The 137,269-nt window shown below is 39.6% G+C and overlaps 1 protein-coding gene and 1 long non-coding RNA gene across 10 annotated transcripts; one reads left to right on the top strand and one right to left on the bottom strand.

Annotated features, from left to right (window-relative positions):
- Positions 1-18,657: 18,657 nt before the first annotated feature.
- On the bottom strand, positions 18,658-132,585 carry tox2 (TOX high mobility group box family member 2). Of its 7 annotated transcripts, none has more exons than XM_078248963.1 (10): positions 132,511-132,585; positions 84,225-84,317; positions 67,269-67,328; positions 50,200-50,487; positions 33,978-34,255; positions 31,810-32,053; positions 24,785-24,865; positions 21,692-22,102; positions 21,458-21,606; positions 18,658-20,675 (listed from the first exon to the last, which is right to left on the bottom strand). In XM_078248963.1, exons 1-10 carry the CDS (start codon positions 132,568-132,570, stop codon positions 20,651-20,653), a joined length of 1,689 nt encoding a protein of 562 aa, XP_078105089.1. In that variant the 5' UTR covers positions 132,571-132,585; the 3' UTR covers positions 18,658-20,650. The 7 variants fall into 7 exon arrangements, with proteins under 7 accessions (XP_078105089.1, XP_078105091.1, XP_078105093.1 ...); XM_078248965.1 differs by lacking the exon at positions 132,511-132,585 and adding an exon at positions 132,102-132,221; XM_078248967.1 differs by lacking the exon at positions 132,511-132,585 and adding an exon at positions 115,258-115,498.
- On the top strand, positions 132,582-136,764 carry LOC144517105 (uncharacterized). Of its 3 annotated transcripts, none has more exons than XR_013501896.1 (3): positions 132,582-132,649; positions 133,082-133,182; positions 135,590-136,764. It is a non-coding gene; the product is annotated as an uncharacterized LOC144517105 (long non-coding RNA). The 3 variants fall into 3 exon arrangements; XR_013501895.1 differs by lacking the exon at positions 132,582-132,649 and adding an exon at positions 132,695-132,818; XR_013501894.1 differs by lacking the exon at positions 132,582-132,649 and having other exon boundaries at positions 132,867-133,182.
- The last annotated feature ends 505 nt before the right edge of the window (positions 136,765-137,269 follow it).

Here is a 137,269-nt window from a genome sequence, read left to right as displayed (position 1 = left end):
GGAGGAGGAGATTGTGTGAATATATTTTGATTAACAAAAATGGAAGGGCACTTAGGAGGGAGAGGAAGGGGGAGAAAATTGTCAGAAAATATGATGTCAGTAAAGGAAGGGGGCTAAGAGAAAATGATGCACTGGATAGAATACAATTTGCAATTACTTCTTTTGTGTTGATGCTTGGAGAGCAAACACTATTATACACAAAGAGAAGGAATATTGACTCTAATAAGATTGAATAGGCACTGTTACACTTTTGCCAATTGGGCATTATGGTCTTTGTTTGAATTTCCACAATAACCAGGAATATTGTGTTTCAAAAGGAATATAAGACTGGAGATGATCAAGGTATGCACACTTATGAAAAATGGGCCTTGCAGCCCACGTCCACACAGGATGGTGGCGACAAGGACACACTGAGGTTGGGTGGTGATGAGGTGAAGACACAGCAAACATCAAACGTGGATTGTGGTGAAAAGTGCAGATTTATTTACAGTGCTATAAAATACATGATCCGACACACTGCCAACAAAAAAAAAGACCTCCGATAAAACAAAAATGAACCCACAGGTTTTTTAATTTAAATAGCACAAGCACAAATTCTCTAGCTCAATAATTCTCCGTATACAACCTCTCAGCAAGTTGACACTCTCCAGACTCCCACCTGAGGACAGAAAAACCCTCGCTTTAAATAAAGCCCTTTAATTAAGCTAATTGGTAGAAACCAACGTGACAGGGTGTTTTGTTATGTATAGTGATTCAGCAGATATTCTATCCATCACACACATACATTGAAATATAGTTCATCATACAGTTCAGTACTAATAATACTAATAACATTATTATTTGCCTATAATTAAATAACAATTACATTGCAATACAGCCAATCATTTTGTATTGCGACAATATCTTCCCCTGCTCAAATAAACACTTTCCCCTGTCCCAAACAGGGAATAAACTAGCCATTGTCATGGGGCTCGTGTTCCTTGGGGAAACAAAGTGATGCGGGACCAGGAAGTGAAAGTCAGCGCTATCAGTAGCATAGACTGTATATAGAATGGACCAACAGATCCCGTTGCTCTGGACGGAGACCAGTGAAGGATATTAGAAGCACTTTTCCGGTGAGCGCTGAGCGTTACTGTGCAGCCTCCAACTGAGAGAGACGACGTAAATGTGACGTGACCAACGTGTCTGAAAGTTGTAAGTCTTCTGGTAGCTGTGCCAAGAGAAATCTCAATCATTCCGAATATTGCAGAGACGGAGAGCGTAGGTATATGTAAGGAGATAACATGGACATAGGCCAATTATTGCTAACTAAAATGCTAGTTAACATTAGTAATTAAACTTAAACAGCTAATGTAAGTCGAAACTGCCTGCAAGCTTCTCCTGTACTATACGGTAATTCCTCTACTATGCGACAGTAAGTTGCGTGGTTATGACACAATTGTTAGCCTATTTTTACAAAAACGTCTACTACGGAGCCGTAACGTGAGATACAAGGTAATGGAGCCTGTTTTTCATTGTCGTGTTGCTTTAGAAATAAACAATGGACAAATAAAGTCTTTAAACGCTTCAGATGTAAAGTTATTCGCTGTCAAAGTGACGTCAAAATGAATGGCAGTCAATGGGATGCTAACGGGGGGGTGAGTGCTTGTTAGCATCAAAATGGCGCCATAGGATCTATGCGTTGTGAGGAGAAGCTTACCCCCTTGATCAGTAGGCTCGTTCAAGATGAGCCAGATCTGCGCAGAATCGATCACCGGCGATCGCCGCCCAATGCATGCCGGTTAGATTTGTGTCCGACTTGTGCTGCGTTCATAGACATCGGAAAAACATTTTTCCGAGTGAAAACGTCATCATTCACGTCACTTCCTGTGGGAATCAGAGGTGAGAAACTGGGGCTAGATTTTCCTAACTGAGTTTCCCAGTTGGTGACGCGTTGTTGACAACTGATGTTTGATGTAGGCGACTTTGGTTCACTGAACATATTTCAATGAGAATAAACTGTTTATTGTGGACAAATGCCTCTGCCAAGAAACATAACATGTTTCAAATTATTCATAAATAGGCCCATGTATAAAAAACCAACACCTTATCCGTGTCCTTTCCCGTTCGTTGTCCTGCAGATAACACAAACACCTGTTCATGTGCTGTTTCTATGCTCGTATAAGAAAACAGCAGTGTTTTCACACACCTGATGCTCTAGGCTATGGCCAACAGTTGGTGGCAGTCATGCAACAACTTGTTATGCTAAACGCCAATATAACAGAAGAAGAAGAACACGCATCCCGACCGATCCCGACCATGTGAACACTGGCAGTCAGAAACACAACATAATCACGGGGGCAGTCCCTGTTATTCCCAGGTGGCATGAACGCAGCATTAATCCCGACTTGCTCTGACGTCATGCACACGTGGGCAACGATAACCTCACAAGATCAAGGCGGCCGCAGTTTTTAGAGCCAGGTGCCGCAGTTGCTCTCAAGGGGGTAAGCTTCTCCTCGGACCACGAACCTCCTTTGGCGCCATTTTGATGCTAATAAGCCATCACCTCCCGTTAGCATTCCATTGACTGCCATTCATTTTGGCACCACTTTGACAGCAAATAACTTTACATCTGAAGCGTTTAAAGACTCTATTTGTCCATTGTTTATTTCTAAAGAAACACGACAATGTATAAAATGCTCCATTACCTTGTTCCTCACGTAATGGCTCCGTAGCAGACGTTTTTGTAAAAATAGGCTAACGATTGTGTCATAACCACGCGACTTACTGTCGCATAGTAGAGGAATTACCGTATAGTACAGGAGAAGCGTGCAGGCAGTTTCGTCTCACATTAGCTGTTTAAGTTTAATTACTAATGTTAACTAGCATTTTAGTTAGCAATAATTTGACTGTGTCGATGTTATCTCCTTACATATACCTACGCTCTCCGTCTCTGCAAGATTGGGAATGATTGAGATTTCTCTTGGCACAGCTACCAGAAGACGTACAACTTTCAGACAGGTTGCTCACGTCACATCTACGTCGTCTCTCTCAGTTGGAGGCTGCGCAGTAACGCTCAGCCATCACCGGAAAAGTGCTTCTAATATCCTTCACTGGTCTCCGTCCAGAGCAACGGGATCTGTTGGTCCATTCTTATATACTGTCTATGGTTGCTCTCCACCGACTGTAAGACCCAGGCGGACTCAGAGCATGCTGGGAAACGCCGGCCTCTCAGCTGATCTAACAGCTGATTGGTTCACAATCAACTCAACATGATAACGTTTTATGTAAACATTTTATTGCTTTTGATTTGGAGGGATTTTAAATGCTATTTGTTTGATTTAAAGGCTTATTCTGTACAGAACACATGTTGTTTTAGAAGTCAGAGAAACTCAATCTGTTAAGATTACGGTTCATCTACAGTGTGTTGTTAATTAAAATCAGCAACAGATCGCATGTAGAGCATTTTAACAGCTACTCTGTCATAATTAAAACAACTGGAGACTGTGTAGGAGCTGATATATGGGTCTGATAACATTTTATTAAATTGGAATCGGACCATAGTGTTTCTGTCACTTCCTGTTCAGCCTGAAGGCTGCTGGTATCGGCTGGAAACTGTCCGACTTGAGAGCGGATTTTTGTCACCGCCCCCGCTGCTCCCGCCTGCTCTCGTCCACTTTACAGGCAAGGTGCAGTTCATCTCGAACGAGCCTAACGTATCGTTGGTGTTTGCGTTAAACCTGTTCGAGTCGTGATTCACTCGGATCTTTAACCCGAGTCTTTAAATTGACTCATGAATCGCGAGTCTCTAGTATCATTAACCCGGTTCAGTTGAGTCCTACTACAATTCAATCTAAAATGATAACAGCGCCACACACAAACCTCTTGCAACATTAGCTTCTACTATGCTAGCCATCTTAGCTGCAAAAAGCTTTATAACTTACAATTTCGTAGGCAACAGCCTTTTTTTGTGGTCCAAGTCCTTCCCTATATGCCTTGGCATCTTGGACGCGTTTTGATGAGCTTTTCTGTTGTTTAGACATAAAGTATTAAAGTATCCAAAGTGCACAATACTCCATTACTCCATTCAGTTGTTTACACCGAGTGCCTCCAATATGGCCGCGCATCTAGGTTACCGCCCAGAACGTGACGTCGGTGAAAACCCTCTATTGAATGGGGAAAAACACTTCCGGAGACAGAGCAAAACAAAAGTGGGCGGTCACTGTTGAGCTCTATGTCAGGCGAGTTGGGGAAAATGAGGGGCTACCTTTTTCACAACACTCCCCCTGTTTGAATGACCCTGCTGCCCATTTTGTGATGTTGTAGCCCAGATTTTATTTATACTATTTTGTCAAAATGTTGTAGCATTATAATGCAGAGCAGATAATTAACATTAACCTTTCAGCTGCATTGATAGCCAACAGTAAGACATCTTTGACAACTATGATTAAAGTCTCCCCTATATATTTTTCCTTGGTATACGTGCAGTTTAGTGTCCCAAATTCCCCATACAATGTCCTTAATTATGAACCTGCTAAACCACCTGTTTAACAGGTGTTTGGGTTATGGTTATGGTTAGGGTTAGGGCAACCTGTCTCAAATAAGACCCTCATCATTTGGGACACTCAGTTTTTGGAAAATAATTTGGGACACTAAACTGCACGTATACCTGTTTCTTTACCACTGTGATGGTATTGGAAACCTATTGTTCTTTGTAAGACAGAGCAAAGCATTCATAAATGTAGAAAACACATACTTTGGCAAGTAATTGGCATACAAGGGCTGTAAATATAAATAAGCTAAAGAATACGCCTAAACACAATATGATCCAACTGCAGTAAACTAATGTCAGGAGTAAATAAACAAAACATAATTGAATCCTACGAGAAGTAAATTCATCATGTTGTGCATTTTAGCACAATCAAATGAACCTGATTGTTATTGCACTCCAGCTCCTGCATGTAGTCAGGACAATGTTTCTCTCTCGCTCTCGCTCTCGCGCTCTCTCTCAATTTCAGTTAAATTTGCTTTATTGGCATGAACAACAAACATATTGCCAAAGCAGTGTACAGAAGGTTCATATACATATCACATGTTAGATATGTATACTACTGTGATGATGATTGCTATATAATGAAATACACTATAAAACATTTACATTACCCAATACAATAAAATACACTACAATGTTGTTCAATTAAATACAATTACTTTACAATACTATACATAACCCTAATTTGGGGGATCCTATAGTGGTTCTCTCTCTCTTGCTCTCTCTCTCTCTCTCTCTCTCTCTCTCTCTCTCTCTGACAGGTTTTATGTCCTAAATACTTTATGACTTCAGTAGTCCTATGTGAGATTCTCAGTACTTTTAAAAGTTTAACTAATTAGAATCTGACATTTTTACAAGTTCTCTTTTCATGTTCAATCATTTGTACTGTGTCATATTCTTTGTTAATCTAATAAATTAGACAACAATGAACCGTTGTTATTAAAATGGAAAGCAATTAAAGTGGATATGTCATTTTTAAATGACAAAATTAAAATGTCAGCTTAAATAACTGCCCAGGAAGCATTCTGAGATGGCACAGGCCCAGCGTGTCCATTTGGCATCATATTAACACTTTATCACTCCATTAGAGCTTCATCAAGTGAAGCATCACTTTCGTAAAATGAACACCTAGGCTACTTGTAAAGGTAGTGTGTACTTGCTTATTGTGTTTACTGTCTTCATCACTTCCTTAGTGAAGCCTTCAACACAATGGTCAGGATAATTACCATTACTGTCAGTGCTGTCATCATCGTCATTATGAAAGCTGTGCATCTTGGTCTGACTGAATCATCACACTGTATACAGATCAGATGAGCAGGCTTCCTTTACAATGCTGTGCATAATCAAAAGATTACAAGTTGTTGTGAATGCAAATCTCATACAGCTTGAATGGCTACAATAGCTTTTTGCCCAACTCCTGGGTCTGTCCTGGAACGTAATGTACATTTACAAGTACAAATTTGGGGTACTTTAATTGAGTATCACCATTTGATGCTAGACTTCGACAACACAAATATTGTACTTTTTACTCCACTACATTAATTTGGCATCTAGTTCTTTTTAGATTTTACAACATTTAATGACCTTATAAAATATGGTTGTTTTTTTTATTGATTAAACCAGCCAACTGTAGTTCAAATTAGCTCCACATTGACCAACTACAATGTAAAATACTGCTTCCATGTTAATAACAGTCAAAAGAATATAATATTTGACAGGGGACATTATGTATAGTGCATTTTTCTGATAATACTTTTTTTTAGGTTACTACTTTTACTCAAGTAACCAACTGTTTTATAATTTTTTTTATTCAGAATGGCACAAGCATGTATTAATACAACTGCCAAACAGATAATTGCAGCTGAAAATAGTAACTTGACAGTTACCTGTACATAAGCAGTCACAGTCTTTCAGATACATTTTCCATAGGGTTTAGCAGCTCTTGCCTCCTTCTGTAAGAGCGTTTATAAAAGCAATTGACATTTGTAAAACTAAAAGATTGTAAAAGGAGGATGATGTTTAATATATACACTATGCACAAGTTTCTATATAACAATAAAGATTGTCTCAGCTGCTGTCTTGGCAGATTACCTAAAAGCTAAGGATCTAAACACTTTTTCCACTACTGCCCAAGAGTAAGAGTATGTGCAATTGGGTCATTTTCACACACAGGGCATATTGCTGTATATGTACATGCAGCAGCAGGCTATAGCGGACCCTGGTTATATCATCTTCTGCAGTGTGTATCATAACAGACAGATGGCAGTAGAGTATTGAGGGAGGAGAGGTCTGACTGGTTTTAATGTATGTCAGAAACAGTAGGGGTCTCTGTCTCTCCATGCAGAGGAATCACAAAGACAGCATTGGTGTTCAGTGGCTTTTTATTTAAGCTTTGATTGGTCCTGACCTAATTTGTAACAGGACATCCCACAATATTCAATACTCTATTTCTTTCTCTCTCTCTCTCTCTCTCTCTCTCTCTCTCTCTCTCTCTCTCTCTCTCTCTCTCTCCCCTATCTTTTTTTTTCTCCATCTTAACACAAAAGGACTAGAGAGAGGAAAGAGGGCAAGAGATTAATACTAAGGCTCGAGCTGAGCAATTCATATTCCAATAAGAGGAGCATGTTATCTATTTTCTCACACTCACTCATTGTGCTTCTCTTCCTGAGAGGCGTTCGAATCAAAGCAGGATTCAAACAAGACTTTCAAAGAACCAAACAACGGAGACAACATTTAGTCCAGGTAGAACGTTTCAACCTTGCAAAGGAAACAACTGTGCAATCACTTTCACATCAACTCCTCAATAACCATGTCAAATATGTACAGAGGGATGGGGTGAGGCTAAAGCTGAGTCCTGTGTCATTGGAAAGTCATTCATCCGAGCTTAATCAATCTAGGCTGTTTGACTCAATTCAAATTGCCTCCCAGGCAGAAGAAGAGAGGAAGAGAAAAGCAGAAAATGAGAGTTGAGCTGAGCGGACTCTTTCTAACTTTGCGAGGCTTCTCTCCATCTCTTGTCTTCTTCATTTCCCCCCTTTTTCTTTCATTCTCTCTATCATTCTCTCATCCTCCTCCTGGAGGCAGGAATTATAGGTACTTGTTTCATGCTAAGGCATAGCTTGGATTTCTTTCTCTTTTCAGTCGCCAGTATTTTTTTAATATTGTTATTACTACTGTATGTCTTAAAGACCAGGTTAGGGTTATTAAATATGCCGAAGCGAATTGTATTTTCGCTCAAGTAAGCTCCTTGGAAATATTCCATCAGGGCACCCTTTTATTCTTTCCAAATGTAGTTATGAATTTTAAAGTAGACTTGTATTACTGTAGGGGAGAGGTGTGTGATCAGAATACTGAGCAAAGCCCAGATTGGAATTCCTTGTTCTTGGAGCACTGAAAGGGAGACGGTCAACGGGAGGGCTAAAAAGGAAAGAAAATGGGGGTTAATATTGGCAGCTGGAGATGATGCAGATTTAAGCACACACTTTTTTTTTTGAGGCTATGGAAATTGGCCAGATTGCTTTCAAAAAATGACATCAAAACATTGCACAGAATGAGTGCATAATAGTTATAGTTGATAAGGAAATTACAATGAAAGTGCATATTTTCATTCCTTCCCATGCTTTCTAGGGTAAAAATTAGTTGTTGTTCATAGCAACACCATCATATAGACATTCAGCTCCAACACCAACACCACCCCAGCCTGCCTTCATTTTTTCGTATTCATGAGCATATGCTTCCGTGTGAAGTCCCCTGTCAATAAATATGCACAGTCTTAATTGTTCCCATCATAATTAGCCTACAGTTCTGTTCTTTTTGGCTCAGGTGTATGTTAAAGCTCTTTCTTTTGTTTGTGGTTTGGCACCTCTGATGATTTCCATGACAATAATTTGAGTGAGCGAGGAAGCGAGAAAAGGGGAGAGAGAGAGGGAGAGAGAGAGAGAGAGAGAGAGAGAGAGAGAGAGAGAGAGAGAGAGAGAGAGAGAGAGGAGGTGAGAAACAGTTGCGGGAATAAAGCCCATCTAAATCTGAATAGCTTATTAATAGAGCTGGTCCCAGGCAAACAGATGGCAGCTGCCAGAAACAAACAGAAATCACAGAAATGAAATCTAATTCAATTAGGTGGGAAGCATTCCTAACTGCAGCAGTTATTGAGCAGTTCCCATTAATTGGATAATACATTTTTTTAAAGAAACATATTAAAAAATTTCTTTTCCAGAATGTCCTCCTGTGTTTATTATCTGAGGCTGACAAGCAGAGAAAGAAGAGGCTGCATGTATGTGGGTGTGATAAGAAAACAGGATTTAAGTCATAACTGGCTCATGCCATTTAAGTTGCAAATGAATGATACAATTGCAGTGCTTAACATATGAATTTATGGTTAAGATTAAATGAGTCCACTAGATCAGTGTGTAAGGTTCTCAGCTGTTCACATATTAGCATTTTACAATTTAGTGGAATTTCCGTCTGCAACGGTGCAATCCCGGAAGTGCAATGTTGAGGATATGGACTAAACCCCATGGTAAAATACCCAACTTTACCGCTTGGTAAAATAATCTGGTTTGGTTTTAATAGCTAATTTCCCAGATCATGACACTTGTGCGGGGGTTGAAGTTTTATATGTATATAACTCACCCGTTTAATTTTAATCGTTTGATCTGTTCTGAGCTAAAAGCGTTGGAAAAAATATATATGTTCTGAACAGTTTCTGTTCTAGTTACAGTAGTGTGTTTTGATAATGTTCTGTTACTATTTTGGGTGTGCATTTATGTTTGCTGGGTTTTAGTTTTGTATGGTTGATTTAGTGTTCATGTTTACATTTATTGTTGCACCATTACCGAGAACCGGGTGAGGACCGATGGGCTCTGGGCATCGGGAAAGGGATATACACAGAGTGGAAGCACTAACTCTGTCCCCTGAGTGAAACGTTCCTTGCAGTACAACAAAATGGATAACTCTATTGTTTTGTTTAGATTTGATCGTTTTGTTTTAATTTTGAACTAATGTAAAGTATACTGTTCTTAAAATCATGCTGTCTTAAGAAAAAAAACAATAGCTATATTAATGAATTATTCCTTTAGTAGTGGTGAGTATATGTTTTAAATTTGTAATATTTCCTTACATGTTTAACTCAAAATGCCTATTTTAGACAACATGACTCCAGAAAATAATAATAGTAATTTTACCCATGATTTTTAATAATGACTACTAACTAAACTTGATTTGTCGCCTGCATCAACTTAGCGCTCTGTGTTAATACAACTTGATCTGTTAAGTTTCACCTTGTGTAAAAACTTAAAGCTATAGTGTGTAGTTTCTATCTCTTCCATTAGGAATTCTAAGTAATGACAACTAAACTGTTGGCGCGTCCACATGATACAAGCCTTCCGTGATCGCGCATAGCCCCCTGCCCTCCCCACGCAGTTGCTAGTAGCCAAGGAGGACATTCACTCTTTTCACTCGAGTTTCTGCACATGAAAGTGGCCGGACGACATAATCTTCTGAACATAGCCATACTGAGAAATACAGAGAGAGTTGTGTGGAGCTGATAGTCTTAGTTAGCTTTGTAGCAACTCATTTGGCAATGGCTTGAATGTAACAGACGTTCATTAATATCAAAAAGATACGCACTAAAGCTTTAAACGGTTTAAGGCAATGGGTTTCCATGCAAATTTCTAGTAAAATCAACTAATTTGGGATAACAGTGTATACAGTTTATCTTTTGGGAGTCATTTGCAATCAACCTCTTCTGTTGTTTGGGTTTGTTTTTCATTTGGCCTGCCTCAGCTCCACCCACGCTCCACCTCTTTGCCCATTTTTGGATTAGCTGCAAATTTTCAAGTGCTGTTTCCAAGTTCAAGAATAACATTTTGAAAACATGTTCTTATTATGTTGATAAAGAAAAACACACATTCAGGTGGTATTACATTTAGCTCAAAATGTATTTGCCGTTGTAAGTTAGTAGTATATAAAAGTAGCAGGGTTGCATCTCCAGTAGCATTCAAAATCCTCACACATAAGGTTAAATTTGTGACTTCTGAGCCCAAACATTCACTAGAATTACAGGCTCTGAATTCTATGAAAACTTCCCCGATCTGAGCCACACTGCACATGACCTCCTGACCTGTCTCACGCAGTTGCTGCCTTTCTCCTTGGCAAGGCAGCACATCATTGAAAGTTATTCTGGTGCAATTTCACCTACTGACATGATTCAAAGAATGTATGGGTAACATTAAGAAAAGAGTTAAATGCTTTTAACTGAGAACTAATATTTATTTGTAAAATCCACACATTGTCACCATTTGGCCTTCATCAGGGTTCAATGTGGCAGTACCTGAACTCTCTGCGAATGATTTAGCACAGGATGATCCTTTGAATTGAATCCAGAGTTAGAATTCAATCCACATTATTTTCACCTCCTCCAAACCTTTTAAGTCATTTCTTTTAAACCAGGGAGACTGATTGAAAACACTTTGGAGTGACAGAAAGTATCATTACTTGGAAGAGAGACAGAAAGGGAGAAACCCCAAGAAATAGACGAAAAAGATTCTGGTGTATTTGATTCTAATGAATGCAGATGCACCTGACAAAAATAAATGTCCCCTTGGAAAGAAAGGAAAGGTTTGTCTCCCAGACATACATTAAGAGTGATAGGGCTTAAAGATGGAGTGATATGATGGATTTGAAAAATAAAAATTACAAAGCACAAAGCGTTCTGGATTCTGCAGGTAAATAAACACTGCAATTGGTAAAAGAGAAAAAAATACTTGACATATATGTCAGACACAGTGGAGCTCACAATGGAGCTCACAGTAACTAAATATGACAAGCTAGTCCTCTCTATCATCCTTTGAGCTAACACTCAAAGGTTTACACAATTTCATAGAGGTTTGCACTGACCCCATAAGCACATAACAATACAGTTTCCACCAAAATGTAACAATTTATTTGGTTTAAAGAATGTTTATTGCAAATCGCATCAAATCAATTTGAAATTCAGCATAGGCTCTTGGATAAAGTGTTCATTTATAGTCAAAGAAGAAGACGCAAGTGCTAACTCATGTGGTCAGGCGTTTATAGCTACCAGCTACAGCTAGCATTCTCATTTCCCTGTTATTTAAACTTCAGGCCTGTATCTAAAAATGGCAAAACCGTGCTGCGTGGTTCCTTTGTTTATACTTCTTGAGAGAGCAGGAGTTTCTACTCTATTGCAGAAAACTAGAGATTCTGGGAGATATAAAGCATTGTGAGCATTAAAGTTAGCTTGCTAGCAGCCTGTACGCAGCCGTCATGTCTTCCTACTTGGCAAAATGGTGTTTTTGCTGTTGGCATGTCTGAACCATGTTTGATTGGTTTTTTTTAGGTATGGTGTCGAAAGAAGTATGTGCTCTACCAAAGTATCAATATGGATATATTTATGTATTTCTTTTAACCATATGACTCACTGCATTGGATAAATTGTTTTCTCTGCACAAAGAAGATAGCTGTAACAGCCATCTGCGCTAGAAGTCATTAGTTGTAGTTTGTTTCAATGAGTCAAAGAGGAACATTTCATAATTCAATCATTGGGTAAACAGGCAACAACATTTTCAAAATAACCATTTAATGCTTTCATTTTCATAAATGATTCCTAAGTATTTTGTGTTTGATAATTAAATGAGTAAATTCAGCCACACTGTTTCAAAGGGTATCATAGCAATGATAAATTGAGGAATAAGTCAGGAAAAATACATTGTGAAGTTACATTTACTGTATATTGGCAAAGCATATTCCACAGCTTGGTTTCTATGGAGCCAATTTTAAGAACACAGACCTTTTTCACCAACCAAATGCTAGGACTATCTTTTATACAACGTGCCAACATGTTGCACTATATTCAATTGAATCCTTTCCCAGTCTCATCTACAAGCCTTTTAAATAGTGTTACATGCCATGTGCATGACAGAGCTGAATACCTTACTTCCTGAGTAATTTCTTTTGTATTTTCATAACAGGCCTTTAATTCAAAACATCTGGACCAGGACCTTGTTACACTAACACAAACATTTCTGTCTAACTGTCTCTAACTCTCTCCAACATGCAATTATTGGAGGATCTAAGGTGCAGCATGTGTGGGCGATATTGCACAAATAGAGCAGCTGCGGTGTTTTACAAAAATCTGAAATGACTGCATATGGCTGGTCCCGTTTTTGTGGCTCAAGTGTGAGGTGATCCAGGGCACAGAGAGACCTGACTTTCACAGACAACTGCAGGGTTGATGAGAAAATAGTTATGTGTGTGGTTCTTAATCTGACTCATCTCCACTTCAAGTCAAGACTTAAGAACTGCTGTGATGGCAAAATGCGAGGCACTATTATTTCACCTCTTAGTCAGTGAGCACAGTGGTTTCTCTTCAGGGATGTGGGCTCCTGGACCATACAACCCATAGCCAAATGAGGGAGAGAGAGACTTTACTTCTTATCAAATAAGTCTCTCTTCCGGCCACTATTTGCTTAAAGTAGCTATTTGTAACTTTTAGTTTGTGTTGATTCTAGCAGCCGGTTTGGACAAAAGCGGTAGTGTTTTTACCACACCTGCTGTCATAAAGATCTTTTCTTTACGGTGCTGTATTACCCACTGTAGATTACTGAGTTAGCGTTACTGGGAGGTCACATAGTTGCGATTAATGTTTTGCTCAGACAGAAAATCATTCATTTACACTAAGAGAATAAGTTACAGATGCATCGTTGTATTTCAAGTGTTGCATACGCTAACTTAGCCTACTTTGGATGTCTCGTGAGTCTCTGTGTCACGAGCCAAAGCATTAAGAGTTTGTTGTAGCAATCAAATGTAATAACATAATTTCATGAAACCAAGGACGCTTTACACAAGTACAGGGGGACAAGAGAAAAGAAAATAGTAAGGCTGGTTACACACTGGATGCGTCGCACGAGCGTGTCAGCTGTGTGGCGTGTCCGTTTATATTTCGGCTCCCATGTTAACAGGTTAGAGTTTACACACTGACACGAGGTTCTCAGGTGTGGCTCGAGCCGCGCCAAAAACTCGTGCCTGCTAGAAATAGAACCGACGCCTATTTTTCACGCGACACGCAAGCGTGTTTCCAGGCAAAATAGAATAGGAAAAGATGTTTATATGTCATTTAGACACAAATACATATTAATAAATGACATGTTGATGTTTTAAAGTCTCTAGGTTTTGATATAAATGCACATATAAATGTAATAAAAAAAAAAAATCGATTTTCTAATATTGTACCTGTCAATACAGAGCGAAATATTCTGTAGCCTATTTTGCCGTCAATACTGCCGATGTTGTCTTTGCTGTAAAAAAAATCTGTATATATTTATGTTTAACATGGTATTTCATTTTATCAATGGGAAAGCAGCAGCATAAAGACATAGAAAAATCAACGGCGCCGCCACGCAGCTGACCTGCAACAGAAACGCCACGCTGACGCCACGCAGGCAGTGTGTAACCGGCCTAAGCCAACACAAACACGGACTGAAAATAAATAAAAACTGGACGCTAAATGGAAAGGGGACGTAATTTAATGTTGACTACTGACGTACAAACACATCGCGCATTGTAAAGTTATTTTATGAATGAAATAGACCTACTTGATAATAAAAATAGACATGGAAATATTACTTAATTAATATTATAATAATAATATTAATAATATAAAATTATATTACTTAAAAATCTGACCTTTAATGCTCACACTCAACCTTGATTTCCACGTGTCCATAAATACTAAAAGTGCAATATCAGCCTCTTCACAGCCTGAACCTGGATACTGGCTGCATTGGCTTTGTGCAGACGTATAAAACAGAGGAAAAATCCAGTGGAAAGCACAAACATTCAAAAAATAATTGCTGGCGAAGAAGATTCACAAGACCACTCCACCAAAACTAAAACCAAGAGAGCTGTATTTGCACCACTTACCAGCTTGTTAAATTGTGATTTTGTGTCAGTCACTCTTATAAAAGTTATAAAAACATTTTTTTGGACGTGTTGTCATGGATATATTTCTATTTTCTTATGATCATGTGTTTGAGGAAGAAAGTAGCCAAATTGAAATTGAGAGATTCACATTTGGTTTAATCCAATCACACAGCGACATTCTTCATCACCTGCAATCACTTTTTAGCATTTTGATTATTTGTAATATTAGAAAAACAGGAAATAGTCTAAATTTGGCCACCACAGGCAGCACCTGATGGTTTTTAAAGCTGAAATAGCATGCGCTGGATTACGTAAACATCTACAGGTGTGAAACCACAAGTATACTTTGTGCATCACTTGTTCTGACTTATGTGTTATATTTTGTCACCCTGTGTTTGTTTCAGTGTGCATAGCTATGAGTGTGTAAGCTGCAACTGTCATGTCAAATAATGATAACCCAGTTTGTTCCAAAAACAAAAGGTCTTTGGTAAAAAAAAACATTACTGTGATGAAATTATTATTAACTAACAACTTTTTGCTGAGTTGCTAAATATGCTACATCAAAAGTATTGCACAATGAATTAAGCACAATTAAAATATTTAGTGTAAAACTCTGCCGGCAATATTGTGTTTTGTTGGTACCAATTCATTTTGTGCGGTACAGTCAGCATAAAAAAGAAACCTTAACTGATTCTGAAGACAAAACGAAACCCGTTTCTTGTTAAAACCACCCACATTTCCTGCTGTTTGTTGCTCCACCGCAGCACCAAAGTTGCAACTGAAACGTTTTGCCTGTATGCTACAGTATCTGGTCTGTGAAAGGCTCAGTGTGTTTAATGCTCTCTGCATGTTCGAGCCTTTAGTTTACCCATAGCACTGACCTTCTGCCCCGCATCACTTTAAACTCAAAGGCCAGATAAGCTCCAGCTAGCTTGTTGTCTCATGTGGTCAGATTTACCTTATTTATATTCACGCTCGCATGAAATGTGATGGTGCGTTGCTCCACCACCACAACAACTACAACAACAACAAGAAAATGAAGTACATGTTTTAAGGAAATAAAAGGCTTTTGACTGGGTGGATCTTACATGCCTGTTCCTGATGGAACATTTTCAGCGTTGGCTGAGTGACTCCACAGACTCACACTCACACACGCTGAGCATAGTCTCAGATTTAATGTCTACAAACATGCTCAAACTGTTGTACGTGCAAGGTTGTATTTTTAGTAATCAGTTGCATACATACATAAATAAATAACTTTAAAAAAAATGATCTGGCAGTCATGCACACAGTTTGCACCACTGAAAAACATTTAGCAGAACTTGCTTTGTTTTACTGGGTTGTTGGGTCATTTTTAGGATACTGGACACTTGTTCATCATTAATTAAACCTCGATAAAATAAGACCATATCAAACACATGGATCCGACAGGAGACACAAAATAGGGCTGAGATGAATCATTTAAAGGGATACTTCACCGATTTAGCATTAAGCTTTGTATCAGTAGAAACACGGTAGTATTTTCAAATGACCGTGCTTCCCTCCCTCATGTCCCCTGAGACGAGAGATCTCTGTATTGTAGGTCTGGAAAGAAATCTTCCGATGACGTAAAACGATGATTTTTGCGTCATCGGAAGATTTTTTGCCCAGAGGCAATGGACTACAGCCAGTAGTAGGAGCTACTTTCGCATGTTTTCAACCCGCCCATAGGAGGTTGGACTGTCGACTGCAAAACGAGCGTCAGCCATCTTGAATCTTCGCTAAACTGGCTTTTATGTGCAATTCAAACTACCGCACATGTGTACCACCGGGATACATTGGTACAGATCGGAGAATATGCAGGAAACTTTAATACAGACGGAATCTACAGGGAAATTTCATAGACCACAGGCCCTCAGGGGCCGGGGGAGAGATGAATGTTCAGAAATAAGAGGTTGCTGCGGCCCACCGTACAGGTTAGCGGGCAGCGGTGGCCGGAGCGGGCAACAGCGGCAGCCGGAGCGGGCAGCGGCCAGAGCGGGCGATCATGGGGGGACATCCTCAGCGGTGAAATGTGAACGGGGGCTGGAGTATAACCTAGCTAGGTGGAAAGCTAACGCTAGCCGGCCACCCGTTCCATCAATCCTACTTGCAAGTGTCCGCTCATTAGACAACAAACTGGACTACATCCAACTTCAACGAAACTCCCAACAGGAGTTCAGAGACTGCTGTGTTTTTTGTTGTTGTGGAAACATGGCTGAACAACAGTGTACCGGACTATCCAGCCTGCTGCTCTGTCACCAGGTAAGACCAGTGGAGGTGGGCTGTGTTAACACTTGTATCCAACTAACTGCTAACTGCTGGTGGAGTTATTGACTGTTAAATGCCGACCATTCTACATTCCACGCAAATTTACGGCTGTGTTTATACTCTGTGTTTACAGCCCACCAAGCGCTAATGCTAGTATGCGTTAGCTGAACTTTACGGAGCATATAATGTGTGTGCACTAAATGTAGCAATGTTTCGTATGTTGTTTTTTATATAATGTCGTTTTTATATATTTTAAATGTGTAACACCACTTGTTGTTTCGTGTAAATGGTTGAAATGACAATAAAACACACTTGAGTTGAGTTGAATGCTGCCTCACTGTCTGTCTGTCTGTAAATGGTAGGCGTGGCTTGGGAGTGGAGTCTAGTCTGGGATTTGGTGTATTTCATCCATATGAGCCAAAAACACATTTTCTGGCTTATCTCCGCCTAGAAAGCACCAATTTCTATAATTTCTTTCACATTTCTACTACACAAGTGACCCAATTTAAAGATATATTCGTCTTTCCAATGGTGAAATATCCCTTTAAAGTCCATTTTGATTTGAAATAAATGAAAATACATGATTTGAAAATAAATGAACCTGCATCAAAGTCAAAAACATGAAACATATCAGAATCAATTCCAACTAAACTTTCATTCAAATGACAGTATTTTACTTATGATTCAGTATTAAACAGTGCGTTTATAGTGGTTTTGCATCACTTTAATGTTGCACTTTTATAAATGGATACCACACCAACCTCGTCTTTGTCAACCAGCCTGCTATTACTGATGTCATTTATTTTATCGCTGCACTGGTCTTTAGGATTCTATGGAAACCAACAAGGCCACTGTATTCACCTCTTCTCAATGGCATCCTCCGCCATAAATTGCAGCTTTTGATTCTCTGTCGGCCTCATGACTTTGACTCTGAGACGAGTGATGGGATTAAGGGCACTGACGGAACTGTCATAGTGATACTGTCTCCTCGCAGTATTTACTACAGTAATACAATGACTGCCAGTACATCTGTGTATGGCAGAGAGAATGTGTAGTAAAGAAAATAAGATATTGTCACCATGCATGTGCACAAATATAACTACAGTTAGAGAGGAGGAAAGGCAACACCCCAACACAGAAAAGACTAGAAAATAATACACACATCATACAAACACAAAAGGCAGACAGGGCTGTGTGGCTGCACCCAAAACCTCTTTTATCTTGCATTGTATTAAGAATGTAAGAGTGTGATTTTCATATAATGTGTGTCATATCACAAAGTGGCAGGTTCTCCAATTGGCCAATAATGATCTATTTGCCAATTCAATCCTGTTGAGAAAGAGACGGCAGGCAGTCGTAAAATGAATAAAACATTGAATGGAGGGATCGAGACAGTTCCATTTCAATCTCTCATTCTCTCTCTTTCTCTTTTTCTCTCTCTCTCTATCTCTCAGAAAGTCTCTAAGAAGACTTGTGTGCAATTGGGGTAAAATCAGTACTTGGATGATTGCCTGAGTTTGTGTGCACATTGCATTTCTGTTCTCTTTATCTCACACTAGACGCCTACGATGCACCACTTTCAAAAACAAACGTCTTGTCGCATCTGCTCTCTTGTTTGTTAAGATAGTTTACTGGCAATATCCACGCTGGCCGGTTTACTCTGTATCCATGGCCAATTAGCTAATGCCATTGGAGCCCTCAGCTAAATATAAATATAGGATACAAATGTGACCCTCTTAAGTGCAAATGCACTGTAAGGTTCAGTAAGTTGTGGGTGTTGGTGGATCTTTAAAACATTGATTATCATTTCTTTAAAACAAAAAAAGAAGGTGTGATCATCTCATTAGAGAAGGGGACAAAATGTCTGCAGGGAAATTAAAAGGCATCAGGCGTGATCACTTTTAAACTTTTTTTTATTATGCAGGTTTGAAATAAAAGAAGCATTGTGACACAAACAGATGCTGCTGGCAAAGAAAAAAAAGGAGCAGCACCCAAAATGTAAAAAATAAAGAAAGAATTGTTGTGGTCATCATTATTTCTATCAAACCAAAGGAAATGAAACAATAAAATAAGAATAAAAATACACCTCCATTGTAAGAAGCAAAAGTGATCTAATTTCTTTCATAAATAAGAAAACCTGTCAAACGGCTGATGGGCAACTAGCGAAAACAATATTTTGATAACCATTTAAAATATTTATCATTACTGGCTTTACAAATAAAATAACTACAATTGGCATGTTGTTTTTTTTTACACAACTTAAAATGTTATAGATCTGTAACAACTATGCTACAGTAAAGAGATAAATACAGATGTCTTTGTCAGCAAAATGCATTTCTGTTAATCACACAAAAAGTTAAAAAGATGAGATCAACACAACCAAACATCAAGTAGAAACTTATAAAAAATCACTGTAATGTGGATGTGATGGCTCCATTCACATATTTCATTACTTCACGTCTGCATGTCAAGGAGACAAAATTGACATTATGGTCAGACAAAATAAGAAAAGGGAGGTGGGGGGCATTTTGAGGCAATATATTTTTTTTTTTTACCTGCAACATTATATCTCATTTTATCTCACAGCATTTCTTTCTCTTTCAAATCTTTTTCCTCTCTATCTCTCACCTGGCTCTTTCCATTTAATGATCTGCAGGACACATATTGTGTATTCAGTTTTAGATTGAACTTTATTGGAAAAAAACACACCAGTGAGCACAGATTTAATGCAAGAACGAGAGTGTGAAATACTCCTCTGAAATCCAGCTGCACAAGGCTGTTAAAATTCACGAGAAAGACTCAACACTCGAACACTGCAACACAATGCAAGTGTGTGTCCGTGCACATACACACTCGACTTCACACGTCATGAATGGGGTACATTCTCACGTCCAGACACACACGCACGCACACACACACACACACACACACACACACACACACACACACACACACACACACACACACACACACACACACACACGATGACTTACATGTAATATTAAAGAAGAAACAAATCTATCCAGACTTCCAATTCCCAATTTGATCCCATAAAAGTGATATTTACAATCACACTGTGACAGCTCAGTAGACCTTAACAGGTCTTACATATTAAAAAAAGATTATTTTTGTTTTGTTTCTTTTCCCCACCCAAGCTTTTTGTATCAATTTGCAGGCCCTTAAGCAAAGCTACCATAACATCAAAGCCTGAACCTACTAGAAGTTAATATTTTTTCTACAGTACAGGGCCCAACGCTTATTGGCAAAAAAAGAGGAACAATTTTGCAAGCCAGAAATAAATAAAACAGCAACGACAACAACAACAACAAAAAGAAAAGAAGAAAAAAACACAAAAGGGAAATTAAAATGATTAAAGAAGAGGAAGAGCATTTTTTTTCTTTCTCATTCTAATTAAAGCTGGATGGGGTCCCTGAGGGGACTTTAATGGTGACACAGAAGAGGAGTGCTCTAACAGCCCGGCCTGTATATCGTGGAGGGCATAGACACACAGCTCAGAGAGGATGGTGGGAGCAGGAGGGAGGGGAAGGGGGGCCTTATAAGTGCTTGGCAAATGTTAAACAGCAAGAGGACTGCTAATACATTAAGTGGTACAGACAGCAGTCATCTAGTCAAAAAACTCACAAATTCTTCTAGAAACTGAGAGAAATAATAATTACACTGACAAAAAGAAAGTGGTGGTGATTTGGGAGGTGGAACGTGTGTTTGTGAATGTTTGCATGTGTATGTATGTTATTGTATGTTAGGTGTGAACTGTGTGTAAGTGTGTGCAGATCAGAAGAGGGTTGAGGGGATAGGGGTGAGGGGGGAATGAGGGGGTGAGAGTAGACTCCTCGTGTCATATTTGTCGACAGACCATGATCTTCAGTTTCAGGTGAGGTAGAGTGGCTTGTCCCTGCCAATCAAAACACAAAAGCACAGGTTAGATTATGAACAAAGACAAAATGGCAAAGAAAAGAAGGATTCAAACACAAAAGAACAGAACAATAAGAAGTATATTTTCTTTTGATTGCAAGCACTTCTCATTCCCTGATGTCCCCAATTTAAGACGAGACACCCATTCTCTTAGCTTCTACCTTGCCCTAACCAAAACCTGTAAATTAAACGAAACATCCCATAGTACTCTAGCAAACACTGTACACTTAGAATATCTTCCAGTGCTGCAGGACTGCATACCCTGCCAAACCGTTTAGTACAATAACAGTGAAAACTTGTGTTAGGAACATCTGTTTTTTTTACTGCTGTCTGACAAACACATGACAAGCTCTATTATCTCACTATTACCTCTCCAGCTGTCTCCCCTGTCTCACTGGAACGGAGCTGACAATTTTCAACACTTATATTGTGAAAGCAGTGGGAAAGACGTCTGACAAGACTATATATACTTATTTCTAAGGGAGCTCTGGTCTAAGACTTAGATTGGTCTGTATCTATCTGACAAATTCAACCGGGAAAACCTGAATTAAAAAAAGATTGACATTTACTTTTTAACAATAAAATATGTAGTTTAAGTAAATACATCAAACATCAGAAGCAAATGTCCATATGCTTGATTAATTTGTCTCCATTCAAAATGTCCTTCAAGACCATATGATTTGATAAGTTGCAGTAACAAAGGTTGTTGTGGAGAACCGACTGCGGGAAGCAAATAAAACTGTCTCCTCTGTCTTCACTGACCTGCAGTGGTTGCCACACTCCCGATTGCAGTATTCACTGTCCCAGTCATGGCTCTGAGCCACTCCAGGACCTGGACCAGGTCCAGGGGCTCCTGGAGACTGGGAGCCACCAATGCTCTTCTGATACTCTGACTGGAGGTGGGAAAATCCCTGGAGAAAGAAGGAAAATGAAGCTCAACATCTTAAAGTAGAAAGTATTCCACAGCAGCAAGTGTGCCTTAGTTTGTTGCTCTACCTGCTGTCCAGGAGGTGGGGAGTGAAGAGAGGCCTGCAGCCCCATCTGGTGAGAGATGATTGGCTGGGACTGGACCTGCTGCATGCGGATAGGCTGGTTGAGGAGCGAGCTCTGGTGCAGGGAGAGCTGCTGGTGGGGATGAAGGGGTGGGCTGATCTGGAAGGAGGAAGGGGGAGAGGCACTAATGCTGGGCAGCATCTGCGATTGGCTGAGCGTCTGCGACAGGGTGTGGCGAGGGGCGTGTCCTGCGTAGCTCTGCAGGTCGGTGAGAGGGAAGGCCCCGGGCCCCAGGTAGGGCGACGACGGCTGTGGGGGATGTGGCACACTGTACAGGGGTGGGTTGGCTGGCATCATATGTGGAGAAGCCTGGCTTGTTTGGGCACTTTTTGTCTCCACAGGATCATTATATGTCTAGAGGGGGGACGGCGGAGAAGAAAAAATGTTTACACTCATTGTTACACTACCTTCAGCCTTAAAGAGCCATTCCAGTTTTTTACAATGTGGATCTGATTTTTATCGTTTTAGCATAGTTTTTATTATGAAATGAGGTTTATTTTGTGTGCTTTCCTCCAAATAAAGTGGTTTAGATAATCTGGCTAAAATGATATCTTAACCACTAGAACTACTGCATGACCCAGGTTGTAATAAACTGGAATTATCTTTTGTGGATACATCAAGTATTCAATGAAATATTAACAGTGTGCACCTTGCTGAAGAGTTCATGTAATGGTTAGGACTTGAATATTTAACATATTCAAAATTTGACAGAGTTCTTATTAAAATGCAGATCTGTAAGATTTGTGTTATTTCGTTTTGGTGTAAATTAGCTGTAGTAATTTTGCACTGCTCTTCCAAGAAGCAAGCAGTACTGTGACCCTGTGTCCATATTGCTTATAATACGAATAGTATGGACATTATAGGGCAATTTTAGTCTGCAAATAGAGTTTGAGACAGATATGAGCATGCATCCAAAAGCTGATGGAGCTGATAGTCACTAAATGATAAAGCTGTCCCATAATTCTTTGTGCCTCCTCAATTCCACAGAGACAACTCTCTCAGGGGAAGTTTTCAAAACAATATGTCAATGAAGCAAAAGAAAAGGAGCAGATGGCATTGGCAAATTCTGAGACAATTATTTAAATAACTTCATGAAATAAATACAAAAGTGGCATGGCTTCTCTTCCAAGAAATGTTAATTTGATGTGAAAATGCCATTGAGCTGTAAATGGTAGTATTGTAACAATGTGCACTAATTCTGTATTATTCATTGCCTAAAGTGTTTATAAGATGTTTAGCCATTGCGGGTAATGCTAGACCCGGTCTGTTCCTCCTCTCTTTATTTATCTGACACAAACCACTGTTGATGACACACACATTTATTCTGCAGGTCTTTCTGTCTCCCTTTCCTTTATGAGGTGGTGTATGTATGAAATACATCCAGTGTTTCTCATTAACTGTCAGACGGGCTGGAGTGATTTGTGGTGGTCTGCTATTTAGTAATGGCTCACATCCATCCCTCTGAACCCGTGAAATAATCAATGGGATGGGATGGAGGGATGGATAAAAGAGAGGGTCACATACATTTGCAGGGTCAAGTGGAAAATGAAATACTGAAGAAATGATGTGAAGGGAGAAGGAAAGAGGTGAGAGGATGGGTGTGATCTGTTTTACCTTGTGATGTATTGCAGTACAATTATTTCAAATTCATCGGAGGAAATATATGAACAGTATATGTGTCAAATGAGAGTTTATGAGGATTGAAACGTTTATGAAATCTGTGAAATCTACTTCATAGTGTGACTTTTTTAATTTAGACTTTTTTTTAAATCACTCTCTGTGCTTGGAAGCTTTTGGATTCAAATGAACACAAGAGAAGTGCCATGACATACTGTGGGAAGCAATCAAACTTTTGTTTTTTCTTCTTCTCCCAAACAAACCGACATGCGTCACCAAACAAAAAGGCAACAGGTGCACGCTGAAGATGTGAATCCTTCAAATGATACTCCAATTACCTCCAATTCCACCCGCCCCAATTCACTTTGAAAAGACTCCTTCATTGGTAATTAAAAAAGAGTTGCGTTGAATCATGAGATCCAGCCCTGGATTCAGATTGGCTGGTCCTGAATGAGTGAGGAGGGGAGGGGGATTGCAGGTTTATTTTTGTTAGTCAGTTTTTTGACTGGCAATCTACCAACATATAGTATCAATCAAGCCTCTGTATAGGAGCTCTGACATGAATGTCTAATTGCCCCAAAGACAAGAGATGAGAATAGTCTTTTTAGTTGAAAGTATGCCACAGTGAAGAGGCTGATGAATTAACTATTCATGCCTTAATCAAGGTGCTTGTTTTCGGTCCATGAGCATGAGAGGAAGTGTGGCGCTGTGCGGAGGAGAGGAAGGAGGACCGGGGGAAGAGGGAGGGGGAAGAGGAGGAGCTTTGGTATATGCTAAGGCAATTTAGAGTTGTGTTTCGAAAACAATGCAGAAACGCTGAAATGAAATGCAGAGCACCAACAGATTAAATAGACTGAAACAGTCCTGCACTGTGAAAACTATTGCACGTCTTGCAGATGTACAGAGAGTTTAGGGAACATATTATATCAGCTTTTAAAAAACAAACGCGGGTAGAAAGGTGTTAATGTTCTGGGCTAAACTGGAGTAACCTACAGCAAAGAGAGAGCAGTAGGTGTGAGCAAACCTCAGCCAACACATTAGTTTCCCATCAGGGAGGACAGAAACACCAGGAGGACAGCAAATGATAGGTAATGCCCACTTCTACTCTTACATGTGCACACTGATGAGCGTGCACGCACAGACGTATACCGTTACTTTTCATTTGTCCCCAGGTTGCAAATTGGTTGTGTGTTTAAGGCCTAATTTTCACAGTTCTCCTCTGAGCACACACACACACACACACACACACACACACACACACACACACACACACACACACACACACACAAATACTAACCCCCCTGTGCTGAAAGTGGACCCTTTCCTTGGAATAAGAGTGAAAGGAATTCTCTGTCTAATTTGTCATCCCTTATATCGCCACTGACCCATGTATATCAAAGATGTGACCCACGTAGTTACCTTGGAAACCAGACTGGCTCTGTAGGCGGCCAGGGCTTTCAGGTACTCTTTCTTAGCAGCCTCTGTTTTCCTCTTGTAGTTCTGCAGGAGCAAACACAACAACAACAACAACGATTGATTACAAAGTGATGCCAAAAGCTAAAATGACCCTGTGGTCCACACTGACTGATGTGGATGAGATTTTGGGAGTCATGGAAAGATTGTGTGACCAGGCAGTGTGCTCTGCGATGAAAAACATATCAAATACATTCATTGCACAAGTCATTGCACAGTTATCAAGTCAAGGACTTTTGACCGGCTGCATGATCTTGCTGCATTTGAATCGTTTATGGCTTCAAAAATGTCCAGAATGAAATGCAGAGAAAGCTTGTGTGCAACAACATGAAAATGGAGTTTGAAATATTATGGAGCAAAAGGAGGAGTGAGAAGCTGTTTGTGTGTTGCTTTTCAGCCTCTTCCTCTATTAAGGCTGTTGCTCATCTCTTAATCAGGGCTGATGTCCCTGAAAATCATTCAGACGAGGAGGGGAAAAAATAAAAGAATTCAAAACGGCATTAGCAAAGAGGCAATCTCAAGCTTTCAGAATGAACCTCAAATGATGCGTTAAGACAGGGAATTCAAGTTAATGTCATCACATGTCACTCACAGGCTCTTTGTAACTGCCATTGCCTTTTTGATGCTGGGAAAACAAGTTGCAAAAAGTCCACCCTTAAATCAATGAGGAAGACTCAGCTCTCAGCTCATCTCTGGAGCATTTTAGTAATATGAAAGAGAATGTGTGTGTGTGTGTGTGTGTGTGTGTGTGTGTGTGTGTGTGTGTGTGTGTGTGTGTGTGTGTGTGTGTGTGTGTGTGTGTGTGTGCGAATACAGCGGGTAATTACTGATCCAAAGTGAGAGACTGTCTGTAGCTCCATGGATGGGGTCATTCCTTTCAAAGAGGTGGGGTAGAATAATCATTAAGCATTCATGTGTTGCCAAATGCACAAAGGCTAGCAGCTGCTAACACATACAGTCAATAAACAAACAAGACATACACACAGAACAGCAAACAAACCGGGATGAAGACGGATACAATCTCTTGCTCAAACAGCTGATGTTTATCCTCTCACTCATCCCTATTTACATTATTATTTCCCCGCCATAATATACATCCAGGTATTTTGGAACAAGACTGCATTGGATTGGAAACGCCAAAATACAGGAATACACCACAGACTTTCATAATGAAAAAAAGTTAATCCTAATTAAGAAATGAATTACAGTTTTTGTAAAAAAAAAAAAAAAAGTGACAACCTTACCCCTCACCCCTTAAATATTGATAGAGCCACGGCTGCCCCTTTAATGAACCCCAAACTTCAGGCAGCTTTAATTTCAAATCAATTTAACACAGCTAATGATTTGTGCAACGACAGATACTTTTAAATAAATTACCATGCCTAAGGATGTCTAATTATTCCAAAGTGAGTGGATTCATTAGCAATTGAAGCCGTCAGAGGCTGCAGGTCAGTATGAATTAAAAATAACAAAGCTGCAAGGGGAGAGCATATGCCTCCATCGTAATCCTGACACAGAGGTGTCCCGCCTGAATTAGCCCCTAATTGTACCTTAATGAAATGTTCTTGTTTGATAACCAGTTAATTACAGGAGACAATAACTCCACACCCTGCTGACACTGAAGGGAGTGATTACGACCGGAAAAAAAATGTGCGACCGGTGAGAGGAGGAGATGGAGGAGGAGGGAACAAAATGGGAAGTAGCAAAGGAGAGGAGAGGAGAGGAGAATAGAGGACGCCAAATTACACTTAAAAAAAAAAAAAAAAGTACATATGAAAGACAAAAAGGCAGAATAAAGACTACAAAAGAGACAGAAATCGTTGGATAGATGCTAAAACATAGCATATAAAAGGAGTTGAATATCAACGCATGCAGTTTTAACAAAGTGTTCTTTTCCTTCTATCTCTGACCTTTCACAAATACACAACTCCAACACAGCCAACTCCATTAAATAAAGCTAAGGTCTCTCCTCCCTCCTACCCAACTCCATTATCACTGTTCTTCCCCACTGCTGTAAAAAAAAAAAATGGAAATTTGATCTTAATCTTAAATAACAAAAAACAAGAAAAATGTTCTTCTATGTTTCTAGGGCAGCTTTAACATGCAGTCACCTTGAGGAATAATGCAGCCCAAATAAGGCATTGATCTTGCACTATAAAATAAAGGCCTTCGGGAATTAAAAATCGCTGTATATCGGGCAGGCATTCGTAAACATCTTAATAAAAAAGAAAATATGAACATAAACATGAATAAAAAGAAACACTTTGTTCTACCACACTCAAGGGCGACACAACAAAATGAGCAAAAGTGGGGAAAATGCACATTGAAGCTCAAAAAAAGAATCACAAAAAGAATACAAATCACAACAATGACACTTCTGATCGTTTCCTCAATAAAATACAGCAATAAAACATGCCGCCTTCAATGCATTTATGTGAATTCCACTGCGTGGTGCGTTTGAGAAGTACTGTAAGTAATTGGAAACAGGGGCCATGTTCTAGTTAAAACAAAGCTGTGTAGGGGAAGGGGAAGGGTTGTGTTTACATTCTGGTGCTCCTGCATGGCTCCAGAGGGTCGGACTGTGACATTATAGAACACACCTCATCGGTCCTATAGAGATGACGTGACAGCCGAGGTTGAAAAAAAGAAAAGGTGTAACAGCGTATACATCAGCAGGTCAAGAGCAGGGAAAGAGAAGTTGAAGCAGTATATTGAAAATGTTTAAGATAAGAAGGGTTTTAATGCTAAATGCATTTCACTTCAACATTACTGGTCAGCAGCAGTGATGGATACAGTATGCTATAATATGTTGTTCATACCAAAGACATAAGATATTTGAATATCTTTTGACTGTAATGAGTATTACGTAACATGCAGTAGCAGCATTGGACACACTCTGTAACTACACAGCTATCAAGTTTATCCATTTGTTGTGCAGGAATAAGTGACAGTGTTAGTCACAGAGAATAATTGGAGCAATCACAATGTTATTGCCCAGACAGAGTCCTACATTTCATTCCATAATGACATCATTACCTCAAGTTAATTATGTGTCTTGCAAAGTGACACTTCTGATTAAACACATGAATGTACAAACGAATAAAAAAATTAGCTGTGGAATGGCACAATAAATGGGTGGAATTGCCCTTTTGTTAGTTTTGTCTCTGTTGCCAGGTAATAATGTGTGTGTGTGTGTGTGTGTGTGTGTGTGTGTGTGTGTGTGTGTGTGTGTGTGTGTGTGTGTGTGTGTGTGTGAGAGAGAGAGAGAGAGAGAGAGAGAGAGAGAGAAAATCTATACAGGATCCCAAAATTACAGATTTGTTTAGTATTGTATAGTAATTATACTACATTGTACAAAACTGTAAAGTATTGTATTGTGTAATGTAATTGTTTTGTAATATAGTGTGTTTTGTAGTGATCAGTACAGTATAGAATCTATGTGACACCTATGTATTTAATATGTGATATGTTTATACATTTTCTGTAAACTGCTTTGGCAACAATATGTTATTTTGTTATGCCAATTAAGCAAATTGAATTTAATTGGATTGAAAAATTGAAATCTAAGGTGAAAAAGAAGCCAGGACACAAAGGGTTAAGAAGCACAAACAATAACATTTCAGGAGCAGATGTCCTTGAGGCAAAACCAAGGACAAGGCAATTGCTAATCTTGTATTCCCAGCATGATCAAATCACCAGGCAACAGATATAAATAAAAGGACAGGAAATGAGGAATTCACATTCAAGGGTGTCAGCGGCGAAATGAAGATTCATGGTGAAGAGCCCCGGTGAAGGCAGCAAAAATTAACTGCAAATAAAAGGGACAGACGGCCTCCAAAGTCCAGCGTATAAAGTAGGTTTGGTGGGAGAAAAACACACACATGCTAGATAGGCTCTAGTCGACGGTGGCTGGGGCTGAGGAGAATGGGCTGTACTTTGTCATGGAGACAGGTGCTTTTATTTGACACCCAATAGGCTGCGCCCTGACTGGATATTCTAAAAATATGAGTCTGCGCATGATCATCAGACTGTCTCGTTTTCCATTCATTTCACACCATCATTTGTCACCACAAACACATAGAAACCTCTTTGACTTTGTCTGTTGGTCCGGAATGTTAAAATGAAATAGAAAATGTGCACGGTGGAAATGCTCTAAACTGCAGTAAATGTTAACGCAGTTCCATATGGACAGGTCAGGCTGTAATAAAATTAAATTGACTCCTGAAATATGCAGGGAAATATATCTACACTGCTGATGGTAACAGACTTTTCACTTCTTTCAATATATGATTTTCACTGCATAATAATTCAATTTCTATCAGTTGATTCGGTATGGTTGGTGCATGTCTAATTCATAAATACATGTGTAAAAAAAGAAAATTCAAAAGCATTAGATTCGTGACTTTCACTTCATAAAATAAGAATTTTCTATGCTTCACTGTCATGCAAGATGTCTTTATAGAGAGCAGAGGACAACTATCTAATTTTAGAACAAAAATCTTAATTTTCTGGTGCTGCATTATCATTCCACTTCTTTAATACATATTATTATGCATTTTTAGCATACAACAAACAAATAATGTTGCTAATACAGTTTTGAAATTGATAGCTTCATCATACCCAGGGTTTCTGGGTAGATCTACTGTCTACAGGATGTACTGTAGATCATGTAATACACCATATGAAAGGTGCTCTTATGTCTATATAAACCATTTAACTTGACTACCCTTCCAGTTAAAATGTTCTAATTGGCTACCTGCCAGGTACTATATTAACTAGTCAGAAGGACATACTAAAGTGACAAGCAATACTAGAGCTGCAAGCTATCTAAAGCACTTTATTACTTAATCCAAACATAATGTATGTTTGGATGAATAAATGTTATAACAAAAAAAAAATTCTGCTCTTATTTTGCATATTTCATGTACGTATGTTTGTGTGTTTTTAAGAGCTGCACTGAGGAAAATTCCTATCAACATAAATCTATCAATTTAAGTTTTTGTAGCTGCATGACACAGATACATAGATACAAATCAGTCTCAGTTTGCCCGCAGTGTGTGCAGAGAAACTCAGTAAGCTGTGAGCGCTCTGCAGAGTTTACAGTATGTGGGGTGAACCTGACCTGTGAATTTGCATGATGGTGACCTAAAATGTAAACTGGCTAGTAGACATTTCATGTCTACTCATTTCATGCTAGTTACTAACATTTGAGTGGTGGCTGGTCAACTATAGGTAGTACCTTGATTGAAAGGTAGGAAAATACTGTAATCGGCAGCCTAAAGCAGCTGCAATCAATATATTTTTACAGTGCAACGTGTTGGTGTTCCAGCACGCAACTATTTTGTTTTGGTTTACTTTTGGTTTGCTTTCAGCACAAAAGCTAAAAAAAACCCACCATACACTATCTTTCCAGCACCAATTATCAGATAAAGTTAGCGACTAGCTGGTGAACATAGCGGAGCATTTAGCAGGTAAAGAGTCAGCTATTTACCTCAGAAGTTGGTGGAGACCATTCGTGGAGTTTGCGGAGGGGCAGGGGGAGCACTGCCCCCCCTGGTGGCTGAAACTGGGAAATTGCACTGTTTCAAAAACGAGTGGAATAATTACGTCTGGCATGACCAGATCTTTTATAAATATTTTAAATAACACAAAACACCAAATGGTGGTAGGTAATACATCTTATTTCATATACTGCTTTATTAAAAAAAATATTTTTTCAGGGCTCTGCCTCTCACCTAAGACCATTGTCGACATATATGCAGGACGCAAAAAACGAAAATGACTGTTGAACTAGTCTGGACATCTTTCCGTGCCAACGTTGCAATAGAAGTTGCCTAAATGCCATGTAGCCTATATAAATTTGCTGTCAGTTTACTAATTGATTGCGCGTTTTGCGTAGATTTGGACTTTTATAGCCTATGTTTTATTCCACTTTGTTTAAACGGTGAAGTGGAGAGGCCTCGTTCACCTGTTTGGAGCTGGCTGGTGAATGTGACGCTCGTATCGGCCTTGCTGGATACACTGTGACTCTGTTTGTGGATCTACTGATCACTGTGGATTACTTTTTTTCCGTGTCATTGGATTACGACAAAATACGGATCTTTTTTCTCAACGTGTCTTATGTCTCTGTTTTATGGTGTGATTGTGCTTCGTTTCTGCGTTTGGAGAGGCGTCTCAACAGACTGGAGGTCCAACACTGATTGTTCACGGTTACATTTTAGTTGAATTTAAGTGTCGGGGCATTCCACCACCGTCTATTGTGTTCCAAGACAGCCGTGCCGCGATTGGATTTTATAAGGGCGGATTGTTAAATTGCAATGAACAATGAATTTAAAATCTGCTTTAAAAATAAACATATATGTTTAGTTAGCATGTTTGTTTTGTCCATATGTGCTCGTGCTGTGTTCCCCAAGTGGTAGGCCAGGTTTCAGCTGCTACAATGAGTTTTTTTTTTTTGCAGCCCCTGGCTCAAATGTGAAACTCCACCTATGGTGGAGACCAAAACCAGAGCTAAAAGGAAAGTAAATATTGGACTTGCCAGGTGGACAGAAACATGACTCCAAATAAATGTTAATCCACATGTGTAAATAGGCAATTGTTTGTTACCAAGTTCCCCATATCAACTCAAAAGATGATTCAGTCATGTCAGTGTCAGTGTTGTGTTCACAGCTTGTTTTTGCTGCGCCCACATGGCCAGAAAATGAAATTAATATTGCAGGTTCAAATCTAACACTGATTAATCAAACAATAACTTTTCATCTGTAATTTGTTATATAGTCCTGCTGTAAAGGAGGGTTTAAGGGGATCTATCAAGCTTTGACGTTACCTGAAGGCCACCGTAGGTTCTACTACACGATCAGAAAGGGAGGGGTGAGGGAAGGATAATTCAGTTGGTAGCAATCAGCAACCTCACCGCTAGATGCCACTTAATGCTGTACTTAAAGATGTACATGTACACAAAATGAATCTACCTGTTTCTGCTCCTCTCCCAGTCCGTCCCACATGGAGGCCACTATCTTGGATACGTCTCCAAAGGTGGCAGTGGGATTCTGTCCTTTAATGGCTGCCTGGGTGTCTCTGAAGAACAAGGCATAGGCCGACACAGGCTTTGTAGGCTCATTGGGATCCTTCTTCTTCTTCTTTTTTTGGGGCTTGGGCTTGGGCTTCATCATCTCTGAAGACGGCCGCTTCTCGCCCGTGATCTGGAAGACCATCAAAAACACACAAAAAACAAAACAACTTATTGACACTGCAAAAACGAGGCCTACCGTCAACTGGAGTGAATTATTGCATCTCTGATAAATGCTTATAACATTGAGTCCTGGTGAAGCATGTAAACTTCAATAAGTCCACAAATCAAGCTCTCTGTTTAGTCAGCGTTTGAATATTGCAGCAATGATTCACAGACAGTAACAATTTGAGACTGCTACTTGTTGACAGCATTTTTTTCCCCTTACTTTTTAAAAAAAACACCTGTTAGTTGAATTTATCAAACCTTTTCAAATCTTTATTTTTCAGTTGTCCAGCAAGTCATAAATTCTGACATTTCATGCTAGGGGTGAAAGGAATTTTAAATCACTTGCTGTTTCTGCTCTGGCTTTGATGTGGTCTCAGAGTGAATTGAAGAGAGCAAATGGAATTACTTACTGATAGGAGAGATAGTAATCATTTTTATTCGCATACACAGTGAGAAGCACAGAAGAGATGTATACGCAGGGAAATATATTTTCTTTAACTAAAGGATCCCCTTCTTGTTGTACTGTCTCACTGCAAGCTAGCATTTAAATACACAGATGAATCTGAAACACTGTGGTTGTGGCAGATTCAAGTTTACACTCATTCACGTTCCCCTGATAAACCATGCAAATCCACAGAGACATTGGTTGGTGGGCAATTTATGAAAGCAGTTTTCACAGATTTACATAAACCAAACAAATGTAAACCAGTATCCTTTTCCTATTTGAATGAATGAGTGATTTAAATGAAGGAGTGGTAGCTTTCAAACCAGATGGTATAATCCCAAGACAAAATAAGACCTTAAGATCAACACCTTGTATCTGCTTTGTTGATGATCAACCATTAAAATATCCAGAGGGGAACCCTTAGGGACTTCTAGGACTCCAGAGAAGGCCCAACATTTAGCATTTTAAATGTAATATTAAACATATTTAAATTAAAGATAATTCTCTCTTTTAGTTCTAATTTTAGCAACTCAAATTTGCTTCAAAAATGACAGTGTTAGTGTCCTGAAACCTTAAAAAATAGAGTTATCCAATCAGATTTAGTTGTTGTTGTCTCTAGGCAGACAAAAAGGTTACAGCTTGGTCACTCATTGGTTAAGACTTAATGACCGGGACAGAAGTCTGGAGTGTGTGTGTTAGTTTAGTATTTGAAACATAGCCCTACGCCTTCCTGAAGGCTGCAGTGATTGACGCGCCTAGATGCAAGCGGGCAGGTAGGGGGGCGTGGGCAATCTGACAGGCGGAGCAAGAAGCGGATTCCTACTGACTATCTAAAAACATTATGACTTTGCGACGTTGAAGGCCCAAGGCCAGACCCCATGGTTCGCTACTGAAAATATCCATCACATTTGTAAATAAAGGAGGTCTCTTCACTTTAGAAAGAACATTTACAATATTTTTTAAATTACTTTTAGGGGAAAAGATTTCATGTCTCATGTCATGTGTGCGTAAGAGTTTGCCAACAAACTTGCATGCCATGGTGGTAATGGATTGTCAGCTATTTGCAACTGTGTCATTGGGAAATAAATGTGTCTGAGGGTAAAATGATCTCGCACAAAAGGACCAAAGGAAGATTGTGTTTCTGTGAACCAGACTTTGGAAATGTGCTGCTCAGAATAAAGAAAAAGGGAACATTTTAATAACTAAAACAAAGTCAAGTTGGTTTCTACACGTAAATTCAATCAAGTCAATATTTCAAACATGGCTCCTGTTCCCATCAACTGCAAAATGTTGTAACCATGCAAGTCTTCCAGCCAAACCATTAAAAAGCACAAGCATTGCTACCCCCAGATCCCTGTATAGACAGTTAGCATGGGAACCATCTCTGAGGAGCACTGCCAAGCCATCGCCTCCTACTCCACTACTACAAGCCGGACAAGTGTTGCTACATCAGTACCTTCGAATGAGGATCAGTCTCCTCTTCCTGATTGGAGCTTGAGGGGGAGGGTGTGGCCGATTTACTTCCGGGAGGTGAGGGGGAACCATGAGGCAGTGCACTCCTGCTGACATGAGGGTTTAGCTGGGTCAGTGCACTCATGGGGTTTGGCAGTATCGGAGGTGAACTGTTAATCAGGGGGTGGTTACGGGTGGGGTCATAATGAGCGCCGTCTGGGTGCTGATGGTGACGGTGTTGCTGTTGGTGGTGGTGGTGGTGGTGCAAAGCCATCTCCTGCATCTGGGGTGAGAGAAGAACACCAGCTTTACTATCTTCTCCTCTACTCAAAGTAATAAAAGTTTGCCAATTAGCCAAATATGCAAAGACTTCGAAGTGGAGATGACATTTTCAAATTTGAGAAATATGTATATACATGCATATAAATATATATATATATATATATATATATATATATATATATATATATATATATATACTGTATATGCAGATATGTTGTAATGTACTGTGTGTTGTAATGAGGGAAATGTGTCTGTTGGAAGAGATGGACAAAAAAAACTCTTACACGTCATTTTTAAACTGAGGCCGGTGGTTAGAAAGCTTCTTTTTTCTTTTTCAACTGTCTTCTCAAGACAAAAAGGCACTATTTTTAAACTTGCAGGCTAAGTTCATCTAAATTACTTTTTTGGTACCTGACTTTAGCACTGACCTTCATACAGGGGCACGTTTTGAATACTAGGTAGCTCTCTAAAAAACTAAAAACATATATAGTCTCTCAACAGCGACTGATCAGACAACTCACTAAGACATTAAAGAAGACATGTACTTTGCTCCTTAAAGGCTAATGCTGTACCATTCACTCTTAACTAAACACACTATAAACACATAATCTCTATAAACAGATATCTGTATATGAATGCAGAATCTGTAGGCAACGGGACAAGATTTTGGTACCGGAAGTGTTCTGGTTTTCGTTTGTAGTTCGTTTCTAGTACGAGCAGTATTGAGTTAGTATTTGAGCGGGCTTTAGTTGAATGCAGGTGAAGAGTGCATGTGAAGAGTAAAAGAGTGAATTGGTGGAAAAGCCATCGGCTTTTCTGACGACGATTTTGCTTTTTATTAGTTTATGTATTTATTTATCTGAATTCATATGCAGATATCTGTTCATAGAGACGTTGTCTCTTAACTCTAACTCCATTGTCGTGTCTCTAGTTGTAAATTGGACCCGGCGCACGCAAGAGGAAGTCTTGGCAAGCAAAACCCCAAAATATTGGCCATTGTCCCCAGAGACTAAATTATCGTCAGACCGATAGCCGATGGTTCTGAGATAGAGAAAAACATGAATATAGCATCTGTGACATGACCTCATAGTTTTCTGAAAGATCATTTTGAATCCTGGTAGCCTTTGTGTTTTTGGCCTGCTGCCATATTTGTCAGTTACTGGAGTCAGGCAGAAAATCTAGATTTTCAATGAGTTGGAGCTGGATGGAATCTGATGAGAGCAGCGTTTAAAACGGCTCGCTGTGAATGGCTAAGATAGATGTCAATCAAGCAAATATAAACCAAGCATACCTTTTCAAAGATTAGATTTTTAATTGTAATTATTGAACAATCATTGTCAAAATACAAACTAGAAGAAGTGAAATCTGCTATTACAAGCTTATAGCAGCTATAAGCAGTACATTTTATATTACAAAGATCACATGACTGCTTGTAGTGATAAAGCTACAGAGACTCCCCTTAGCTATACGGAGCGTTTTAGCATATTTTAAACTCTTTTGGTTCATTCTCACAGCTTTTATAGTGTGATAGTCACAGTCCAGAGGAAGCAGATGTTTTCTGCAAAAATGCTCTTAAAACTCACTGTACTCCGTATCAAACGGCAGACAGAAACAGTTAGCGACTTGCTGGTGAACATAGTGGCGCATTTAGCAGCTAAAGAGCCAGATATTTTTTTCTTAGGAGTTAGTGGAGACCAAAAACAGAGCTTCAATGAGAAACAACTCCAAATGAATGTTAATATTACTGTATATGCTAGATGTGGAAAATAAGCAACTGTTTGCTAACATGCTCAAGCAGCCAAAAAAAGGTTTTTGCAGGTTTATCTATATAAAAAAAATCAAGTTTTCCACACTTTTAAGCCATTAGGGAAACTGTCCCTTGAGCCAAACCTTGCATTGCTTCAACATTCAGCCATGTAACATGCAGGCCTTTTATCACTTAACTCAAAATGTTATATTTTTGAAGGGAGCGCTCTATTAAAGTTTAAGGTATGATCCATAATTTCTTTGACTTTTATCTACTTACAGTCATGTGAAAAAATTAGGACACCCATGCTAAAGTTGACTAAAAAAAATCATAATTTCATGGATCCAGGATACTATGCACCCTGATAAAGTTCCCTTGGCCTTTGGAATTAAAATAGCCCCACATCATCACATACCCTTCACCATACCTAGAGATTGGCACGGTTTTATATCAGTTAGCCTAATAGCTGGTTGGATTTGCATTGAGAGATGATTTTATGGAAAGTACCCCATGCCAATCTCTAGGTATGGTGAAGGGTATGTGATGATGTGGGGCTATTTTAATTCCAAAGGCCAAGGGAACTTTATCAGGATGCATAGTATCCTGGATCCATGAAATAACTGGCCTTTCAAAATAAAAATCTGCCTGCCTCTATGGGAATTTAACATAGAGGTGTACTGACTTATGCCCCCTGTATTTCAAGGAAGAACATTTATTTATTTACAATACATTATTCATTCACAAAGAAAACTGGTGTCCTTAAAGATTGGATTTTTCCTCATTTTTTTAATTAAGGCATTAAGATCAATTTGCAAAAGATGATTTTTTTATTCCTCTTTTTAGTCAACTTTAGCATGGGTGTCCTAATTTTTTCACATGACTGTATATTACTAGGAAGGCAATCACTAGGAAATGCAACAAGTGCAGGCCCTCCGGGGTCCTCAAGACACAGTGACCTGGTTGGTGGAAGTTTTAAGAAGCCAGAAATCACAGCACCTTGCAGAGCAATCATTGCGTCAATGACATTGATGAATAACCCTATCAACCCTCTGCAGATATATCATGCTCACTGTGCGCTATGAAAGAGAAAAGTATTACTTACTGCTAAGTTAAACAACACCTTTTTCAACATTTGGGGCCTACAAATAGAAACAAAAACAGTGCTCACAGCTGGAGTTAGGACCCCCACATTGAGAACACCCTTCACAGTGATTACAGAATCAGACTCTCACAAAGTTCTGCTCTTAGCCATCTTAAAAGATCTTCAATAATTACTACATGAAAAGCTTTTCTTCAAGATTCATCAGGACAGAACATGAGCATGGACCAAAGGATGCTTTTAATGTAGGCATAAATGGGAATGTTTGGCAATTTAAAGATCAGAAAGTGATGAACTAGCATTTGTTAGCTCTTTGAAACATTTATGAGTTAAATAATACATTAGTGAAGTGCTAAAAACATCAAATTGAAAAAGGCCCGAGCATATGAGGTCTTGATAAACATGAGTAGAGGTTCAAAGATGAAGGCTCGGCTCTCTAATCATAATTGGTCCCAGTAGATTGCTCGAATAAAAATGCACAACAAAGTAATGTTGTACGAGGCCCTGGCCTGCTTTGAAAACTTGTAATATTCACACGACATTAGATTCTGTGTTTGCCTCAGCAGCTACACACAAAAGGCAGCCATGAACAAAGACATTCCTTTTGCATTTCAAATAACCAAGCTCTAACCTCCCCCATCCACGGCAATATCCAACTTCCAATCATAATTCAAAACACCATCACTACACTTCTTAAAACATGAGGAAATAGCTTCAGCAAAAATAAGTAGTAAGACAGGGGGGGAAAGAGGAAGAAAGGGGAGAAGGAAATAGAAATCCATTAATTTTCCATTTTCCATGGACTTGCTCTTTAGGGTCCTCACAAACCAAGAAGCATTGAAAAACCAATTAATCAAACATGAATGGCCTATCATAGCTATAGCAGACACATTTCCATAGCAACAGCCTCCAGGCAATATTGCCACCCTTTAATCTGAGCCACACCATGTTTAATATAAACAAGTAGGAGACATGCAGAGCAGAGGAGTTCACCAGTGGAAGGCATTGTGGGTACTGGGTGTCGGCCTTGCAAGTGTACAGACATACACATATCTAGTTTTAAGTTCCTATTTTCAGGGATTCATTTGAGTCACATTGTTTTCTAAAATTGTGACAATATAATACATACTGATTTGCCTTACTTTCGTGGAGGGAATGGTGGAGATTGTAGTGGAAAAATATTTTCAACAAACGAATAAATAACTCACTGTATTTCTTGATTTTATTTTGAATCACATTTCATATGCCATTCTTTATCTTCACTCTCATATTTCATAGCATTGACTCAATTTCCATTAGAGCTGAGTGCTCTATCCTAAATAATGAAGCAGTAAGTCACCAAAAATACAGAAACACATTGCATTCCAGTGAAAGTCTAATGAAACTGATAGTAGAAGTTGCAGTATATATAGCAACTGTAAAGACATATCAATGCAAGCACGAAGACACTGATTGTATGAAGGGGTGCATTCCGATATTACAGTTACTAGAAGCAGCTATATACAGTATAACACCCAAAGGACTAGTGATCATTAATCAAAACACTCCTCTGCTAATCTACTCCTAAATGTCTCTGGTTGCTTTTAGGCAGTGCTTTCACCTGGGTGAGTCGGAGAGAGCAAGAAGTTATCACATAGCGCCATCAAGCCTGAGCTAAATAAAGAGAGCAGCAGACGGCTGTACAAATATTATGAAAGAATCTGACAAAGGTTGCCGGTTGCCATAGGTACTGTATGCTAATTCCTAATGGGGGGGTCGGGGGGTCGGGGTTGTGCACTGTGAGTAACATGACTTGTTTGGTCACTGCTCTCTACCTTTACTATTCAACATAAACTGACTTTTTTAATGGACTGTTGACATAGACCACCTATAGTATTTATTTTATTTCTGGATATATGACTTGGTCGGTGACGCAGCATGAATATGATTTTGTTGTTTTTTTAGTGGGGGTAAACCCAATAGATGGTTATAGTTTGAGAAAGCTAACATTGCAAGTAGTCTTATTCTATGTTGAAGCAGCTGACTCATTGAACACTTTGCTCATCGTCGTTCTGGTTTTTCTGCTGTATTTCGTGGTACAACTATAAACCAATAGCTGCCAACTTGAGCAATGCAGTGCCCTAAATTTACATTAATCTATATTTAGATTATTTATTAAGTTGGATTCTGAGTTCTCTTGGGTATTGTCATAGCTGTGCTTAACCTCCAGCAATTTAGTTGTTTGTTGTAAAGCCCCAGGGGATCACAGTCTCTTATAAATGGAGAAGAGGAAAAGTAAGAGGAAAGGAAAGAGGCTGCGGAAAGTGTAAAAAAGTATGACAACAGCGAGAGAAAAAAAGACACAAAAAACACTAACCTAAGTACTAAAATCCATCTCCAAAGTTACCAAGGGGACAGTTAGATATTGCTTTTTGGTGATGAGCAGCCAGGCAGATCTAAACTGTGATGTAAAGCCAGGAAACTCGGTGTGAACGTGTTCCTCTGCCATCGTTACGCCTGTCGTGTTTGTATTCACATCTTGTACATCATAGTCAAATGGGAGTCAAATAACAAAGGCTTTCCAATTATGTGTAGCACATTGTGTGTGAGATGGAATATCACAAAGCCATTGTTCCCCTGCTCCTGCTGACCTTACCTTTGAAATGGTTTCACGGCTGCTCCAATTGCCTGCACCATTTGATTTAGCTAAGGGGATTTGACCAACAGCACAGAGATGAGAAAAGGGGAGAAGAGAGCCCTATACAGCTACAAGGAGAAAGAGAAGAGATTCACACCAGAGGACAGTAAAGCAGCTAACCTTGCTCCGTCCTTATGATGATTACACCGGAGTGGCATCTGTTTCATCATTTAAATAAGCAGGTTGATTTCTATGCAAGGTTTTATTGCCCTGGCATCATAATAAACCAGCCTAGTGATGCTAAAGAATCAATAAATGCTGTGTTTCAACTTTTATCATCATCTAAAATTAACTAAATAAGGATTTAGTGTGTGTCAGTTCCTAAATAAGTTCAGAGTCAATGCACTTTTAGTTCATTTAGTTTGAAATGTGAATGAAAGATGAATTGTATTCGCTAGTGATAAAGCATTCTCCCCAACATAGATATATTTTAGTATTTCGATTTTTGAAGAAACATCACCTGCTTTAATCTGTTCTATCAGACCTTCAGACCTTCTCTCTGTCCCGTCCTGGCCTGTTTGAATACACAGTGATCAATGCTTCAGAGAGTCCTGAGACTTTCCTCTCCTCGCTCTCTGCTTGACTGGAGCCATCTTGTTTAGAGTGATGGCTCACTCACACAGGTTCACGGCTGCTATTGTAAAATCACCCAGCGTTTAATTGAAACAAATGACTATAATAATAGAACATTATCCCTGCAGGCACCCAGCCATGACAGCTTTAATTAGAGGCGCGTTCAAGACTGATCCTTCAAAAGCCCAGCCGCCGTGCAACACGCTGGTAAACACGCCTTTAGGTGGGGAGTCAACCCCGCGCCTCACAACCCTCAAAGATACTTCTCATTCACCCCGAGGGCAAAGCACTAACAACTCTGTTCCTCAAAGAGCCTCAGAGCCTCCCTCCCTCTCCTCACTCTCTCTCTCTTCTTCTCTCTCCCTCCATCCATGTCTTCGGTTTATCAAGCTTATATATACCCAGGAGGGTCATTTACTCAAGCTGAGGAGAATTAATAAGAGTGTGGATTTATGAATCATACGCTACTTAAGTATGAAAGCAAAGGCAAAACGCTGCTTCTGCCTTCTTGTGACATCAGACAGATGCTAAGTAAGGAGATATGATGGGCAGCAGATGCAGCCAGGATGTTTGAGAAGAAGAAACACGAGTGTTTTAAGTATTTGTCGAAGCTTAATTGGATGTGTTTTTTTAAAAGTAGTCAAGATGACTTATAAAATATCATTCAATACCACAAGGAGACTTTGATTCAGCTGTAATATGATACTATGATCCAGGTGCACTACCAACCAACTGCATTTAGCAACACACTATTAAAACCTAATTTTATTTAACAGCTTGGCAGTCACTTCATGTTGCCAAAACAAGACACTGTAAGGTCACTTTCAATCGTTCCAATTACATGCGAGTCAAAAGGAAAAATGTGAAATACTTGCTCTTACACCTCCTGCGCTGAACTGTGATCAAGTAATTAATCTGGCAGAAAAACAGCAATACCTCACAAACCAACTGCATGAGGAAATAATTACGAGTTTCAACACAAACTTGAAAAGAGAGAAAAAGCTATTTCAAAGAATGTCTTATAGCCAAACTGTTGAAAGGGTGTTTGCCACTATATCTCTCTAAGCCAAACAGAGTATGTGCCAAGTTGCCAACATGTTTGATTTTTTCAAAAGAAATACCTAGGAATGACTTTTTAAGTTGTGCCATGCAGATAAACACTAAAATAAGAAACAGAAGTGAAGTTATAACAAAAGTAAATGGTAAGAAGGTCTACTTTTATGATGCTGTACTTAACAACCCCTTGTGTTGGTATTTTTTTGTTTTCCTTTGTGTGGAAAGTACTTAACGCCTGTTATTGTTATTATTATTGTTAATTAATAAATCTCAAAGTATAGCTAAGCGTTTGCACAAAGATGCCGATGTGCCTGGTTGTGATTGACTGTTAGTTTGAAAAGTACTGTACCACCCTGAATGCCTCAGAGTGAATCCGTGGCAGCAACAAGACAGTGGTTTATTTGCAGATAGTAATGTCATGATGTCCCCCATGGCACCATTCTCCATGTTCCTCATTACTGCTAATGTCAGAACCCCCTTTGCTTTTCTCTCTCTCTCCACCCCCCCCACAGTTCCCTCTCTTGTTCCTCAGTCTTTCTTATTCTCTCTCTCTTGTTCTCTCTCACTGTCTCTTACTCTCCGTCTCGCTCCCTCTCAGCCCGGGCGTGTCTCTGAGCTCACCTCACAAAGCACAGCGTCAGAGAATCAGAGCCTTGCCTGACATGACATGTAGGAGACGGTTGTGAGGAGCGGTAGGGACACACACTCTTGACAGCAGAAGGCAAGGCTCCTCTGCTCTCACTAATGAGACTCCTGACTGCCGTGTCAAACCGTGTGTGTGTGTGTGTGTGTAAATATTCTTCAATAGTGTGTGGGCGTGCCCGCGCTCGCACAACAAAAAAGTGAATGTAGATGCAGAAATAATGAACACAAAAACAAGAAAGAGCACACAAATAAAAAGTAGGCGCACACAGTACTGTATGTGCCACACAAGTGCAGGTTATAGCGAGGTGATTTTCATGTGTGTAAAATCCTCTCACAGAGAAATTTCACACATTTCTGATAGAAGCCACCTTCTCCTTATTCTTCAGCTTTGAACTATAACAAATACGGCAGACAAACAACAAACAAATTAACTCATTGCTATTGGTATGCTACACAGCTCACACGGTTCACTGCATCACACCTTGAGATACAGTATGTATGGGGCTTATTGTTTTTGTTTTTACTGATTTTCAACACACACAAAAAATACTGGTTTTTATAAAAGAATCAGATCACTCTAAACAGGTTTTCACCCAGATTAAATGTCCCAACACATCTAAATGTTGTATTTCCTACTGCAAGACCAATCACTAAAGGTCATGGTTTGTTGCTACAAAGACAGCTCAGAAAATAGATGTGGTAAAAGAAAATGGAAAGAAAACACAAATGAGCCACTGGTTTGCAACTAAGAGTGACTCTTAGTAGGAATAAAAAATAACAGATTTTTTGGATTATTATTGTTTTCATTGTTTAACTGTTTTTTTTTAATAAAACAGACACAATTTCCCAAATAAAAAGCAGTAAATCCTGTAAATGCTGTGAAAATTAAGTCACAGCAAAAATACGTCAACTTACTTTGTGTCTTTCTTGAGATTTTGCCACAGCATTTCTTTCTATTCAAATATCAAATGTAAACTGTGACAATCATCTAATAATTTCTCGAAACATTTTCGATTACTTGGCACCATCAAGGACAAGCTCTACCCGTAAATTCTGCCTGTACCCTGTGCCTCTTGGTGCTGGATTACAGTAACACAGCACACTACGAACTGTAGTTCATGAATACACAAAGTGGTTTAATCACCCTGGCTCAAGCCACTCTTGTGCACATTAGCAGACAGAGTGGAAGTGTTGTGTTGGACTGGTGGTTGGCGGCACAGCAGGGGAGACGTCCCTGAATGAGATGACATGGGACGGCTCTTCGCCGCCACCAGGGCAGAATATTCCTGGTGGTGAAAGCAGAATGAGCTGATGGATGGTTGAGATAGGGCACTGTGCAATATGGACACGATTTCATGGCATGATAAATCTCAGCAGGGGCCTGTGGCTAAGTGTAATATGAAATCCCTTATCTATGTATCTGCTTCATAACACCGGCTATCTGCTGCAGCTGAAATCTGCCTTTGTTTCTTTAGCTTCTGTTCTTTGCTTGAACGCTACTGTTAAACACATCGACAGTATGGAGGAGGGCGATGATGACAACAACACGTGTGTGATAACACGTCTTTTACTTGGTTGTTTTTGAAATACGATGTGATGAATTATCTAAATTGAAAATTGTCACTGTGGAGATCCTTTTCCATTACCTGTGATCACACTGATAGGCAGCGTTATTAGAAGAGATCTTTGTATAGCACTCCATACTTTAGAAGCTAGCCAGTGTTTGTACAAAACACGTTTGAATTATACCTGCAATATAAATTAAATGCAATTTGTCTCACATAACTGATCCTTTTAAAGTTCGGTGTGTGTGTTATTTAACACCATCTATTTAGAATGTCTGATTAAAAAGAAAGAAATTAAGTCGGCACCTTATCCTCTGATTAGCTTAATCCGAGGTTAATCGACTTTATCAGAGTGGAGAAAATAAATGAGCTGCCGTTCCATTCAGCAATAAAAAAAAACCCAAAATGATGAAATTGGAAAATAACCTATATTTCTTTTAAGATATTTCTTAATATACAACTACAGTTTCATATCACATTGCCAGAGAAATAAGGCACTTTCTCCCAGGAGATGAGAAAAGAATTGAATTTTTCCTTATCGGTCATCTATTTTTCCACAGAATGCTATTACTTGCTGCCTGCCGTTGCTACGCAACAGGAAATATTAATAGGACCTTTTATTAGCTAGGCTTTACCAGTGGAGTACTAAAATGAGGAAGTGGAAAACATGAATGTGTTACATAAATCTCTAAACCTTTCAGGGTTTGCACAAGTCTCTGTTTGTCCAGTGATTTATGGCTGTGATGGTTCATTTATGGGAGAGGGAGGTGGGAAATGCCAAATGGAACATTAGCCTTAGGGACAATTTGAAAATAAATAATGACAAAAAAAGTAAACAAAATAAAACAAGGGGGAAGCAGTTTAAAGAACAGACTTATTTTTCCCCCTGCAGATTTCAAGGGGCCATCAAACAAGCAAGTGATATTTTTGTTCCGCTGATGGCATTGATCATTTAAAATCATCTGTGCCTGAATCAACATTGGAATAACTAATACAAGTCTCATTCTATCACTGGGCTTGTTGAACTGTGGTGGAAAGCGCCAGACATTCCATCATTTTCCGCAGACGCTCTAATCCCTTTTTAAAAAATGACTGAAAATGAAGGTCTTTCAAAGGAGAAATAGGTTTTCTTCATCTGAATGAAAAGTATAAAATAAGGCAGAGCCTCAAAGTGCAGGAAGTCTTTTAAGGTAAGACAAATTTAAAGTCCATATTGGAAAAGTCTAAACACATTTGATGACAGTATTTCTGAAAAGTCGCTTGATAACAGTCAAGGTGACGTACAGTACTATTCATATTTCAGAGCTAGAATTAGTAGACGAAGACTTCTCTCTATAAATGCACCACTTTATCTCTAATCCACCTCTTTCTCTGTCCCATGTTTATACAGAAACCGGCAGGTGTACAGTATGCGATAATACGTTTGCTGAGACCCTCCATCAGAGAGAGAACACATTAAAACACACCTCTGCTCTCTTATCATTAATTCATCCCAGCTTGTCTGTGACAAGTTCAGTTGACATTGCAGCTCATATTTCATTCACGCAGGCTTGGAGAGCGAGCACCTGCCAGGAGCACTTAATGCCTTGCGAGTAAAAAATAGAAAAGAATAGAAAACACAGGCATCCACCAAACTTAACATGACAATCAGTGTGGGATTAAGACCTGATAATTAACCTCAACAATTGAAAATAAAAAGCTTGTGAGGAAATTCCTACTTTTAAATGTTGGTAACAAAAGGAATTAGAAGTATGAATTTGAATATGAATACAGCTGGTAGACCACCCTCATTAAAAATGAACTGACCCTCATTGAGGCGGATTCACATCTTGTATTCTGGAAGATAACAAATGAGATAATACCTTGGAGTTTGATGGAGCCAAGACTACATATAGCTCTTTCTGCTAATACATAGCCGCTACACATAACATCCTCTGGCTGATTATACATTCATCATCTGTTACATATTCAAAACATCACACTCAAGCCAGTGATGATGCATGGCTAATGTTGCGTGCATCATTGAGGAAGATGAAAAAAAACTTCATCAAAGATAATTCATTCCAGTCGCAGGCACAGATCATATGAATTTGTGAAGCATTTTAAATATACTATAATTGAATATGGAGCCTTTCCGTTCAAATAGATTGCAGATGTAGTTGTCACGGCACAGGTGTGTGAAGCTAATAAATCTATCAAGCCAATAATAAAATTGTTTTGCTTTAGGCAAGTTTTGGTGTAAATAAAGACACAACAGATAACAACAACAAGGCCACTTCACTTTTGAAACCAGAAATGATTCACTAGCAGCAGCAGAGATGTGTATCTTTCTGGGCTGTGTTGATAAGATCAATGCAACCTGAGCATGGCTATTAAATGTCTAATGTGTTTTGGAACTTGTAGATGCTATGACAGTGGGGGCATTAAGAGAGAGAGAGAGAGAGAGAGAGAGAGAGAGAGAGAGAGAGAGAGAGAGAGAGAGAGAGAGAGAGGCCCTGCCAAGTGCATCAGAGTATCAGAGAAAAGAGCTCTCCGAAAGATATCAGGTTTGGCCAGGAGGGGCTTCAGACCGCAACACAATAAGCATCAGCACAAGAAAAAACAAACAAAAAACAACCTTATCTATTGAAAATGGCCTCTTTTCAAAATTAGGAGAGTACAATCAATTATGTCTTTCAGGTTTTGAGAGTCAGCAGAGGAGTTAAAAAACCTAAAACGTCACCACCTGGTTGGCCAGGAAAGTTAGCTTCCATTAACTCCTGTCGTTCCTGTTGAGGATTTAAACTGCCTTTAACGGATTAGCCTGGCAATATTGAGTAGTTTTGTTAAGTTAACAAATCCCATGAACCAAATCCAACAATGTATTGATCCTAACAAGTGGGTCTGCAACGAACAATTGTTTTCATTATCGTTTAATCTGCAGATTATTTTTGACATCTAGTTGATTAATGGTTTGGTTTGTAAAATGTCAGAAAATAGTGAAAAATACCATAATTACAATTTCCCAAAAACCAAAGTTGATAACTTTAAATTGCTTGTTTTGTCCAACAACAACCCAAAGATAATCAATTTTCTATTATAGTCGATTAAAAAACTTGCAAATATTCATATAAAGAAGTTGGAACCAATGAATTTTGCCACTTTTGCATTAAAATAACCTAAACGACTGATTATCCGATTCATTTTCATAATTGACCACTCGATTTAGATCTACTAAAGTATTGCCTGTGTAGCCAAAGACCTCCATTGTTGTTTTACTATCAATGATGCCCACTGTTGCACTGGCTAACATGTCCCTTCTTTACCATGAACATAGGCAGTGTCAAGTCCACATTCACAATCCTGCTGCTGTAAATAAAATATTTGTGACTGATTTGTATATCTGTCTTCGGTCAGAAAACAACAGACAGGGTAGGGAAGTATTTGAGACAGACTAACGCATTGTTGGTTTTGGTCTTTTCATGGGACACACAGTAATCTTACTCTTTAATATTCTCTAGTCTTTAATTTACATGTGAGTGAAGTTCTTGATAGTTTCCATTGGTCTGGAGGATCCACACCGACAATCCACTGTTGCATCCACCTAAAGATCTAGATCTAAACACCATTTAGTCCCACAGTTCACCCAAACACCACAAACAAAACATGCACTATCTATTGTGTCTAACAGCTCCCTGACTATGATCAATTGCTGCTGTAATACGGCTGTCTACTCTAAATCCTTTTTGTTATATAATCGCCCTATTTATTTTATGTTTATATTGTTGCACCTGCAATGGAGTACTTTCAAACGTCCTCATACTTGAATCACGTAGGCACACATTTAGAAACTAGAAGCTCTCAGCCTTTTGTTGAGATAGAATAACCTTATTTCACTCAACTGAGTTATCTCTAAAATATCTAATAATGAAATCCAGGAGGTACAGAAAACTGGAGGTATATGCTCATTTTGAATAAGAGTTACCTCTCTCCTCTTTGCAATTTCTTCTTGCTTTCTTCCCCACAATGCCTCCCCCCGCGCCCGACACCCCCCACCTCTCTCTCTCTCTCTCTCTCTCTCTCTCTCTCTCTCTCTCTCTCTCCCATCCTCACCCCTCCCCTCTTCATCCAACTCTATTGCACTCTTTTCTTTGCCCAGCTCACGTATTGAATCTGCCTGATGAAAACAGATCTCACTGCAGCACCACAATAGAATGGCTGATGCAGGAAAGATGAACCCTAATGGATTTTTTTTTTCAATGTGCTCAAGATTGAATATAAGGCCTGACCTCCAGATGTAGTGGATCCATTTCAACAGCAGAGATTTTGTTTATAGTGAGGACACAGAAACACATAGACACACTTGGACACAAACAGTATGTCCACGGCACCAAAACCCCTTCCTATCTACATATAGCACTCAAATACTGCATTTTTTTGTCTAAAATTAGAATTAACCCTCATTATTTATCTATCCATGTCAAGTGAGGTATTCATTATGATAGAATCTCATGTTTGAACTGCAGAGTTTGCTTAATTACACTGCTCAACAGACTGTATCAAGGTGAGGCACCAGTTTAATAGACACTCCGTTCTCAGCACAAATGAACCTCTGCTACGGTTTGGTAGTTTCGCCAGGCAGCCTATTTGACTTAGAAATTTCTGAGTTCACTTTATATGCTGCTTTTTGCAGTGAAGTTGAGGCAGAGCCCTGAAAAGGTCTCCTGTATGTTCAAAGAGCTTCCCTCAGAGCCAGTTAGAAATATCAAGGTTTGGGAGGTTATAACACTTTTTGAAGATCACTGATAATCTGGTTAAAAGCTGTAATTTCTTTTGGCTTTTGCTTGATCTATTTGCTTCTAAATGACCCTGAATATAAACTTAATTTGTACAATCAATATGGGTTGCATTTATCTTTGTGTCTCCACATAAATCAGAATATCAATCACCAGCAGTTACCAGCATTTAAAGTGTATGTGTTTTGATTATATGTTCATATCGTGTGTCATTATGAACATTTCAAAGCTCATGCATTTTACCCCACAACCTGAAATACTCAATCTATTAAAACCACAGTGTGGCCCTCCGTAGCAGTAACAAATATGCTGACTGCCGAGCGAGAGACTGGCCAATCAACCACTGTCTCCACAGTAAAGGTCATGACCAAAATGTGAAATGAATATGAAGATAAATGACACATGAATCCAATACCCAGGGGGAATATTCCAACATTATATATAATATATAGTATGATTATATTTCAGATCTATTTTTTTTTATTTTGGCTATATGCTGATGGTTGTTCAATCTTCTCTCCTGTTTATGATTAAAATTATAATACATTATGCTTGATATGCACCTGTCTGTATTTAATGCATACTGTATATAACAGATTATCTTTTCTGTTCATTAACATAAACTAAACACATGGCTGACTCAGACAGAAAAAGAACAATATCAAATGTGCACTATATAATGCACCGCATACAATCTATTATTTTACCAGAAAAGCACAGCTGTCGAGTGTAGTGTAGCTATTTCTGCATCTTTTTATTATATCGCAGTCAATATCAAGTTATGAAGGTATGATATTCTGACTTACAAACCCTGAACACAAAAATCGTTGCATACATGTTGATATTGTTGACCATATAATGTGTTCTTTTCTTTTCTTTCTTTCTCAGTGCTTACTTTGAATGTGGAGCCATATGTATCCTATATAAGAGTTGCTAAATGCAGATCCTTTGCTTATTGCAGCCTATACATTACGCATAAGCTTAACATATATAATTTGTTGTGATAGAAACCTGCTCTATTTCCTGCAGTTCTCCTGAATGCAATTACGGTTTAGAGATGTTAATTTGTGGCGGAGTAGTTCTGTGTGGAGCTGAGGGAGTAATCAGTGCGTATTCATGTTTGAAGGCTTGACAGATTGACCGATGCATGCTGTCGAAGGTAGATATGACGCTGATGGATTTACCCACAATCCTTTTCTCCATGCATCAGAGCTGACATGGCTACAGCTGAACAATCAGTCAGTCCCCCTACTTAGCCCCCTTCTTCACGTCTTGGAAATTACATTTACCTTATAGGGTTGTAATCTGTTTCATATTAGAGAGATCTTTTAAATGGCTGGTTTTGGATGTTTTTGCAATATCCAAAAAGCTTTGAAAATCATTTTAAAAGTCAAATTTGTCCAATCTCTTGTGTGCTCCATCATCTTTTTTCCCCCTAAATTGCAACTTTGTATCTGCGTGTGTGTGTGTGTGTGTGTGTGTGTGTGTGTGGGTTAATAGTTTGCCCTTATGTCCTCCTGGGTATCTCAAATTTAAAAAACTAAATCTTCAAAGTCCTACAGTTTTGTTAAAAGCCAGCACAGCTTAAATCACACCCCAAACTAAAAGGGTTTAGTTTGAGTCCAACCCGCTGTCCTCTAAGGTATCAAATATTTTTTTTACTGTTACTAAAGGCTTAAACTGTCCGAAACATTTGTGAACATTACTAAAAAATATTCTCTGACTCCATCATGAACACTCCTTAAACATCAGCTCTGTGGTGTTACAAGGCCCCCGTGGAATGGTTCAGTCCACTTAGTGCTACTCACCGAGGGCATTTGGCTGGAGACGAGGTGGCTGTCCTGTGCCAGCATATTAGACATCATGAGTGTGGGCAGCTCTGGGTAGGAATACGGGTTGATGAGCCCATTGTGTTGCAGCGAGTGGCAGAGGTAGCCTGTAGAGTCATGCTCCATCAGGTGAAGAAGAGGAGGCTCGGGGTGGTTAGGTGGAGTGATGGGGGGGATCTCGTAGTCTTCGTCCCCGGCTCCGTTTCCACTGCCTGAGCCACCGCCTCCGCCTCCTCCCCCGCCGCCGCCACTCTGACCTGTGTAGTTCTGAGGAAGGACAACAAGGAGAAAAAAGTGAGAAAAAGGAAATTGTGGATATCCGTAGATCAAACTAAGGCTAAGTCATAACTTATAGTCCACATGGGTTGCAGATGTAGACATTCGGTTTACAATGATAGAGTTACTAGATAGAGAGGAACAGTTATTTTAGGCGCCAAGAGGTCCAAATGTCCTGTTCATTTCCTGCATATGGCCATGTTAGGTACTGTAACTGGAGCACCTCCAAGACTTGAATGTGTATACAACTCTCCCATTTGAATCATCAGTATCACAAAAGGTGAGCATTGCGTTTCAAAATATCTAGTTCTTTGATCAAAAGTCAAAGATACAAGCATGTGTATATACAATCAAGGTGCAATTCATTAGGAAACATCAACTCCAATCCAAAACATACATTCAGCAGTTTAAATCAGTTCACTTTTGGATTCTTGGTCAATTTTGGATGAATGTGGTAACTATGATGAAATTTGCTCCCAAATGCAAAAACAAAGCACTCTCAAATTACTACAGCCCTAATTCACGCCCCTAATTGGCTTCTTCTCTATAGCAATGGCAACTAAGGTTCATGGGTATCACATTATTTAGAGCCATTCACAAAACCAAATTGGTGGATTTTTTTTTATTCTTTCTTCAAATAACGTGGAATTCATTAAAACTAACATCTAGTGGTGTTTGTCTCTGCCTCACCCATTATATATGAGAACACCCGGGTGTATTGTGTGGGACTGTCAAGCATTAACTGCGTCATGTGATGCGATTAGAGGCGAAACATAATCGTTCATTTTTATCGTATTAATCATGCCGCCATTTATTAATTTATTTTCACTTCACTTTCGACTGCGTCGGTGCCCTGGCTGGAGGCTACTATTTTTGCCGTACTTCCTCGTAACACATCCTGCTGCTGCAGGAATAGCAACGCAGTTTTCGTTGCCTCATTCTGGTGCCACTGATATGTCTGCACTTCTCTCTGATGCTCTGAAACAGAGCGTTGCAGGCAGCAGAAACACACCGCACGTGGCGCTAGTTAACACTATACTAGGCAGCAGCTGCGTTAGCCTACGCTAGCTGGCTTAGCTGGATTAAACACGGTTAAAATGCTGACATGCGTAAACGGTGTAAAGTGTGTCTGTATTTTACTGTGGAGGATTCCGACACCGGGACGTAACAATCTGCAGCTGCTGTTGTCGGAAAAACACAGACGGTGCGTTCAATGAAATTTACAGCCTCGTGGTGCATTCAAAGTTGTTGTTAAATTCATATGTGTGACTAGATTAAATATATAATAAACAAATACAAATCTTAAAATCAAGTTCACAAAGTCACTTTCTTTCCATCAATTTGATTCCCAATCAAGATACACTGGTAAGAATGGCTTTCCATTGTTAATATGTACTTAAAAACAGTTCTGAAATGCAAAATAATAGAATTTTAATCATGTGATAAAACATGCGATTAATCTATAGAACTTCAACGATTAATCGCAATTAAGAAACTTTTATCGTTTGACAGCCCTAGTATTATTGCTTACAGAGTATTAGATAGGAAGAAAAAATGATAAATAAAATACTGAGGACTCCAGGATAAAACATGTTTTGCTGTACTAGATTGATGAGTCAGATGTATGCTTGGATCCACTGACCACTATAGTGGTCAATACATCCAATGCGGTGGTCTGGAGCTGATTCATTAAAACAGATCTGTGTAACCTTTTTTGTGTAACCTAACAAGTGAGGCTGATGTCAACATAATCTTAAGAATCATTAATATGTTTGCATCTTGTTCACCCATGAATTCAGTTTCCTGCCATTCTAAAAATTGCTTTGTAAACTGTTTAAATTCTGATCTGTCATTTTGTTAGAAGTAATTTTTGTTTCAAATGTTGAACGTCTCATTTTGGAACAAAAATTTGATGCTCAGCAATCAGTAATAAAGAAGACCAACAGCCTCTGTATTTTTGTGCTGTCACGCTAACACAGTAAGTCCAATCAGATCAGAGTTCCGCACAGTGCAAGAAGAAAAGAAAAATAGCAGGGAAATTCAACAGGGAATGAAAAGCAATTTTGTCTGAGACGATCCAACTTGACTCCCATTGTAATGACTGAGTCAAATTAATCATCACAAATAATATTCTGGTGTCAGCCATTCAAGGGGTTTTTAATAGAATTTTTATGATTCATGTCTAGCAGTATACATCAAACAGTCAGTTCTGCAACATTTCTGAAATAAATTCAATATCATCTTTGTGTAGGCTGTCATCCTCGGCAGCAGAGTGGTCATTTATCTCTCAAACAGATACTTTTAGAAAATAAGGGGCATGGGGAGATGGAAGAAAGGAGTGAGGATACAGGGCACATTTTTCTTCTTTCTCTATAGAGGTGAGTTTAAAGGCCCATTCTGTAATGTTGTGACCATATAAATTACAGGTTTGTTTGAATTATAACTGAAAAGGTTGACCTCCAAATATTAAGTTAGAATTTTCAGCTGCTTGTAATAAGGAAATAGGCCTGTTTTACTGCAAACGAACATCAATCAAGATCAGAAAATATTAATGATGTGGATTTTGTTGTTGTCTAATGTTGGTGTTTGTTTTGTGATGTAGCAGTGGAGCAAGCCTTTCTTTCCCCATTCGGATCACAGATTGTGCCTTTAAAGTACAAAGTAACCAATAATCTTTTTTTTTACAACATTAGCTTTCAGCTGGATTAAAATGTATCTAATGTCTTTAAAATGCATACTTATCTAAGGCAGTAAGCCCAAAGCCAGATGAGAGTAATTTCATTAAGTTACAATACCTAAAACATTAAAACACCAATCTTTAATTTGACCACAAAAAAAGACGTTAGCAATGTTTTATTGTGCAGCAAGAATGTAGACACAGACTCAGCGTTCAATGTGCACTTTCATCTTCCTACATGTTACACCAAATGAAAGAAGGAATAGAAATAGAAGTGGGATTGCCTCAATTTGATTTACTTTGTCCTGACATAGCCTGCAAGCCAGTTGATATACATTTTTTGGACTGTCCTTTGAAGACAGATGTGTTTGTAGACCTTTGGGGATAGTGTTATTGTTTGGTCTAATGGACAAGAAAACGAACATTTCCTGAGATTCATTTTCCCTCATAATTGTTGGAAGGAAACTAAATTGTCTGCTGTAAACATTGGAGCCATTGTGTAAAGTGAGTCCCTTCGCATCATCGTCATCGTTCACCGTGCTTCACTACAATTGCGTGTGACCACTGTGTAATCGGTAGATCGCCACGCTTAGTCATCATCTAGCATGTTCATCAAGCTTTTGTTTTTCCAGTATAAATATATATATATATATATATATATATATATATATATATATATATATATATATCCACACTATGGAAACATTTTCCCGGTCCCATCCGTTGCTTTTGATTGTGCAAAGGGACACGGACAGAGACTGTGTCATGTGTTAGATTGCTGTGAGGGATCATCCAGTGCCCTTGATGATAAAATGTAAATACCAAGGACGTTCCCAGTTGGATTGTGGCAAGATAAATTATTCATATGCCTCTATTCAGAATGAGCTTGCATGTACAGAACCACATGTACACCCTGGCTAATGTATACTCTTTTCTCCTTTAAAAGTAAAATCCAAACAAAGGCAATGTATTTGATGGATCGTACAGACCAGCATGTGTCCTAGTATGGAGCTGGCTTTTCAAACAAAAACCTGCTCTTTATTTTCCCCCTATGAGGTACTCGTCATGGGTTTACTTTCAATAGTCAGGGCCACATTCCTACCAAAAGCTGCATTACACACATTCTATTTTCTCACTGAAACATCCTTTATATTCCTCCTCTTATCAATACCACACACTATAGGGAGCGTTATTTCCAATACACATTATGCTCAGTCTGAGCAGCTGAGCGAAACACAATCTGTAACATTTTAATTACGAAACAAATCTCTTGACTGTAAGTGTTACATAGCAGCACACCTTTCATTTGAAAGAAACAGATGAAGAGACAGTTGGTCTGGGACTGAGAGAGAAAATAACATTGATTGGGGAGCTTTCCAGCTTGTCTTTTATTTGGCACAGATCTCTCCCTCCCTCTGTAATACTGCCTGAGTATTCAAGGCTTTCTGGAGATGATATTGACTGTGGCTAATGGCTCATTATCTGTACATTCTTCTTCATATTAGATTATTGTTGTAATACCTTTAGAAATCTGGATTTGGGACATAACCCAATTCCTATGTAATTGTATATTAATTCTGTAAAATGATTCATTGTCATATATAATTAATATGCACTAAAAAAAGGAGCTGCATGCCATTTAGTTTTTGTAAAACATGATCTTGGCATACAGTAATATTTTGATAATTGATTAATGGTTTAAGCCATTTTAAAATGCAAACACCGAACATTCTCTGCTTGCAGCTTCTCAAATGTGAGGATTTTCTGCTTTTCTGTGTTTTATATTATTGTAAACTGAAAATATTTTGGACTCTTAACAGATAAAACAAGACATTCAACTTGGGCTCTGAGAAATAAATATTTGTTTCACTATTTCTTGACAAAAAATCATTAGTTTCAGCCCTAGTGTTATTATTTGCCAGTTTCTTACTATATTACCTAAAAGGGAACATCATTTTATGAAAGTTATTTTGATAGGTGGCCCACAAATAAAATAATCAAGCTAGACATCAAGTGAAAACATAAGAACATACTAAGTGCATAAGTAAATTCAGGCCTGTTGCTTATGTGCCACACAGACGCAGAGTTTGAAGTCCTCTCAAGTCAGCGTTTGTTTCGGGGAGAGAGGGCGGGACCGACAGCTAAGAGACAGACGATGACAGATCTGCTTTACCACTAATGTGCACTTATCTGCCTATTGGAGAGCTTTGTCACAGTGGTGATTTATGCTTAAAATCCCCCACACACTACCACTTCCATTACCACCGACACTCTTCGTTCCAACACCTTTTCGTATCCACCGTGCAGAACTCTACACACAGAGACAAAGTCAGGCCCTGTTATCGCTCCTTTCCACGCAGTCCGGTTTGCAAGGAAAAGAATTTGAGAGCATCATCTATTTTCATTCGCTCTGCCATCGCTCTCCCAGAGGAAGATTATACTGTATATTTATGAATGATCCTGTTTATTAGTGTACACAGAGCTCTTGTTTTAATGTAACACAAATAGCAGAGGCAAATAGCTGTTGTCAGACTACAAAGATCACTAACTTTCAAACACTTGAACAGCATGAACTGATCTACTATTTCTGTTTATTGGGCTGTCTGTTTTTTATACTTCACCTCTTTTTCCTCTACCTCTCTTTCTTTATCCCTCCATCTCTCTCAGTCAACTCAGGCCTAATTAAAGCCATAGCTGTTGTTCTGCTACAATATCATGTCAGGGGATTATCAACACACCACAAAGCCTTCTCTAGCAGAGCCCAAAGAGAGGGAGGGGGAGAGAGATCCAGTTACAGCCACCCTACACCTCCACTCTCCTCTTCCTCTCTTGGCTGACCCAACCCCAGCCTGGCCTGTCCCTCACAGAGCCCAAACAGTTCTGGTCCTTGCTTTACATCCCCAGGACCCCAATCAACCCACCCTCCCACGCATCCCCCTGTCATCTCATCTCTCTCTAAAACAGCCAGGCTGCATTATTTATCTGTCACTATGTTACTGTTTGGAAATCATGAAAGGGGCTGTGGGGATGGGGATGCTAAACCACTATGTACTTAGTTTCTGTTCGGAGAATGAATGGGACGTGAGGTTGGGAAGAGAAGAACGTGTGTGTGTGAGAGAGAGAGAGAGAGAGAGAGAGAGAGAGAGAGAGAGAGAGAGAGAGAGAAACTGGGAGGCTGCGAGGGTGTAGGACGGGGGGGGGGAATAAAATAAAAGTTGTACTCTTTCTAGGAAATACAATCCAGCTACTATCTCTTCAGCCCTGGCCACAGCTAAGTGAGAAAAAAATGATGCTGCTCTGTGAAAAAATGCTTCTTATTTATCATTATGGGAGGGAAAATATGGAGGGAATGGTGAGAATAACTGAAGTGAATAACAACTGTCCAAAGATGAAGATGCAGATGGCCCCATTCACCCCAGATACTGAGTTGATTACTAACTAACCTCCCATTGACTAAAACCAGCCTTTCTAATTGCTTATGTTTCTCCCCGTTTCTTTTATGTTTCCTTCCCCTCTTCTCCCTCATGTATCCTGTTCCCAGTGCTCGTCTCACTTGTCAGTCCAGGTCAGGAGGTCATCCTCATCTGATCGCGTGTCAGAGCAGATTAGAATCAGAGCTTTTGTGCCATGTCATATTTCATTATGCATTTGACTCATCTGGCAGGTCAAGGGGTCAGTGTGATTTGATTGGATGACAGAAATGATATAATTTGTGTTTAACCCTAGGCTGTATGAGGCTCTGAGTGGCATACTAATGCATTCTGCAAAGACGGGGCAGGCCTTCTCCACACGCAGCTAATCTGAAGTGGCACACCGCAGAGTTGAAGGAGAGCCAGAGCTATTGCACAACATGCTGAGGTTATAAGGGAGGCTTTATCAAATAATAAACACAACCTCCCTTGTACCTCTGTTTCTGTCTGTCTCTCGCCCGCTTCCTTTTTCTCTGCAAACTGATGTGAGTGCCCAGACATTAGCTGCCTTCTGCGCCTAGTATGTTGCTTTCCACTTTCCTCCACTCCCTTTTTTCTTTCTTTATCAATTTGATTCACTGAAAATGTGTCACTGACCTTCTTCTCTCTTGTTTTTCTCTGTCTATGTTTTTTTTTTTTTCTAACTGTCTAATAACACTTGATTTTAGCGAGAGAGGAGACTAATGGAGAAATGCTGTCAGCAACAACAACCACATCATTATTGCTGAACATTCAACTGGAACACAAACAACATTTAAATAGCTCCCAAATGACTATAGAATATAACACATAGTAAAAGTGACACAAAAAGTAATTGTTCTGAAGAGGAATAACAGCAGGTGTTATTGTTTGATAAACAAACATGCATCTATATTTGCATTTGGAAGAGTTCAGGACATTGCTGTAGTAATGATGAGTGTCAGTGAAAATTCAACTGTGATCTCCACTAATGCGGTCAGAAAACAACATGGGTGCACACGATTACTCAGGTTTCCCAATAGTCATCTAGAGTGATTATGATACCGATGTTGATACTGCTGTGGGTGACAGGAGAGGAGGGGGGAGAGGGGAGGGTGGATGGAGTAGAATACGGAGAAGAAGGAGCAGAAAAGAAGGGGGGATGGGGAATTATATGAATCCAACATTTCAAATGAGGACCATAATCAAAGTTATTGCCTGACAGGGTGAATCTAGGATTGCAATGTTACATTGTCAGACATGCAGTATTATTTCCAGAGTCCCCTCTGTCTCTTCCTGTTTGGAGCAGCAATGTCTCCTGGAGAGGGAAACCATTTTACAGTAACTTTGCACATTGGCCAACCACTGTCTGTTCTGCAAGGCTTGACAACAGCCACTGCTGCTGCACAGTTATGGCCGCCCGGAGACTCGGCAAGGCCAAAAAACAGCAGCCAGTCAACTGTTTTTTAATTTTGAATGACTCTTCAGTTATCTACTTTTCTACGCTCACTGTCAAAAGCATTATTAACATGTGGACAATGGCGCTACTGTGTCTGAATGACAAAATTAATTATTGTTATAAGAACAAGTAAATGGACAAAAAACAGCACAATAACGGGTTGGTGGATCAGTACCGACTGACTAACAATGTTGGAAATAACAAAGGGAGCGCTGATGGCGCAGTCATCCAAACAAATGTGCATTATACTGAGAATTGTTAGGATCCTGTCACCCACAAATAACTCATACACCAGGAAAAGGGGGGCGTAAAGTGCATGTGGCTGGTGAGAGTGTGTTTGTGTGTGTGTGTCATTTAATCTGGGTGACAAATGTGAGTCTGTGTGCAGTTGTTCTTGCACAAAACTGAGTGCAATTGCTCTTGAATGCTTTTTTGAACATTTTGTAGAAAAAAGACTTTTCTTAAAAACATACTGTCAGAGACTCGCTGCTCTGTGTGTGTGTGTGTGTGTGTGTGTGTGTGTGTGTGTGTGTGTGTGTGTGTGTGTGTGTGTGTGTGTGTGTGTGTGTGAGTGTGTGTGTGTGTGTGTGTATGTGTGTGTGGTGTTGGTGTTAGTGTGTTCTCAAGTGTCTCCCCTCCCTGGTTCGGAGTCAATGAGGCTGTGTATCGGAGGCTGGCACAGCTGGTGGGAGCAGGAGACTAACATCTGGACCCTCGTACTCTTGGTGCCATTGTTAATAAGAAGCTGGTGGGGAGTGGAGGGGAGTGGAGGAGACAGCTCTCCAGTGTCAATGAACCTCCCTGTCTCTTAGCTTGGTACTGCAACTCACACTTCACAAAAGTGTCCACAAAGGAACCTCCAGCATCGCAGCATATCCACGACTAAGATTTTAGAGTTAAACCCAAACAGCAACAGCTTAATAGGCCTGATATTTGGAGTATTTAGCCGCACTAGCGCTGTGCCTCTAGGGATGGCAACGTGGGTCAGTGGGTCCACCATTTTGACCCAGACTGAAATATAACAACTATTGGATATATTGCCATGAAATTTGGTTCAGACATTCATTTCGCCCTCAGGATGAATTGTAATAACTTTCGGGATCCCTTAACTGGGATTTAAAATTGTCCAGCACTCTGGTTTATGATCAAATGCCTTCACATTTGCTTTAGTCCCTGCTGCATTTTGTGTGTAGTTCTTAATAGCAAATGTTATTAGCATGCTAGATGGTAATATTAGCATTGTCTTTGTAAGCATGTTAGCAGGCTGCCTCACAGAGCTGCCAGCATGGCTATAGACGTTTACTCTTTTGAATTCAACTACAAACAGTAGATAGGGGATGTTAACTGCATCTATTCCGATTGTGTACATTTTCAGGTTCTTTATTGTTTTACATGGTTAACTCCACCTGTGTTAGACAAACTACGCAAATAAAAAATAAATAAAAACTGTCTGCCTCAGGCTTTGTATATTGTATATATTTGCTGTGTGCTGCTTAACCATTTGAATATGAAAAATGATATTACCTCATTTATACTTTTTCTCAGCAGAGGAAATAAGCCAACATGGATCGATGTCAGCTTAGGGCTTTTTTCATACCTTGAAGATACTGAGATAATGAACCAAGTATTTTTGCTAATGAATCTTGGTTCAATGCAACATTTTCCTCTTTAATAGCCCATAGTTTTTTTCCGCAGCCTTAAGGGAAAACCAGTTCAAGTCAAACTTCGTACGTTTTATTTTTTAAAGAGATAGAAAATCTCTGTGGTTATAAAAAGGCTAAACACACACTGGTCTTTTATAACACTCTCACACAGGAGTGAGTGTTTGGTCTGTCATCATTCTATCCAATGGGGTGAAAGGCCTACACAAACACATTAAGGTTGCCATTAGTTTCATCTGATCACCTGGGGCAACAGGGGGATGGACAGCTTGGCAGAGCGAGGGCCTTACACAAATATACAGCATTTATATGTGGTGCCATGTCAGATGAGTATTTCAAACAGAAGGCTTTTAAACAGGGAAAGAGTGAGTGAGCATGGTGAGGTGGGGGTTCAAATGACTGTAAAAAGGCCACAGGGAGAGAGCTTTCCATCTTTCTGCTGCCGCGACAAATATGCCTGCACATCCTTTTGCATTGTCTCTGCTCTCTGCTTCATCAGCAAACAGCTATATAAATATTTTGGCAGGCAGCTCTTTGTTTTCATTTTCACAAAAGATGTAGTGAGGGAGTGTGAGAGAGAGAGGAGGGGGCAGGTGGGAGAGGTACTGGATGGGAAAGGTAAAGGGATGAGGTTTGGAGTAGGTGGGGGGTGCATTTGAAAATGATGATAAGGGGAAGAGGGGACATGGGTTGTAGGGAGGTGGAAGGAAGGCAGAAAACAAAGAAAGATGGAGCGGGAGACAAAAAGGGTGAGAGGGGAAAGTGAGAAGAACTGGAGGGAAGTATGTTTAAATTAGGTAAATCAGGAGAGGTGGCATAAAAGGGGGAACAGACAAGGGATTGGGAAGATTGGGGTGACGAGTAGAGGGTGAGACACAAAGTGAGAGAATCAATTGGCAGAGTAGGGGGCAGGTGGAAGTGTAGGGGAGGAGGTGCCTGCCACTCTGGTCCCTAGCTCCAATCTAAACAGCGGGAGGAAGCTGTAAATCAGACTAATTCGGCCGAGCTGTAATTCAGACCAGCAGGGCCAGGGCGCTGGTGCGGGGACCCCGAACGGCGGGAGTTTACAAAACGCCGCCGTGAGGCTTTAATCAGTGCAATGATCCGAAGATACCGTCTCCCCCAATCAGCAGGCTTCCTGTCAGTCACACACGACTGACTCTGACCAATCAGGCTCTGCCGAGGTTCCAGACGGGCTGGCTGGGCTTTGGGCTGCTGCCAAACAAGAGAATTACTCATCTAAACTGGAAAGGTGGAATGAGCCTTTAATTCAGAGCATAGAGGGACGAGGTGATAGATTTGTCAAAGGTTGGACATAAAAGACTATGGGATCATGTTCTACAATGGTTCATCAGAAACATATGGGGGAAAGATGAGAGACACATGGGAGCTGTGGAGGAGGACTAAATCATATTCATCAATTTCTGCAAGTTGAGGCACTAAAACTGTGCGACAGACATTGTGTCTGTTTACAAGAGCTCTTACACCACTAAATCTCTCATTAAAAACATTTAGGAATAATGAAAATAACACAAAGGCCTCATTGTAAGTGCAGTCTCCCGTGTGTTCAGTGTGTTTTCTAAACTTAATCATAATCACATCTGTTTCCTACCATATAACAAAAAAAACCTTTCCAACGGTCTGCAATCTGTCTCTGATTCTCTGTGTCTCACAGATCTGCTGTTGGCACTCAAACACCTCCCTAATTCCAATTACAACACCCAGGGGACCAGTACAATCCCTGCCAGCATTGACTTACAATAAAATAACTGAAACGAGAAATAGCATCAAGCTTACCGTTAAAACATCATTTGAACTCCCAAAATGTAAAACAGGCAGACAAACTTTCAAATCCCTCGTTACCAGAAGCCGCCTTTTTGATACCTGCATTTTACTCAAAGAGGAAAGAGGGCAATGCATTAACTTAAAAGTGAGTGGGAAATGCAAATGCAGTTTCCACTTTATCATCAGGCATTCAAACAGACCCTTTCAACTCAGCAATCCATAATATTTCAGCTTTGATGCTCAGGAAATGGCCACTGCTCGACAGTAACACGGAGCTGGATTCTGCTCTAGTAGTAGTCGGACTAGTGTGACTGGCTGGGATACACACACACTGTGCATGCTAAAACCACATGCAGTGTCTTGGCAGCAAAGACGCTACAGCGGCAGCCAATCAATAAAACCTTGTTACGCTAATTGCAAGATCATAATCTCTGTTTCTACTTCTGCTGAATATCCAAACAGTCACTCCATTAGCTGAATTATTCCCTTGTGCAGTTTCTCTTCCTCTCACTCCACCCCCTCCACCTTCCATTTCCTCCTCGTGATCTTTTTTTTCTTCTTTTTTTCTGTGACATATTTCTCTCAAACAGCAGTTCTGCTAAATGAATTCATAAGTCAGGGAGAAAGACATCAAAGCAAATCATTGTCAAGGTAAAGTGCTGATGAAGTATACTGTTTCTTTCACTTTGCTGCAGAGCTATGAGAAGGCATCACCACAGTGCATTATCATTGATCGCATCGCTCCGTACTGCTCTGTTTAGTATTAGCAGAAGAAATCCCACTTCAGGTGAAGGTCTCCTAAGACCTTTATAACACAACAAAGGCTCTCTGCCTGGTGCTCTTCCACACTCCACTGTGGAAATGTCATGGTAGTGTGTCTCTTTTTTTGCGCTCGAGGGTCCGATGAAAAACTCTGCGAAGACACCGGAACAAGCCGGAGCTTCTCGTCGTTGGTTACTCTTTCCTACTTTGTTGCCACGACAATGGTCAGTGGCCACAGGGGCAGACAAAGACTCTGTTGATGCCAAGACCAGGGTCCGTGACCTTGTCATTGAATCACTAACACGTTGTCACTCCGCTGGGGGGGGTAGAGAGAGACTAGAAGAAACACTACAGAGAACTGAGCAGGGTCAGACGACGATGCTCATGGGAACATTGATATGACAATGGCACTGACCCCGTTTCCTTGTGACTCATCACGAGAATATACCCATCTAAGCATCTCACTATATGATGCAGTTGGCCCTAGTTACTCAACAGGGCCATGCTTCTGTCCTATATGTAAGTACCTTATGTAAAAAAAAAATTTAAAAAAAAGTATTTATATAGGTGAGCCAGATTAAATAGAGCGATTACATGCAGAAACTGAAGTGAGAGACAGCAGAGCACTGAGAGACACACTTTCACAGTTTGGAGGCGGAACCGCTGACCCAAATGCATTTAAATGCAATGGGGGGTAGAGAGAAAAAGAGAAACAGAGTGAGAAAACAAGCAGAAGAGGGAGAGTCAGAGAGAATGGGAGGAAGAAAGACCGAGAAAAAAGTGAGATAATAAAGCAGCAAGCAGAGAAAAGTGAGCTTTAGGCAGTATGATTTGTTTTGATTCAAGATGGAATATATTGAGAATAATACAGCTACTGTATATACTGTACAACATCTTCCGGAATAAAATGTTAATAAAAGATTATCCCTGCAGCTGTCTTATTCCTCTGTTCATTTTTATCTCTGCAAAAATAACACAAGACTAAACATATTTCCAACACCCAATCCAATGAAACACATTTACTTGCATAGAATACAAACTATACTAATAATTGTCATAGTATACTTTTATTGCAATTAGCAGAGAAGGAATCGATGCACACTACCAATTTGAACAGAAGTTATGCAACACAATGCTAATAGACATCAACCAAACGGCAGCTGAATCCCAAATCTATGCATATTTAAAACAGTCAGTGTACCAAAAAAAAGTTTTTGTTTGTTTATGAATGTGCTGTTGATGTACAGTGTTCTCCCACAAAGCAGTGCACAAAGAAATTCGAGAAGCTGCTCACAGCTTGATGACATTTCAAACTAATAGTGGGTGGTCAGGCGGGTGGTACAGCTCCAGAAACATAGTTTGGAAAAACATTTTGTTGCTTTGTTAAGTTCAATTGGCAGTTGAATTCTGAAGCAACAGTTTGATTGATGCCTGTCTAAATAGCAGTAAAATGGTATTTCAATTATTTGAATTTCTTGTGATCTAACTCCAGAAACAGTATAAGGATATAGTATACATTATACTGTACACGTGTGTCAATAATATGGATTTGGGTCACCACAGTCAATTATAATTCACAAAGATTTAATACTAATTTGTTTGTTTTCCAAGATCTTCCTCAAGCTGCTTCCCCATCGTCCACAGAAATGAAGCATTTTTAGTCTGCATACTGACTTTTTTGAATATACTTTGTGACTTTACAAGGTGAACACACTACATACTAGAATTGGTATGTAGTGCAGAATTAGGACACAGCTACGGTGGTGCAGATCAGTGATTTTTTTCTATTTCTTCCATCTCTATGTTTTGTTGTCGGAGTGTGTGTCCACCCCTAAGGCCCTCCCTGATTCAAGCTGTCAGAAGGAAGGAGAGGCTAAACTTGGTGAAGCGGGGAATAGAGCAAGGCACATGTCAAATATGAGGGGATTTTGAGTAAACAAAGTATAACACAGAGCAAAGCAAAATTGTCTCTCATCCCATCACCGTGTTTCGCGCTATTTCCCTCTCTCTGTCTCTTTCTCTCTTGCTTCCTTGATCCCCACCTTTCTCTCCCTTTCTCCCTCTGTCTATCTTCCATGCCACATTTGCGATGTTTTATCTGTCCCTCAGTAATTCATCGAAGAACATTGTGCACATCAGCGCGACTTGTAATCAGTCAATCAGCACTGCAGTTAAAGTACATGTGCTGAATGAAAATGGGCGATAAAAGCAGTGGTTCTTAAGATTTTTTAGACAGCCAAGTATCAGCATGATAAATGTGTCAGATAACAGCACTATCCTACTGAAAATCCCTTTGTAACAGAAATATTTGTTGTCAGAGTAATCTAAATAAATTTTGGGAATCAAGAAGCAGCATGCCTCTCATTCTGGGCCATGAGCCACACTTTAACAAACCAGAGCATTAAGAAATTAAGCAAAACACCAAATGCAACAGAAACACAGAACTACTGTAGCCTATGGGTCGGTTCTAATAATTGCAATTGACAGGGACAAATTCCCTGCTTCCCTGTGTATGTCAGATGGGCTTATTCCCAAACTTCACAAATCCCCCTGTCCAAACACAACCATATGGTCTCCCAGTTGTTCACAACCAGCTGTGCTACAGTGTATCTGGCACGGTTGCCATGTACTGTAGAAGAGCGCTGACTCCCCCTCTATTCTAACTAAATAAATCCTTTGCAATAAGGTCAAAACTCACTCAGAGTGAAGCAACGTTTTCTGCTTGGCTTTTACCAAAGGAGCACAGCGGATGATTGCATAATTGGAATGAAGTGAATTTGAATTTTATGATGGCAGAGATTAGCTTAATGGTTGACACTCTCACCTCACAGAAAGAAGGTCCCAGCACTCTTTTTTGGAATTTGGATATCTTTACTGCTTTTGGTTCTTTGGTTTCCTCCTATTTAACAGAAATGTAATTGACAGCCTGACATAGACTGTGATGGACTAGCAACCTGTCCAGTGTGTTTTAATTAATTCTGCCTAATGCATGCTGGGATAGACTCCTGCTTCAGTGTTTAAAAGACAACAAATATTGTATCTATTAAGGAAGAGCCATCAATACTTTTAACGTTTTACGTCACAATTTAAAACCATATCCTCTGTATACTTCAGAATCGAGTAAAAAAGGTTTTTATGAATTTTTTGGCCTTTTCTTGCCAGGACAGCTATGTGAGAGAGAGGAGGAAGACACGCAGGAAATCATCACAGGTCAGATTCAAACCCTGGACCTCTGCATCAAGGCATAAACCTCTAAGTATATGTGCGCCTGCTCTACCCACTGAACCAACAAGGCCACGGGTTTTTAAGAAATTTAATAAGAAATTTTAACTTCCTTTTGCAGAGTGCAAATAAATTGAGAATTATTATTTTAATGTTTTACTACTAACTTTGCTTGTATGTCATATATATGTTTTTGATGTTATTTGATTGGGTTGCCATCAAGGTTATAATCGTTAACGAAAACGAACGAAATAACGACAACTAGGTGGGAAAAAACATTGTCTTTAACTGAAATAAAAATAAAAACGAGGCATTACAAAAAAACGATAACTAAACTAAAACTGTAATGTCTGTTTGCAAAACTAACTAAAATAAAATAAAATTATCGAGTAAATGTCCTTAGTTTTCGTCTTTGTTGATGTCTTCCATAGAGCAAATAACGTTATAGCTTTCCGACCATGACATTTCCCGTAGACATCTCCTCATTCTCAATAGTTTCTGAATGGGAACCCAGAAATCCCGACATTCAACGTCAAATTGAAGACAACATAGTCCATGCCCCTCGCCTGGCATCATAGTGGTACCGAAAGTCGGAAGAAAGCGGCACCTATTTGATTATGCCTTGCAGTGGAAGGTGGTAAAATATGTGGACAATTTGAAAGTACATTTGAGAAGCGCACACAAGCTAGGAGGCTAACCTAGCTTACCTTAACAAGGTAAAGGAGAACACAAAGCCCCCTTTCCCCGAAACAGGGCCAGGCAGCATGACAGAGACAACAGCAGGACAGAGAACACTACAGGAAGGCTTTCAGCGGCGACCCGATAGCTGCTGGTTAGTAAATACGCAGGAACACCACAAGCAGGAGGAAGCGTGGGTTAATATGTGGATTGATACTGGGATGTCTACACAACTGTGTGACTTGATTGACTTCAAAAAGTTCACCACTTTACTCGAACCAAAGTTCAAAACACCTGTTCATGTCTTCTTTAGTCTGTTGGCTATTTAGGTTTTTTTCCTGGAACACGTCACTTACACATTTTGCACTTAATGTGGCGTCTTGTGTAGACTGTTTACATATTTATGACCATAGGTAGGCTACATTTTGGACAAAAAGACTAAAACTAACACTAAAACTAATAAAAACTAAACTAAATTAGCAAACCCGCTTTAAAAAGTAATTAAAACTAAACTAAATTTGAAAACAAAAAGTCAAAACGAAATAAAAATAAAAACTAATGAAAAATGCAAAACTATAATAACCTTGGTTGCCATACTGTAACTGTTTTACACAGTTTACTGTAGGCTATGTAGTGTGTGTAAAAAAAAAAGTTTTGTTAATGGGCATCCAAATGAACAATAACCAATAAAAACAGGAATCGTTTGACTGTATTTAGACTTCAGGTTCTGGGACAAGAAGAAACGTTTCTGTTTATTCCCAACTGTGACCACTAACACTTATATTATTATTTAATATTATTATTATTATTCTGGGGGAATATTTCACCAATAGAGTGCAGAATGCGTTGAATATGTATTTCTGTTAAATCTTGCAGTATAAAACATGGGCAAACTAATTGGAATGTTTTTTGAGAGATTTCAGTCCCTTTGCTTTCAGCTGATGTCATATAACTCAGTGGTTGTTTCTGTAACAATACTTTGTCGTCCATCATAACAAGCTTGAACAATAGTGGATTGAAAATGGCTCGGCAACGATCATTGGAACAGATGAAATGAGAGGAAAAGAGCAGGTATTCCATTAGAGGCAATTTGTACACACCTGGTTTGGCGGGAGGAAATCATGGTTGTTTTCATTCATGTACATGTTGTCACCATCAAACTGTAGAGAGAGAGAGAGAGAGAGAGAGAGAGAGAGAGAGAGAGAGACATTTAGAAACATTTAGGCAGAGACTAACACATCACAACAGGGACAGAAAACTGATTTTCAGTCAGTCAGTGGAGATACGGAAACAGTGTAACACTGCAGCCTAATGACTGTGAGTCCTCGGCTTATAGACCTCGATGCTCTGGTGGATGTCAGTAATTACAGTTCATTAGAGACACGTATAATTATGCTCTGTCAAAGCTTGTGTAACTCACACTCTTAGTCTCAGCTTGCCGACAGCCTGAGGTTGTGTGTGTTAGGGCGCACACACCTTACGGCTGTGATTCCACGGGTGTCACAGGGCGACAAAGGCACAACAGAGTGATTATCACAACACTGAGAGCACAACACTTGCACCAGCGGCCATGTAGTTAGTCAGCCAGCAAGTTGGCCAGTCAAAGGCAACATTAACATAATCAAACGGCATGTGACAGGTAAGTCAGCCAGGAGTTGACCCAGAAATTGATTTGCTGTGCCGCGCAGTTTGCTAAAACAGCTACAGGAATTTCCGGGGACCTACTTTCCGTGTTTACTTTCAGTCAGACTCAATGACAAGAAATCAAGATGATTTCTATGGAATTGACATTTTTTTGGAAAGCTGTAGGAGGTTCATGCTCCTCGCTCTGATCGACATTATTTGTACCGAAGTGCGGGGTTTCCAAAATCTCTAGAATGGAGGTGGTGATCATTATAATGGCCATCAATCATTATAGAGGTTGACAAATACTGAAATCTAAGAAAGCCCACCAGACACAGATGCTGTTTCCCACCCTTAACAATTAGTAACATAGCTGACCAATCACAAATCACCACTTTCAGCAACCCTGCGAAGCAGCCACCCAACTAGTGACTGAGACTACACAGAGGTGAGAACAGCCTTTAGTGCTTTTGCACTTTGCCAAAGAAACGAGGACAGGGCAACCCCACTAATCCAGAACTCAGAAACACTGAGCTCAAGAAGCCTAAAGGGGAGGCATAGGCTGGAGGAAAGGTGACGGTTTGAGGTTATGGGGATGAGAAAGATGAGGGTGTAGCCCTGAGCCAATGGTAAAGGAGTGGGTAGAGATTATGTATCAGTGGGAGGTACAGTAGCAAAGATGCTGTAGGAATGGTGGCAGAGAGCATGAATGAGAGAGAAACCGAGTCTGAGAGGAGGAGGGCTGTAGCAGCAGTAGTGGCAATAGAGCCTGTGGTTGTTCTGGCTGTAGTGTGATTAACACTGGGGTCACAGCCAGAGGCCGCAGCTTGAAACACACAGGCATATAAACATGCACACACACACACACACACACACACACACACACACACACACACACACACACACACACACACACACACACACACACACACACACACACTCCCACAGGCCTTCCCTGCTTCTCTGTCTGACACAATTTGGCACCAGCCATTTATGAGGATACAAAACACACCTCAAGACAGCAAGTAGTGGCCGAGATGAATTACCGCTGCTACTGTAAGGTCAAGTAACAGGATGGATATGTGCCTACAGTAGCTTACAGAACTAGGGGTGTTTCTCAAGCTGTGGGCAGGGACCCAAAAATGGGCCACAATCTTTTATAGCCATGTTCTTGTAATAAGCTATGTATTACAGGGACTAAATCTACTGTACCTACTGTACTTTTTCAGTTCACTTTTAAGGGGATTTGTTTTGTTTTCTTGAATTTGTGTTTCTATCTTTCCAACAAACTACAAAGAGAATTCCTTGCAACATTATTCAATTTGAAGCCCCAATCCCATTTCCGCATTATCATTCAGACTCTGATCGAGCTGTTACTTCTAGTACAGTGCATTCTGTCTGATAGCACCATTAGTTTGCTGGAGGAATAATCATTGTATTCTGCAATGAAAACTAAATCACTTGCTTTATTGCTCCTGGAAAATGATTTTACATATCCTAATCACATCGTGCAAGAAGTGACGGTATTTTGGAATAGGTTATTTTCACACCTGCAAACCAGATGTCGATGAGCGAAACGGGGTAAGTAGAAAACAATTATACAGAATGTCAAAGAGCAAACCAGAGTCTGTGGTGGTGGCTCCTGCAGCACAATGTGAGTCACTGAGGGCAGAGTTGTTAGAATAACAAACAATATCTAAATCGGAAAAGGTAAAAATAATTATTTATTTGTGGTTACCAAGTACAGTAGCCAGTTAAGCTAATAGCATTTAATACACCTACTCCAACGGGAAGTGCGTTAAAAGGAATAAGACATTTTGGGAAAGAAAACTCTAAAGCTCACAAGTTATATCTATTTTGTTTAATCTGTACACACAAAGGAAATGTAAAACCAAAAAAGTGCAGTTTTACAGGGTTTACAGGTTATGCTTGGGAAGAATTCTTTGGTCAGGACTTTCTTACTTTCTTGCTAATTCGCCCCGCTTCTAGTCTTAATGCTAAGCTAAGCTAAATGGCAGCTAGCTTTAATTTAAGACAATTTGTCAAATGACTTGTGCCACAAACCATTTTATTCTGTTCTTAGTAACTATGAGTTGTTATTTACCTGCTAAATTATATCAAAAATCTACTTTACAGTAGTAGTTCCACATGGGAGATTTCGACAGAAAAAAGTTGAATAATGGTTATAAAATGTGTTTCTTTTGTGTTATAAAAGTCACACTTTCACCTAAAAGTGAACCATATTCAAGCAACTAACCAGCTGAAGTGTCCGTTAGCAAGCCCCTGAACGCCTACCTCTAAGTGTGACTAATCTGACTAATCTGAGCAAAAGGTTCATTTCATCTGTGCTCCCTGCTCTAAGGTTCATTTAACATTTTGAACACTTGAAAATGACAAAACCTCTGAAATGTTAGAAAATAATGTCAAAAGCTGAGAGAGATGCATGATAACAAAATGTATACAATTATTTAAGGAGCCAAATAAAAATGCACTAAGAACAAATTAATAATGTATGTGGCTTTACAGCAATGGTCTAGGAAAGCTGTTCTCGCTGCCAGGTGGCGGTTGTTGTCTGCAGAAATCAGATAAAAAATGTGTGCATATAAAATCTTCCTCTCATGTAATCTGACTCATATTATGTAGATCTTTTTTTTTTTTTTTCCAGAAGTCATAATGTGCTCAGTGTGCACATACGAGCAGTTGACATATGAGAAAAAGCGAGGTTTGTAAGGGAAGGGCGAGCATGTCGTGTCTCTCTCTGTTTGCTTTCCTGAGGCTTTGAGGTCATTAATCATAGCGGTCAAATCTACAGCAAAACAATTGTGCAAAGGAAAACACAGACAGAGTGAGAGAGAGAGAGAGGGGTGGGAGAGGGTGAAGCAGGGAGGGAGGAGAGGGTGAAGGTGAGAGAGAGGTGGAAAGCAACAGTGAGATGGAGGAGAGGGGAGTCATGTCGAGTGAGGGAACGAAGGAGAGACATTTTGAGATAGATTGAGGCTTGAGAAAGAAAAGGGACAAGTACGACCTGTACAACTGACGCATTTGACACCAGACTCCTGTTTGCATAGCAGAAATGCAAATACATGAGAGGGAGAGAATGGGAGGGAGAAAATAAAGTGGGAGAGAGATGCTATAAATAGCTGTGTGTTTGCGTAAAGCCAAACCAATGTCAGTTTGATGCAGGAAGTGCACCACAGTCATCGAGGTACCAAAACAACTGTTGACTGGAACACCACATATCAGAAATGTAGCTTTCCAGAGCCATCCGACAAGGACTCACATCTATATTGGCATCTCAAAACCGTCCAAATCATCCATCCACTAAAGAATAAGTTTCCCTTACAAAATTACACCATAGAACTGAAGTGGAGAAAATTATGAACCAGGAGCTAATTTGTACTCTTACTGATGACAGTGAAAGAAATTGGGACAGTTTTTACTGTATTCTAGGTACAGTAGCTTTATCTGCTGCAACCAGATCATGTTCAGTATCATATTTTTAAAAAATAATTTCTAGTTTGTGTTTCATACTGCATATAAATATTCATATGTTTTGGATATCTGTGTTTTTGGTTTTGTGTTGGGTTTAGTGTGTACTTTTGTAATGTGATCTTACAAAAAGGGTTGTGGCGATCCATTTCTTTCTCTACTGAAACCAATTCCAAGACCTTGATGCGTCCGGTATACTCGCCGCAGCCGACCTGTCGTGCACAAATGTGACGTCATGGGAGCGCCGTAACTGTTTATACTTGCGCATGGAGGTTGCGACACTAGTTGCGGTCTTCTCCTGAACAGAGGTGGCGCTAATGAGGAAAGGCTACCGACTTTGCTATTTCTAGAAAAAGGTAAACAACGGCAGAACTGGCAGAAGCATTGACGTCAATGTTTCTATTTGATTCGATGACCTACTTCGTCAGATCAAGCCTTTCATTCACCATAAAAGAACTCATCTTAACCCAGTAAGTTTACAAGAGAGACTTGCAGTGACTCTGAGAGTCCTGGCATCCGGTTCCCCTCGAACTCGTCCATGCTTCCTGTTTCCGTTTTGTCGTGCGGCGCTGAAAAAAATCCTGGCACGCCAGCGAGATCTACGTCATTTTGATGTCACATTGGCGCTCAACAGGTCGGCTGCGGCGACTGTAAAAAGGCCTTAACTCTGGGTATCTGCCAATACTGGGTACTGATTGGATACCATTGCTCTCTTTTGCCCAAATTACCACTCTGTATAACCTCACAATGTGGAACTCTTTGGGATAAGTACAACATTATCATGCACCATGGATACTGTGGCACTAAAAATTCACCTGCCTGCTGTGATTGAATTATTTGTAACAAAAACTGTTCATTTTATTGACAAACCAACTGGACTTAATATGGATCAGTTAAGTCTTGCCGATACAGGAAACACTCACTGAGATCGGTAACGGTGTGGTGCCCTACTTACAAGAATTTTTTTTTTTAGATCATTTTCATATCAATTCCATATTCCTACTGGGATGGTTACTTTGCATTCTGTGCTACAGTGTTGCTAACCTGCATTGATCTACACGAGAAGCTTTTCTCATAAGGTTGCAGTGAGCCAAACTGTGCTTTACTGTACGTACTGAATACCAAATCACACAACCGGTAACTGCGGCCAGGGATGTTTCAGATTTAAAGAAAGATGAGGCAGGAGAGAAGGAAAGAACAGGACATAACCCTCTTTCTAGTCTCTTTTCATGGTTAGAGTGTGCGCCTCCCTAGTTTTTCACCCCAGCGTAACTAATCACATGTCTGTCAATGTGCCCATGGAAAGAGGCAGCAGTCAAAATACCTGTGTCAGGACTGTGGTCATTAGAGCATTCAGTGACTTGCTGGCAGGCACACACACACACACACACACACACACACACACACACACACACACACACACACACACACACATACAGATGAATGCACACATGTGAATGCACACACACACATATACATACAGACCTAACCAAAGCAGAGTATGGGGGATGGTGTAGTGTAAAGCAGATATGGATTGCCTGTGTATTTGTGTGGATATCGCTGCTGCTGCATGTGTATTTCACCTTTATGTGTTCCTTATGTGTGTGTATGTTTGCATGCTGTATAGACAACTTAGGTTCTTGGCTCTGAACGTGTGTACATTGCATGCGTGCCGACGTGTTTGTGTAATGTATCCTGTCCAATAATACACACATTGATCCCAGTGAGATAAAGATAACAAAGTCAGACCTTCCGTAATATTTATTTTCCCATAACAGACCTGCTCAGCCACGCCCAGTTATATAACTCCATGCAGATGAAATATGGTCTTCATTACCTTTAAACCACTACACACAGAAACTAGTGAGGAAAAACAGAATTGCCCTTCTTTCTCGACTGAAAGAGCACGAAATGAATTGGAGCAGCTGAGATTTTTTACATTACCATGACAAATACGGCGAAATGGGGAGGCGAGAGAGAGAGAGAGAAGGGAGAGACAGAGAGATGCATGACGACAGACAGAAAAGGGCAGATCAGACAGAAAGACCAAATTGTGTGAAAAAAAACACATCAGCTCAATTTGTGCTTGACTGTAAGCTGTGAGCTGAGAAGAGAAATAAAATAAGGGATTTAGCTGGGAATCATGTTAAACCATGCAAGTGAATGAGTCCCCAGAGGAGAATGTTCCCTCTCTCGCTTATGATGGACTTAATTGCCTCTATCAGTGTTAAGATATAACATTCATCTCAGGTTTATTGCTCTGCTTTATGGTCTTTGTCCATCATACTGAGGGGTTTCAAGAAGCAGGCCACTCCTCAAATGGCACCTTAAAATAATGAGAGAGATTACAAAGCAACAAGGGGAAAAAGAGGGAGAGAAAAATAAGCATCATTTATATCTGGAAAATGAGAGCATTTTACAAGCAGATCTAGTATGTGAGTGAGCCGGCGAAGCAGAATGGTTTTGATGGTATGCTGGTTGGATTACTCTTTGGTTTCAAAATGCATGGTTCGTCAGGCTAAAGGCACACACATCTCCCCCACCTCTGACCCCCGAAAGCTCTGAGTAGGTGTAGGGTTTCAGATGGCCACACAATCGTGCCATTGTGCTCCTGTTAACACAATGAAAACAAAGCTAACACATCGCAGACATTCAACTCCCCCCACTCTGCCCAACCTTGACTTCCAACACAACTCAGGTGGAACACTGAAATGGATAATCAAAGGATACAGAAATCTGAAAATAACTCAAAAATGAGACACCAAAGCATACTGTTGGTAATGTAAAAATACTTGCAATGGATTCCGTCTGCATACACACCGAACAATGAAGAATATTTTAACATAAAATCAAAGCTTAACATGCATCTGGAGCAACGCGACATTGAAAGATCATTTCATTTCTTTAAGATGTGGTTCTGATCTCCTAAAAACAGGCTGCTTCTTATCACATGAGGGCTTGAGAACCATGTCTGCATGTTCCATTAAATCTATTAAATCCACTTGCATTATATCATAGTGCTTACCACACAATAGGAGCCTTTCAAGGGCAGTCCCAGAGGAAGCCAACAAAGGGCCCTCTCTTTCAGGGTCTAGTCAAGTAATTCAGAAAGAGCCAAACACGATTTTTGTGTGTGTGGATCTTCTCCACCAGACCCCGAGCGGCAATTTCACCAAGTCAAGAAAAAGGCTGTCGGTGAAAAAAGGAATAGAGGGGGAAAAAAGAGCAGTTTTTTAAAAAGACACACAAGCTCTTCTGAAGAAGTGTCCTTCCCCAAAAATAGTGATTCTCTAAGGCAGAAAAAGGACAGACCTGGAATAAAAATGCCAGGAATGCTGATTATATTCAATAAATACTCTTATTTGCATGTTTGTTACCTTCACCACAAAGGTAATGTTTTCAGTTCTGTTTGTCTGTCTGTCCAACCATATCACCACACAAGACCGCTGTTACTGGACAATTCTGCAAGACTCCCGATTACATTTGACATGTCTTTTACATAAGTGCCAAGGTTTTTAAAAGCCTGGTGTTTTACAAAATCTGCATATGGCAACTGCGGTACGCTTATGTTTAGGAAAAGATTGCGGTCATGGAAAATAAGCTAAGGTATGCGTAAGACTAGGCAACTAAAACAATTGGTCAAAGGTGAATGTTAATTGCAGATTTGTGATGGGACCAAAACTCCAGTCTCTTGCACAAAAGTCAGATGTCCTACACCCTGAACCTTCAGCATCGCTACAGTACATCAAAAGCCAACTGGATCCGAATACTCGAATATTCATTCGATGGATAGGTATTTGATTTTCAATTTTGGGATTTGAATATATTAACCCTAAGCCTCTCGCTTCATCTTTTTTCAAACTTAAGTATGCAGTGCACAGATAACTAAGGATGTTAAGTTTCTGTATGGGAGGGGCAGGGTCATTGGAACTGTTCTGCGCTGAAGCGATGCAAAGGCTCATGGGAAAAAATATATATGTTCTGAATGGTTTCTGTCCTAGTTAAAGTGTGTTTTAATAATGTTCTGTTAATGTTTTGGGTTTGCATTTATGTTACCTGGGTTTTAGTGTTGTATGGTTGATTTAGTGTTCATGTACATGTATTGTTGCAACATTACCGAGACCCGGGTGGGGACTGATGGGCTCTGGGCAGGGAGAAAATGAGCAGAGTCTTGAACGCAGATTGGAAATCAGTGACTCTATCTTCTGACTGAAACTTTAAACCTAACATAATACATTGGGAAATTACAATGGTTTATGTGTAATGTCTTCATTTCTGTATTTTTGGGACAAATGTATTAAATACATTGTTCATACTGACATAAAGGAAAATAAACAACATTTAGCCTATATGAACAAATTATATCTGTAGTGATAAGTAGCCTAATGTTTTGTATTTGTTATTTTAATTTTCATGCTTAAAGTGCGTAGTTTCTGTTTCGCCCATGAGGAATTCAAAGTAATGACAACACCAGTTTCTGAACATAGCCATACTGAGAAATACTGAGAGTTGTGTGGAGTTGATAGTCTTAATTAGCTTTGTAGCAGCTCATTTGGCAATGGCTTGAAAGTACGCATTAAAGCTTTAACATGCTTATTTTGACTCCGGAAAAAAAAATGTATGTTTACTAATGATTTTTAGTAATGATCAATGAAATGTAAACTTGATTTTTCTACTGCATCAACGTCCTGCTCTGCATTAATACAACTTGACCTGTTAAGTTTCACCTTGTGTAAAAAACGTGGATGGTTTGAGGCAACAGGTTTCCACGCAAATTTCTAGTAAAGTCAAATAATTTGGGATAACAGTGTTGACACAATGTGCAGGCACATATGCAACGAAATGGAGGCTCACATTTTGTAGACAAAATAATAGGCAAATTGGTCAAAATTAAAAAATAATAATTTGCTGCAGCCTTATTTTCAACTATAGATGGTGCTACAGCAACATAATGAACTTATATGGCCATAATTCAGTGGTTAAGAGATTCATTTGACATTTTGAAAAAAAACTCTTCCTGTACAAGCCTTCTTATGCCAGGGCAGGATTTAGGTATTCTCCAAATACCATGGCTGCCATTTGTTAATCAGCAGGATTGTCTTTCACTGTGATACTTGATGCAGATTCAAATCTAGATGGAAATTTAAAAATGTCTAAACATTTTCTATTAAGATAACATTGTGCAGCCTTGGCAGAGGTATATGCTCTCTGAATGCTCTCTAATTAATAATGACTTTTGAAGACCTTTTATGTTCTTGCATCCAATGACATTTATGACCTTCTCCATTCAAATTACAAGCATTGTCCCCTGCTTCATTCTGTAGCAGTAAAGCATAACTTTATCTGTTTGTTTTCCGAAGAAACCAATCTGGTTTGCACAAGTACAGTACAGTTATTTGAAAACACACAATATAGCACCACCAGGAAGAAGAAAAAAAAACCTTCTTTCTGTATTTGGGACCTCACCATGTATTTAAATCTAAATTCAGCATCCTGTGTCGTATGTTTCTATCAATAGGGCTCACAATAATTTACTGTTCCTTCATTCACTGCCATGCTGACTCCACATCCAGCCTCTGCCACTAGCATTCAAGCAGAATTTTTTATTACCAATCTAATTGCACATTCCACCCTGACAAGAGCTCATTAAACCTTAATTATACACATGTTGTTTTCTACAAACATCTCCATTTGGGTCTCTCTGCCTTGTAATTGTTCAGCAGGGACAACCAGTTGAGATTTCGCAGATTGAGATTGAATAAGAGAGGGAGAGAAAGAGAGAGGAAGAGAAAGAGGAGAGAGCAGGCAGAGAATGAAAAAATACCAGAGAGAGAAAGAGAGAGAGGAGTGTCTGGAAGTAGGTCATGCCTCTTCATAAACAAGGCATGGTTTCTAAAATAATATACCCATCCAGTGGAAGTAATGCCAAACAACTGAGCGAATGTGGAGCTCATGTAATATTTACGGAGCACTAATACATAGATGGCAGGTCTTTTTCTCAGCAACCAGCAAACCCCCCCCCCCCACACACACACACACACACACACACACACACACTACCACCACCACCACCACCACCCCACCCCCTTTCCAAAGCCAGAGGTTTCTTTTTTATCTGTTTTTTTTTTTTTTTCTCTTGCCATTTGAATTTCAGAGAAAGCCAACTACATTGATATATTTGGCAGGGAGGGGGATTGGGGGGTCTTAAGATGTTGAGTTTCCCTCACTTTCTTTCTCCCTTCTTTTCTGCCTCTGCTATCGGTTCCTAGCCCTCTCTCTCTCTCTCTCTCTCTCTCTCTCTCTCTCTCTCTCTCTCTCTCTCTCTCCCTTTCCTCTCCCATTGTTCCCTTCGCATTGACTTTGGCTGTGATGTTTTTTCACACATTTGTTACATTTTAGCAAGGGAAAGTGGGCCTTAATCCAGAGTCTTTGAGGCATGGGCGATGATATTACTGTGGAGAATCGGCCTTTTAAAGACTTTTAACTCCAGCTGGTGCTGTAAGGTCACCAAGCACTTGTTCGATGTCAGGCCCAGCGCGATGCTTCTGGGCTTGGGACTAACTGGCTGTGTCGACTCCAGGCTAGGCTTTCTGGGCTTTTGACAGCAACTGGCAATGTGACTGCAAGAGGGAAAAACTTCTTTAGCATGTTCTCCAAGTCCTGTGAGAAAATAACTCTCAGTTGATTATTATGTTTGATATGCAGGACACTTCCAGTATCATACCTGCTACCTAGATTGGCTGATTTTGGTCTTTCTTACATGATGGTAAACTGATTATCTTTTGGTTTGGAACTGTTGGTCGGACAAAACAGGGCATTTGATGTCGCCTTGGCAATAACAATGACTGTATGTCACTATTTTCTGATATTTTTCAAAAAAGAAAAACAATGAATTGATTAATTATGAGACTAATCGTTATAGCCGTTATATAGCCCTATATATGTGTGTTAATAAATGTGTTTGATGTAATGCATAAACTTTAAAACATATGATATACAGTATATCAATCTTAAAAACCATCCTTATTACAGTAAAGTTCTGATTTCAGCCATGTCACCTAACAACATTGATTGTTTGAGGTTTACAAAACAGCCACTATAGCATGTATATGACACCTTAATTAAAATCAGATGCTTTTTTCAAACTGCGGTGGCATGAAATGAGATGTCTTTTACAGACCATCCGGTGTCACCACCATTTAGCACCCAAAAAAGCATCAAGTGTCCACGCTGAGCCTCTCAGTCATCGCTAGGGACCTTCTCAGCCTGTCACTGTTGACACTTGCTGTATGCATCATTGATACCCACCCAGCAGCAGAAAATACATCAGATCACTCCTGCTTTGCAATATCACAATTATCTTGGCAATGTTTTTTTTCAATCTTTTTTACAGCAGGCATTTGTTTCGTGTCTCTGTTTTGTTTGTTCATTCAGTTGGTTTGTTAACATATTCCATTCTTAGCACAATTACAGTGGAACATCACTCAGTTCTCACCAACATCAAACATGCTCACTGTACGGCGTGATGTGAGCCATGTCAAGATAAACAAACATGACATATTAAACAGGAAAATGAGTCACTCTTATTATCCCACCAAAATAAATCTGGAAAACACTAATTATAACAAACCTGTGCGTGATCCTGACTAATTCACCCCTGCTCTCTGGCTGGCTGTGTGTATGTATATACAGTGTTTGTGGTTTGTGTGTGTGTGTGTGTGTGTGTGTGTGTGTGTGTGCATGTGTGTGTCTGTCACATTCTTCTCCTGCTGCTGCCTTAATAGGCAGTCTCTTAGATATTCACTACAGAATAGCGCTCATGCAATATTAATATCGCACCAAAATATGGAAGCTGGAGCCACCACTCCATCTCTCACTCCCTACATAATTGACTATGCAAGGCTCCAAATCAGCTTGGAAAAAGAGGGAAAGACAGAGAGAGACAAAGCAGGAGAGAGAGCAAGAGAGAGTGAGAAACATGTAGAAACCAAGGGAAAGAGACAGAGAGAGAAAGAGTCCTGAAACGATCCTGTCTTCTCTACGCTATAGCAGATTCTGAACCTTCACCCTATATGTATCCCTGTCAAGGCAGTGGAGCTAAAACAACAACAACAACAACAACAACAACAACAACAACTACAATCGTACCTCAAACAGTTTGACTCGCTGCAAAGAATAAGCTGATGCTTATCCAACCTGAGCTGAAACAAACCTCCACTTCAGCAGCTTTGAGAGTGTTTGTTAAACACTCATTATATTTCATTATTTCATAACATTGTACAGATTCCTGTAGCTCCATTATAGATGACAAAACTTGAACACATTGCACCATGCATGCAGTAGGTTGGTAAACTGAGCGTACCTATTAAAGCTCACTGATCCGCCAGTGGGTCAGTTATTGCAAACTCATGATGTGCAGCTAAACACTGTTTCAACCCCACTGAGTATTATATTAAATTCTAGTGGATATCCTAAAGTTTACAAATATACCAAATTGTCAGGGTGATACTAAAGGAAATGTGTATAAAATGATGCACAAGACATATTTCCATATGCTGAAATTGCACAGCTATACTTTCAGGCAGTGTGGAACGAGATAGATCATTTTTTACAACTTCAAACAGCTCTTCCAAAAATTCTGCCTATGACAACAATAATGGAAAATGACAATTACCGGTAACAGTTTTTGAGGGAGTTACTTTCCACTGTTCAATCACCACTCTGGTTTGGTTAAAATAAACCCTTAAATCATCCATACATGTGAAAATATACTGGCTCTATAAACGCTAAAAGTATTGTTTATTTAAATGGAGTCTGGTGAGTTTGGTGATGGCGATTTCGGAGCGGTTAAACAAAAAGGATCTTACTCTTTAACAAAAAGGTCTATCTCTGTAGGGATCCTTCCCATGATGTCGTCAGAAATATGATGAAAAAACTTAAAATAATAATCTGCAGCACGTCAGTGGCAAAACAAGCACTTTTAGTGGACGTAAATTGACGGTGCACAAATGCCCAGGGTGGTTACAATGCAGCCTGTATTGCGGATGCCGGCTACAGCGGCCTTGCTCAATACTGAACTGATTTCCAAAAATCTTGCTCCCATTAGTTAGACACAAAACATGGGAAAATAGGGTACAGGTTAAAAAAATACCGAAGTTACCTTTTAAAGAAGTAAAACTAAAATAAAGAGTGCTGGGCGCTGGGGTCAGGCCCTCTGCACTGAGCATTTTAAAAAATGAACTGTAGGCATTTAGAGCCATAACAGATGTTGAAAGAAAGGAGAAGGTTGCGGGGGCAGAGCCGGTGGTTGGGGGGAGGGGGCAGTGCACCTTGACAGGAAACATAGAGGTGAAGAGCAGGAGTTGGAGGTTAGTTTGATAGAGAGAAAAGGAGGGGTGGTGGTGGTGGTGAGAGGGGTGAAATGGGGGGGTCGCTGCGGAAGTGCCAAGCCCACTTTTAACTGAACTGAGGGTGGTGAGTGGTGGTGGGGTGAGGCAGGAGGGGGGAGACAGAGATAGAGATCAGGGGAAAATAAAAGGGGTATGCAGGGGAAGGAAGATGGGAGGAAGGAGAGGATGGGTGAGAGGAGCTGTGGGGTGAGGAGGGGGGGTGCAGAGACCTACTACACCTTGATACTTGCTCTCACCACAGCACCTGATAAGTGCAATGGAAAAACGTCTGGTTTCCTCCTGCATGTTAAGTGGTTTATATTCTCCTCCTCTCCATGCAGCCTGTAGTCTACAGTCTCTGCTACTGTGTTGACGCTACACCCAGGTCATAACAGACTAAAGGAAATGACAGAAAACCAAAAAGTGAAGTATATCGAGGTAATATGATAGCACATATTGTCTCCTTGTGTATTCTGCCCTGCAAAGGCAAACGACCTTAAGTTGCTAGAGTGTGAAACTGAGAAAAATTACTTTAAAGTTTCTGTTTTGTCCAGACAAAAGTATTATAGGTAGGACTCCCAAAATTTGACGACTAGTTGCTATAATGAAGAAATGTTTGTATGCAAAAAATCTTGAGCTCAAAATTGACCTTTGACCCTTGTTTGGCAGTTACTGTACACGGCCTTTGTATCATGTGCCAAAAACAAGGAGTCATGCAAAGGCAAAAGGCAGTAACTGACATATAATCAATATTTGCTTGCTGTTCAGCATACTTACATCCATTATAAGAACACCTAACCAAGGTCTAGTCATGGTATTTGTTTTAAATTATATAGAAGACCTTTGGTTGTTCCTATTTAGTGCTATAATGATCAGGATAGTGTGGCAACACTAACACAGTTGAACAGTATGACAGATAAGTTACTTTGCAGTACAGTATACAGTATGAATAAATACAAGAAATATTTTCTCAATAAAGATAATTTAATTATAATTGAATACAAAGGTATATTTATTGTTTAACAATAAATATGTTTAACACTTTTGCAAGGCACTGTATCCGTGTCATATTGTCATTAGGGGCTGAGCCCCCCTAAAGGTCTGATCCTAGAATCACCCCTGGTTAAGGGTTAAGGGCCACCAAACTGCTCAAGATGCACAGTCAACGAACTCGACTTGGATTACTACTTTTTAATTCTGAGATAACATTCAGGTTAGCATACTTTGTACGGACGTTAGCAATAACTAGCTTAGTGCTATTATGGATTTGTGTAAGATTTGACATGCAACACCTGCAAGAAGGAAATATGGCGCTGGATTGTTGTGGATACAGGAGATGACGTGCATTGCTACGGATTATATCTTCCATGGATTATATCGGATTGCATGTAAAGGTAGGATGCCTGTGTATTTAATAATTGGTTTTTGGCGTCTGATGTGAGGCTCCGCCAAGTGTGGAGGTGTGTCAGCATCACCGTTAGTGCTACGTGACACAGATTAAATTTAGCTAGCTCCGGGCTGTGACAGATCTGAATCATCGCCACTTTATTTCAAAGATATGTCGTGTGTATGTTACGTGGTTTGGTAACAATTAAAAGCGGCAAACTTTGACAGTATGACAAGGCCAGAGTACAGTAACATCACGGCGGCACAGTAACATCTCTCTTGATGCCTGGCTAAACAAAGTCAGAACACCTTAACTCAACTTCAGCATGCCGGAACAAAGGCAAAGAGCCGTAACGCGTTCTGCTGTGGTTTCTCGTATGGTTTTGGATGTTACGGTTGTCATAGCCCTTTATTTTCTTGTTAAAACAATCAAATTGACTCACGATATTTATTTACATGATAAAGGAGGTCTCAAATACCCCAAAAGTGACATTAACTCATTTTTGCCCAAACATGATGTTACAGCGTTTTGCCTTTGTAGGGCAGTATTGTGTTTTGTTTTTTGATGAATTCGAATCTGTGTGAGAGTTGCAATCTTTAAATTGGACAAAAACAACTAGGTGATTTAGAAATGTTCCTTCTCTTACATAAATGTTTATTCATCACTTTTAACATGTCCTCCTTCATTTCAAAAACAATTTCTGCATAGAGATTTAGAAGCAGAGTTGTATTTGCTCAACAGAGGATCAGATGAAAGTGGATATATATCTTTACTACCTCATGCATGTACTGACAAGGAACTCATTCCCATGATTTGTAAGTGGGTCTCTCCACAGAACAGCATTAACAATATTCACTTTAGATAACGTATGATTCCAGGCCCGAGGAGAGGATGGGTTTCTTAGAAATGCTTTGTTAGCACTCTCCCCCTTGATAAATGATTGAGGACATGTGGCCTGAGACATCAATACAATCTCTGTTGTAATTAAAAAAGGTGCACACCAACAATATTACACAGCTTTCACTTTGTCTCTCTCTCTCTCTCTCTCTCTCTCTCTTCACTCTGTCTCTGTCTCCCTCTCTCTCCTTCGTTCACCCACACTTCCTCTCATTGAGCCCCGGAGCAGAGAAGAGATAATTCAAAAAGCACTTGCATGGAGTGAAACATGAAAAAGGGGGACATATGAAATTAAATTCTCTCTTTTCGCTCTATTGTTCTTTCATTTTCTCTCCTTTGTTACATAAATGCATAAAAGCAAGGCAAGCTAGATTCTAATTATGATTTTCACAACACTAGATTTGTTTTTTTATAAAAAAAAATGAAAGAAAGGTGTCACAAACAAAGCAGACTTACTGTTTGCACTTTGTCAAAGTCGAAGTACTGCAAGTGCTACATCACTAAACTTCAATTAACTTGATCTTTTTCTATTTCTAAGCGTCCTCGCAAACAGTTATATGAAATCATGAATAAATCGCAGAAATGTTTGAATCTCTATACTCAATCAACAATTGCTCTTCCTTTATTTTTAACATAAAATAGGTCAGGAGCAGAAGCATTGTATCCAGAAAGCCTTTGTTCTGTGTAAACACAAATACACTAGCAGGCGGTTGGTTTTGCCTATCAGCTGGAGCAAAACGCTTCTGTTAGAAGCTACCAGGCAGACACCACACAAACCACCGTGTCAGATGGGTGCTTAACTGGGAACCTTGCGGTGGCCAGTGATGGTTTGAGGACAGTAGACTGAGCAGGTCTGTCAGTGTGAGCATGGGGGGAGCCCATGGGGCGAGTAGTAGTGGGATGAGGAGTTAAAGGATGTGGAAGAAGTCATGGTAGTTGAGGAAGATGCTAAGTTCAAAATGATGGGCTGAGTGGCTGGTTGAAATCAGATATTGGTGATTGTCTTTAACAGTTGTTTCTATGCTGAAGCTTTCGATCACAGGATCAAGAACTTCCAGCTACTGTGCATCCAAGGGGCGCACACTTCGACCCATGAAATACTGTCTGCACTCCTTGTGAACTGTCACTCCTATCCTGTGACAACCTTGCTGTGCAGATGAGTGGCTCTTAGTGTACGGATAGGGGTTAAATGTGGCATGTCAGTACATGTAGGTATGGATGATACCTAGGGGTGTGGGGGGGAAGAGAGGGCTGAGAGAGATGGGTCTTACCCCAGTAGAGGGCAGTCTCTTGCCGTCAGGGTTTGGGCGCATGGGCAGGGAACTGTAGAGTCTCACACCTCGATCTGCAGCAGCGTATCTGCTCTGGAAGAGGAGAAAGAAAGAGACATTTTTTAAGTATATTTACTTTCTTTTAGCGAGAATTCAGCGTGAAACGTTGCATAAATTAAATACTTCAAACACTATAGAATAAAAGCACAATCAAAAGTTAAATTTAATTAGTTTCAAACTAATTCAGTTTCAAAGTTACTTTTTTAAGTTTTTTTTTTTTTTTCATCCATAGTGCAGGGATCATACATACTGTAGTTCTTTTCACAGTCCTCATTTTGTTTCATAAATTTCCGCCAAGTCGGAGAGCCTGCACATTGGCTGTCATGTTAAATCACATCACCTCATGGTGATGTACCACACATAATAACTGGATAAGGTTGGCTCAGTAGCGGCACTAATGGAACTAAGCTGTTGTGTTTGGTAACCAGGATTCCTGTGCTCAGCTCCACTGTATTCTACTGACTCCATCTTTCTATATGTTACACAGATGATAATTAGAGTGTGGTGGGCTCCACCGGCTCCTCCCTGTACTTGCCTATGTGGGTTTCAGCTGTACAACACAACCTGAGGGGTTGATGGCAAAGCCCTCAGTAGCTGGGAAGCTAATGATTTGCAACAAGTGGTCCCTGCCAGAAGAAGACAGTGCAGCTCAGTGTGGTTCACACCGTAGCCCAGCGGGGGTACATCCCAGGATTCACTCCAAATCTCACTTTCTCTATCTAACTCCTCGTCTTTATCTCTCTCCTCACCTTAAACTATACACATCTCACTGCGCCTCTGTGATTCCTTGATATTCTGTCACTCTTAGATTCTCTCTTCTATAACATCTGGTCAACAGTTTGCAGGTTGTTACTGTCAACTCGACTTGCACAACAATGATGACCTATTTCATGTGCGTGTTAATTGATAAAATGATCTACATCCTTTTCTGTCTGGTGTTGGAGTGTTTATTTTTACTTCTGTATGCTGCCTGCTGCTAAAATAAATGCTATGCTGTTTCTCATAAATAAGAGAATTAGACATGAATTTATATTTGGTAATGACTATGGCTCCTGTCTGCTATGTATAGTGCTTGATGATTTTGCCACACTTACTACATACAGTCTGCTAATGACATGTGATGTAGGTTATTGAGTGAGAAACGTGATAATTGTTCTAGCAATCTAGAACAAATATCACATTAAGTCTGTCTCGAACTTAAGCTTTTACTTGCTTTACTATTTATCCATTCATTCTGTCACCTCATCCACACACCCTCACACACACACACACACACACACACACACACACACACACACACACACAAAAAAAAAACACCCAGATACACATGTAATCACACATATACAAACAGGCTACGTCCAAGTTCAGGGCTTCAGATTGCTATGCAGTGAGTCAGTATTTCACTATATTTAACAATTGAGTGAGAAAATGTCCCTGAACCAAAACACGCAGGCAAACACACATCCAGTCATTGCTCACATGAGCATAGCAGTCCTCAGCTTTTATAGTGGAACCCCAATAAACACACCTTTGCAGCTTATGTTTATAGGCCTAAAAGCATAATGATTACGACCACGCAGTGAAACCCGCAAGCAATGTATGCAGAAGCTTATGTAACATATCATGCATGAAACGTATTCGAGAAATCACAGGCTCAAAGAGCATGATTTATGCCCTATAAGCAGCGTTCTATGCAGAACAGTATACAATATGTACTAAAAGTATGCTGATCTAATAGCCTACAACAGACAGTATACAGTGGCAGGCTATCCCCTGACTCAGAGTGAGAGTACTTGCTGTGTAAGGGTTTGATTTCCTGTGCTCATTATGAAAGGTGAAAACAGATGAGTAGACAGCAGTGGCCATCTCGTCGATATGGTTCGCATAATGATGACCCAGCGTTATGAAAGAGAACTCTCATTTACAACTTTCCTCAATGCTGCCCCGTTCTGACAACCAACAACATAAAACCCACAAAACACAACCATTTGGATTTTCATTGTTTTTTTTTTAAATATGGATATACTGTTTTCCTTTTTATTGCAATATAGATATTTATTTGCTATTTCAATTATTTGCAGTGCTATTCTAGGTCATAATCAGCAACATGACCCGGTATGTTGTGCCTTGTACATCCTCCAGTCAGAAAAGTATTTTCCTCTCTACCTTTCTAGAGGAGCAACTGTACACTAACTGCATCCCTCAGTGGAGACTTTTTCTTTCGTGGCTTGTTAGGTAGCTTGCCAGCATCACAGCTAAATGAAAACCTCGCAGAATAGCTGCTTTAGCCAGCGAAGGAGCCACAGTAAGTGAATGTTTGATATTTCTCCAGTGTGCCAGGCTAATCTGGCCCTGTGGCATGCCATTACGGGGCTAATAACAGCTGTCTGCGGCCTGGAGGGGACACAAGCAGGCCTGGCTGCGCTAACTGGCCCTGACAGACTCATTAGGAGTGCTGGCACCCAGAACAGCAACAGCCAAACTCCTCACATTTCCTTGCTGGCTCACAACAGTTTGCAAGTGCAAGAAGCATTGTTCTCTACCCTTGTTCTCTGACACCTTTCTTTTGTTTTCTAGTCCTCACTTCAGACGCTCTCACCCTTGTCACCCCTCTTTCACTTTCTGGCTGGCTTTAGGTTTCTGTGATATTGCTACCAAAACCAGATGCTGCCAGCCGTTTACCATCTCTGCTCGACACCATGTTGAGTCCAACCACTTATTCTTTTTTATTTATTCTTTTTATCCTGCACACCCACACTCTCATTCTGACCAAAATAGAGCAGATGTCAGAGTTCTCTTGTTTGTTCACTCTACTGTAATCCTCGCAGAGAAAAGTAAAAGTAAAATAAATACATAAACAACTGTGTAACTCACTCGCAGTTTCTAACTGACTTTGGTGTACAGCCACAGGAAGATGCTGCACCACACCAGGAAGAGGCTGGCATCCTCTGAACTTTGTATCAGTTACTGTAGCTTGGCCTGGCTGGGGACAAAAGGGACTTCCCCAGGCAGACAGCAAAAGCAAACATTGTCCTGTCGCTTGGCAGAGTGGAGCCAATCAGTACAAGCTAAGCAGGCAGACAATAAACACAGAGAGCCAATGACGGTCGTCTGGATGTGGAACCATTAACAATAGAGGGGGTGCTTTTTCGCACAGCTCTTGCCTTGTGTCAGACTTTTATGCTCGTGTACAGATTAACATGACACGTGACAGTTTCTGACAAATCTTGTTGAAAACGTATATTCGCTAAAATAAGCTAAAGTGCGATGTTGAATATTTCTAACAACAATGAGCTGTCTGCCACCACATTATATAATATATAGACCAACTGATACTGATCAGCGGCCAAGATCGAGTTATCACAAATATAATGGTATCAACATGCAAATTGTCAGATAAGAAAAAATTAACTGCAGCAACAAATGCTTAATTGGTGGCTTTTTTGTACATATTCGATTTATAGTATGTTTTTGATTACTTATTATGTTTTCTATTTATAGTTATATATATAATATATAATGTATATATATATATATATATAAAACATACATAAACACGTTACTGTCATCTCTGATAAAGCTCTAAACATTTTTTGACTGTAAAATATCTTAACCCAGACATATCATTATGTTTATGTTATAAAAGCAAAAGCAGTAAAGAAAAGCAAAAAAAATATCGGCTGTGATGTTGTTATCGGATTTTTATTATTCTCAATATCCAAAATAATCTGCTGGTCTCTATTATCTAATAAATAGTTTAAAAAAAATCAGCAGCCTGAAGCACATTAGACGCTGCGATACATCTACTCATTAGATATCAGCATTGCCTTTTTATAGGCGGGGGTTGTGGGGCACTGCAAAGCCAAAGGCACAGCTGTGGGGCTATAGTTACCTGTAACGTTAGCATGTTATATTATTTACGCAGCTCTAGACTTAATGGAACACATGTGTGCCTGCAGCCGACATTCTTCCCAGATTAGCTAAAAGGCCTGCACACATCAGACTCCACCGATGAGAGGAATGCAAGGGCCTAGACCGGCTTATGAGGAAACCCTATCACTCATCTATAATATACAGTGATGTATGCACACACACAATCATACATGTCCATACATGTATTTATACAGTATGGAGACAGTGCTCCATACTGTTCAATGATACAAAACATTACTCTCATTCCAAATTCAGTCTCTACATTGTTCAATTCTGCTCCCATCTGTGCTGTTCTTCGTGATAGTCTTCAACTGGTAACATACATTATCCTACCAATTCTGTTGCATAAACATTTTACATAATACCAGTCAGATTTCTAGCTGCAGTGGTCTAACAGTCAATAACAGAGTATGAATCACTTTTTCAGTGTCTTTTAAAGGTCTGAGACAAAACCAACTGCAGTGTGCAACATTGGTTTGCATATTGTGATGAACCATTTTCCTTTATACATTTTGTACTGAATGTGATATTGTTTAATTTACTGGAAGATGATTCAGATATAATTTCTGCCATGCTTTACATATGATACTTTAACATGCTATATATGTTTAGCTTTATGTTCAAACATGAGCTGGATTTCCAGCTCAGTTTGGAAGGGTGTACAGTATGTACTACAATTATACTAGAATGTTATTATGACAAATTACTTTGATTTATTGTAATCTTAAGTTCATGAAACCAACTTTATTTTGCAGGGACTTGAGTTTGATGTTAATATACCTACAGTATCCCCCCCATGTGTGAGATCTAGCCTTTAGACCTTGAAGAAAGTTTAATTTTAAAGAGAAGGACGGACTTGAGCTATAAAATATAAACAGAGAAGTAACCTGCATTAATGTAATATATAGCTCAAGGTTCAAACACAAATGTGTTTATACTCTTTTGTTAAGCCAGTACTTGTGAATCAATACAAAGCATTGATTACTAAAGGCTGGAAGCTACTTGCACAAACATATTGATGCATATTGTACATACCCATATATATGTTTACAGGGATTTGTTTGTTCAGATATTTGTGTTTATTTTCACATAGATTATGAATCAACAGTTATGTCACATTCCATTAGGCTGTGTTTGTACTGTATGTATTATTCATTTCCATACAACTGTAGTGAGAAAGGCAGACAGATGAGTTGTGTGTTTTCCTGGCTGCCTGCGTGCGTGCGTGCGTGCGTGTGTGCGTGTGAAAGAGATGTCAACTAAGGCCTAAGCAGCTCAACCATAACCAGGACATGAACCCAGGGGCTACTTGCCTTGGGCCACTACTGACACTCAAACTACTGATCACACCATTGGGAATATCCAGCCGAGGCTATTTATAGCTTACCGCAGCTTTTACAGACTCTCCATCCACTCCTGGTGTAAACTCATGTAAGTTTGTTTGTATGTACATGCTTACGCTTGTGTTTCTAAGGTGGGAACAACTGATTATTATAAAATCATTACAGAACTTTGCCTTTGCCACCCCTGACTGTGCTGCTGTCTTCTGTTTATATTTCTTTAATGTTTTTTGTTGTTCCACAAGTCAATGCAGACCGTAATTTTCACGCAAGTCTATTTATTCTCAGTCTTCTGGCATTTCAAGAGACTAGCACGATGTGTTGAAATGCAAATACATGTTGTTGTTGTTCGACACTGAAAATGTACAGTAGAAAGTGAGGGCAAGATCCCATTTTCCTTTGGTTGTGGCAAATTCTAACCCAACATCATTCCACAATGTTTTCTTGCCCTTAACCAGAGGTGCTGTATTTGTCGAAACTTGACTGTCACCGAACCCTTACATCTAACTAAAATGAAAGGAGTCTCTGTCTATCCGTATGTCCATTTTCTCGACAACCGTTCATCCAATCAACTTCACCCTTCACGCATTTACTGCTGAAGACTCAAGGGAGTGCAATGTCAAGTGCGAGCTCTTGAAGTTTTATTTACTAGTGTGTAGCATGTAGCATGCTGGGTAAAGCTCGCTCTCTGTCATTTGCTATAGTGCATTTAAGAACAGATGAAGACAGAGAGACCGCAGATGTTACATTGTAGCAAAATCAAACAAGCATCAGCAATGTGACTTTCGTAATGAACATTTTTGTTCCCAGAATTAGCCTGGTCCCAAATTGCTAGCTATTAGCAAACATTACTTATATACTAGCATTGCTAGGAGACGCAACTATGTCATGGCAGGTGTAATGCTCAGGACATAAGGAAGCGCAGTGTCGGGTGTGAAGTTGTTTGGATGAGCGGTTCTCAAAAGCAAGCAGCAATACCGGAGGCTAGGCAATCAGCCCGTTTAGAAAAGTGCCCGTTTTGAACGGGCACTGCACTCGTGTGATAAACAGCTGAAAATGTTTTGCTATTTTTAAGAAACACAATTAATGGTGGCAATGGAGGCTACGCATCTGCAACACAGTTTAGGTTTCCGACTTTGTGCTTCTATGACACTGCGCTGTTCTCCCTTCTCTTCCCCAAACTCTTTCTCGTTCTTTCTAACTTGACTTTGTGTGTCTATACCTGCAGCTACAGAGGGCTGTCACAGAAAGTAGATTCTGTATCTACTGGAACAACAAAGTACAGCTTGGCTGCATGTTTTCAGGCCGGTAGATAAGAAATTCAACAGCACCATCTAAAATTGTGCCAAAACTCAGATACTAAGTACAGTCGACTGAGTGGATTATTGAGTAGATTAAACGCTGCATTTTTGAAGACTCCAAACAGGGAAACGGAATAAAAGTTATAGATGTAATTAAAGATTTTTGCTTCAGTCAATCCTGGTCAAGTACAGTTTGTCGTAGGATTTATCAAAGTGCAAAATGAAAGACTAAATTAGTGTAGTTCAAATGAAAAAGTAATAAGATTTTTCATTTTCGTATAACAATACATTAATGAAGTATGTCTCTTATTTACATCAAAGGCAGTTTTAAACACAAGACCACTATAGCACTACACATCTTACCAAGGATAACATGCATATGAATAACTAGCCTGCTGAAATGGGTTTGCTCTCTTTTCTGTCACTTTCTGCCCTTTGCATTTTGACACAAAAGCAGGAGAGATGGAGCACATTAATAAACTGAAGTCGGTGCCCTTGCTCTCTCTGATACAGAAGGGAGAAAAGAAACTTTTCATTTTCATATCTTTTTTTTCCGAACCCCTCATCTTTTAACGTTGTTTCCTGAAGGCAAAACAAGACAGGGTTCCAACAATACGACTTACAACCAACAACTGACAAGCAGAGCCAGAGCCTGGGCTGTGCACTGCCTACAACTAGTGTATTACAGACAGAAAACAGATGGTTGGGAGAAGATTTAGCTAATACAAAAACAGGGGATTTTCTCTTTTCTTTTCTTTTTTTACCAAGAAGAGGTACATGCAAAGGCTAGATTAGTTTAATACAGGCAGAAGCAGAGGAGAATAATTCCTTAACAATTTGGGATTGCTGAGGAGAGCAGAGACTCCTGACTGTCAGTTTGCATTTGTCATCTAATGTAATGAGAAATTCTGTGACTGTGATATAAATCTTCTCGTGTTTCCTTTAACAGAACATAGCAAATATACCATCTGTACTGCATTATAAGGATTTTTAGCAACACAGTATTGATAGTAGTAGAGTAGTACCTCAGAACATTTAAATAGCATTTAAAACAGATCATTTTAAATGTTTTTAAGTTTAGATGCATGTATTTGAACCAAAAGTGTTGCTTTTCTGAGATGTGAGCTGCAGAGCAAGTCACTGCCTATGTTAGGTAACCTTGTACAGTAAGTTAGCTTTAGCAACATGTTTAGAAGTTCAATCACACATCGGAGGAAGAGAGAGAGAGAAAGAGAGAGTGTGTGGGAATGAGAGAGGCAATGAGGATGGGAGAAGACAAGGCAGCAAACAGAGAGAGAGAGAGAGAGAGAGAGAGAGAGAGAGAGAGAGAGCGAGAGAGAGAGAGAGAGAGAGAGATGGAGAGAGAGAGATAGAGTGACAGAGTTAGTTGAGAGTTGATATGCTGACTACAGGCAGTTGATTTGGTTTCAGAGAGCATTGTTACGGTGCTTTGAATTAATGCCTCCCAAAGAGTCCAATTGTGATTCTTGGGCTGTGCTGACAGAATATTTGACAGCCTAGGGTGAGCTGCTGATCTCAGCTGAATCCTCTGTTCTGTGAGTGTGGGTGTGTGTGTGTGTGTGTGTGTGTGTGTGTGTGTGTGTGTGTGTGTGTGTGTGTGTGTGTGTGTGTGTGTGTGTGTGTCTGTGTGTGAATGTATGGTTGATACCCAACACATTCATACACCTACACAGCTTCAGATATGTGTGGATGTGCAAAACCGCCCACACGGACGTGTAAAGACTCCCACATACACACACATGGACACACAAAGACAGAGTGGACAGTATGTGATAAAGACACTATACATAACTCAAATCCTAAATGACGCTAACACACACAGTGACACAAAAAAACCTCATATGCAGCTAAATTGAGCACATTCACTTAATCAAGAAGAAACAGATTGACCAAGGTTTTTTTTTTTCTTCCTGCAAGAAGCATGTCGTCCCTTCTGGGCTGTTGGAAGAAAAAAAAAAAAAAACGCAGACAAGCCCAATGCCAGTGATGGGAAACAATAAAGATGCTCAATCAAAATCAATGTGTTGGACAGTACTGATCCAGTTTGACAGCAGCACACATGAAAACAAATCATGTATGAAAATGCACTACACAAACCTGCAGTTACTGCAAATATATTAATTGTATTCATCATGTTAAGTCTCTTGATCCTAAAGCTACTTTTATCTCTTACGCTACAAATGCTATATTTACAGTGCTGTAAGCAGATGGATTGTGGGCAATCCAGACTGAAAATCTAAAATATTGTGTTTAAAATGGCATTACCAATATAGATCTAACTGAATATTCAATATTGATTTATATAATTGAATAGGTTGTGTTAAACACATTAATGTATACAAATGCAAATAAGTGGTAATTACAGAATTAATTGCCAAAGCCTTTCACACACAGACAGACATATACAAATATACTGCATATGATGCTCAACCAGTGCACTAAGCCTACATTAACACATGAATGTAGTCTACATAGTGTAGTTCATTATGTATTCTCATTCTGCAGGGGTTAATGATAAAGATTTGTAAAGATTACAAATGTGTAGTTGTGTAGACAATAATACATGGCCTATGTTTTTGACATCCCTTCATGGTCAAATGTACTGCTTTTCTCTGTTTCTCTGTCAATGTAAATTCAATATATTTGGGTTACATAGGAAATCGTGGTGGCCATTTTTGTAATGGTCAACTGACAACTTGCTAGTGACTTGGCTGATATTAGCCCTCGACCACTTAAGACTTTACTTGAAATTTGGCTTTGACTAACTGCACCAAAAGGAAGGGGGAAAAAACAGCTCTGACCACCAAGAGGAAATTTCTATAATATATCAAGCAGTGCAAAATGATTCAGAGTTAGATTCAAGGTATGAAACCCCCTCGTAATAATCTGCGTGTATGACTTGCCACAAGTTATGAGACAAGTGTAATAAGTACATAAGTAGCAGATGACTCAAAGGTATATATTTAGAGTTTACACTAGTAACCTTCCTTTTCCCCCATGTGAAACTCTCATTCTGCCCACCACAGTATCATGAAAAGTTTAGTATGAATGTAATAACGGTTTTTGTGTGCTTTTCAGAGGTTTCTACAGTGAAAACATCCTAAATCTTAAGCATGAAAATTCTGTTCTATTGATCTTTTTCTAGGAAAGCTCAGAAGCCACTTCTTCATTAAAACTAACCGGATACAGAAGAAACAAAGAAAAACAATGGGAAGAGCAGGAGGCAGGAGACTCGCAGCCAACTGAAGAGTATAATTGTGATGCAGGTGTTGATTTCATGGATAAATACTTCTCCTCTTCCAGCCTCCCCCCCCCCTCTCTCTCTCCAGCCTTTCTCTTCTCCCTCTCTCTTTACCTCTGCTATCCATTTCCAGCACCTCTGCCTTCCTCTCTCTCTCTGCCTTTACATCTTTCTCTCCATCTTGAGTGCTGTGCCTCACCCTAATTAGAAATTCCCCCTCTGACCAACTGAAATTAAATTGCCCATCATTTGCATAATGATAGCTCACCGGGCTGACGGCCGATTTACCATGAGATGAAATGTAGCAATCACTTAAGAGAGTGACCATGAGGCAGTGTGGGTAACGGGGAGGGGGTGCATGGGGAAGAGAAGGAGAGTTGAAAAAAAGCAGTGTAGAATGTGAGGATGAAATGGGATCACAAAGATAGATAGAGAGAGAAAGAAAGAAAGAGAGAAATCCGACAGGTATTTAGGTTATTGCCTCATACAGCAATATAGCTGGAGGGAAGGCTGTGTCCTCAATATGACAGCAACTGGACACAACAAGGACACAAAAGGACGCTTATGTAACACTGTTCCCCTTGTCAATGGAAGCACTTCTGTCTTTCAACTCCAATTATCATAGAGTATGTTTCATACAGAGCTACTGTTCCATCGGAGCGCTGAAGTAATCCTGTATTCCCCAAATCCTTATACGCTGATCTTTACCCTCCCACTTTTGTATTATTCCCAATCTCCAGCTGCCTTCTCCCTAGGGTCATTCAACATTTTTTTAAGTTGCAGACTATTCATTTCAATAAAAAATAAGTTGCACAAATGGGACAGGAATGTCAGTGTCCAGTGATTACTCTTTTATTTCACAGTATCTTATATTTAATGGAATCAACTCAATGAGTGACCAAAGGTCTGTCAGCTCTAGTTAGTCAAGAAACATTTACCATTTAGAATGAACAGCTCATACAATTTATGTGCATTTTATTTTTCCTACTGATAGCAAACAATCCTCTTTACAAAGTAAATAAGGAAAAGTTGATCATTAGGATCCAGCGGTGTGTTTTTTGTACTCTTAGGACAGGAATAAAATACTTTTATAACAATTAATACAAGTCAGTGACCTCTATTGTTGGTTTAAATGTTAAGCTGTTGTGCACTATTTTTAGTCTCTCGAGTAGATGTTTGGCAAGTTCTGACTTTGTTCCCTGCGCAAGATCAACATCGGGAACTCCTGAACCACCCACAGTTTAAAAAAAAAAGGTCAGCCTGTCAACTGTGTAGTTGTCAGTGAACGCCCTATCAGCTCCACAACTGTCACACTATGTACAAATTACTGTAATCAACGATATGATAATCATCTCCTTGTCTCGCCTCTTCTGGGGTATCGATCTCGCGTTCCACTAGGCCTGAAAATTTGATTTGTAAAAAATCCTGATATATCTTGTCTCGGTGAGGTCACGTAACTGCAGGCAAATCAAATAATGCAGCATGATGAGTGTGCAAAATGACAAAAAAAGTCTAAAAGCTGTTTAAAATCTTAACAAACTTGCGACTAAGGGGCCTTTTTTTTTAATCAAAATTAGTTATTCATGGGACAGAGTGGGCTGAGGCAATTGGTGTAGAGGTCATATTTGTTTCTATAGTAATAGTCATAGTGATATGTTGGGCTATCGGGATGGAAGCTCTGCCCAGAGTCTGATAAGGCCACTGTTTATTGTCTAACTTCCACTCTTAACCTGAGGAACCTCAGACTCTCACACATGGTACTTTCCACTCCTTAGCCATTACCTCAATGTGCATGTGTGTGTGTGTGTGTGTGTGTGTATGTGTGTGTGTGTGTGTGTGTGTGTGTGTGTGTGTGTGTGTGTGTGTGTGTGTGTGTGTGTGTGTGTGTGTGTGTGTATGTGTGTAAAATCTTTGGTTTCCATCACAAGTCTTGACCTAATTAAAAAGTCCTGTTGATGCTCAATAAGTGACAGATCACCAGAAAGCACACATAAGTGCACACACTAAGACACACAGCAGTCTAGTAAACCACCTCTGGCACTTTTGGGCTTTGTTCATAATATTTTCATTGTAGCTTTGCTTTACTTTCCAGTTCAGTTTTTGCTACCCCAAGATAACATCAAATAAGAGCGTCAAATAAGAGCACTTCATAGAAGAACTGCACCCTATACTTAAATCTAGATGTAATTGCGTTTTTCTTCTTCTTTGCCTATGCTGAATCTGTTATGGTATTCTTTTAACATCTACGCATACAAACACACACACACACACACACACACACACACACACTTCACTCAGTGCTCAAATCATTTATTCAATTCTTCAATCTCCTCTTTCTCTGTCCATCTCTACATAAGTGATCAGTGATCACATGTCGCATGTTAAAGTCGGCGGGCCCAGACAGGAGGGAGTTAAGTCCCTTATCTCTGCTCCCCAGAAGAAATTCCTACTAGAGGCCTCGCTCGGCTGGTTTCCTGCCTTCTTGCCCAATGCCCTATTTTTACTCATCGGCTCTAGAACCAGGGGCAGCTTTTTCCTTGTCACTAACATATTTCCTGCCATTCTCACTCTGACATTTCTCCCCGCTGCACGGTTTGCTTAAATCGTTCCCCCTCTTTATGGGTCATAACCTTTCAGTCGGGGCCGTTCATATTCAAATGTACCAGCTGATGCCGCAGCCGCTGCGAACACACCCTTCATTTTGGTTGGCCTTTTTTGGTGTTCACAGGTTTTTACCATCAGCGTTCACCAGGTGTTAATTTTGAGATCTTTCTGAGAGCTGCCAGAAACAATCAGGTCCACTCTGCGCTTTGCTGTCAGGTTACCTTACTGTAGTGTATGATGGCTCATCTACATAACCATAAGCGGTTTAGTGTTTCAGGCTCCAAATTAAAAGAATAGATAGGGCTCTTTATTGTTGGAATTTGTATGTCTAATTTCAACAATTTAAAAACATGTCAAAATTGGATTTAAAAAGATAGTACAATACCACAACAAGTGGTGCATTATCTGCTGTTCATTTGCACTTTCTCCCCATTTTTCTGTTTATATTAGAGCAAGCATTTTCTGACAAGTCAACATTGCGAGGGGACCTTATTTATTGTAAGCTTTGGTGATAATAGTCTTCTTGTAGCCGAGTAACTACATTTGAGCACACAGAGACACAAAATCTAGGGGGAAATTTGTTCAAACTGATCTGCGCCTTAAAAAAAGAATCTGTCACAACTGAAAAAGTCCTCACTTTTTGTGTGAGGAAATATAAACCTTTATGATACTGCAGGTATAGTACATATTTTAACATTTTACCTCAGACAATAAGGCCACTATTAAACATATCAGTGGAAACAGTGTCTGACCTTGAGTGCCTGAGTGGGCATTTCCAAGCTAGGCTACTGTAGCTAGCACTGATTCCCACTAGGAATGTGTTAACTTGTGAATCATCAGCAGCTTCTGCACACTCTGTACTGGCTTCATCCTGCACTACACAAGCAAGTGGGGTCAACCTAGCATCTTTCATGGGTCCAGTTGTGTTAATGACAATGACCATACTGTCACAGTAAAGGGATGTCTTGTAACCTCTGTGCTCTGTTTAACTCTCTTCTGCGATCTTATACTTTGTCACCTCACTTCCTTGTTTGCTCTCGCGACAATTACAACAGCCACAAGAGGTCGCCACCTAACAAGAAATGTAATTGTCGGTCGTTATGAGTTTAATAATCGACCCATATGGTTGTTTTTGGGGTGAGAACGGGCTGATATTTTGCACCAACAAAATAACCAGTGCCAACAGTATAGTCTGACCCAAACATTCACACCCTCTGGAGAACACCAATGTAGAGGGTGTTATCATTACAGAATAATACAAAACTTAAATTTCTTCTTTTTGGTAATAAACATTTTGAATCAGATGATACCCACCAAACAGACTACTAGTTTAAACATTACAAGGCTTGGTCTTTTTATTATTATAAGAACCAACTCTTAATCTTAACCTTTCGTAATGTTGTATTTTGACAGCTGGAACGATCCCTTCAAAGTCGCAAATCAAGATCTACAATTTCTGGTTCTCAACCTTACTGAAGGATTTTGTAACTAGTGACAAGTTGAACTTGAACGTACTACTTCATTCACAAGGCTCGGGAGTCCGTGGTACAGAATGTGCAGTTAGAGAATTCTAAGTAAGAGGCCTAAGGAGGCCTGAGGAGGAGAATGAATGGCAGTTTAATGAAATCCTGGGGAGACATGATATCAGTGACTGGATCTGTCACTGCAGCTTTCATCCTATCATACACCAACATGGTTTAAATGAAGGTGGGTCGATGCTGGTTGAAAACACTGATGGCACATAAAGGCAGCATACTTTGCTACTGTGTTTCTTTCTCACCAAGGTCTGATCACTCCTAGTATATTATTGGAATGCAGCTCTCATTATATTCAACCAGCTACAGCTGAAAAAAACTCCATTGTCTACATTTATCTATTGTAAACGTGCTGAAATTCATTCTGAGTGGGATATTGTGAACCCAAGACAGTAGACACCTGTGCTTGAATCACACTGTCTATTGTATCGCTTTTTTTGTCCCTTTACTGGGTACATTTATGAATGTCAATATTATTTCCCAGTAGGAGGTAAATGGTATTGAATGGTTGCCAGGCTGCTGGAGGGGAGACTGCTCAGCTGACTAAAAGAGCCATTCTCCATTTTATCTCTCAATCAGTGTGTGTGTGTGTGTGTGTGTGTGTGTGTGTGTGTGTGTGTGTGTGTGTGTGTGTGTGTGTGTGTGTGTGTGTGTGTGTAGAATACCATTCTACTGGTGTGTGTATGTGCAAATGCGTGTTTCATTTTGACGAGGAGCAGAACGAGCTGGAGCTTGCTGCACCAATAGGCCATGTAAGAAAAAATGCACGTGATGCAGGCAAATACAGCCGGTCTTCAGCAGGATGGAAAGACTGTAATCAAACCATAAATCACAAATCACTGAACTGCCATCCACCCAACCCCTTTCCCCCTCCCTCTCACTTCTTTTATTGTTCCTACCCTCTTACTCCTCTCTGCAGAGCTCCCTAGCATGTTGTGTTACACACAGCCATGCATAAACTGCTCTGAAAGAGGTGAATAGCAGATCAATGAAAAATGCATTTTCCCCATATCAAAGGTTTTCATCATGAGATGCCAGAAATCATACAGTGAAAAAAAAATTTAAAAATGTTTCAGAACAGTGAGCTTTTTCTATAAGCTCGTGTTTTGGCATGTGGTGTGTATCAAACCCTTGTCTATACCTCACACAAACTGCAGTCACATGTGTGCATGGTCATTTGTTTTTCTGACTACTCACCAACACACGCAGTCCACATTTGTCTGGCCATGACATTTCATAGTGAGCCACCTGGTGTTCTGTAATATCAGGAGAACAGTGGGGTCATTGTGAAGGAGCTGTGTGATATCAAGGAAAGTGACCCATTTAGAGCACAGCCACAGAGCTGACAAGCCTCTGTTATGTCTGGGACATCTGGGAGGCCGGAGACGCTCACTCTCCGCTGTACTCCTCATATAAGTCAATCCTTACCAGAGAGGAAAAGACATCTGACATGGTCATGGATATTTCACACGCTCACCTATAGGACCTATTCAGGAGTTAGGGCTGTAAAGTGGTGCTGATACTGGCGAGGATCTGTTACAGTACACTGGGAAATCTGGAAGGGATCCAAACAATATCTGAAGCTGTTCTGGTAATCTTGCAGATATTTTAGAGGGCTGGAATAAAGTTGCAGCACAGTGCTGTCTGCTGCTCAGAAGAAGTGCCCCGCAAAGATCAAGTGATCAAGAGAAAAAGTTATATCTCATTATTCAAATGAGAATTACTTTTTCAGTAACTGGTTCAAACCACTGATGTTCAAAAGGGGCCGCATATTCTGCAAAATAACGGTAGCAGGAGAAACTGACTGCTTGAACGTGAGAGAAAAAACAGGGAATTCAAAAAAAAGAAATGTTAACATTCATGTATCATACACAATGCTGTCCAAAACGACTAAGATTTGTCCAATGAAGCTGCAGTATTGCGTATTATATAAACGAATACATGAATGCATAATGAGAGGCCAAAATGAGCCAAGGCAAGCACACTGAAAAAATCCCCCAGGGGAAAGGAAATTATTCAGAATAGACGAAGACACAATTCATAATAATATTGGGAACGGAAAGTTTTTTCTCTCTTTATTTAAAATACATACTTTAAATGTAAATCCAGAACTAACCTACATGTATTGAGTGGCTTACTTTAACAAGATAGGGATTGTAAAGGATCTGTATTTTTACACTGATTTCAAAGCCATACTTTCAGATTATGGCCTGAGGTAAGATTGCTGAGATGGCATATAAACAGAAATACAAGCTAAACTAATACATGTACAGTTCAAATGTAAGCATTTGTGCACTCTACAGCTAGTACAATGTAACAGCAAACCCTCTGATTTTTCCATCTAAAAGAATCCTACTGTCATTTCACATTCTGTAGCCCAAACAATAATTCTGTATCATGAGGTTATTCGGGTTTTTTTTTGTGTGGAGAGGCATTTAGCTGCAAAGATTGAATCATCGGCCCTTGTTTCATTTTCCATGTAATTAAATCAGCTTCTGAAAAAAAACGATGTAAAAAAAAAAATGATGTAAGCTGGTGTACGATTTAGGGAAAATTAGCATTTTTAATCACAGTACATTACTTTAATAACTCAATAAATCTCTGGCAGCTGGAGTATCTGAGAATGTTGTCACAGCCACTTAGTTCTGCATTTGCAACTAATACAGGCTGATGAGAATCAGCCCGAGAGAGAGAGAGAGAATAAAAAGAGGGTTAGAGAAGGGAAAAAACAGAAATCCAACAGAGTGAGACAGAAAGAATGAGAATCCAGGGAGATAGAAATAACAGCATGACAGGTGAGAAACAAGGGTGAACAGAACCAGGAAGAAAGAAATATCACCGCAGACTTTGGCACAGAGAGGGGCTCAGCACTTGTCTCACCTCCTTCAGTTATTAACTGTTAATCCCCAATTAGCTCATCCATCACTTCGGTGTCGTACGTGAAACCTGCTTACCCCTCATGCTGCTTTGTTGCTTGGGTTTGTTTGTGCGGATTAGCAATAGTAGTTGTCAAATACACTAAACAAGCCTGAATGACTACAGAAAATCTAATTCAATTGTAAAGGGATGTCAAGGATGCATACAGTGCACAACCAAGCTGCAGGAGTTACAACAAATTTGAAGCTGACGTACCAAGTCTTGACCCTGCAGCAGAAGGAGTGCAGTGAAGAGAAAAGCAGAAATGTTATTGGAATGTGATAGTGTTGCTGAATGGTCAAGCACTGGTTCATGGATTGGCTCTCCATATCTACATTTTTTGTATTTTTTTCCAACACTGCTTCACTCTCCAAGAGACAGCTTTTTTGGTCAAAACCACATACTTTGACAGACATGTAACCAGACGGCTGTCCTCTCCAGAAACTGGACTGAGCACTTGTTCAAACAGCTTAAAACGGCCCCTGCTTACATTTAGTGCTTAACTAAACATAGTGTTTGGTTCACACATAAATGAAAGGACAGGATGGAAGGATGGTTTGCATCTCGTCTCCACCTGACAGGCCATTGGCTTCTTTTAGGGCTTTTGTTATCAATTACTGTAATCTGTAAATTCATATTTCTATTGATTAACAATAATCAATAGAAACAGAAATTAACGGTTTAAAAAACAAAAAACACTTTGCTTTGCTTGTTTTGTCCAACCAAAATTCCAAAATCCACAATCGCATTTGAGAAGCTGAGACAGTGAATATTTGACATTTTTGCTTGATATATGGCTTAAACTAATGATCAGTGATCAAAATTGCTGGCAATTAGTTTTTTGTTGATCAACAGATTATTAATCAAATAACCCTTTCAGCTTCCTTTAGCGTTGCCTAAACTTAACCATGACGTAACCCTCATAAAGTGATCATATGGATGGTTTTTGACTGCAATGACAAAAAACCTTTTTAGTCATTTAGTCGTGGGAACTTGTTGAAAACTACCGCGTGATCGGGCTGTGGTAGGAACACCGATGTTTGATGTTGGATGACGTTCACTCTGCTGTAATGAAAATAACAGCGAGTGTGAGCAGGTGCATGAGCACAAATGAAAGTGAGAGCGGGTGTCCTGTGGGAAAGAGGACTCTGTCTTGGTTTGTGTGCATGTGTCAATGCTAACGTGTGGTACACATCATCTATTCTATTAGTTTATTTTTTTGCAGAGCTGCTCGTCAGGCCTCTTTCTCTGTCTGCCAGATAAAGCTCTATCTCTCCATCTCCTCTTCCTCTTTGTCGGATGTTTGTTTTCTAGTTCTTTGCACAAGCTGTAATAGTAGAAACCTACATCGTTTTACAGCTTAACAGTATATCCCTAAGTCTGGGTTCACACACACACGTTTACTGGCATCTTTTCACATTGAGTATCTAAGAAGGCACACACAAGGAAGAAAATCCTACGCCTTTATTGAGATATTCACATTCGACATAGGCAGGAGAGGCACATGAAAGCATTATGGCACTCAATCAATGTCCTGAAGGTGTATTGGCAGGCGTCTGTGCCTGTTCGCTCTATCTTTGCAGTTCCATTGAGGAGACTGAGGAGCCTTGTTTCCAGTGATACACAGCTTTTTGATTCACTTAGCAGGCTTTGTCATGCACATTTTGTGTTAAGCTTCTGACTAAAAATCAACCGTGCAGCATAAGTGCGCACACGTGCACGCTGCAGCACCCGCAAAGCCGCAAACAGCCATTAGCAGGATAGTGGTAGACCCTGCTAATTAGCTCATCATCTCAACACATCTCTCCCTCACTCCATGGTTCTAGTTGCAAAGTACACTTCCCAAAAGTGTCATGGTGTAATGAAAGCATCACGGCGCTGAACATACAAGTAGTTTTCCTTGTGCTCTCTGGGGACAAGAGGCGACACACAGGACTTGTAGTTTCCTCTATCGACTGTGTGACTAACACTAAAATAGCACCCGAAGAGGCTAAGTTGATTTGACAGGACAGGTACAAGGAAAAGCTATTATAATGCCATGCCAGGCTGATTTTGTAAGAACGACTCGGCTGGGCAGCTCGATCCATTTGCAGATCAGGCAACAGTGGATCAGAGGCCGATTTTTGTACACCACAAATAACACAACAAACACACAACAACCTAACAGCTCACATTTATGGTTCTGAATTTATCTGCTGGTTCCTCCTTCTGCTTCTCTCTCCATCTCTCTTAGGGCATTTTCACACTGTTAAAAATGTTCACACTGTTAAAAATGGTTGAAATGAAACCCTGAAATTTCTCTTGAATGCAAACAGTACAGTACAATCTTGAACACAAATCTGAGAATATTTGTTTTCTTTTATTGTGGTTCATACTGCCCTGATGTCATTCAAAGAAGAGGAAGATCACTGTGTACTTTGTGCATGCCAAAACAACCTCAAATGTCAATTACTGTTGGTCTTTACGCAGCTAAAAGGAAGTGATAACACTAGTAGATAGTGTCGGTTTTCCTGACACTATCTTTGAATCTATTAGTAATTTTGGATATTTCATCACTTTGTTAAAATGCTTACTTTTGTTTCAGCCCTTGAACAGTTAACATCAATCAAAGAACAGATGTCTAGTGTAAAGTAATAAGAAACTGTAGCCTGATCCTTCTTTAAGTGTATGTGAAAACATTTGCAGTTACGACTGCAGATTTATACCTCAGTCTATACTTTCTGCAGCAGCTGCAATGATACTTTCACCTTCTAATGTTTATTTTCTTGTGTGTGTCTTTGCGTATAATAAAGTTAGTCATTACTTTCAAATTAGAACGGCTGGTAACGTCTGTTACATGTCCCTGTATGGACTGGTTACTTTGTGCTGTTGAGGAGCTGCTGAAAGACTCACACACTCTATATGGTAAACAGCAGTCTTGTACAGTTTCATGTGTAGACTGGGACCAACAACTGGGGTTTACATGTGAATATATATAAACATTATTACAAAGTCGGATTCTGCACCATGGCCTCATGGTTTGTGATATGGCACAGCCAGTAAAATGGCAAAGAAGCCAATTTACAGTTTATAACTCAACCACACATCAATAATAGAAAAAAAAAATAGATTACAGTAAATCCATGGTTCAAAAGCTGCATACCTTTGAAATGTCAAAAGGGAAACCACAATGGATAACTCATCTCAAAACTCATTTCAACAGCACAGTGCAAGCTGTATTACAAATATTCAACAGCCTACTGTTCCCTCCAGGTATTTTTCAGCAAAACACTCTATACATTTTCAATTGAGAAAAAAAGGGAATGTATTTTTTCACTGGCAAGCAGCCAAACCAATTTAATTGCATTCCAAATGGGCGCAATCTCCACATAGCAACCAACCGTGTTGTATTTCTCAAACTTCAACAAGCTCCTTGACTTTCTCAGAGTAATTGAAATCTTCCACTCTTCCACCCTCGTCGTTATGCAGAGCAGCAGAAAGTACAACAAACCAAACCACAAGGAGATCTGGCTCTCGGAATGAGCAGCTTTAGCCAATTTGTAACTTCATCAGCACATCTTGTACAGTTTCTCTAAAGTCAATTAAAAGAATATTAGGTGGTGTGTATCTAGAAAGAACTAACGCCTTTCTGCTGCCAAGAAGCTGGTGATTACCCATGACCGGTGTCAGCAGAATTCTGTCAAAGTCTGATGAAAGGTCACCGCTTTTCATTTTGGATTCATTCTCCTAGCATTATAGCCATGTCCCAAAAACAAAGAAACTATTCTTTTAATGTGAAAATATTCATTCGGTGCATATCTGAATGCAATGTTTCTGCATCTGAAAGATATCAAACTTTGCAAACAACAGTCTTCGGTGCCAAGAGGTAACCTTTTAGTACAAACAAGCAGAACTGCAGTAATTATGAACACAACACGATTGTTTGCATTTAAACAGTTTTGTTCACCATTTCCATCACTACAGAGATTATGAATACATTTTCAATAAATGTTTCAGTGCTTGATAAAACATCAAAAGATCTTTTAAAAGAGCTTACTGCCAAATCGTTTCAAGTCTCAGGCTTTTTTTTCTTTTTTTTTACTGCAAAGACAAACTATAATCTCAGAGAGGTCCTCCCATCTACACGGTGGGTAATTATAGGCTGGCAGGCAAATAAATCATCCATCAAGAATGGCAGTAATGTGGACTTCTGCGCATACTACAACCCAGAATAAGGTCCTGAGGTGACCAAAGAACCAGGCATGGTATCAGTCACACGATGATGTGTTTGCTTCAGGAAGTCCTTATAAATGTGATGTTCAAGGCCTACAGAAATCCCCCCAAAAAGGTAATCTTCCTGTCTAGATGGAATAAAAAAAGAGAAAATAAATAAATGTAAACGATTTAAAATGGGAGATCTTTTAAGTAATTATCCCGCTATTTATGCACACACCCACACATCTCTCTCTCTCTCTCTCTCTCTCTCTCTCTCTCTCTCTCTCTCTCTCTCTCTCTCTCTCTCCCTCTCTCTCTCTCTCTCTCTCTCACACTGAATGTGTCTGAGAGCCCAGCCACATGCCAGTGTCTTTGTGTCAAAGATTAAATGAAACCAGGAGTGCCAGCAATGCTGTGTTTGCACAGTGAACACACTTGCTTTCAGCTGCACCAACACATCGCATACCAATCAACATACTGAGGCCTAAAACATACCTCAAGCAGCTACTGTAGATCCATAATCAATATGATACAAAAGTCAAATTTCTAAATGTAAAGTTAATGGTACTATCAGGTTCCTGTACATGTTACTGAAGCAGTATTCTGTGTGTGTGTGTGTGTGTGTGTGTGTGTGTGTGTGTGTGTGTGTGTGTGTGTGTGTGTGTGTCTGTGTCTGTGTGTGTGTGTGTGTGTAGATGTTAAAAGAATACCATAACAGATTCAGCATAGGCAAAAAAATGCAATTACATCTAGATTTAAGTATAGGGTGCAGTTCTTCTATGAAGTGCTCTTATTTGACGCTCTTATTTGATGTTATCTTGGGGTAGCAAAAACTGAACTGGAAAGTAAAGCAAAGCTACAATGAAAATATTATGAACAAAGCCTAAAAGTGCCAGAGGTGGTTTACTAGACTGAGGCAAAAAAGGGGCCTAGGAGGACTGTGGGTTTGTAGTGATAGGGAGGGGACTCTCTCTCATATATACACACACACACACACACACACACACACACACACACACACACACACACACACACACACACACACACAGACTTGGCTCAGAGCAGCACAGAGACAAACGGCACACGGCAGAGGACCAATCCTTGGTGGCCCAACCAGCTAACTTCCTGTGCAATCCTGAAGTAACTCAAACGTGATCTATACATCACATGTGACACTAGTTTCAAAAGTTTTCACTTAAGGGCTGATTTTCAATTTCAACGACATATTGAGCTTTGCATTGAGGTTAGTCAACCATTTGACTTTTTTTTCCTGTGTTAAAAGAGCAGCGCTTCTAAAGTCGCTGTGACAATTAGAGAAGGAAGCAACTAGACATGTGAAACCAAAAGTCTAAACGCTTACTTATATTTCTAATAAATCTTACTAATATACACGTCAAAACCAGAAATCTTTCCAAAACTATGTGGTCTGTATGCTCACACATGTGCACTTGTGTTTATTTATGCTATGCGAGTGCGGACATGCTTGCATTTGCATGTATGAGTGTGTGCGTGTCTACCTGTGAGACCCATGGTCTCTAAGTGTGGGCCTGAACCAGCTATCTCCAGTTCTGTTTGCACAGGACATGCCTCAGGAAGCTAAGACAACTGTTCATGTTTGCCCATGTTGCGAACCCCTCTTAATACACCCGACAGCTGCATTCATAGACGGCGCAGATGCTATGTTTATCAGTGTTTTTATACATTTATCCTATGGAATCTGTTGGATCACGCCATCCTCGCCGACCTTCTCTGAGGAAACGCCCATCAGGAGTGGAGCCAGGGGATTGAAATGCTAACAAATAAACCGCATGCCATGTTGCAACTCTGACTTTTTTATATAATCTAAAACGTTATAACCTGTACCTGAATTAGCTATCAGTCTAATACAGAAAACCTGCCTTATAACAAGGACTGAGTCAACAGTGGGAGTCGTGAAAGATGTCTTGTCCCACAAAAAGCTGAATTTCCAATCATACATTTTGATGGGTGATTTGGTGCCTTCACAGACTTACTCAATGTTGACATAACACTGTCCCTCCCAATCCTGTGATAGGTAGATCTTATCTTTCAAGTCGACAACTTGTTAAATCTTCCCCACTCTGATCTGTCAACAAGACTAAAAAATTGCCCTTACCCCCTTTTCCTTCACTCCTTCCTGTCCTTCGTGTTTCATTTCCTGCTATTAGACTGAACAGCAGTCTCATACCATTTCACATACTGTACTAAAAACAAATCATGAAAGTACCAAAACATAGGCTCTAACACACCATTCCCAGAGTGATGAAATGAAAACAAAATTGTTGGGTGAACTGTGAGATCTTTGCAGAGTGGCGAGTGTGAAAGTCAGAGATGATGAGCCCTGTCTGTGCTTATGTGAAATGTTGATATGGTTTTCTCATACAATGATTACGCTAATTTATGTACCAAAGCCTGCTTTACACAAATCTGCCAAGGCCAATAACTGCACTCATAATCTCCAGCATCTAGAATAATCACTTTGTGGTCTATTTGTTTATGAATGAAATGAAGCAATTATCCTAATGAAGATCAGCTTTCTCGCTCTGGGAATTGCTGCATTTCGACACACTGAAAATGTTTTGTCTTTGTTGCATCCGTCTTAGCTGTGTTGATACCTTGAAACTGTGAAACAATAGGAACACCAAAAGTGTTAGTGTATGATAATTAAGGACACGCGGTTCACAGCAGGGATGCTGAAACTGTTGCAAAAAAGAGCTGCGCACTTCCTGGCCTACAGTCTAAACCACATGCGTGTGGATGATGCTAAATGTCTGCGTCAACATTAAGTTTGGTTGTTGCCCTCGGTGAACCAAACATGCATGTATAAAGTTGCATAACAGAGGGTCACAGTGTTAATATTGAATCTGGCTTATTGTTATATAATAACAAAAACAAACAAACAACTTTGTGATATATCCTCTTGCTGCTAAGTATGTTTATCATACTTATCTTTACTGAAGCCTGTTATCCTGTATTTACTTTATAGAAATATCAAGGCCACAACTCTGTAGATATCAAAGGAAAACATTACTGAAAGGGTGGTATTATTTCCTATTTTGTGCTGATAGAAAGAAAGTGAATCTGCTTTGAAATGCTACTGTAGCAGAGTGAAATTCATATAGTTTACCATTCTCATGAGCAGGCAGAGTGTAGAGCAGAGCACATAAATGGTTAAATAAATCACATGAAGCAGATGTCTCTCTCTCTCTCTCCTTTTTCTCTCTTACACACACACACACACATTCATTAGTGAAATCCATCAATCAGCATTTCATGCAGTTTGGGTTTGAACCACACCAAATGCACTAAAACAATAAACGTCTGTCTTTCAAGTCGCTATCTGGACTGGAACACATCTGGTGGCACGGCTCATTTTGGTTTCCACATCGTTGAATGACATTAGAGACTCAAGGGCAAGCTGAAAAATAAAGTACCCCTAAAATCTCTCTCCATTTTCACTCCATCTACAGCCCTTTCTCTCTTTACACACAACCCAAATCTACTTCCCCCTCCCTGCAAAAACCAGCTAACCTCTCAAATGCTATTCCACCACCCCATCCCCCAACTAATCAAGAACTGAATATAAAACAGCACAAGGAAACTGGGTGGTGGGGGGCAGACGGACAGGGAGAGAAGCAGACGGACAGGCTAGGCTATTGCTACTGAGGAACCAGTGGCCTCCTGAGGCGAAGACAGTTTAAAACGCCTTGACACATTGAACTCCTCTACACAAGTCGAGGGGTCGAAAAACACACACCCAACATCCAGCTGAGGAGCCAGGAGTCAAGTTTGACTGTAGTATTTTGGTTTCAAGGGGCAGTGACGATAATTAGGGTTAATGTGATTTAATGAGGGGCACGAGTTGGGCCGGGGCCGGGCTGCTTCGATTGTCGTTCAACGTCAAAATTGGAATTACTCTGACATCTTGTGATGTGGCTGTGTTCCGCATTACGTTACAGATTACCATGCATGTCACCAAGCCTGAAAACTAACTGCTATCAGTCTGATGATTTCTTATAGTAAACTTACTTTCTGGTGGATAGATTGCAATGTGATAGCAGCATAGAAATGATTTGTATAGCAGTAGCATATCACAAAAGTATATTGGGAATATTTAAAAAAAAGCACAGTCATGATTGAATTCTTGGCAGTTCCTACAATCAATCATCGACATAAATAGCCTGTTTCCATGGACCTAGGTGATTAAGTAGCTAACCAGGCAGGATAAACTATACTATCTATTTTCAGCCATACATGACTTATGACCCTCTTAACACCTCTAGTAGCTCTGAGTCATGTCTGGTCTAGATTATAAAGTACAGAGCAGAGCAACGGGAGAGCTGGAGAGAGTCTGGTTGAGGCTTTGCCACCTTCACTGTCCTGTAGGTTAAACAGAAGTCCACTGTGGTAAATCCCTGTTATGGACAGTACTGTATCCCCTAGCCTGTTCTCTATTACTCAATTGCCGTCCTGAAATTCCCCATAAAATCCTATGTGGGTGCAGAATACAAACTACAGTATGATGTGGTGGCACCAATGTGGAGATTTTTCCCTATGTTGTTACAAAGATGAATGAACATTAACAGATTAGAAGGCAGGTGAAGTTCTGTCTGCAACTCACGTATCCACAATCTATCCATCTGATTCTAAAAATGTTCTCAATATCCTGTATTTTCCTTTCTTGTGTTTAAAACAAGTGATCATAAATAGCGCAGTTTTTCTCCTTCTGTAATAGTCTGTGCCCAGAACACAATCTAAGCCCCACTGCTCCAGAGAATAACACTGTAGCTACTTATCATTAACTCAAAGACACAATCAGCCCCAGGCAATCCGGCTTCCCTCCATAACCTTTTGACATTGCTGCTGGGAAGGTAAATGAGAGAAGAAGTTAGACGAAGAGAGGGGGGAGAGGTGGGGAGAAAGAAAGACTTGGTTATGAATAGTGCCAGGAAGTGGTTAGACCAAAAACATTTAATTTTTTTTATACAAAAAATAATGTTCATTCCATGACTGCATTTTATGTTATCTATTATTTGCTCTGAGTTAACTGCCTGGAACTGCATTAGAACAATAAACTCGACACTTTGAGTATTCACAGTTCCAGCAGCTTCAGACTGCGTTTTCCCCTCTGGTGTGCATTAGTGCCATGCATGGGTTAACATTTTCCCAGTGAGAACGGTTGGGATATTGCAACTCGGACTGGCCAGTCAGCAGAATGTTATGAATAGGCACAATGAAAAACCCCAAGTCCATGCTGTTGACCCAAGAATGCTTGCCTCCATGTAATTAACTTTTCTCTGTGTACAGAATGAGGTACTGCTGGAATAACTCTTTACTTTTTTCTGTTTCTATTACGGTCATGTTTTGAAGAGAGAGAGAGAGAGAAAGAAAAAAAAAAACACATTCTGAGAATTCAACATGGAAAATATTTTCGTCTGTCCATACTTTGAAGTATCCCATGACTAATACAGTGATTTGGATAGTGGTGTAAATGGAACGGACCACTTGAAAAGGGATGGTACATGCTCTGCAAAAGCTTGCCTCATTGCTCTTTGGGTGGACAAATGTCATCAGCTTGTTACTTGCGCTCATATAAAGATGCACAATGAGGCATTACAAAGTATAACACGTGGGGAAAACTCGATCAATGTATAAATGAGGGTCATCTAGTTAAACATGTTTCATACACCTCGCCTCAAAGGTATAATAGCAATTAGGTATGCACCGCACACACACATGCACACATACAGTCAAACACAGTAATGCTTTTATTGAGATATCACTTCTCTGAGTACTGCACACACTGTGTATCAATAAAGTGTTTGCTCTGCACTGCGGTGAAAATGGCCTCAGCATATATAAATAACATACAGTAACTTGGAACAGACTGCAACTATGTGAAGAATAACATCTGCAAACCATTGGATTATAAACCTACAGAATAACTACAGTATAATTACTTGAGAGCCTCTCTCTTGGGCACCGTCTTGTTAGAGGGAAGAGGGATGAGGAGAAAGTGGAACAGCTACAGTAATCTATCCAACTTCATTTCACCGGAGTGATTCTGCCTTGGGGTATGCAGAAGTCATAATGCATTTGACAAATAGTCTCTCGCTAAAACAGGCATTTGCGAAGAAGTGGCCTTCAGCACTGGTATACACAGCTGAGTGTACGCTGAAAAAACAAGCCTCCCACTCAGTGAGGAAAGATACAGAGAGGCTTCAAAAAGATTAGGAGAAATCTTGGGTGAAAAGTAAAGATGACTCACGGTGATTGTGCAAGTGCAGGACAATGCAAGTTGGATGGAGTTGAGAAGAGCAACAGAGCCGTGGGGTTCATAGCAAAAATACAAATCGATGCTCCGTTCATGTGTTGTTCTTTGCATTGTTCGGGAATGTGGATGCACAGGTTGTTTTGTCAAGGCATTTACAATGAAATCTAAAGAAGCACAATGGCGTCTTTGTCTTACATAATCTACTCATCGTTTTGTGTTTGAATCAGATTTGGGTTTTAAAAAGGAAATTGAAGCATAAAGTACATTTGACTCATTTTGATTTATACATTCATGATTGTTACATACTGTATTCTGTTGCTGTTTTATTTGTAATTGCAGGAAAGCCGTTGTCTAAATTCAAAGGTCAAGTGCAATCATGGATTTGTGGTATTGACTTATCCTGTCAGTGTGATCCATATTCCTGTCAGGCATCATTCAATCATCAGTCTGAATGTGGCTGATCAGTTCTAACCAGTTTCAGCTTACACATTCTTTACGTTCCTCAATTATTAACCCCTTCAGGTAGAAAACATCATGAATACAGGCATGTGCACACACACACACACACACACACACACACACACACACACACACACACACACAAAGTCATTCTCACAAAGCCTAACAGTCAGTCTCACAAGTAGATGTGTTTGAGTTCACACCACTAGATGAGGAAGTGCCGGGGTGTTTCTATATGGACTGTCCCACTTAGTGTTATACTCACTTCCTGGTTAGTGTATTCAATGCTGTAAAGTAATGCATAACCACACTATTGAGTTTCAGACAAGCCATATATATATACTGGCTAGCTTAATGGAAATGATTGTGAATCAACACCTACCTTCCTGAAAAACTGCTCCTGCAAAATTCTGTGAGAATCATCTTTACAATTTCCTATGAAATATTCTCACCAAACCATTGAAATCATTCATGCAATAGCTATAACTAACTACATAATGACTGTGAAAGACAAAAAAATATCTTATTTTTTTAATCATCTTTGCAAGCTTCCCAGTTAACACCTGCTCACACAGTGTTACTTCAGGGGGTCAACTCCATCCAGCTCCTGAAATGAAACCGCTATAAAGGATGAACTATTGCCAAAACGTGATATAAAGCTCCCGTATCATTATTCAACAGTTAGTAGTGTAGTAGCTGCAGCACAGCACAGATAATGTGTCACTTTACATCTTAGTCACAGCTGTTACTTTAGTAATGACAATGTTAGACGATTCTGTCCTTGAAACCCAAACCTGCTTCGTATCGGGCCAACAACCTCTATACGCTCGCTGAATCATGATAACTAGTACAGTTCATTGTGTCAACGCTACAAGACCTGAGACACGGCATTGGTCAGAGAGCCAGGTCTCATTGTGATCTTAAATATACATCCGCAGCAGCTACTGTGTGTGTGCCTATGTGTGTCAACTAGACTTAGCCAATATACACACACACTAACACACACACACAAAAGTGTGAACGTTGTAAAATTATCACAAGGACAGAAAGGTTGCAAAAACCCTTCTATGAGAATATTTTGCTAGTCCTCACTTTTATAACTATAGCTAATTTAAGGTACGATAGAGTTAAAGGCTTGAAGTTGATGTTACAGTAGGTTAGGGTTAGGGAATGGCTGCAGTCTCATGTATTGTAATTCAAACCTCACTGCAAGTGAGTGTGGGTGTGAGAGTGTGTGTCTGTGTGTGTTGTTCATGTATACAGGTGACTGTGTGTATGGACAGGGGAGATTAACAATTCAAATATTGTACTGTGCTACAGTATAATGTTTCACTTTGTCATCAGCAAATGTTAACTGCCTGCTGGCTTCTTTCCAGGTGCTAAGGCAAGCAAACCTATTTGAATGGCTGTGGGTATAATGCCTTCTTCTAGCTCTGCCAAATGTTTACACAAGTTTTACCCTGACCACATAAAACAAAACTAGCTTTGTTGCGTGTGACTTGTAATCTTGGACTATTTAGCAGTTTTGTAAATTTGTCATTTGTCTTAATACTAAACCTTTATCAGTGAAGCATAGAGTCAGCACCGGTGTTCATGGAAATATTGGAGCAGTGGAAAAATAATTTATTTACAGTAGGCCCCATGACATTCAACAGAAATATCAATAACTGCATAATTTAGGAAACTTGACAGCATTTCCAAAAAGGGCTGATGCAAACTATTTTATTGATGCCCACTTCAATTTACCACTAAAAGTATCTGAGGTTCTAGTAATTGGATAACATGTCGTGCTTGAAACCGCATGTGCATGTTTATATGAACACAAACGCTGATAAATAAATTCCAATATTTCATCCTTTAGAATTTCAAACAACCATGGGTGGTTTCTTTATAGGTTGCTGATGAATAATTAATACTTCAAAGTTACTATGTAGCCTACGTACTGATGAGACTAGGTGGATTCGCAAAAAAGGTGTTAACCAAGCCTGCATAAATATGTTACTGTATATTCTTCATTGAAACACTTTTGTCGAGCAATGAGACAAAATAAGAAAAATTAATATGCAGACTGGTCAGTTACAAGATGCACGATAGCCTATACACCGACTTAGAGCATCACAAATGGCCCTGATCCATACCATGCTGTCACTATCACATTTAGATGCAATCATCTTGATAGTTGTTTATTGGACTAATTGTGCATTGACCCATGTGGGAACCTGTGTGGAGCAGATAATATAGCGTGTTTCCGCAGTTAGGCCAGCAAGGTTTAAACAGGGAAGATTTTGCCCGTTTACATATTTAGTTTTAAGAAGAAGAAAAAAGGCACATGTTCAATTTGTGAGCATTCGCCAGTAGCTCCAGTGCGCTGGAGAGAGCGGTGCACTCGGACTCATCTCACAGGACAGCTACAGTACGTACAACGTACCCATAGTTTATCCAGGTGAACACAATAGCAAATTCTAATTTAAGGAAAACCCGCGTGCACGAGTTCAGAACAGGTGTCACGTGTGCTTTTCTGCAGAGTTTAAAACAATCAGCACAGCATAAATGCAACAAAGTTAAGTGATAGTGTAGTTTATAGACTCATCCAATCTAATTCATCCCGAGGGAAGTAAAAGTGCAGCACTCGTCTTCCTACACATTGCGCCTGCTCATATAGCTATATGGCCCACCATGTGTAAGCAATGTACTTGTGCGCGCGCGTGCATCATCACACCGAGTGCTGCACATCTGACCGACTATAAGCCCGTAAAGTAGAGATAATTGTTACCTTGTTGGCGTGGTAATAGTCCAAACCGGAGTCAGTCGGTAACGTACATGAACCCACGCTTGAAGGGGGAGCTGGATAAAATCTGACGTCCATCTCAGAGTCCGCAAGACTGACGGCATGAAAGCGTAGCTCCAAAAACCTGTGCGACTCTCTCTCTCTCTTTCTCTCTCTCTCTCGCCCTCTCTCTCTCTATCTGTCTCTCTCTCTCTCCTGCAAACACACACACACACACACACACACACACGCTCTCTTTTTCTCTCGCGTAGTCTATTAAACCGAACAAAAAGTAGTAGTAGTAGAAGAAGAAGAAGAAGAGGACTGAGTCTCTCCTGTCGTTCACTATTCACACCCGTCCTGCACTTACTTCAGCACTATCTGGGCATTCAGCACGGTGATGCTCTGATATAACATCCCTATAAAGTTCACTTGGAGACAGGGAAAAAAAAGAGGGGAACTGCCCGCCACAGTAATCACAAAAAGTGAACCGGTCACTGAAGTTGTCTGTCAGCGAGCCGAGCCGAGCCGAGTCTTGCTGCAGGTAAAGATGCAGAATGGATCTTGTCGACGGTTTCTCCCAAAACGCCCCGTGCTCCGTTCCTGGTTTCCAGACGCGCTGGAGCTTTTGTCATGTGGGAGCGCTCCAATACATCCATGCGTTCATGTCCACACAGATTGGCTGCTAGGCTGCGACCTCTACCGGTCACAGGAGGAACAGGCGGGTCAGAGGGGATGGGAGGATTGAATGTGTGTGTGTGTGTGTGTGTGTGTGTGTGTGTGTGTGTGTGTGTGTGTGTGTGTGTGTGTGTGTGTGTGTGTGTGTGTGTGTGTGTGTGTGAGTCCTCCCAAACTGGGGTCAAGTCCCCTCCTAATTGGCGGGATAGTGTTTGCATGGTAGTGACAACACATATCTAAAGTTAATTTAACTCTAATCAGTCCGAAGTAGCCTATTCAAGTTATTTACCACAGTAAAAGGAGAAATACCACACTGTGAAAATACTCCATTACACGTATAAGTATTGAATGTAATTGTCACTTAGGTAACTGTATGAAAGTGTTTGCAAAATGCATCAAAATCAAAAAAACAGCTAATGCCGAAATATGCGAGAGAATCTAAAACATTTCCATCAGATCAAATGTAATATCAGGTTTGAATATGTCACTCAATGTAAACACCATATAGCTTCAGTGTTGGATATATCAGATAAATTATATATTATGTCGTGCTGTTGTACAATGCAGATAAAACATTTTTGTATCTCAAAAGCTATTTAAGGCAAAAAAAAAGTGAAAAATCAGATTCATTGTCTTTGTATGATTGGAGTCTTTTTATAATTCAGACATGAAAATCTAACATGTTCCTTTTGTTTCTTAATAATGTCAGTGGACTGTCAGGGATGTGAGCTATATGCTAAATGTTTGGAAGGACACAGCTGAGCGTCAGTGAAGAATAACTGCAGACATTAGAGAAGAAATGGCCAACCACATGCATAGTTTGTATATTTTTCAGATAGTATTTAACAGGAATGCCAATGAAATATGACTTCCTAGTGGTTAAAAACACTGTTTTCATGAATGCATACATTTGTGTTTTTCTCTCCCTTTTAAAACTCTATATGACTTACATCACTTTGACCCCACTTGATATGATGTGTAATCATTTAGGCCATGAAGTTCATGCTAAGCTATCATTTTTGGTAAAGTCTGTTTCACCTAGGACTCCACACCACTAAATCACTGCCTACAGCTATTTGGAATACTTCCCCCCCCCCACACTTTATTTCATTTTGATGCCTGTCTTCTATGCAGCAGGCAGTTGAATACACACTGAGAACAGATAGACTTCTCATGGTAGCTGACATGATATATATTGCTACCTTGCTCCAGCTTTGACCCTCACATACACATACACACACACAGTCACATTTACACACAGCTGGACAAACGCAAAACATACTCACGCAGCCGTCTACACAACAGGATGTAAACACAGAACAATGTCCAACCGGAGCTTCAAATAGGTGCAGAGAGGGAAAATAACACAGTTCACAGCCAAATGTCTATCACACTGTTTTTAAGAATGCGGTGGAGTGGTGTTATGTGCTCAGTCATACGTGTAGGAAAAGTGTCATTAATGTGTTTTTGCAAGGCAGAGCAACATGTAAGTTATGTATTCTGGCCAATGTGTGTATTTTTGTCTTTCTGTGCTTTTGGTGTGTTTGAGTTTTATATGTGTGTGTTTGTGTTAACCAAGCTGCCATTGTCATCCCAGTGGGTGACTTGTTGGCCCCCTCAGGACTGTGCCTATGTCTGTGTAGCTATTACGCAGCATGGTGGCTTTGGCCCTGGGGTGGGAGCCTGCTTTAATACCAGGCACAGATGGGTCGCACCGTGGGCTTGCTGTGGCGGTCTGACATCAGCTGCCAGCTCAGGCTGTCCTGAATCCAGGCTCATAAGGTTAACTGTCACAAAGAAGCCGATTCCTCCTCATTCTGTACCTCTGTGTCACTGTCTGTCTGACTCTTCTCTGACCGTCTCTTAATTTCTCTCTTACTGTCACTTGTTCACTCAGTCTCTCAGTCTCAGTCACTGTTACAGCAGAGAAGACACGGTACACAGGGGTATCTGGCACGGGCCGACTCATGGCTTCATGGGAAAGGAATGCATGCTGTTTTTTGTGTTGCAGCGCTGCGTTACAGTATTGGCCAGACAGAAAGGGAATTATGTCACAGAGAAGGAAATATGTTTGATTTTAAAAAAAAATGAAAGGAAAAGGGAGCATGAGAAGGATGAGACACAGGGTGGAATTAGTTGTGTGGTGGAGGGGTGAACAAAGTAGGGACTCAGACTGGTGTAACATGTAAATAAAGGAAAGATGACACAGGGAGAGAAAAGTCAAAGATCTTTAAGATGTGTAACACTCAAGAACGACTTGTTTCAGACGTGGGATGCAACTCATATCGTCTAGCCTACCATCGTGAAATACATTCATCCACTCAGAGCAATTAGCAAGAACAAACACTTTTTTAATGCCTTGGTAAGAAGTGAGGTAAGAAAATGAGAGGAAAATATAAAACAATATTTTCCATTAGGGGTTACGACCCAGCCGCTACTTAGATGATGTCAGCAGTACTGGTTCTATAACTTCTTCTAAGCTTAAGTGATCGCACTTTTCGAAAATTGATAACTAATTTTCCTTTAAAAGAAAGCGGTGGTGACTCACAGCCCTCGACAAATTTTACTTTTTGTAAGGAAAGGAACTCAGTAATGTTCAGTTTGTGCTTTTACAGAAAAATAAAATGAAAAGAGGCATAACACAAAGTCAGAAACATTTTCTTCCCTTTCTACTCTGCCCCTTAGATTTCTCCTCTTGCATTTAAGTGAGCTGGTAATTCTTCTTACACTTGGAAAAGTGAACTGATTACCATCAATAAGCATTAAAGCACCCATATTATGCTCATTTTCAGGTTCATAATTGTATTTTAAGGTTGTACCAGAATAGGTTTACATGGTTTAATTTTCAAAAAACACCATATTTTTGTTGTACTGCACCGCTCTCTCTCACTGCTGCAGATCCTCTTTTCAGCTGGTCTCTGTTTTAGCTACAGAGTGAGACCTCTTTTCTTCTTCTTCTTCTTCTTCTGTACTATCTTTGATTGCACTCACACATGCGCAGTAGTTCAGATGTAGATCATGTCAGCTAGCTAGCTCCATAGACAGTAAAAGAAAGGCTGTTTCTCCAACTTCGGTCAGTTACAAGGCAGGATCAGCTGGGAGACTTCTAAATGAGGGTGCACATGTAAGTAGTTCTTTTGTAGATTATGGTGAACTTGTGTGTGTTGTAGCAGTACTTTGCTATTGAGAACGAGGCAGCATGCTATTGTTAGCATTAGCGTTAGCATGCTAACGCTAACGCTATGAGCTAACGGTTGCGGTTAGCCGTCACAAGCCGTGCCGATTTTGAACAGCTCACCCGGAGACTGAAGGCAGGACACATTCAGAAACCGTATCTCACTCAAAACAGCATGGATGGATTTTTTTCAAAGTTTGTATGCGTGTGGAAGCACCAGAGACACAAAAGAACACCCCAAATCCCAGAAAAAGTGTTTTTTTCATAATATGGGCACTTTAAGCAACACCAAAGAAATATTTTTCCCTTTATCTCAAGACACAGTTTTGCTGGGGTTTTTGGGCGCTAATTTTTCCGCTAATTTTTCCCTTGCCTCAGTTGTTTTTAAAGGTCCCATGGCATGAAAATGTCACTTTATGAGGTTTTTTAACATTAATATGAGTTCCCCCAGCCTGCCTATGGTCCCACAGTGGCTAGAAATGGTGATAGGTGTAAACCGAGCCCTGGGTATCCTGCTCTGCCTTTGAGAAATGACCTGATCTGGAATCTGCCCCTTATGAGGTCATAAGGGGAAAGGTTACCTTCCCTTTCTCTTTTTTGCCCGCACAGAAAGTTTGCCCCGCCCATGAGAAAGAGAGAGACATCATGGCTTTCAAACAAGCAAAGTGGCAGTTGGTCAAGGCCACAGCCCCACCCTCCACCTTGCCCCCCCTCTCTCCTCCTCAATAGCATTTAAAGCTACAGACACAGAAATGGCACATACATAAAGCTCATTAAAGCTCATTGTGGGACTGGCTCTAGTGGCTGTAATTCTGCACCAAGGCTGAATTTTGGGAAAGAGACTTCAGATACAGCATTAGGGGACAACTAAGGCCTATATAAAAGCATCCATAAAGCAGCATGTCATAGGACCTTTAAGCTAATGTTAGTATATATAAGAAGAGAGCACCAATTCCATGCTGTAATTGTTAGTTTTCCCTTTTTATATATATGTACATATATAATGTATATATTTGTGACCTTGGAATTATAAGGCTCCATCTGCAATCTGAGATATTGAGCTCATGAATTAGAAGTCTCTGATAAAGTGAATAGTAGTGAATGACTTGTGAATTTTAACAATTCTCAAAATGAAGCTTGGGAAGTGGAAAAAGATTGGTGTCAACAAATAACCTCCACACACTGTGTATTTCAGTATTGTACACTAATCTGTATTTCTTTAATGGCATCCTCCCTCCTCCACACGAGAGAACACACATTAGCCTACTCCCTCATCTGTAACAAATAAGCAGAGTTATGCAAGTGTTATTTTATGTCACTATAATAAGGCCTTCAGTTCCACACTAGTTATGGAAAGTGAAGCTGTCAAGGTGCCGTTTTATCTGATACAGCAGGACTTTCGTTGTTGTTCATTTTGTGTAAAATAATAATGTGTATTCTTTTGTAAAACAGCTCAAAGCTTTCATTTTCAGACATTACTGTCAGAAGTTTTAGAAGTCAGGTCATTTCTTTACATCAGACCAGTACGAGGTTATTTTTCACATAGATGTTCTTTGACCCTTTAAGCCAAATTGAAAGTACATGTTGCTACCTTTCTCTCTGATTTATTTTATCACTAATGTAAATGTTGTAACAGCATTGCCAAGGTCTACTGGCAGTAATTCCATATAAGGTTGTCCTGAGAAAAGCAAACAGCAAAGTAATGGTAAACAGGAAATAGTTCAATAGGTCCATTAAGGAGAGAGATGACTCATTAATGACCCAAATTTACACAGAATACAGGCTGTTTTCACAGTATTGCAAAGAAGCAGCAAATTTGTGGAAAAAGATAAAACCCATAGAAACTGATTATGCTGAAAAGACCCACCTTTGCTTTGATTTTTGTTATTTGTGTTCTGCCAACCACTTTGTGACAGAGCAGCTGGTAAAAATGCTTCGTAAATGCCTCTATAAATGACTTTGCTTTTGACTTTGGTTCTCATACAACGAATTTCACTTTAAATTTGAGCTAAATCAAGCCAATACTTAATGTACCAATGGTGCTTAATTTTTCACATTTCCACTCGTCTCCTGCTGCCCAAATATGTTGAATGTAAAACCATTCCGCTCAGTCATTTTGGCTGTTTCTCCTCAACCAAGCACGTCAAATGATTGCTATTATTTTGCTCAAAACTACCATGATCATAAACAGAAAACAAGAAAATTAATTTAAATAGGACTTTGAGAGAAATGTTGTGAGGACAAACAATGGAAGTGATTACATGACAGGGTTTGGTGGAATACAATTCTGGGTTAACAAGGCATATAACGGCTCCAGATGCAAGTGCATGTGATAGACACAGCAAGTGGCTTCATATAGCTTGGAACTATCACACTGACCAAAGCCTTACAAGAGACCCCATTCTTGTCTGGGAATATTTAATGCTCAGTCTCACTGACCCCCATAAATGTTATTTGCTCCCCTATGAGATCATATTTCTGTATGTTCTTTCCGAGAGAACAACTGCATATGGCAAGCAAAGATGTACTATACATGAAAACCTGAAACTGACTTAAGGAAATCACAGACAATTCAAACATTTCCTGGCGTAGCATCAACTGAATTAAAATGTGCAAATAAACTAAAATGTGTGACAGTTCCAGAATAACAACAATTACACGCCAAAGAATGCTTTGCAGAATTTGCACTTCTCTTTACCCAAGCACAGTTGAGTTTTGTATCAAAGCTTGTGTGAATAAATTCTGTGTGAGGCCGTGGCAGGCTGGCCACAAAGGGCTGTTCAATGCTGAACCTTTGCTAACCTTTTCTAGCCACTGACCTTCAATAATGAGACTATGTTGTCTCTTGTTCCTTCGGACAATCGGCCATTGAAACAACTGCCATTCATGGAGTCCGCTCCACCCTCTGCGTGACCCTTTTCCATACTCGTAATTAGCTGCTGTTGCATTTCCACCAGATGCAAACCAACCACATACAATATTTACTATTCATACAGATGTATGATATTTTATTAAATCACCTATTATTTGTTATACCATTTCCATGTCAAGTTTATGGACAATGGTGGCTTGGTGCATCAGAAAAAGTATATAATAAGTATATATATAAATAATCTAAATCAAATAATTTTTTTTCTTTTTCTTGTTTTTACAAGTTTTGACTATTACATGAAATTACAATGATGTGAATGTGAGGGGAAACAATGTAAATCTGTAATTAAATTACAATTAGAAAATGTGTATTTCTAGCCTTTAGATTTGTTCCTAGAAAATGTTATTTCAACTCGTGTTTTCACAGCCCCATCATCCCCTCATCCTTCCGTTCCACTTCTGAATAAACCCTCCTCTTCATCATCCTCTCATTCCCCGACCTTCTACTTATGTTGCACATGAGAAATGAGAGGGGGATGGGAGGGAAGATGAATGAAACAGGGAGTGGGGAATGAAAGGGAGGGGTGTGTGTGTGTGTGTGTGTGTGGGGTAGAAGAGCGCAAGATTGGGAAAAATGCCCTTTGACTGGATTTAAAAGTCTGTGGCATTTCATTTTCAGAGAGAGGGGAGCTTCATCTCCTTCAGATCCTTTAAGGGCCAACCTAATTGATTAATGTTTCCATCTCATTGAGAAGAGGAGGGGGGCCATTTGAAGCTTAACTGGAGCCGTTCACATTCCCAAGTCTTAAAACAGAACCACCACGGAGAGAGATGATGACAGAATGAAAGACACAGTGATGAAACAAAAGTCTAAAATTCCAGTAGATGAGTGAAATATGTTGAAGGTCGAAATCGTTTCAATAATATACTGAACATAGAGGGAGCGAGACGTGGCTTACCCACTACTATAAAATCTCCCTGAAATGAAATAATGTACATGATTTTAGCAAAGAGGTATTCAGTTTTCAAAAAGGCTGTTTAGGTTTCTGCACCTGTCACAGGGAGCCTGCAGCAGGCACTTTATGTTATTGGGAAATCTAATGTAAGAAAATCCATTGCCTTTCCATTGAAAATGAAGTCTGGGGAAAAAAACATGGTGACATTAAATCTGTGGTCCAAAGGGAAAATATATATTTATGTCTGGATAATTTGGTGCTTTGAACAGGTGACGCTTTCCCCCATAACAACGTTTTTTTTTAATACATGATACATGATACATAAGGTCTTACACTGATTTCAAGCTTCGCATACCCTACACTTCAGGTCACAAGAACATACAGCTGATCATGGTTGAATAGAAGTAATGGAAATAAATGAGAGGAGAAACACAACATTATAGTTCTGCATGCTCAGATGTAAGCGAATCAGCCTGGCGTAATTAGAAATCTCAAAAATCACTTACTGAAAACGCGTCATGATTATACTTGCCCTTTGCCTGTTTCTCGACAGCAACATGGAAAAATATTTATATATCGAAGACTCTGTGGGCATTTCCAATCGGACAACAAAACCAGTGGAGAGAAGCCAAAACAGTAGTGACCTTTACCCAACATGGTATACTAAATATGAAAGGTCAGCTTGCTTGGTGGGGGAGGGTGGCACTGAAGTGGAGCACATAGCAGCAACAGACAAAATACTGTAATATCTATCTGGCAGATCCCCATGCTGCCTTCAGCGGTCATTTGAATGTGAAGGGTGTCGAGGCAAGAGGGAAGAAAAGATACATGGTTCAATCTCTCCTCGGTATCCTTCTGCTGCACTTGAATTTGAGACGCGCTGCTCTGCAGTATATTGGCCGTTTTTATCAACCTTATTAATCTTGCAGCTCTTAAAGCTGGTGTTAACATCTGCTTCACTTCCTGAGTCAAAAATACTGTAATGTAATACAATTTCCGTTATTTGTGATCTAAAATATAGGAAACTCCTATATAACAGCCATGCAAATTATTTCTATTCACTATAATTAAGGCTCTGTTTTATCATTCAAATGCGGTCTGAAACTGGAGACAACTACAGTATTTAGATGCCTATCACACTGCCCGTTCACACACAAAACCAAAACGATTACCTCCCATGCATTTAGTTGTTCTCTCAGATTTAATTACTGTACAATTCGTTTGACAAGTAATTTGCAACTTTCTTAAATATATTGTACTTTAATGTTAATACCATAGGCCTATAGTGAAAATCAGCCACTTTGGCTATAGTCTTAAATTCTGCATTTTCTAATATGTAAGAGGGGCGATATGTAAAAAAAAATCATTAACTACCAGCTTGGATTGAGTTGAACAGTTGTTTTATTAGATTGCTTTTAAAATTAAGTTTGATCTTAAAAAAAGGCACAATCTTTGATTTTATTTGGCCTTGTAAAATCTGTAAAAAAAACAACACAAGAAACAACAACATTGCTTTCAAAGGTATATCCCATAACAAGAATCTGAGCCAAATCAATTATGTTAATTATAACATTATGTTTGAAAACAGCTTTGAGAAGTGCTATGTTTGTATAGATACTGACACACTGCGTGAACGTCCCGCCATTCAAATTGCAAAGATTTCCTATACACCACATTCTGAAATATAATATGCCAAATAGCTTTCATCAGCCATTTTATTATTATATCGACAAACCTATATTGTTACCAATTAATAGCAATGGTACAACTGTATTGTATACCAAGTGACTTTCATCATTCACTTAACATTGATAATAATCTTATTAACAATCCTTTTTTATATACTAATGACATTGGTAAAAAAATGTATTTATTAATTTCCTGTGGTTTGGCAGCTATTGTGAGAAGTGTTTTGACTTACATGGGCAGAAGGAAGCCTAACCATGATCACAAAGTAGCCTCCCACCGCATGGCACTAAACACCTATAGCTAAAGCTACAGCTCCATGAGATCAAAGAAGGCCAGTCACTCGGGAGCCATGTCCCATTTCAGGATAAGGATCCACGTTTATGGGCTGCACCTGCAACCTACTCGGCCATTTTCATTGGTCCAGTTCATGTGATGTATGATAACCAATTTGAACCAAGTACCTCGTAAATACACCATAGTCAGGTCATGTGACAAGAATCATTTGAACAAGCCATTAAACAACTGACTGGTCCACAGAGGATTATATGGGATAGTGATGGCTTCAAAGAAAAAAAAATACAGAAGTGTCTTCCAAATTTGAGCAAAATAATTTCTATGTTCACATGTGGAGCTGTTGAAACGGGACTGGCCTTGTTGCCTATTATAACATATTTGGTCTAGAAATGCTGACTGAAGAGGATCCAGCTCCTGAGTTGGTGCATACTGTAGCTTTGGTTATTGTTTCATAGTTTCAACCACAACAAATGGCAGCCAAGCAAAGAACACAGCAACTTCCTGCCTTACAGTCTCTTGGCCATGCTTAAGACTTTGTTAATATGGGATGATTTTAGAAAGAGAGTTGATAGACAGTTGTAAGAGACAGTAATGACCGCAGTGTAGGATGTTTATTTTGATGTTTAACCAATCCACTAACACTAAACAAACAGAAACTCCATTATTCTTGAAAACAATCACTCGCTGTACTGTAATATATATTTGATTTATTAATATTACTGAATTTTAAAGCACTGAAATATCATTTGAGATTTAGCATGCACTGCAGTTCAAAAGGGGCTAGGTAAGTTGCTTTCATAAGCGCCCCGGCCATCTGGAGAGCCTGGAGTTTTCCCGGTGGCTAGCCGACCTGTGGGGCAGGCAGCAAGCCAAACAAGGCTGATACACAAAGATTTTAAAACGTCCCTGGCTGTAGTCTGGTCAGGAGGGAGGCTGAACTAGAAAAAAATTAGACACAACATGTAGAGAAAAATCCAATGAAATGCCACAAAATGATTTATTTATATGCCTATAAAAGCCTAGAACAAGAACTACCACTAGTGCAACAAGTGTTAGTTCTGCTAACATCAACTTCCTGTATAATAATTATGGTTTGGATTTTTAAAAGCACCTTTCCATGGACCCAAGGACGCTTTATGTGTAGATGTATGTATGGCACATTACTGTTCACAGGAATATTGCAGAATTAACCACAAATGAACCTTTCAACAAACTGGTGAACATGACCAAAAACATTGTAACTATGGTGATAAAGACTTTCTGCCTCAGCAGAAAAAGCAAAAAAGACAAATGCACTACTTATTATTTTGTAAAATTGAAATGTTTAGACATTACAGTGTTAATTGAATTAAAAAAGATTATGTAAAAAATAAGCACTATCACTAATAATGCTATGTATCTCCATATGTGGGTTAGGGTGACAGTGTAGTGTTTGTACAGCAGTTTGTCATTGTTAAAGTATCATCTATTACCGTCACAGTATGAGGGGGTTTGTTTTTTTATGTATTCATAGGTAAATAAATATATAACTAGAAATTATTAGAAATTATTTGATTTCACTTTTGATTAAATTTTAACATACAAATATAATATTGAGTTTTAATGTTGCGTTATTTCCCTTTTTGGCCACTTGGGGGCAGAAGAACGCTACAAAACGATGAGAAACACTCACCCCTGACATATTATCACTTCAAAAAGGTGTTATGGCTAATGTGTTAGCATACAGTTGCTTCAATTTAGTAATGTTCTTCTCAAAACTGGATTTACTCCAAATCAAACTGACAGCAACAATTCCTCTTCCTGATACTAACTTTTGCTAATTTACCAATTGATCTGACAAAATTTGATCTTTAACGTTATTCCGACTTGGGAGTGTTCACACATTACTCCCTATTGCTAGCCTTGCCGTCACATCATTAAATTAGATAGCCTAGATTAGCTACTTTTGCATTATTATGTGGTTGGAGCAGTTTTTTGCAAATGAAACCACATAAGATCAAACAGTGTTACATTTATTTTGAATTAGCTGAATCAATTGTATTAGTGTTAATATTGGGTTTCAGATATAACTCCAAGCGATGGCAACGTAACTGTGGCCATCTTCGCTGTAAGAACCCCCTCGATAACTTTAACTTGGAATTACAACTAGGAAGCTGACGTGAACCGTTTTTCCGACTCTGTTGCTCGTAGTTACGGCCGAGCAATGTGACAAGACTGTGACATTACTCCCTCTGAGCCACACCGCCTAGTTCTTATCTTTTCATATATTTTTCTTTTTTATATCTTTTTCTCTATTAACTCACATTGACATCTAAAGATGTACTTGTTCCTGGTTTAGACTTCATTGTCCCCAAGGGGAAATTAATTTCCACAGCACTGTACACATCAGACAACAGTACATACAATAGCACACAGTAAACTACATACAATAACAGACCTGTTCAGCGAGGCTCCTTATTTAAGTATTTATCAAGGCTCAACCTACCATTCCTCTCACTTACCAACATGGGAGGCAATCTCTAATTATCTTAATTAATCTTTACAAGTCCAATTAACACCTAACTCCATCTAGAATCAGAGTGGAAATTGTCAGAGGGTTATGTAGCAGTCAGGCTCTGACATCAGATGGAGTCATGGCAAAAAAAATGTCTATAAAGAAGTCCCTCCTTCAGAAATTAATTCAGCTCATAAATCACAATAGAGAGAAGTGCATAGTCCCTTCCAACATACTCTTAGGTTCATGAATCTGAGTGAATGCCTTTGGGTTATGTAATGCTGAGACAACTTACCAACAACTCATCTAGAGGCATCCACACTGACAGGTTTATCTTGTTGCTATATCATAGTTTACTCCGAGGGAAGGTGGTGTTTTTTGGAAACTAAATTTCCATAAATTATCAGGCAAAATTCTTTAACATTTAATCTCTCCCTGTAGTTCTGTCAATGACAAATGAACAAGCAGCCATCAAGCTCTACTATCATCAAAGGACTTTTCATTCCTTGTGTTTACATTAATTATGAATATCTCAAAAAGAAAGAATATCTTCATTTCTTTTTTTCCCTGCGTTACACGTGTGACAGGCAACATGTGCAACTAATACTGCACTGCATTACATTAATTGTGGTTATAAAAAAATCTATAACAATAAAGACATTTGTAGAGACACAATCCACTTTAGAGAAACTAATCTCATGCACGATAATCAAGAACACTTTCTCACATTTCCATCAGCACAAGAGATCTATCTTGGATTTTAGATAAGTGAGAAGAGGAGAGGATCTACAGATTTATACAATCTTGTAAAGTTACATAAGCCACTCTAGGCTGACACACTTAAATAAGCAGAGGTTATATAAGAGCTCTATAACTGCCCTTTACCATTGAGTAGCAAAGCAAATTAGCTCGGTGCACAGGAATTTACAAGTAAAGCAAAACATTGTACCAGATTCCTGCTTTTGTTCTCTGTGTGCATTAAGCTGTGTTTTCACATAAAACATAAAAGTACAGCTGTAAAGTATTTCCTCCACTGCTGGTGACTCACAGGAAGTTAAAGGGAAAAGTGAAAAATAAGTCAGAGCTGCACAAACACTGGGCACGCACACGCACACGCATACGCACAGGCACACTTTACATGCACGCGCACACACACACACGCACGCACACACACACACACACACACACACACACACACACACACACACACACACACAAACACACAAACACATTTATTCTGTGTGTGAGAGAGACACAGACAGATGCGGCTGCCCATCTATTTAAAGAGAAAGGGGTGTGGTTGTGAGAGATGGAAGAAGTTATTTATCACTATTCTGTGTAACCCGGCCCACTTATAAATTCAGAATAGCTGCTGTTATGAGTAAAGCCTTTCATGGAGTCATTAATATTTGACAGAAAACATGGCTTTTTTATCAGACGAACATTTTCACCATTACTTTTCTCTTGTGTCACAGTGCCTTGTGTCACACTGCATTACAGGCTTTTGCTTTTATCTCGCTTGGTTCTATCACTGAATCAGCTGCACACCTCCATGCATCCCATTCTTCCCCTTTGCGTTCATCAATTAAAATTTCTACTTGTGTTAAAAGACAAAGCACTTGTCCTCCTCTTTTATCTTCAGCTCTATCTGCATCCGTCACTCCTCAATCACAAACGTTTCCTTTATACATCTATTATCACAATATTTACCAGCACAGCTCCATTATTTCAAACATCTGCATTAGTATCATTAATTCATGTCTGTCATTTTGTATATTCCCGCTCATTCTTAATGGACATGGGAGTGATATTGAGAACAGATGCAATCAAGTGAATAACAGCATTACTGGATGCCGTTCCTCGTGCTGTGAGAAAATGTAAACAACTGTGGTGTGTTCATGCTCCCTATACAAGTAATGGATGGATCACAGACTTGTATTTGGACGAACACAGGACTTGCTTCAAGGGATGTTAAGGATTTTCATCAAATATGAGCCACTCTTACACATCTTAGACACATTTATATAGACACTGTATAGAGTTGTAGAGCAGAAATTATTTGTTGATGAATTGATAAGTCGATCAGCAGATTCATTGATAATGAAAATAATCTTTAGTTGAAGCCCTATATATAAATGTCTCACATATGGATGCCAAAAAACTATCCTCTATTCTCATGAGCTGAGCCAACAACAGCCACAGCATGGGAAACATTTGGAAACATTTTTTTCATTTTGGAACAGAACACAATGTAACTATGAAGATTTCTCTTGAATTATATCAATATATCTGTATTATTGCTTCAATACAGCCTGTATCATAATGTATAAATGGGCCTTTATGATCGCTACATGTTCAAGCATCTATGTAAGTATGGTATTCATAAAATTATCAAATTTAGATTGCGAGAGATTGTGACACCTTAATCCATGCAGGATATAATCTTTACAGTGATTAACCAATCCATTAAGCTGTGATCATAGAAATAAAAGGGATGTGGTGTTTTTATTATAGTTAGGAGGTTAAATTATGCAGTCAAAGATGTTGGTACAGAGAACGTATGCTAGTTTTTTTGCTGAAGACTAGAATATATAAGACAAAATGTTGTGCTGTGAAAGTTGGTTGTGATGTGAAACCTAATTAAATCAATGAAAACCTTTAAAAAGCCCCTTACATTTCTTATTGTTTTTGTTGGCAACATATTCATGAGTCAATTCTGCCACCAGCAGTTGGTTTCAGTTGAAAATTCTGTTGCTAGCAGCAACCACTTCTGGCACAGTTCCAGGGCAGTTTCACTGCCATTATTACATCCACCTTTTTGTTTGTTCATGCAAATATTGACAATAAAAAAATAAAGCATCCATTTATCTTCATGTGTGGGTACACTTTTTGTTATACATCTGTTTTGTTATGTGATTGGTTATAGTTTTCTGTTTACTGCCAACCAAGCTGTCTGACTGAGGCTAATGTGTCATTTTTAATATACAGCTGTGATAACTGTTATGTATTTTACTCTTTTTACTTTTACTCTTGTGGACTTAATTGCTGTGTTGGAGAATTATTGAGACATATGGGGGCTTAATGTTTATCTTTCACTACTTTGTTTCCTCCTGGCATGAGTGAATCCAGATTCTTTGTTACTGTTCATTTGTGTGCTCACCTTCAGTGGTACAAGCTCATATTTTGGTATTTATATTTAAATCATATTAATGACTGTGCTGGCTTTCAGCAAAATATCAAATCCTCTCATCACTAATACTTTTCTGACACTAAACTGCTTTTACTCGTTACATGTCAAATAAATCTTAAACAGATTTTTAGACAATTTAGATCTAACACTTGACTGGCATTTCAGCTATACTTTGATAAATTAAATTCAATTAAGTCTCCCTTTCCTTCCTTTTTATTTTCTATTCTCTTGGCTTTTTAATGACTGTTTTTAATTGTATTTAAATGTCCTTTTGTAGTGTGTCTCTTTTGCACTTGGTCTCGATGCTTTTGGTGTTTTGTGTAAAGCACTATGAATTGCCTTGTTGCTGAAATGTGCTATAAATAAACTTGCCTTGCCTTTACTTTCCTTTCAACTGAAACTTCATTTCACTCACAATCCACCACACCCATAGACTGTCCCTTCAACTTTACTCATACACGTAACTGCTAATTCAACTTCTTTCAGTATTTGTAACACAACTGCCATTTCAACTACAACTGTTTCAGTGTCAAATGTCTCAACTGCAAAATTTCAGCTGTGAGCTCACCTACATTTTCTTCAGATAATAGCCTTTTCTGGCTATTTAACGCTTGTTTTTCTGAAGCTTAATTGGAAAAAAAATAGTAGTAACTCAGTCTTGATGTTTGCTTACTGACAAATAATAAGTTTTGTATTTTAAATTAAACTAAAAAAGACTAAATGAGTATTAAATGTTATATAACCAGCTCAGTGAATTAAAGTAACATCAAATATGTATTACAAATAGCTGTTTTAATCATAACTATTCATTGGCACAGGACAGTTATCCTCTGAGAAAATGTATTGACAGAGCCGGCATAACATTCTTCAATTATTGGAGAGCCAGTGTTCCAGAGAGAAGCCTGTCCTCACCACATCTTATAAATCGTATACATCTTACTGTTCTGATCTAATATTCTCTGTATGCAGCTCTGGTGCCCTTTCCACAAATCAGGTGTTTAGTTTATATCCCAGTGGTAAACAAAAATAGGAAAAAGTTCACAATGAAGCAATTTATTTGAATGTCAGCTTCCTCAACGTGCAACGTATAACCTATATTTTGTCAGTCATTAATATGGAGCAGAACAATAAAGCCATTCCAAACATAACGCTCAGATTGTGCAAGATAACTGATTTCTTTTGTCTTTTTTCTCACGGAATACTGTAAAATTATATAACAAAAATAAAACATTTGTTATCTACACATCACTTTAGTTTATCAGCTAATGAATCGTGTACTGTTATATAGTAATTACTCATTTCTGTCATCGGTGAGAAAGAATATACTATCAGTGCTTTGCGAAACAAAACAAAGTCTCATGCTCACATCTAGTCAGCAACAGGCTCACTATAACAGCCTTCAGTCTTTTATTTCCATCCACAATGTGCACAGGTGCAGCTTAATTCAATTGGAAGATGTTGCTGTGGTTATACACAAATACGTCTCCATGTTACCAGTAAAGCTGTTGTCATGGAGATGATGAGGCTTATATAAGCTCAAATGTATTTTTGTTCAAAACAAGTGTATTGTCGTCACTGTGCTCATTTCATTAGGATTTGTTTATACCCACACATATAACCACAATTGATTCAACTGTCTGTCTTTTTTTCGGTATAAAGCAATACACTTTAACGTGCGTTTTTTTGGTATGGCTAGTAAGGTATGAAGGATTTGCTCTCAGGCAGAGACATTTTATGCCATCTGCAAAAGTTGATAACAGGCATTTCCCCTCCGTATGACTTTCATCTGTATCACTGTCAGAAGCAGAGCTACAGGCTTGATATTAAAAACTCATGTCTGGTTTCACAAAAAACTATGAGATCTTACCTTTCAGCCAACTAATGTTATACTCTGACTATGGAAAACGCTCTTGCAGGGACGGCGGGTTGTCATTCACTTCACCTTTAACCTCCTGTCTGCCTCTAGATCCAGCACCTACCAGCTTTCAGCAGAGGATTAAACAGCTATTGACAGAGGAGTGACGTGATTGACAAGTTAAGGTTTCCTTCCTTGTCAGAAGGGCCTCTGTGTCTGTCTGGCCCAGGTCTTCCCGGAACTCACATTTCACATTCCAGCGTGACTTGAACAACTTCTGAATTTCTCTGCTGTGAAATAGGAGGGAGATTTCTGGAGCCCCGCTTTTCGCACTGTTCGTCTAAAACGACTCCTGTACATCGACAAGGGGGAATAAAATTCTTAAATAAATTCGCATTAGAGTGTTATGTAAAGTTCTTACTTGCTGTTTGCGTGCCTTGAACAAGGTTTCTCTCACGGTGCCTACATGTCCAGTGTTCATCAGTGCAGCAACACCTCCAGTCTGCAGCAGACACTCGTCTCAAATGAGGGAATTTTCGGCCTCAGTAGAACATGTGGGAGTAGGTGGTTACTGTATATTCATTTTAAGCCTTTGACTTTGATTTTAACTAAAAGAGGGGCAGTTGGCGGTGGGTATCACCGCTTGCGCTACTTCAAACAGACAATGACAAGAAGTTCTGAATAACCTGTTTAGCTATGAATTAGTCTGGAGAGCCCCTACGCTCACAGGTACAGGACTCATGCTTCATTTATGCATACAGCACTGTTACAAGATGATAAGCTCTGTGTTTCTTAACATTTTGACAGCTAAGTAGAGAGAAAACAGAATGCTGAGGGAGGGAGTTCAAAAATGTAGTGACATTCTTCCTAATGTTCCTGTCAGATGACATAATATGTATGGCAGGTAAGTTAGCTCTATATCAATAAACAGGGACAGAGAGTAATAGCATAAGGCGTAAAGCTGGACGGACTTGTCTCTCTGTCTCTCTCAGTCATCTGGACCCACCTGTCCGCAGCCGGAGCCTCTCAGAAGATTTGCTGCTGGTTGGGGAATTCGTAGCTGAACGATGCGTCGGGGGTTGTCATATAAAATGTGAGTGCTTTCCCCTGAGTAATTTAATCGCAGACTTTTATGGAGGCATCAGCCTGCATACTGAGTAAAAGGATTGTAATTGGACTTCTTTCATTCAAAGTAATATATGGAATATGTGGTATAATTACAGCGCCCGGTAATGGTCTGCGGACGACTGAAATGCTAACGTGCAGTGATTGGTTTAATCTGTGTTCATCAGGGGGAATTTCCACCATATTGACTTGAGACTTTAGTGATATTTCGTTTAGACTTGTCAGACATTATCGTCGTGTCTTTCATAACCTCCCAACTACTCATTGCGACCATCCAGGATGATAGAATGGTTTAAAACGGCTTCTCAATAAATGAAACTTAGCAGAAATCGTCTATTATGTGCCAAATGAGTAATTTGTGTGGGCGATGTCTGAGGTCAACTGTACCATCATTAAAGCGCTCTTGAATAGTCTGAAAGCCCTCTTATGCAACTGTGTTGTTTGAATAGATATTGTTGTTTCTTTATGGTCTGTTAGCTACTTTCATTTCACCATGATTGACATGAACATTTGGTGAAAGCTGATTGTTTTTGTACTGTATATTGTACCACTACCAAGAAGGTAGATTTCATAACTGAAAGAGGTTAAAGTAATGTCATCAATGTTCAGTTTGTGTTGATCCATATAATTAAGTGAGATAATTACAGATTGTCAATTTGTAGAAAGTTTTTTTTCTCGCAATATCAGTAGTGCGAGAAGTGTCTCACAGTTTTCTCTGATATTTTACATATTCATGCATTTACAGATATAAAAAAACTACTTTTGTCTTGTTACTGATTCAAGTGCTAATTACCGTGTTTACTGAGCTTATTGTACTACTATACACAGTCAATATTTTACTGATCTTTATCAGTGTGTGTGGTTTACCCCCCAAACCACCGTGACACCTAACTCCTTGTTCGTAACAAATCGTACATCAAACACTAACTGCATTTGCGGTGACACAGAAATAATTCTTTACTGGAAACCAGGCAGTTCCTGGATAGCTTGGGAGTTGTCATGCTGCATGCTACATGTTTACGGTACCTTGGGCCTTTCCACACACATCAGCCAATTCATTTTTCTGTTTCTCAGCTAAACCAATCAGGTGAATGTGCTGTTCCGCACAGCCTCTGTGCAGCATGCGGTGTGTGTGTGTGTGTGTGTGTGTGTGTGTGTGTGTGTGTGTGTGTGTGTGTGTGTGTGTGTGTGTGTGTGTGTGTGTGTGTATCAAAGCATTCAGCTAAAGCAATCATTTAACAATAAAGTATACAGCATATTTAATGCAACAGTGATAGAAAACTGACAGAGTGGTGTTTTATAGTTATTTTCCTTCACATGGACTTTTGGACAGAGATTTTTTATTTGTGTCATGTAACCTCATCTAGATGAGATCCAGACCTCTGCTCCATATATACAAGGAAGAGGAATGCATTTTGCCTAACAATTAGTAGTGTAATGTAACCTGATGATGGCGCCACCCAAATGTTCAAAACATTAGGCCTGGTCACACTTTCCATCATCTCGCTCATCATGAAACATTACTGAAATGAGATCCAGGTAGTGTGTGTGTGTGTGTGTGTGTGTGTGTGTGTGTGTGTGTGTGAGAGAGAGAGAGAGAGAGAGAGAGAGAGAGAGAGAGAGAGAACAGCGTTTCACAATCCTCAGATAAACTCAATGTGACAAGATGGTTACTTTCTCCCTCTGCTGTGACAGTTAATTCTGGACTAGGAAAAATGTCAAAAATGTTTAGCTGTGCTTGAGCGGAGTTAATTACAGAGCCCAAGGCCACTCAGACTAGGGCTGCTAATGGCCTTGACTTACAGATAAAGCTCCATTTACCAAGACTATTTTAGCTACTGATCTAATATACTTAAAATCAAATATTTTGGCAGCAGCAATTAGATTGTCACTGTTTAGGGTATCATTTAGATTAGATAGCAACCTGTTTTTGTTTCACCTTGCCATTAACCTGATTAATGTGTGTTACTTATCATCTTTTAACACTGTAGTGTATTGAGCAGTATTGTGCACAGTGTTATGCGTATGGCTTGGACAGATGCATGAGAAATGAAACCGCATGCGTGCAAAAATATCCACACTAGTTTGACATTCATTCTCCGAACTGTCACCACCTGACATTTAGACCCTCTGACCACCTGTATGTGTGTGGGTGTGTGTGTGTGTGTGTGTGTGTGTGTGTGTGTGTGTGTGTGTGTGTGTGTGTGTGTGTGTGTGTGTGTGTGTGTGTGTGTGTGTGTGTGTGTGTGTCTCTCTCTCTCTCTCTCTCTCCCTCTCTTTGTCTCTTTCCTTCCTTTGAGGTCAGCGAACCACAGTGTTAGTGTTTTCAAGCCACCCTTACATGTCTTTGTGGTTGCATCACTTCCTCCTCACAGGTCCCTTCGGCGCTGCTGCATTGACACGTGAAAGCCTATGAAACAGCAATCAAGACATCAGTAGCACAGGGGCCACAGCCAAGTCAACCCAGTCCCAAAGATCGGGACCCAGAGATGGCCCGTGAAATGAGTTGGAGTTGGAAAATCACCGGGGGGACATTCCACGCTCCGCTGCCAATTTCACTATCATAATCATGCTCAGCTTGTAGAATATTATAGGGCCAACTATTTCCGCTGACACTCAAACTGTGCATAGATTTTTGTGGTGCAGAAGATAAGGGAGCAGATAAGAAATATTGTGTGGGCTGAATTGTAGATTGTGCACACAAAAAAGAAAGTGCTGAATTTGTGTTAATCTGATCTTAAATGTCGTTCTTTAAACTTGTAAATTAGTTTCGGGAGATTGAAGTTTGGTTTACACGTGTTAATTGCATCCATAGATGCTGACATTGTACAAAACTGTTAAGTGAGAAAGTGCAGAGACAAATGTGTTGCCCATCATCATCGTCTAAGAGGCCATATTGATCACTATTGAAAAGGCAAATTCTGCCCAATCTTACACAATATTACAAAAATATACTAAAGATCTCAATACAGCTATATTTTCTTTAGACAATACATCAAAAAAATTATTTTACTATATAAAGTATGTATCTGCAGACAATCAAACAGACAAATACCACTCAATGTATTGAATCAATAACACTCATGTTAAAAGACATATGAACATGTGGCATATCTAAGGTCACCTGACAATTAATACTTTTTATGAGACATGGTTGCATTGTAAAATAGTTCCTTACTGGAAATATAAATGTTGACAAACTGAATGGTCATATCTTAAAAAATACCTTGAAATTGGTTTGTTTATCTATGACAATATTCTCACAGCTCTGAGGTTTACTGTAAGCCACAACTTAGTTATGATTTCCCACATTTTCTGTTGCTTGTGATTGACTGAACCCTGGAAACATTTTCTTACAATTGCAACAAACCCCACAACTGAGGCATGGGGGAAAGAACTCTGTAACATCATCAAGCAGTTCCTAATGTTTCTGGCCCTGATATAAGAGACTACAGAGGGCTATGTTTGCTGATGATATGACACATGGGTGTAAATATTAATGTGAATGTGCTCTGAAAATGGTAATTAAAAGCAAGGTTTTTCTTCAGAATTCAGCTTTATCTGTAATTTATAGTGAATAATTGCACATTTTGCAGATTCACAGATATTCAGGAAGTAAATGTTAGACACTGGTTCATTTACATACTATCCAACAGTTTTCTCTCAAGTAAATCATCATTATGTAATCTATAAGTTATTTAGATGGCTATTCATTTATTAGAATTGAGATTCTGATTTGCTGAGACTGTCCTCCCTTGAAAAACGGCCACAAAAGTCAAGCAGCAATTACGACTCATATTAACATTTATAGTGACGGCGCCCTGTAGTGGCCGTAATAATTATGACGGGAGCAAAACAGGAAGTAAGTTGATGAGGTAAGAGCGTCAAATACCGCATAAGGAATTTTTGAGTCCTGTTTAAAAATAATAGGGCGAGTAGTTTTTTTACTTTACTACAAATGGAACCACATAAAGTTCTGCATCACATGGGTAACTGGAGGTGAAGTAATCCAACAAATGTCCATGATTTTAACCCAAACCACAATGTTTTTTTCA

This window comes from Sander vitreus, chromosome 4 (genome assembly GCF_031162955.1).
Source record: "Sander vitreus isolate 19-12246 chromosome 4, sanVit1, whole genome shotgun sequence".
Lineage (NCBI taxonomy): Eukaryota > Metazoa > Chordata > Actinopteri > Perciformes > Percidae > Sander > Sander vitreus.
This window is presented reverse-complemented; position numbering and strand designations above follow the sequence as displayed.

What these genes read in the sequence shown, in the direction of transcription:
- tox2 (XM_078248961.1), bottom strand. Translation starts at nt 114,986, where the DNA reads ATGGACGTCAGATTTTATCCAGCTCCCCCTTCAAGCGTGGGTTCATGT. An exon ending in ACTATTACCACGCCAACAAG is followed by an intron (nt 84,318 to 114,893) that starts GTAACAATTATC and finishes CTCCTCTTCCAG; the next exon opens with AGCAGATACGCTGCTGCAGA. An exon ending in GAGACTGATCCTCATTCGAA is followed by an intron (nt 32,054 to 33,977) that starts GGTACTGATGTA and finishes TTGTGTGTTTTT; the next exon opens with GATGGTCTTCCAGATCACGG.